The following is a 144179-nucleotide window of genomic DNA, read 5'->3' as shown; positions in this document are numbered from 1 at the left end:
GGGGCTAAATGCAAATGACCAGCCAGCTGGGGTTCTCAGACTTGTTTAATTGCAACGATCGATCACAACCCTCCTTTATAGCAAGGATACTCTACACCTGAAGCCCACTTGGCAGGACCCACAGCTGGACCAAATTGGGACCCCAGAGAGGGAGGAATGCCCCTGTTAGAGCAGAACTTATTAGTGCATCTTGGCAGGGCTTTGAAAAGGGGAACCAAAGTAGCAAAAACAAAACAAAACAAGAACAAATGAAGACCTCTCTGAATTTTTGGGAAGGATTTATCAGGCCTACAGACATCATCTTAATGCAGATCTTGAGGCCCCTGAGAATATGAGAATGGTAAATTTGACCTTTTTGAGGGGGCAAAGTGCCTCAGATATCAGGAGAAAGTTGCAAAAATTAGATGGTACATTTGGAATAAACCCTTCTTGATTGGTAGGTGTTGCTTTTAAAGTGTTCGACAGGGACCAACAACAGAAGAAAGAAACTGCAAAAATGAAATGAAATGCCACTTGTTGGCAGTGGCATTGGATCCCCAGAAGGTGAATAAGCCAAAGAGAGGTAAGCCACCATTGGGGAAGAAAAATGTGCTTAGTGTAATGGGGAAGAACGCTGGAAAACAGGTGGCCCTAGGCGAGAACAGAAGAAGAAAAACAAGATGAGAGCCTCTCATATGGCAGAAAGGAACACTGATGACAGAGTAGGCCCAGGGGCTCCCTTGGATGTTGGGTGCTTAATTCCCCACAAGAGCCCCAGGTAAAATTCATAGTGGGGAATGAGCTGATTAATTTTCTGATAGAGCTCACCCTGAAGATTTTCACCAGGACAGCTTGACATCAGAGTCGCTCCAGAACATGCTTTAAGCCTACAGATGGTGCTCATGAAAAGCCCAGGAAAGGAAACAGAGTTCTTCCCCACCCACACTCCTATCCCCCTCCCCCTCCAAGCCAGCCCTATGAAAAAGTAAGACCAGAAATGTGTGCCAGTGGCACCCCAGGGAAGGCCAAAAACACATGGCCAATACAAATCCCATTAAAAAGGGATGATGGAGGGCTTCCCTGGTGGCGCAGTGGTTGAGAGTCCACCTGCTGAGGCAGGGGACGCCGGTTCGTGCCCCGGTCCAGGAAGATCCCACATGCTGCAGAGCGGCTGGGCCCGTGAGCAATGGCCGCTGAGCCTGCGCGTCCGGAGCCTGTGCTCTGCAACGAGAGAGGCCACAACAGTGAGAGGCCCGTGTACCGCAAAAAAATAAATAAATAAATAAATAAAAAAATGGGATGATGGGACACCTAATCTAAAACAATATCTTCTGAGGCAAGAGCATCACTTCTCCCACAGACAGACCTGTCAAAATACCAGCCAGTGTATTCAGAAAAGGACAAAGAGTGGGGTTTCACTTGGATCACACCTAACCTGGCTGGAAATGCAGTGCACAGTTGTTTTCGATCCCTGAGGTACTCTGGACCCTGTGCTGCAGCACGTTCATGATAGCACCCATTACAGGAGATTTGCCACCTTACAAGGGACTCAAAAATATATATAGGGGGGCCTAACCTACAAAAAGCCGTCCAGCAAGTTGCTCAGAATTGCATGATTTGTGCTAAAAATAACTCAAAGACTGCTGTCAGACCTCCCCAGATGGGGACTCAACACAGAGGAACCTACCCCACTGAGGACAGGAAAACAGACTTTACTCAAATGCCTTGAGCTGCAAGAAATTTCAGATAACCTGCTAGTGTCTGGACACTTTTTCAGGATGGGTGGAAGCATATCCCACCTGCACAGAAAGTCTCTGATGGTTAAAGCCCTCCTTAGGGAAATGATCCCCTGATTTGGATTAAGGCATTGAAACTACATTCCTCCTGGAGACCACAATCAACAGGGTAAACCAAGAAAATGAGTCGTACATTAAAAAACATTGCTTTTGTCAAGAGGTTAATTTAACTTGGGATAAGGCCTTGCCAGTTGCCCTGCTACCGATCGATGGCTCCCAGAAGCAGGCTCAAATTTAGCCCCATTGAGATATGGTATGGTACGCCATTCCAGGTGTCTGCTCAGGCAGGAGAATCTGTAAATGCTCTAAAAGACCTAGCATTTGCCAATGATGCTAAAACTTGGGGCTCTGTACTAACCTCTGTTCATGACTTTGCCTCCAACAAGTCTGCCTATGCAACTGAAGGAGATGGGAATTCCGTTGCAGCTGGAGAAGGTTCAGCCAATTTGTTTCCAAGTAAATAGCACAGGAATTGAGTATATGTATTGGGACCTGGAACCAAAACCCCAAGTTCAATTACAAATTGGACCACACGGTGCTAAGGGGTTCCATCAGGTTCAAGTAGTTGTAGGTAAAACAGGAGTGACTAAAGGTTTTAAGGATACTTGTCTCCAGAAGTAGCCAGAGCGGTCTTCCTCCCTTTTCCCATAAGACTGTGGAATGGACATTGACAGTGGGGAACTGTAATAGGGAAGAACCTTTGTATTCTATTACAAATTAGTCACTGAAGGGATGTTGCCTATAAGCTTAAATTACACATAATGGCCTGTCTCTGGGAACCTTGCCTCCCAGGTAATGAGCATTAAGCTAAACTACCTTCATTTAGCTCACAGAAAACATCCTAAGCAAGCCCACCTATGAATGCCTGCAGGAAGGAAGAAATGAACAGTCCCCTCTGGGGGCTGACTGGAACCAGGAAATGTCTGGCTTTCCTCCCTCCCGTTTTAGTATAAAAGAAGCCTGAGTTCTAACTTGGGACATGAGTCCACCATCTTCTCTCTCTGCTGGCTTTCCAAATGAAGTAGCTACTCCTTGCCCCAACACCTCCTCTCTCGATTTATTGGCCTGTCACGCAGCGAGCGGTACGAGCTTGGACTTGGTAACAAGACTTTATTCACCTTACAGCTGGAAGTTTGTTCTGTTTACCCACCCCACCCTATTTCCCCCACACCCCAGCCCCTAGCAACCACTTGTCTACTCTGTTTCTATGAGTTTGACATTTTTAAAGATTCCACATGAAAGTGATTCCTTGTTTCCACGTGGTATTACTCTTTCTCTGTCTGGCTTATTTCATGAAGAAGGTATCCTTTCTTGATGCATCCTGACTGCATCCTGAAAACAGCCCCTCGGGGCGGTGCAGGGGCTGCCTCTCCAGGCCCCTGGATGGTATCCATCCCCCACCCTCCCCTCAGTATGTTCTGTTCCCTCTGGTCTCAGACCAAAGGATTCACCCAGGAAGACTGGGTTCAAGGAGCCCTCCTGAGCTGCCGTCCCTGGAAGCAGTCAGTGGGGCAAGGCCCTGGGACACGATGATGAGATTCAAGGGACTTGGGGGCTGATCAAGGGAAAAAAATATGACGATGAGGGAAGCAGTTGTGCTGGAACAAGTGTGCACATGCAGAGAAGTTCATCACAGTATAGACCATGAGAGGCTTTTGGTGAGTGGGCCACCCTCCAGAAGTGGAGGAGAACAAGGGAAGTCCAGGGATTTGGGACTGAGAGAGAGGGGTCGTACACGGCTCAGAGCATGGTGAGGAGTGTCCGGGTCAGAGAACGCCAAAGGTCACTTGGGGGCTTATAACTACCGGGCTCTATCTTATCTATAGCTGGCAGACGTGAAGGAGCCACGTCTCGCGGGGTATGCAAACTAGGAAGCCTCTAAATGGCTAGAAATGTGCTGGTTTGGGCTCTATTTAAAATAACTGGACGTGTAAAATTTTGAGTTTCTCACTGGCAGGCTTTGGGCAGGTCTTAGTCCGCAGTGAAGAAATACACCTGGCAACCACCACACAGGCTGTCTTTGGCCCATTTATGTAACACATGAACTGAAGGAGGAGAGAAAGGGTTTTCCTGATGGCCTTGCCTTCAGGCACAACCTTGACACAGGCTCCTCTCAGATAGGAAATGAGGGCATCTGATTATGGGTAATTTCCACCCTCGGAGGACTACCAAGCCTGCTGTTCAAGGTCCTTCAAGGTCTGGTCTCTGCTGGCTCTTAAAGTGGCTGCTAAGTGTTTAATGGCTCACTGGGTAGATAGTCTCCTTAAAATACAAATTTCCTCCTGCTGTTATCCCACTTGAAAACCTTAATGCCCCCTATTGTCCACTTTGTCCTACAAACTGGGTGGCTTAAAACAACAGAAACGTATTGTCTTACAGTTCTGGAGGCTGGAAGTCCAAAGTCAAGGTGTCACAAGACTGCTCTCTCTCTCTGGACTGGAACGGAGGAATGCTTCCTTGCCTCTGCTGCCTTCTGATTTTTGCCGACAACCCTTGGGTTCCTTGGCTTGTGCAGGCATCCCTTCAGTCTCTGCCGCTCTCACCACATGGCTGACCTCTCCCTGTGTGTGTCTGTGTCTCTTCCCTTCGTACAGGGCACTGGTCATATCAGATCAGGGTCCACCCTTACTGACCTCATCTTAACCTGATTACATCCGCAAAGGAAGTCCCATGCACAGGTACGGGGGTTAGGACTTCAACCTATAGTTGAGGAACTCAACTCAACCCATAATACCAAGCGGCTAACTTCTGGTTAAACATATGTGGTGGAAATATACAGGAGCTTCTGTAGACCTTTCTTAGGAAAGAGCATGTGGGTTCCTTTGCTCTTTCTCTGTCCCCTCCTCCGTCCTGCTGCCCAGGACTTGGACTCAGACGTTGAGGCCACACGAGGCGACACGACAACACAGAGGGGCTTGGGTTCTTTGTGGTGTGGAGCATGTTTCCGGCCCCGGACAGTCAACCCGGACTTTAAAGAGAAATCCGGGATTTCCCTGGCGGTCCAGTGGTTAGGACTCCGAGCTTCCACTGCTGGGGGCCCAGGTTCGGTCCCTGGTTGGGGAACTAAGATTGCATAAGCCATGGGTCATGGCCGAAAAAAAAGAGAGAGAGAGAGAAATCAATGCCTCAGTCTATTGAGGGTTTCTATCCCTTGCGGCGAACACAGTTCTGATCAACACACTTGGTGCTATCCTGGACTTGTGGCTTCTCCATGAGGTTTGGATTCCCCTTGGAGTTACCAAGGGGAAGTGAGCACGGGTCCTTCTGCTTTTACATCTTCAAACTAACTTGGGGATTCTATCACATGATCTCTTTCTCAGGGACACTCACCTGCGCCTGATCTCTCTCCTCTTTTTTTTCTCCTTTCCTCAATCAGAGGGTCTTAATCTCTCCTAGGTCAGGAAAAAAGTATTCTCTTACATTCATCCAAATCTATGATTTCTGCCATAAAGTGCCTGCTCTGAGTCCCCTGGGGCTTTGACTTTTGAGATTCAAAACCGTTATTTCATTATGTTGTCTCAAAGACGTAGCTTAAAAGTCAGAAATCTAAAAGACACTTTTGTGTTGCTGTAGCCCTCTGTTTCTGGGGCTGTGAGCCCAGAATGCTGTAGCTGAGGCCCCAGTAGGGGAAGGATCACAAGGGACCAGGGATGTCCAGGAATGAAGACACGTTTTTGAATTTATCAGCTGTGACCCAGCCGTGTGAGCATTTACCTAGACAAGGTGCCCGAAAATGCCAGTACTGGAAAAAGTCTTAAAGGAATCTCCCCCCAAAGAAGAGTTCTATGTTCAAAAAGTTTGAGAAACACTCAGAACTTTTTTTTCAATTGAAGTATAGTTAATTTACAATGTTGTGTTAGTTTCAGGTGTACAGCAGTGATCCAGCTGTGTGTGTGTGTGTATATATATATTCGTATATTTTCCCTTACAGGTTATTACAAGAGATCGAGTATAGTTCCCTGTGCTGTACAGTAGGTCCTTGTTGTTTATCTATTTTACATATAGTAGTGTGTATATGTTAATCCCAAACTCCTAATTTATCCCTCCCCCTTTCCCCTTTGATAACCATAAGTTTGTTTTCTATGTCTGTGAGTCTGTTTCTGTTTTGTAAGTAAGTTCATTTGTATTATTTTTTTAGATTCCACATATAAATGATGTCATATGGTATTTGCCTTTCTCCGTTTGACTTACTTCACCTAGGATGATAATCTCTAGGTCCATCCATGTTGCTGCAAATATCATTTTTCATTCTTTTATGGCTGAGTAATATGCCACTGTGTGTATGTATATACCACGTCTTCTTTATCCATCCATCTGTTGATGGACATTTAGGATGCTTCCATGTTTTGGCTAATGTAAACAGTGCTGCTATGAACATTGGGGTACATATATCTTTTCAAATTAGGGTTTTCATCTTTTCTGGATATGTGCCTAGGAGTGGGATTGCTGGGTCATACGACAACTCTAGTTTTAGTTTTTTAAGGAACCTCCATACTCTTCTCCACAGTGGCTGTACCAATTTACAGTCCTACCAACAGTGTAGGAGGGGTCCCTTTTCTCCACACCCTCTCCAGCATTTGTTGTTTGTAGAGTTTTTGATGATGGCCATTCTGACCAGTGTGAGGTGATACCTCACTATAGTTTTGATTTGCATTTCTCTAATGATTAGTGATGTTGAGCATCTTTTCATGTGCCTCTTGGCCATCTGTATGTCTTCTTTGGAGAAATGTCTATTTAGATCTTCTGCCCATTTTTTTGAGTGGGTTGTTTGGTTTTTTGATATTGAGCTGCATGAGCTGTTTGTATACTTAGGAGATTAATCGTTGTGGGTTGCTCCGTTTGCAAATATTGTCTCCCATTCTGAGGGTTGTCTTTTGGTCTTGTTTATGGTTTCCTTTGCTGTGCATAAACTTTTAAGTTTCATTAGGTCCCATTTGTTTATTTTTGTTTTTATTTCCATTACTCAAGGAGGTGGGTCAAAAAGGACCTTGCTGTGATTTATGTCATAGAGTGTTCTGCCTATGTTTTCCTCTAAGAGTTTGATAGTGTCCAGTCTTACATTTAGGTCTTTAATCCATTTTGAGTTTATTTTTGTGTATGGTGCTTTTACATGTAGCTGTCCAGTTTTCCAAGCACCACTTATTGTTGGCCATTCTGACCAGTGTGGGGTGGTACCTCATTGTAGTATTGATTTACATTTCTCTAATAATTAGTGATATTGAGCATCTTTTCATGTGCCTCTTGGCCCTCTGTATGTCTTCTTTGGAGAGATGTCTATTTAGGTCTTCTGCCCATTTTTTGATTGGGTTATTTGGTTTTTTGTTTCTTGATTTTTTTTGCGGTATGTGGGCCTCTCACGGTTGTGGCCTCTCTGTTGCGGAGCACAGGCTCCGGACACGCAGGCTCAGCGGCCATGGCTCACAGGCCCGGCCACTCCGTGGCATGTGGGATCTTCCCGGACTGGGGCACGAACACGTGTCCCCTGCATCAGCAGGCAGACTCTCAACCACTGAGCCACCAGGGAAGCCCGAGATTAAGGTTTTAAATTTAAAAATTATAAGTGAAAGATTTCAGTATGCAAACATGTAAGATGTGTGTTTTCAGCAAAGAAGGTATGAGAAATGAAAATGCATTTTGTTAAAGGGAAAAAGGTGGTTTTGTCCTAGAGCTGATTGTGTCTGAATGGAAAAGAAAGTGAGAGACTGATTAATATGGATACAAAAAGTTGTGGAAGGTTTGTGGAGGAGGAACGCTGAAAGAGTTTTGTGCATGGTCAGGATTGGCTAAGATAAGATTGAACTTAATTAAGCAAATGAATGTTAAAGGTAAAAGGGTACAAAACCTGAATTCGATTCTCTAAGAGGGCAAAGTTTTCTTCAAGTATTGACCTGCTTTTGGTAATTGTGATTTTCTTTGTTTAAGTGATCTGTATTTGCCATTGAGATCTTTTATTATCACTGATTAAAACTTTTTGATATGTTTGACAAAATACCAAAGATCAAATTCTAAATGAATTCATTTCACCTCTAGCTAACTTTGAGGTTTTCTAAAGGGTCCCTGGAACACCTCAAATTATTTGTTTTCTCTCCATCTCAGAGGAATATTAAACTAATGAGGTTTATTTGGTATGTTAAATTACATGGGAAACATTGTCAAATAAGTGGCGATAAAACTCCTTAGATTGTATCATATGAGTAAATGTTACTAATACATGTTCTAGAAATTATATGCAACTCCTAAAACTCTGGTACATTCTGGTAAATGATATCAGTCATAATCTCAAATTGTATGTCACAGCAGTAACCAAGTTTCTTTTCAATTGCATTGTAATCCCGATTGGTTGACACTAAAGCAAAAAGGCAACCTTAATGGTTAGAGATGATCAATTGCTATTTATGATTTTACAGTGTTTTGTTTTGTTTTTTTTCTTTTTTTGTGCGGTACGCAGGCCTCTCACTGCTGTGGCCTCTCCCGCTGCGGAGCACAGGCTCCGGACGCGCAGGCTCAGCGGCCATGGCTCACGGGCCCAGCCGCTCCGCGGCATGTGGGATCTTCCCGGACCGGGGCACGAACCCTTGTCCCCTGCATCGGCAGGGGGATCCTCAACCACTGCGCCACCAGGGAGGCCCTTACAGTGGCTTTTGAATGAGTCTGTAGCTATTGTGTGAAGAAGTGGGAAAGACTGATGAAATCCTTTACGTGCAAGCATTTCTGTTATTACATCAGGGAAAATAAAAGGAAGGGAATCAGAATGAGGATATGTTGCTTCAAACCTGAACTCCTCCAGCTGAGCTAGCTGTCCCAGCCACTCTGGCTGATAGGCCAATATATCCACCCCTTCCACCACCTTCCTTTCCTTTCCAACCCCAATTCCTGACACTGGGGCTCAGGACTTCCCCTCCTTCTAGGGATCAATTAGAAAATCCCGTGTTAGTTTCTGGGGCACAGGGACTTGGTCTGGTATCACCATCTAAGGCCCAACTGGGCAGCCAATTTGGGCCAAGAGCCGCTCCCAGGGCGGGGCAATTGCCACTGCTGTTATTGTGTATAGGGGGCTAAATGCAAATGACCAGCCAGCTGGGGTTCTCAGACTTGTTTAATTGCAACGATCGATCACAACCCTTCTTTATAGCAAGGATACTCTACACCTGAAGCCCACTTGGCAGGACCCACAGCTGGACCAAATTGGGACCCCAGAGAGGGAGGAATGCCCCTGTTAGAGTAGAACTTATTAGTGCATCTTGGCAGGGCTTTGAAAAGGGGAACCAAAGTAGCAAAAACAAAACAAAACAAGAACAAATGAAGACCTCTCTGAATTTTTGGGAAGGATTTATCAGGCCTACAGACATCATCTTAATGCAGATCTTGAGGCCCCTGAGAATATGAGAATGGTAAATTTGACCTTTTTGAGGGGGCAAAGTGCCTCAGATATCAGGAGAAAGTTGCAAAAATTAGATGGTACATTTGGAATAAACCCTTCTTGATTGGTAGGTGTTGCTTTTAAAGTGTTCGACAGGGACCAACAACAGAAGAAAGAAGCTGCAAAAATGAAATGAAACGCCACTTGTTGGCAGTGGCATTGGATCCCCAGAAGGTGAATAACCCAAAGAGAGGTGAGCCACCACTGGGGAAGAACAATGTGCTTGCTGTAATGGGGAAGAACGCTGGAAAACAGGTGGCCCTAGGCGAGAACAGAAGAAGAAAAATAAGATGAGAGCCTCTCATGTGCAGAAAGAGAGGAACACTCTGATGACTGAGGAGGCCCAGGGGATCCCTTGGACTTGAGGTGCTTAATTCCCCACAAGAGCCCCAGGTAAAACTGATAGTGGGGAACGCATCTCTACATGAGTATATGCGTGTGTGTTGCTGCAGAGTGTTCAGGAGGAAACACCAGCTGATACAAATGGTGGCCTCTGGGGAGCCAGGGTGGGAATTAGACTTTCTTTTCACGGGACAGCTTTTGGTGTTCTAGGCTTATGTTTACTATGTGCATGTGTTAAGATAGATACAATAAATTTGTGGAAGCTTAGATGAGCCCAAAGCTGGATGTGCAATTGACATCATATTTAACTGAATCTTTCTTAGGAATGACAGCTGCCACCCTCCCCTTGAGAGCCAGAGTAAGAAATAGCCCTCAGAAACTCATCATCCAGCCTGACATAAGAGTAACATTGAGGACGCTATAAAATAGAAAAGCAAAAGCAAAAATGAACACCCAAAACTAATTTAACTGCTTTAGTGTGGAACTGGATCTGCCACATTTTTAAAAGCTCTGATGTGCAGCCAGACTTGAGACCCACGGGGACTGAGTGATATTTAAGACATGCTCCTTTGCGAACCATTCCCGTGTTGGGCAAGGCACTTGGCACGGGGAATCCAAAAGTGAGTGAGACTCAGTCTCTAACTTCCAATGGCTCCTGGAGCTGTAAGTTGCTTTTGATCTTAGAAAAGAATTTTCCAGAAAGAGCCTTCTCCCAATCCCCTTAGCTTCACTGCTTGTACCGGGGCTGGGTTTGCCCAGAGAGAGCTGAGCTGAGTGTATCAAGTCAGCCTCGGAAGATAAAGAGCTTTGGGTCACCTGGAACCCTAAGGGCAGCCTGGCCCGTCCAGGCACTTCTGAGAGCCTCTGCATTCTAGATCCCATTCTCAGGCCTAAGAACTAAAGAACTATACAAGCCCTGGTTTGTATAACAGCCAGATCCAGATTTGGCTGTAGAAAAAAGCTTTCCAGTTGCCAGCCTGCTACAATTTTTAGCATCCCAGATGCAGGTTCACCCAGTCCTTTTTAATTTTTTAAATTAATTTAATGTAATTTAATTTTTTATTGAAGTATAGTTGATTTACAATGTTGTGTTAGTTTCTGATGTACAGCAAAGAATCTATGTATTTTTTGTATTCTTCATTATGGTTTATTACAGGGTATTGAATATAGTTCCCTGTGCTATACAGTAGGACCTTGTTTTTATCTATTTTATATGTAGTGGTCTGTATCTGTGAATCCCAAATTCCTAATTTATCCCTCCCCCAGCCCCTTTCCCATTTGGTAACCATAAGTTTCTTTTCTATGTCTATAAGTCTGTTTTTCTTTTGTAAATAACTTCATTTGTATCATATTTTAGATTCTGCATTATAAGTGGTATCACATGCTGTTTATTTTTCTCTGACTTACTTCACTTAGTATGATAATCTCTAGGTCCATCCATGTTGCTACAAATGGCATTATTTCATTCTTTTTATTTTTTTTTACTTCTTTATTGGAGTATAATCGCCCCACAATGGTGTGTTAGTTTCTGCTCTACAACAAAGCCAATCAGCCATAAACATACACATGTTCCCACATCTCCTCCCTCCCGCGTCTCCCTCCCTCCCACCCTCTCCATCCCACCCCTCCAGGTGGCCACAAAGCAACGAGCCGACCTCCCTGCGCCACGCGGTCGCCTCCCACCAGCTATCCACTTCACGCCTGGTAGTGTATATATGTCCATGCCACCCTCCCAGCCCGTCACAGCCTACCCCTCCCCCTCCCCACATCTCCAAGTCCATCCTCTAGTAGGTCTGCGTCCCTATTCCTGTCTTACCCCTAGGTTCTTCATGACATTTTTTCCCCTTAAATTCCATATATGTGTGTTAGCATATGGTATTTGTTTTTCTCTTTCTGACTTACTTCACTCTGTATGACAGACTCTAGGTCCATCCACCTCACTACAGATAGCTCAATTTCATTCTTTTTTATGACGGAGTAGTATTCCATTGTAGCAATATACCACATCTTCTTTATCCATTCATCTGTCAATGGATAATTTAGGTTGTTTCCATGTCTTGGCTATTGTAAATAGTGCTTCTGTGAACATTAGGGTGCATGTATCTTTTTGAATTATGGTTTTGTCCAGATATATGCCCAAGAGTGGGATTGCTAGATCATATGACAACTCTATTTTTTGTTTTTTAGGGAATCTTCATACTGTTCTCCATAGTGGCTGTACCAATTCTCATACCCACCAACAGTGTAGGAGGGGTTCCCTTTTCTCCATACCCTCTCTAGCATATTTTAATTGTGAATTTTTAAATAATACCCAGTCTTTTTTTAAACTCTGGCAATGGAAAAATCATTTCATGGGTGAAAGCATTCCAGTTTTGGACAACTCTAATTCTATCTTAAAATGTTTATCTTGAAATAATTGCAGGCTTGTAGGAAACTGCAAAACTAGTCCAAAGAGCCTCCTGTACCCTTCACCTATCTTCCCCCAGTAGTGACATCTTACATGGGTGTGGTACAGTATCAAAGCCAGGTTACCATGCTGGACTACAGGTCTTAATCAGTTTTTATCACTTAAAGACAAAACCAAACCAAACACTGCATTCATTTTTGTGTGTGTATATTCTATGCAGCTTGATCACCTGTAGAAACTCCCATCACCACAATTAAGATACAAAACTGTTCCATTGCTGAAAAAAACTCCCTCCTCCTGCCTTTTTGTATTCACGCCCACCCCTTCCTGGAAACCACTAATCCATTCTCCATCTCTAGATGGAGAATGTTATATAAATGGAATCATACAGTATGCAATCTTTATTTTAAAGATAGCACCTTTATTGACATATATTCACATACCATGCAACTCATCCATTTACAGTGTTCAGTTCAGTGGTTTTTAATACATTAAAAGAGTTGCACAGCCATCACCACAGTCAATTTTAGAAACTTTTCATCACACCCAAAAGAAACCTTATACCCATTAGCAGTCACTCCCTATTTTTCCCAAACCCCCAGCCCCCCAACCACTAATTGACTTTCTGTCTATAGATTTGCTTATTTGGGACATTTCATATAAATGGAATCACATAATGTGTGGCCTTTTGCAACTGACTTCTTAGCATAATAGTTTCAAGGTTCATCCATGTTGTAGCAACTGCAGGACAAGCTTAAACTGGTCTCACTCTGTCAGTAACAAGATACTGAGTTGTTTTTCAGACAACAGAGCAAAACCATAAATCATGCAAAGCATGCACAGAAGAGAAAATTTTGACCTCAACACCTGGAACCAAAGTCCCCCCCCAGAACTAAACTGTGGGGACATGACTGGAACTTGAACACTGGAACCCTTTCAGAAATGAAGCGTCCATTGCCCAAGAAGATCCAGTGCCAAAGTCTCCTACCATATCTTCCCATAAATGCCAAGTTCCAAAGCCCTCCAGTCGAAACGTGCCCTGCCAGCGTTTCTGCTTACCAATCCCTCCTCCTCTAACTTATAAAAGTTTGACTGAATCCCAGATTGAGGAGACAAATTTGAACCATGGCTCCTGTCTCCTTGCAGGTTGATGTTGCAATAAAGCCTTTTCTCTCCTCAAAAGCCTCTGCCACACTCTTGGCCTCTATGCACATAGACGGCAAGCCTTTTGCTCAGTAACATTGTAGCATGTACTTCATTCCTTTTAATTGCTGAATAATATTCCCTGTATGGATATAGCACTTTGTTTATCTATCCATCACTTGATGGACATTGGGTTGTTTCCACTTGCTGGCTGTGATGAATAATGCTGCTGTGAACATTTATGTACAAGTTTTTTCATGGATGTATGTTTCCAGTACTCTTAGGTATACACCTAAGAGTGAAATTGTTGGATCATAGGATCACTGTATGTTGGACCTTTTCAAGAACTGCCAAACTGTTTTCCAAAGTAGCTATACTATTTTACATTTTCACTAGCAGTGTGTGAAGATTCTAATTTTTCCACATCCTCACCAATACTTATTATCTGTCGTTTGGATTATAGCCATCCTAGTGGGTGTGAAGTAGAATCTCACTGTGGTTTTGATTTGAATTTCCCTAATGACTAAAGACATGGAGCATTGTTTTTTGGGTTTTTTGGCTTTTATAAAGTCTTTAATTTTATTTCCATCAGAAGTATATGAGACTTCTAGATTCGATATAACCTTGCCAAGCCTGCATATTATATATGCATATATATGTATATATGTATATGTGTATATATATATATTTAGTATAGTTGATTTACAGTGTTGTGTTAGTTTCTGGTGTACAGCAAAGTGATCCAGTTATATAATACAGGATATTGAATAGTTCCCTGTGCTATACAATAGGACCCTGTTGTTTATCCATTCTATATATAATAGTTTGCATCTGCTAATCCCAAGCTCCCAATCCATCCCTCTCCCACCCGACCCCTTGGCAACCACAAGTCCGTTCTCTATGTCTGTGAGTCTGTTTCATAGTTGTTTATTTGTTTGTTTGTTTGTTTGCTTTCTTGCTTGCTGCACTGGTGGCTTGTAGGATCTTAGTTCCCTGACCAGGGATCAAACCTCAGCCCATGGCAGAGGAAGCGTGGAGTCTTAACCACTGGACCACCAGGGAGCTTTGTGTCATATTTTAGTTTTTAATTTAATTTATTTTTTAAATGATTATTTATTTATTTTCTTGTTAGTCATCCATTTTATGCACATCAGTGTATACATGTCAGTCCCAATCTCCCAATTCATCCCACCCCCACCCCCCGCCGCTTTCCCCCCTTGGTGTCCATACATTTGTTCTCTACATCTTTGTCTCTATTTCTGCCTTGCAAACTTGTTTATCTGTACCATTTTCTAGGTTCTACATATATGCGTTAATATACGATATTTGTTTTTCTCTTTCTGCCTTACTTCATGCTGTATGACAGTCTCTAGATCCATCCATGTCTCTACAAATGACTCATTTTCGTTCCTTTTTATGGCTGAGTAATATTCCATTGTATATTTGTACCACACCGTCTTTATCCATTCATCTGTCAATGGGCATTTATGTTGCTTCCATGACCTGGCTATTGTAAATAGTGCTGCAATGAACATTGGGGTGCATGTGTCTTTTTGAATTATGGTTTTCTCAGGGTATATGCCCGGTAGTGGGATTGCTGGGTCATATGGTAGCTCTATTTGTAGTTTTTTAAGGAACCTCCATACTGTTCTCCATAGTAGCTGTATCAATTTACATTCCCACCAACAGTGCAAGAGGGCTTCCTTTTCTCCACACCCTCTCCAGCATTTGTTGTTTGTAGATTTTCTGATGATGCCCATTCTAACTGGTCTGCGGTGATACCTCATTGTAGATTTGATTTGCATTTCTCTAATAATTAGTGATGTTGAGCAGCTTTTCATGTGCCTCTTGGCCCCTCTGTATGTCTTCTTTGGAGAAATGTTTATTTAGATCTTCTGCCAATTTTTGGATTGGGTTGTTTTTTTTTTTTTTTTTTTTTTTTTTGCGGTACGCGGGCCTCTTACTGTTGTGGCCTCTCCCGTAGCGGAGCACAGGCTCTGGACGTGCAGGCTCAGCGGCCATGGCTCACGGGCCCAGCCGCTCGGCGGCATGTGGGATCTTCCCAGACCGGGGCACGAACCCGTGTCCCCTGCATCGGCAGGCGGACTCTCAACCACTGTGCCACCAGGGAAGCCCTGTTTGTTTTTTTTTAATATTGAGCAGCATAAGCTGTTTATATATTTTGGAGATTAATCCTTTGTCCAATGATTCATTTGCAAATATTTTCTCCCATTCCGAGGGTTGTCTTTTCTTCTTGTTTATGGTTTCCTTTGCTGTGCAAAAGCTTTGAAGTTTCATTAGGTCCCATTTGTTTTTTTGTTTTGTTTTTTATTTCCATTACTCTAGGAGGTGGATCAAAAATTATCTTGATGTGATTTATGTCAAAGAGTGTTCTTCCTACATTTTCCTCTAAGAGTTTTATAGTGCCTGGTCTTACATTTAGTTCTCTAATACATTTTGAGTTTATTTTTGTGTATGGTGTTAGGGAGTGTTCTAATTTCATTCTTTTACATGTAGCTGTCCAGTTTTCCCAACACCATTTATTGAAGACTGTCTTTTCTCCTTTGTATATCCTTGCCTCCTTTGTCACAGATTAGTTAACCATAGGTGTGTGGGTTTATCTCTGGACTTTCTATCCTGTTACATTCATCTATATTTCTGTTTTTGTGCCAGTACCATATTGTCTTGATTGCTGTAACTTTGTAGTATAGTCTGAAGTCAGGGAGTCTGATTTCTCCAGGTCCTTTTTTTTCCCTCAAGACTGCTTTGGCTATTCGGGGTCTTTTGTGTCTCCATACAAATTTTAAGTTTTTTTGTTCCAGTTCTGTAAAAAATGCTATTGGTAATTTGATAGGGATTGCACTGAATTTGTAGATTGCTTTGGGTAGTATAGTTATTTTCACAATATTGATTCTTCAAATCCAAGAACATGGTATACCTCTCCATTTGTTGGTATCATCTTTAATTTCTTTCATCAGTGTCTTATAGTTTTCTGCATACAGGTCTTTTGTGTCCCTAAGTAGGTTTATTCCTAGGTATTTTATTCTTTTTGTTGCAATGGTAAATGGGAGTGTTTCCTTAATTTCTCTTTCAGATTTTTCGTCATTAGTGTATAGGAATGCAAGAGATTTCTGTGCATTAATTTTGTATCGTGCAACTTTACCAAATTCATTGATTAGCTCTAGTAGTTTTCTGGTGGCATCTTTAGGATTCTCTATGTATAGTATCGTGTCATCTGCAAACAGTGGCAGTTTTACTTCTTCTTTTCCAATTTGTATTCCTTTTATATCTTTTTCTTCTCTGATTGCCGTGGCTAGGACTTCCAAAAGTATGTTGAATAGTAGTGGTGAGAGTGGACATCCTTGCCTTGTTCCTGATCTTAGAGGAAATGCTTTCAGTTTTTCACCATTGAGAATGACATTTGCTGTGTGTTTATAGTATATGGCCTTTATTATGTTGAAGTAGGTTCCCTCTATGCCCACTTTCTGGGGAGTTTTTATCAGAAATTGGTATTGAATTTTGTCAGAAGCTTTTTCTGCATCTACTGAGATGATCATATGGTTTTTATTCTTCAGTTTGTTAATATGGTGTATCACATTGATTGATTTGCATATATTGAAGAATCCTTGTATCTCTGGGATAAGTCCCACTTGATCATGGTGTATGATCCTTTTAATATGCTGTTAGATTCTGTTTGCTAGTATTTTGTTGAGGATTTTTGCATCTATATTCATCAGTCATATTGGTCTGTAATTTTCTTTTTTTGTAGTATCTTTGTATGGTTTTGGTATCAGGGTGATGGTGGCCTCATAGAATGAGTTTGGGAGTGTTCCTTCTTCTGCAATTTTTTGGAAGAGTTTGAGGAGGATGGGTGTTATCTTTTCTCTAAATATTTGATAGAATTCACCTGTGAAGCCACCTGGTCCTGGACTTCTGTTTGTTGGAAGATTTTTAATCACAGTTTCAATTTCATTACTTGTCATTGGTCTGTTCATATTTTCTATTTCTTCCTGGTTCAGTCTTGGAAGGTTATGCCTTTCTAAGAATTTGTCCATTTCTTCCAGGTTTTCCATTTTATGGCATAGAGTTGCTTGTAGTAGTCTCTTAGGATGCTTTGTATTTCTGTGGTGTCTGTTGTAAATTCTCCTTTTTCGTTTTTAATTTTATTGATTTGAGTCCTCTCCCTCTTTTTCTTGATGAGTCTGGCTAAAGGTTTATCAATTTTGTTTATCTTCTCAAAGAACCAGCTTTTAGTTTTATTGATCTTTGCTGTTGTTTTCTTTGTTTCTATTTCATTTATTTCTGCTCTGATCTTTATCATTTCTTTCCTTCTGCTAACTTTGGGTTTTGTTTGTTCTTCTTTCTCTAGTTCCGTTAGGTGTACGTTTAGACTGTTTATTTGAGATTTTTCTTGTTTCTTGAGGTAGGCATGTATAGCTATAAACTTCCCTCTTAGAACTGCTTTTGCTGTATCCCATAGGCTTTAGATCATCGTGTTTTCATTGTCATTTGTCTCTAGGTATTTTTTGATTTCCTCTTTGATTTCTTTAGTGATCTCTTGGTTATTTAGTAATGTATTGTTTAGCCTCCACGTGTTTGTGTTTTTTTACATTTCTTTCCCTGTAATTGATTTCTAATCTCATAGCATTGTGCTCAGAAAAGATGTTTGATATAACTTCAATTTTCTTAAATTTACTGAGGCTTGATTTGTGACCCAAGATTTGATCTATCCTGGAGAATGTTCCATGCGCACTTGAGAAGAAAGTGTAAACTGCTTTTTTTTGGATAGAATGTCCTATAAATATCAATTAAATCTATCTGGTCTATTGTGTCAATTAAAGCTTGTGTTTCCTTATTAATTTTCTGTTTGGATGATCTGTACACTGGTGTAAGTAAGGTGTTAATGTCCCCCACCATTATTTTGTTACTGTCAATTTCCTCTTTTAGAGCTGTTAGCAGTTGCCTTATGTATTGAGGTGCTCCTATGTTGGGTGCATATGTATTTAAAATTGTTATATGTTCTTCTTGGATTGATCCCTTGATCATTACTTAGTGTCCTTCCTTGTCTCTTGTAACATTCTTTATTTTAAAGTGTATTTTATCTGAGTATTGCTACTCCAGCTTTCTTTTGATTTCCATTTGCATGGAATATCTTTTTCCATCCCCTCACTTTCAGTCTGTATGTGTCCCTAGGTCTGAAGTGGGTCTCTTGTAGACAGCGTATATATGGGTCTTGTTTTTGTATCCATTCAGCAAGCCTGTGTCTTTTGGTTGGAGCATTTAATCCATTTACATTTAAGGTAATTATTGATATGTATGTTCCTATTACCATTTTGTTAATTGTTTTGGGTTTGTTTTTGTAGGTCCTTTTCTTCTCTTGTGTTTCTTAGAGAAGTGCCTTTAGCATTTGTTGTAGAGCTGGTTTGGTGGTGCTGAATTCTCTTAGCTTTTGCTTGTCTGTAAAGCTTTTGATTTCTACATCGAATCTGAATGAGATCCTTGCTGGGTAGAGTAATCTTGGTTGTAGGTTCTTCCCTTCCATCACTTTAAGTATATCATGCCACTCCCTTCTGGCTAGTAGAGTTTCTGCTGAGAAATGAGCTGTTAACCTTATGGGAGTTCCCTTGTATGTTATTTGTCATTTTTCCCTTGCTGCTTTTAGTAATTTTTCTTTGTCTTTAATTTTTGCCAATTTTATTACTATGTGTCTCGGTGTGTTTCACCTTGGGTTTATCCTGAATGGGACTCGCTGTGCCTCCTGGACTTGGGTCGCTATTTCCTTTCCCATGTTGGGGAAGTTTTTGACTATAATCTCTTCAAATATTTTCTCTGGTCCTTTCTCTCTCTCTTCTCCTTCTGGGACCCCTATAATGCGAATGTTGTTGCATTTAATGTTGTCCCAGAGGTCTCTTAGGCTGTCTTCATTTTTTAAAATTCTTTTTTCTGTTCTGTGGCAGTGAATTCCTCCATTCTGTCGTCCAGGTCACTTATCCGTTCTTCTGCCTCAGTTATTCTGCTATTGATTCCTTCTAGGGTATTTTTCATTTCAGTTATTGTATTGTTCATCTGTTTGTTTCTTCTTTAATTCTTCTACGTCTTTGTTAAACATTTCTTGCATCTTCTCGATCTTTGCCTGCATTCTTTTTTCGAGGTCCTGGATCATCTTCACTATCACTATTCTGAATTCTTTTTCTGGAAGGTTGCCTATCTCCATTTCATTTAGTTGTTTTTCTGGAGTTTTATCTTGTTCCTTCATCTGGTACATAGTCCTCTGCCTTTTCATCTTGTCTGTCTTTCTGTGAATGTGTGTTTTGTTCCACAGGCTGCAGGACTGTAGTTCTTCTTGCTTCTGCTGTCTGCCCTCTGGTGGATGAGGCTATCTAAGAGGCTTCTGGAAGCTTCTTGATAGGAGGGGCTGGTGGAGGGTAGAGCTGGCTGTTTCTCTGGTGGGCATAGCTCAGTAAAACTTTAATCCACTTGTCTGCTGATGGGTGGGGCTTGGTTCCCTCCTTATTGGTTGTTTGGCCTGAGGCAACCCAACACTGGAGCCTACCTGGGCTCTTTGGTGGGGCTAATGGTGGACTCTGGGAGGGCTCACGACCAAGAGTACTTGCCAGAACTTCTGCTGCCAGCGTCCTTGTTCCTTGGTGAGCCACAGCTTCCCCCTGTCTCTGCAGGAGACCCTCCAACACTAGCAGGTAGGTCTGGTTCATTCTCCCGTGGGGTCACTTCTGCTTCCCCTGGGTCCCGATGCACACACTACTTTGTGTGGGCCTCTAAGAGTGGAGTCTGTTTCCCCCAAGCGCTGCCGAAGTCCTGCAATCAAATCCCGCTAGACTTCAAAGTCTGATTATCTAGGAATTCCTCCTCCCGTTGCCAGGCCCTGAGGTTGAGTGGCTCAGAACCTTCACTCCAGTGGATGGAGTTCTGTGGTATAAGTGTTCTCCAGTTTGTGAGTCACCCACCCAGCAGTTATGGGATTTAATTTTATTGTGATAGTGCCCCTCCTACCATTTCACTGTGGCTTCTCCTTTGTTTTTGCATGTGGGGTATCTTTTTTGGTGAGTTCCAGTGTCTTCCTGCCAATGATTGTTCAGCAGTTAGTTGTGATTCCGTTGTTCTCGAAAGAGGGAGTGAGAGCATGTCCTTCTACTCTGGTATCTTGAACCAATCTCTCTGGGTGTCATATTTTAGATTGCACCTATGAGTAATATCATATGTCATATGTATTTGTCTTTCTCTTTCTGACTTCACTTAGTATATGACAGTCTTCAGGTCCATCCATGTTGCTGCAAATGGCATTATTTCATTCTTTTTTATAGCTGAGTAATACTCCATTGTATATACATATACCACATCTTCTTTACCATTCATCTGTCCAGGGACATTTAGGTTGTTTCCATGTCTTGGATATTGTAAATAGTGCTGCTATGAACGTTGGGGGGCATGTATCTTCTTGAATTATAGTTTTGTCTGGAGATATGCTCAGGAGTGGGATTGCGGGATCATATGGCAACTCTATTTTTAGTTTTCCTGAGGACACTCCGTACTGTTTTCCACAGTGGCTGCACCAATTTACATTCCCACCAACAGTGTAGGAGGGTTCCCTTTTTTCCACACCCTCTCCAGCATTTGATGTTTGTAGACTTTTTTTTTTCTTTTTACTTCTTTATTGGAGTATAATTGCTTTACAATGGTGTGTCAGTTTCTGATTTATAACAAAGTGAATCAGTTATACCTATACATATGTTGCATTATCTCTTCCCTCTTGCATCTCCCTCCCTCCCACCCTCCCTATCCCACCCCTCCAGGCGGTCACAAACCACCGAGCTGATCTCCCTGTGCTATGTGGCTGCTTCCCACTAGCTATCTACCTTACGTTTGGTAGGGTATATATGTCCATGCCTCTCTCGCTTTGTCAAAGCTTACCCTTCCCCCTCCCCATATCCTCAAGTCCATTCTCTAGTAGGTCTGTGTGTGTCTTTATTCCTGTCTTACCCCAAGGCTCTTCATGACATTTTTTTCCCTTAAATTCCATATATATGTGTCAGCATATGGTATTTGTTTTTCTCTTTCGGACTTACTTCACTCTGTAGGACAGACTCTAGGTCCATCCACCTCACTACAAATAACTCAATTTCATTTCCTTTTATGACTGAGTAATATTCCATTGTATATATGTGCCACATCTTCTTTACCCATTCATCTGTCGATGGACACTTAGGTTGCTTCCATGTCCTGGCTATTGTAAATAGAGCTGCAATGAACATTTTGGTACATGACTCTTTTTGAATTATGGTTTTCTCAGGGTATATGCCCAGTAGTGGGATTGCTGGGTCATATGGTAGTTCTATTTGTAGTTTTTTAAGGAAACCCCATACTGTTCTCCATAGTGGCTGTGCCAACTCACATTCCCACCAACAGTGCAAGACTGTTCCCTTTTCTCCACACCCTCTCCAGCATTTATTGTTTGTAGATTTTTTGGTGATGGCCATTCTGACTGGTGTGAGATGATAGCTCATTGTAGTTTTGATTTGCATTTCTCTAATGATTAATGATGTTGAGCATTCTTTCATGTGTTTGTTGGCTATCTGTATATCTTCTTTGGAGAAATGTCTATTTAGGACTTCTGCCCATTTTTGGATTGGGTTGTTTGTTTTTTTGCTATTGAGCTGCATGAGCTGCTTATAAATTTTGGAGATTAATCCTTTGTCAGTTGCTTCATTTGCAAATATTTTCTCCCATTCTGAGGGTTGTCTTTTGGTCTTGTTTATGGTTTCCTTTGCTGTGCAAAAGCTTTGAAGTTTCATTAGGTCCCATGTGTTTATCTTTGTTTTTATTTCCATTTCTCTAGGAGGTGGGTCCAAAAGGATCTTGCTGTGATTTATGTCATAGAGTGTTCTGCCTATGTTTTCCTCTAGAGTTTGATAGTTTCTGGCCTTACATTTAGGTCTTTAATCCATTTTGAGCTTATTTTTGTGTATGGTGTTAGGGAGTGATCTAATCTCATACTTTTACATGTCCCTTTTACATGTCCAGTTTTCCCAGCACCACTTATTGAAGAGGCTGTCCTTTCTCCACTGTACGTTACTGCCTCCTTTATCAAAGATAAGGTGACCATATGTGCATGGGGTTATCTCTGAGCTTTCTATCCTGTCCCATTGATGTATATTTCTGTTTTTGTGCCAGTACCATACTGTCTTGATTACTGTAGCTTTGTAGTATAGTCTGAAGTCAGGGAGCCTGATTCCTCCAGCTCCATTTTTCGTTCTCAAGATTGCTTTGGCTATTTGGGGTCTTTTGTGTTTCCATACAAATTGTGAAATTTTTTGTTCTAGCTCTTTGAAAAATGCCAGTGGTAGTTTGATACGGATTGCATTGAATCTGTAGATTGATTTGGGTAGTAGGGTCATTTTCACAATGTTGATTCTTCCAATCCAAGAACATGGTATATCTCTCTGTCTATTTGTATCATCTTTAATTTTTTTCATCAGTGTCTTATAATTTTCTGCATAGAGGTCTTTTGTTTCCTTAGGTAGGTTTATTCCTAGATATTTTATTCTTTGTGTTGCAGTGGTAAATGGGAGTGTTTTCTTGATTTCACTTTCAGATTTTTCATCATTAGTGTATAGGAATGCAAGAGATTTCTGTGCATTAATTTTGTATCCTGCAACTTTACCAGATTCATTGATTAGCTCCAGTAGTTTTCTGGTAGCATCTTTAGGATTCTTTATGTATAGTATCATGTCATCTGCAAACAGTGACAGCTTTACTTCTTTTCCGATTTGGATTCCTTTTATTTCATTTTCTTCTCTGGTTGTTGTGGCTAAAACTTCCAAAACTATGTTGAATAAGAGTGGTGACAGTGGGCAACCTTGTCTTGTTCCTGATCTTAGAAGAAATGCTTTCAGTTTTTCACCATTGAGGAAAATGTTGTCTGTGGGTTTCATATATGACATTTATTATGTTGAATAAAGTTCCCTCTATGCCTGCTTTCTGGAGGGTTTTTATCATAAATGGGTGTTGAATTTTGTCGAAAGCTTTCTCTGCATCTATTGAGATGATCATATGGTTTTTTTCCTTCAGTTTGTTAATATGGTGTATCATGTTGATTGATTTGCGCATACTGAAGAATTCTTGCATTCCTGAAATAAACCCCACTTGATCATGGTGTATGATCCTTTTAATGTGCTGTTGGATTCTGTTTACTAGTATTTTGTTGACGATTTTTGCATCTATGTTCATCAGTGATATTGGCCTGTAGTTTTCTTTCTTTGTGACATCCTTGTCTGGTTTTGGTATCAAGGTGATGGTGGCCTCGTAGAATGAGTTTGGGAGTGTTCCTCCCTCTGCTATATTTTGGAAGCGTTTGAGAAGGACAGGTGTTAGCTCTTCTCTAAATGTTTGATAGAATTCGCCTGTGAAGCCATCTGGTCCTGGGCTTTTGTTTGTTGGAAGATTTTTAATCACAGTTTCAATTTCAGTGCTTCTGATTGGTCTATTCATATTTTCTATTTCTTCCTGATTCAGTCTTGGCAGGTTGTCCATTTCTAAGAATTTGTCCATTTCTTCCAAGTTGTCCATTTTATTGGCATAGAGTTGCTTGTAGTAATCTATCTTGATCTTTTGTATTTCTGCAGTGTCAGTTGTTACTTCTTTTTCATTTTTAATTCTATTGATTTGAGTCTTCTCCCTTTTTTTCTTGATGAGTCTGGCTAATGGTTTATCAATTTTGTTTATCTTCTCAAAGAACCAGCATTTAGTTTTATTGATCTTTGCTATCGTTTCCTTCATTTCTTTTTCATTTATTTCTGATCTGCTTTTTATGATTTCTTTCCTTCTGCTAACTTTGGGGTTTTTTTGTTCCTCTTTCTCTAATTGCTTTAGGTGCAAGGTTATGTTGTTTATTCTGAGATGTTTCGTGTTTCTTAAGGTGGGATTGTATTGCTATAAACTTCCCTCTTAGAACTGCTTTTGCTGCATCCCATAGGTTTTGGGTCGTCGTGTCTCCATTGTCATTTGTTTCTAGGTATTTTTTAGATTTCCTCTTTGATTTCTTCAGTGATCACTTCGTTATTAAGTAGTGTATTGTTTAACCTCCATGTGTTTGTATTTTTTACAGATCTTTTCCCATAATTGATATCTAGTCTCATAGCATTGTGCTCGGAAAAGATACTTGATACAATTTCAATTTTCTTAAATTTACCAAGGCTTGATTTGTGACCCAAGATATGATCTATCCTGGAGAATGTTCCATGAGCACTTGAGAAAAATGTGTGTTCTGTCTTTTTTGGATGGAATGTCCTATAAATACCAATTAAGTCCATCTTGTTTAATGTATCATTTAAAGCTTGTGTTTCCTTATTTATTTTCATTTTGGCTGATCTGTCCATTGGTGAAAGTGGGGTGTTAAAGTCCCCTACTATGAATGTGTTACTGTCGATTTTCCCTTTTATGGCTGTTAGTATTTGCCTATGTATTGAGGTGCTCCTATGTTGGGTGCATAAATATTTACAATTGTTATATCTTCTTCTTGGATTGATCCCTTGATCATTATGTAGTGTCCTTCTTTGTCTCTTCTAATAGTCTTTATTTTAAAGTCTGTTTTGTCTGATATGAGAATTGCTACTCCAGCTTTCTTTTGATTTCCATTTGCATGGAATATCTTTTTCCGTCCCCTCACTTTGAGTCTGTATGTGTCTCTAGGTCTGAAGTGGGTCTCTTGTAGACAGCATATATCTGGGTCTTGTTTTTGTATCCATTCAGCCAGTCTGTGTCTTTTGGTGGGAGCATTTAGTCCATTTACATTTAAGGTAATTATCGATATGTATGTTCCTATTCCCATTTTCTTAATTGTTTTCGGTTTGTTATTATAGGTCTTTTCCTTCTCTTGTGTTTCTTGCCTAGAGAAGTTCCTTTAGCATTTGTTGTAAAGCTGGTTTGGTGGTGCTGAACTCTCTCAGCTTTTGCTTGTCTGTAAACGTTTTAATTTCTCCATCAAATCTGAATGAGATCCTTGCTGGGTAGAGTAATCTTGGTTGCAGGTTTTTCTCCTTCATCACTTTAAATATGTCCTGCCAGTCCCTTCTGGCTTGCAGAGTTTCTGCTGAGAGATCAGCTTTTAACCGTATGGGGATTCCCTTGTGTGTTATTTGTTGTTTTTCCCTTTCTGCTTTTAATATGTTTTCTTTGTATTTAATTTTTGACAGTTTGATCAATATGTGTCATGGCGTATTTCTCCTTGGATTTCTCCTGTATGGGAGTCTCTGTGCTTCCTGGACTTGATTAACTATTTCCTTTCCCATATTAGGGAAGGTTTCAACTATAATCTCTTCAAATATTTTCTCAGTCCCTTTCTTTTTCTCTTCTTCTTCTGGAACCCCTATAATTCGAATGTTGGTGTGTTTAATGTCGGCCCTGAAGTGTCTGAGACTGTCCTCAATTCTTTTCATTCTTTTCTCTTTATTCTGCTCTGCAGTAGTTATTTCCACTATTTTATCTTCCACGTCACTTATCCGTTCTTCTGCCCCAGTTATTCTGCTATTGATGACATCTAGAGTATTTTTAATTTCATTTATTGTGTTCTTCATCGTTGCTTCTTTCATCTTTAGTTCTTTTAGGTCCTTGTTAAATGTTTCTTGCATTTTGTCTATTCTGTTTCCAAGATTTTGGATCATCTTTACTATCATTATTCTGAATTCTTTTTCAGGTAGACTGCGTATTTCCTCTTCATTTGTTAGGTCTGGTGGGTTTTTATCTTGCTCCTTCACCTGCTGTGTGTTTTTCTGTCTTCTCATTTTGCTTATCTTACTGTGTTTGGGGTCTCCTTTTTGCAGGCTGCAGGTTCGTAGTTCCCGTTGTTTTTGGTGTCTGTCCCCAGTGGCTAATGTTGGTTTAGTGGGTTGTGTAGGCTTTCTGGTGGAGGGGACTAGTGCCTGTGTTCTGGTGGGTGAGGCTGGATCTTGTCTTTCTGGTGGGCAGGTCCACGTCTGGTGGTGTGTTTTGGGGTGTCTGCGGACTTTTTATGATTTTAGGCCACCTCTCTGCTAATGGGTGGCGTTGTGTTCCTGTCTTGCTAGTTGTTTGGCATAGGATGTCCAGCACTGTAGCTTGCTGGTCGTTGAGTGAAGCTGGGTGCTGGTGTTGAGATGGAGATCTCTGGAAGATTTTTGCCATTTAATATTATGTGGAGCTGGGAGGTCTCTTGTGGACCAGTGTCCTGAAGTTGACTCTCCCACCTCAGAGGCACAGCACTGACTCCTGGCTCCTCAATTTGGGATGATTCGTTGTCTATTCATGTATTCTACAGATGCAGGGTGCATCAAGTTGATTGTGGAGCTTTAATCCGCTTCTCCTGAGGCTGCTAGGAGAGATTTCCCTTTCCCTTCTTTGTTCTCACAGCTCCTGTGTCTCAGCTTTGGATTTGGCCCCGCCTCTGCGTGTAGGTCGCTGGAGGGCATCTGCTCTTCCCTCAGACAGGACGGGGTTAAAGGAGCCGCTGATTCGGGGGCTCTGGCTCACTCAGGCCGGGGGGAGCGAGGGGTACAGAGCGGGGCGAGCCTGCGGCGGCAGAGGCCGGCGTGACATTGCATCAGCCTGAGGCACGCTGTGCGCTCTCCCGGTGAAGCCGTCCCTGGATCCCGGCACCCGGGCAGTGGCACGCTGCACAGGCTTCCCGGAAAGGGGGCGTGGACAATGACCTGTGCTCGCTCACAGGCCTCTTGGCGGCGGCAGCAGCAGCCCCAGTGTCCCACGCCCGTCTCTGGGGTCCGCGCTTTTAGCCGCGGCTCACGCCTGTCTCTGGAGCTCCTTTAAGCGGTGCTCTTAATCCCCTCTCCTCGCGCACCAGGAAACAAAGAGGGAAGAAAAAGTCTCTTGCCTCTGCCGCAGGTGCAGACTTTCCCCCGGACTCCTACCTGGCTAGCCGTGGCGCACTAATCCCTTCAGGCTGTGTTCACGCCGCCACCCCCAGTGCTCTCCCTGCGCTCTGACCGAAGCCGGAGCCTCAGCTCCCAGCCCCGCCCACCCCGGCTGGTAAGCAGACAAGCCTCTCCGGCTGGTGAGTGCCGGTCGGCACTGATTCTCTCTGTGGGAATCTCTCTGCTCTGCCCTCCGCACCTTTGTTCCCGCGCTCTCCACCGCGGCTCCGAAGCTCCCTGCCCCGCCACCCACAGTCTCCACCCACGAAGGGGCTTCTAGTGTGTGGAAACCTTTCCTCCTTCACAGCTCCTTCCCACTGGTGCAGGTCTGGTCCCTATTCTTTTGTCTCTGTTTTTTGTTTTTCCTTTTGCCCTACCCAGGTACGTGGTGAGTTTCTTGGTTTTTGGGAGGTGTGAGGTCTCTGCCAGCATTCAGTAGGTGTTCTGTAGGAGTTGTTCCACGTGTAGATGTATTTCTGGTGTATCTGTGGGGAGGAAGGTGATCTCCGTGTCTTACTCTTCCGCCATCTTTCCCCCGATCTGGAACTATGATTTAAACCTTGTGGAATTTGGCTTCCCTGCTGCCTTGCAAACTTCATGTTGTGTGTGAAGAAGGACGTTTGTAGACTTTTTAATGATGGCCATTCTGACTGTTGTGAAGCGGTACCTCATTGTAGTTTTCATTTGCATTTCTCTGTTAATTTGTGATGTTGAGCATCTTTTCATGTTACTATTAGGCCATCTGTTGTCTTCTTCGGAGAAATTTCTATTTAGGTCTTCTGCCCTTTTTTTTTGATTGGGTTAGTTGTTTTTTTTTTTTTTGGTATTGAGCTGCATGAGCTATTTGTATATTTTGGAGATTAATCCCTTGTTGGTTGCTTCATTTGCAAATATTTTCTCCCTGTCTGTACGTTGTCTTTTCACTTTATGGTTTCCTTTCCTGTGCAAAAGCTTATAAGTTTAAGTCCCATTTGTTTATTTTTGCTTTTAAAAAAAAATCTTTATTTTATATTGGAGTATAGTTGATTTATAATGTTGTGTTAGTTTCAGATGCACAGCAAATTGATTCAGCCATACATATACATATGTATGGTTAAAGGACACATAGATGGAAAGAGAGGAGATGGAAAAAGGTATTTCATGCAGATGGAGATGACGAAGTGGGGGTAGCAGTACTCATATCAGACAAAATAGACTTTAAAACAAAGACCACAAAGAAAGATAAAGAAGGACAATGAAACAGAGAAGGAGTCCCTTATAGGCAGCTTACTGTAGGCTCTTGGTTTTCATCCCATCTGCCACTCTGTCTTTTGACTGGAGCATGTAGTCCATTGACATTTAAGGTAATTATTGATAGATACGTATTTGTTGCCCTTTTAAACCTGTTTTCCAGTTGATTTTGTATTTCTTCTTCCTTTCTTTTTCATTTTGTTTCTCCTGTTGTGGCTTGATAGTTTTCTTTTGTATTATGCTTGTGTTCTTTTTGATTTTTGTGAATCTATTGTATGTTTTTGATTTGTGGTTACCGTGTTTCTCAAGTATGTTCATCCCTTCCTATGGCTACTTGCTTTAGACTGATAGTCATGTAGGCTCAAACACATTCTAAAAAAAACAAAATCTACATTTTCTTACTCTCCTCCCCAATGTTTTATGATTTTGATGTCCTCTTTTACATCTTCATGTTTATCCTTTTGCTGTTCATTGTGGTTATCGTTGCTGTCACAAAAATATTTTTATTTTTTTTTAATTTGTGTACTGTCTTAATTGAGTGATTTAGTTTCCAATTGTGATTTTCTCTTTCCCATAGATTCTTGCTGCTTTTCTATTTAGAGAAGACCTTTCAATATTTATTTTAGGGTAGGTTTAGTACTGCTGTATTTCTTTAGTTTTTGCTTGTCTGAGAAATTCTCTTTCTCTCTCCTATTCTAAATTATATTCTTGCTGTGTAGAGTATCCTAGGTTGCATATTTTTCCCTTTTAGGACTCTGAATATGTCTTACCACTCCCTTCTGGCCTGCAACGTTTCTGTAAAGAAATCAACTGATGTCCTTATGAGGGTTCCCTTGTAATTAACTCTTCTTCCCTTGCTGCCTTTAGAATCCCCTCTTTAACTTTGCCATTTTAATTACAGCATGCCTTGGTGTAGGTCTGTTTGGGTCCATCTTGTTTGGGACTCTCTGTCCTTCCTGTGCTTGGGCATCTGTTTCTTTCTTTAGGTTAGGGAAGTTTTCAGCCATAATTTCTTCAAATACATTTTTGATCCCCTTTTCTCTTCTCCTTCTGGGCCCCCTATTATACATAGATTGACATGCTTTATATTATCCCATAGGACTCTTATATTGCTTTCATTTTTATTCAGTTGTCTTTCTTTCAGCTGTTCTGATTGGTTTATTTCCATTATTTTATCTTCCAGATCACTTATTTGTTCTGCATTATTCAATCTTCTATTCATTGCCTTTAGCATAGCTTTTGTCTTGACAAATGAGTTTTCTAATTTTTCTTGGCTGTTCTTTATATTTTCTAGCTCCTACAGTAATCTGCATTTCTACTGGTAACCTTTCTTAATTACTTCAGTATTTTCATTATCTCCTTTTTGAACTCGGTATGTATTAGACTGAATAGTTCTGTTTCATTATTCTTTCAGGAGAATTTTCTTGATCTTTTAGTTGGGAGTGGTTTCTCTGCCTCTTCATTTTACTTACATTTTTCTTACTCTATGAATTTGGGAGAAACAGTGATCTACTGTGGTCTTAAAGTGCTGCTTATATGTGGGAGTGTCCCTATGTGGCCTCCGTGAGTCTAATATTTTTGTTGTGAAGGCTGTTTTTAGTAGGGGTGTCTGCTGCATCTTTCCTCAGTGTGTGCTGGCCATTATCCCATTGATGGGGGTTTGACTGGTGTTTTGATGACCACAGCCTGCATTGGCTATTGAGCAAGGCCTCCTCTTTGCTCTGTGGTTGTCACAGCCCTGTCAGGGGCAGGATCTGCTTCCCAGCTGTTGGAGTAGAAGCCTCCACATCTGTTTCTGGGCTTCAGTTTGAGGCAGGAAGGATTGGAGTGCTCCTGCTGGGACAGGAGCCCCAAGGATTCCTCCGCTGGAGATTTCCACCCAGGAGTATTTTCTGTGCTGTCACCTGACACCTGTTGTGTGGACTTACACAGGACACTGTTGTTCGCACTGCCCTCGGCCACACCTCTACTGTGGGGATACGGGCAGTTGGCCTGGGTGTCCCTCAGGTGCTGTGGTCCCAAAGCCACCAGCGCTGATCTGTAGGCACAGACCCACTGAAGTCAGGTATCAGGACCACAGGAGTCACGCACCTGGATTTGCTGTGGGAGCTGTGGAAACAGCCCAGCACCCAGCCCACCCTCCAAGTGTGTGTGCCCACAGTGCCCACAGCTGCTAAGGCCAGACCCGTCCCAGCCAAGGGAGCACCCATAGTCCACTTGAATGCCCACAGGCACTGAGCTTACAAAGCTGCTGGTGGTGGCATAAATCCATGGATGGCATGCTGTGGGGAGAGGGCTCAGATTTCAGCCCCGCTTCCTAAGTCATGCGGCCCCTCAGCTCTGATTTCAGCCCCGCCTCCACGTGTGGGCCAGCCCCTGGTGCTTGAGTGATCCCAAAGCTCGTAGAGGTGGCACCATGCCAGCTGAGAGCACGCTGAGACATAGGCTGCTATGGAGGGCCCCGCCCCTCCCTTCATGTGCCCCTTAACAATGGTGCTTCGCTTCTGTGGTGGGCCTGGTCTTCTTCCACCTAAGCCACCAGTTGTGGCCTGTGCCATGCTCTAGCCCCTTCAGGCTGTCTCCATGCAGTCAACCCTGTCCTCTCCCTGGGTCTGTCCTCTGAAGCCAGAGTTTCAGCATCCCGCCCCTGTATGTACCAGCTGATGTGAGTCTCAGGCTGGGGAGTGCAGAGAGGTGGCCGGGCCCTCTGTGCAGGTCTCGCTCTCCTGTGCCTGCCTCAAACCGGCTGTTGCACTCTCCTCCCAGCCTCAGAAGCTCCCTTTCTGTCCTGGCTGATTTCCCTTCCAGTGAAGGGCCTTCCCAGGGTGCAGGAACATTTCCTCTTTCACACCTCCCTCCCAGGGGTGCAGATCCTGTCCTGATTCTTTTCCTTTTCTTTCATCCCACCCCTTATGTGGAGATCGCTTGCACTTTTGGGTGTCTGAGATATGTTGCCAGTGTTAAATAGCTATTCTGTGAGAATTGTTCCACATGTAGATGTGTTGGTTTTTTTCTAATTTTAAAAAAAATTTTTAAAATATTTTTTATTTATTTCTGGCTGCATTGGGTCTTCATTGCTGTGCACGGGCTTTTCTGTAGTTTCAGTGAGCAGGGGCTACTCTTCATAGCCCTTCTCATTGCAGTGGCTTCTCTGGTTGTGGAGCACAGGCTGTAGGTGGGCAGGCTTCAGTAGTTGTGGCTCGTGGGCTCTAGAGGGCAGGCTCAGTAGTTGTGGTGCACGGGCTTAGTTGCTCCATGGCATGTGGGGTTATCCCGGACCAGGGCTCGAACCTGTGTCCCCTGCACTGGCAGCTGGATTCTTAACCACTGCACCATCTACAGGGAAGTCCCTGTAGATGTGTTTTTGATGTATTTGTGGGAGGAGGTGAGCTCCACGTCCTTCTAGTCCACCATCTTGATTCTGTCTCTGAGTATCTTTTCATGTGCTTATTGGCTATTTGCATTTTTTTCTTTTAGGAAAAAATGTTTTTGGATCTTTTATCCATTTTAAATTAGGTTGTCTTTTATTGTTGAATTTTTAAAAATATAGCCTAGATGCAAGTTCCTTATCAGGTATATTATTTGCAAATATTTTCTTCCATTCTGTGGGTTGTATTTATGTTTTCTTGATGGTATTCTTTGAAGCACAAAAGTTTTAAATTTTGATGAAGTTCAATTTTGTTTTGTTTTCTTTTTTTTTTGGTGTGTGTGTTATAGTGTAGAAGGCTTTGCCTAATCTAAGGTTATAAAGATTTACTTCTCTTTTCTTCTAAGAATTTTGTAGTTTAGTTTTCACATTTTAGGTCAGTGATCCATTGTGAGTTAATTTTTGTGTATGGTATGAAGAAGGAATACAATTTCATTCTCTTATTTGTGGCTATCCAGTTGTCCCAGAACCATTTTTTGAAAAACTATTCTTTCCCATTGAATTGTCTTGGCACCCTTGTTCAAGAGGGATTGACTATAAATGTGAGGATTTGTTTTTTGGACTCTCAATTCTATTCTGTTATCTATTTGTCTGTTCTTATGCCAGTACCACAGACTTGATTACTCTAGCTTTGTAGCAAGTTTTGAAATCAGGACTTTTTTTTTTCAAGACTGTTTTGGCTATTCTGAATCCCTTGAATTTATATATAAATTTAAAATTTTCTCTTTATTTTATTTTTTTGGCTGCATCAGGTCTTCGTTGCTGTGCACAACCTTCTCTCTATTGGTGGCGTGCGGGCTCTCTCTCTAGTTGTGGTGCACGGGCTCCAGGGCACATGGGTTCTGTAGTTGCAGCGCACGGGCTCCAGGGCACGTGGGCTCTGTGGTTGCAGCACACAGGCTCCAGGGCACGTGGGCTCTGTAGTTGCAGCACACGGGCTCCAGGGCACGTGGGCTCTGTAGTTGCGGCACACGGGCTCCAGGGCACGTGGGCTCTGTAGTTGTGGCGCATGGGCAAGTGGGCTCTGTAGTTGTGGCGCATGGGCTCCAGGGCAACTGGGCTCTGTAGTTGTGGTGCACGGGCTCCAGGGCACGTGGGCTCTGTAGTTTGCGGCACATGGGCTCTCTCATTGAGGCATGCAAGTTCAGTAGTTGTGGCGTGCTGGCTTAGTTGACCCGCGGCATGTGGGATCTTATTTCTCCGACCAGGGATCGAACCTGCATCACCTGCATTGGTGGACCAATGGTGGTGGTCTTTACTACTGGACCACCAGGGAAGTCCCTGTCATCTGTTAATCTTCTTTGGTGAAGTGTCTGTTAGGGTCTTTGGCTCATTTTAAAAATTGGCTTATTTTCTTTTTGTTGAGATTGCAGAGTTCTTTGCATATTTTGGATAACAGTCCTCTAACAGGTGTGTCTTTTGCAAATATTTTCTCTTGGTGGGCGATTTGTCTTCTAACTCTCTTGATAGTGTATTTAATTTGCATTTCCCTAATGGCTAATGATGATGAACATCTTTTCATGTGTTTATTTGCCATTTAGTGAAATATCTGTTTATGTCTTTTGTCCATTTTCTAATTTTTTTTTGTTTAATGTTGAGTTTTGAGAGTTCTCTATATATTCTAGTTATACGGCCTTTTTTGGCTACATGTAATCATATATTTAAGAAAGTTAATTTCAATTATATGCATAATACATGATTGCATTCTTCATTTAAAAATGAAGATAAAGTTTAAACCCTCAAATCCTTTCCCTTTTCACCAACCTCTCATGGGTAAGTAACCATTATTACGTATTTCAGGTACATCCATCCAGATTAAAAATAGCTTTCTCAAGATAAACTCAGAGCATGTATATGGTGTTGTTTGTATATGGGTTTTGCCAAAAAGTTGTAATGTTTGTATCGTGGTGCAAGATGCATTTTTGACCCAAGAATACTGTAGAGATCTCTCTGTGCTGATAAATATCTCTAGTCTGTTCCTTTGAATTGCTGTATAGCATTGATTGTCTGACTATGTTAGGTTTATTCAGCCATTCCTCAGTTCCTAGACATTTAGGTAGTTCTCAGTGTTCCTTAGTAAATAATGCTACAGTAAACCACCTTGTGCATGACTCTGGGCACACGTGCAATTGTTTTCTCAGAGAGAGAGAGAAAAAAAGGGAATTTTGTGAATATTGAGGTATGTGCTTTTTATATTTGAGTAGATCCTGCCATATTGCCCCCCCAGAATGTGTTTTTCCCCCCACCTTGGCCAACAACCACATATCTTTTGACTATAAGACCCACCCACTACTTTGTATCCCAACTGTCTACCAACTGCAAAGAGGAGGGATATCTGAGGTGGGCCTTGAACAGGAGTGGGATTTAGACATGTTGCTGGTGAGAGTCACACTTACTGAGTGCCTTCTATGTCACAGGGTGTGTACCCAACATGCTTTCGGTCCATCTCTACTTATTAGGAACTGTCATTGACTGGAGGACACTAAGGAGGCATGGAGAGTAAGTTCAAAGTGAATTCTAAGGTCTGACTTCTAGGGTCCAGGAAAACCATCTAAGTAGCTTTCCACTGAATTGGCGTCCTTCACAAAGATCAGTCCATAAACAACAAACAGATTTGGCATGTGATGGTGCAACACTCAGGGCGACAGCCTGCAATTCCTTGCGCTTCCTCTGTAGAGAAGCCCTCTCCCAGCAAAGGCCCAGAAGTTAGCTCTCATACCTGCTCCTTTCTCTTCCAATTCAACAAGGCTTGACTCCTACTTCTTTGGCTGTTGCGAACATTTTGCCCTTAGGAGCATTTCCTAACTGCTAGGAGCTTGTGAGCACCTAAACGCTTCAGCTGTTTGCTTTCCTTGGGGCTTTTGATAAAAGTGATCTTGTTTTTCTATCAGATTAGTTGTGCAAGTTATCACAGGTCTCAGGGCCTCTCTTCAACAGATTTTTTTTGGCCGCGTGGCTGGAGGGATCTTAGTTCCCTGACCAGGGATCGAACCCATGCCCTCAGCAGTGAAGTGTGGAGTCCTAACCACTGGACTGTCATGGCTTCTCTTAAACAGACGTTAGATGCTCTCTGGGCCCCTCTCTCTCCCCATAAATGGTGCTTCTGTAAGGACTGAGAATACAGACGGCTGAATTTCCCTCCCTGCCCACCTCCTGTCTATAGGCAGTTGTCCACAACAGCTGCACTCAGGGCTGCTTGAGCAAAGGACTGGGAAATTATTTTGCTGTTAAAGACATACGGGATGAAGGTTTCTGGCCTGCCAAAGAATGCTGCCTCTTTACTGATGTTATGGAAAAAGCACTGTAAGGCTGACTCCAGAGCTGAGCTCTCCACAGGGTTTTCCTTCCCACACTTGATCTTTCTCTTAGCAACCAGGCTGTAAGCGCAAGAGGCCTCTTCTGTTCATAGCAACCTCTGCAAACTCTCTGAAGGCAATCATTGACTAGGTGGCTGCAGCCTTGGGGGAATCCTGGATGTTTCCCACAATAGTACGGGCCACTGAAAAATTAATTCTAGTCTCCACTCGACTCCTCTGTGCGGTGATTCAGAGCATGGACTCGGGAGCCAGACTTCTTTGCTTCCAATCCCAGTTAATAATTTTACCAGTTTTGTGGCCCTGGGCAGGTTATTCAACAGCTCTATGCCTCAGTTTTTCCATCTGCAAAATGGGGGCTAAGGACAGCACCTACCTCACAGGGTTAATATTAGGTTAAAAAATACAGGGAATTCCCTGGCAGTCCAGTGGTTAGGGCTGTGTGCTTCCACTACAGGGGGCCCAGGTTTGATCCCTGGTCAGGGAACTAAGATCCTGCAGGCCGTGCACGGCGCATACAGAATACACTGTGTTTGCTATTATATGAATTTACAAACCTAACAAATAGGGGGTCTAGCCCCGTGGAAGGAGACCTAGACATCTCTTAATTCTTTAAAAACTTCTTTTCCTTTCCTTATGCATGGCACACACAGGTACTTTCTTCAGTGTGAATGTCTGTACTTGTCCCAAACTCATGTCTGTCCTTCCATCTGTTGCATTCCTAGCAGTGCCCACAGTTAGGTGGTCCATAAAAACCTATCAAACACTAAGGGCATGAAGGAAGACCTCCACTGACCTGCCACTCTTCACTTCCAAAGTAATTTGCTAAAGGGGACTTTGGTTCTCCATTAGCTTCAGGTGCAATTCAGACTCCTTAGCCCATGCCAACCCTTAGGACTTCATGAGCTATCTTCCCCTCCTGTGTGGGCAGCCAGGTGAATCTACTCTAACACTGGATTAAATAAAAAGGATTACTCTGAAAACTTTAGAGGACGTTTTGGTAGATAGTTTTACTCTCAGGGCAGTTAGAGGAGGTTGCTGAATTTTTTTACATCCTTGTCACAGAATTTTGAAAATGACATTACGATTCACTTGAGACAACTTAATCTAAGCTTTGCTTGGTACCTAACATCTAACATCATGCCCATTATTGGTGTTAAAAATGGGTCCATGGGCTTCCCTGGTGGCACAGTGGTTGAGAGTCCGCCTGCCAATGCAGGGGACATTGGTTTGTGCCCCGGTCGGGGAAGATCCCACATGCCGCGGAGCGGCTGGGCCCGTGAGCCATGGCCGCTGAGCCTGCGCGTCCGGAGCCTGTGCTCTGCAGTGGGAGGGGCCACAACAGTGAGAGGCCCGCGTACCGCAAAAAAAAAAAAAAAAAAAAAAGGTCCACACAGTGAGATTAAAATGATGCCATTTATAACTTAAATGTGTTCATTCTGGCACTGCTTATGAGTTAAGTAGGAACTTAAAATGAATTGGATTTTGAGGGGTTGTGTTCAGTATTGGGCCAGATCGTTTCTAACCCACAGGCTATGTGATGCTTAATAGGCCACAATTGCCCAGCAGACATCAAATGAGAGAGAATGGCCTGAAGTGTGATGAAATGGTAAGGGGGTGGTTTCTCCTGCCACAATTTGGAAATTCAAGCATCCCTGGAGCTCATTCTGATTTAGAAAATGACTATAAAGCTGCCACCTACCCACTCCAGAGTGGAGTAGCATTCTAACAGCAGTGTAGACATTTGTGACGTTTGTGACAGAAGAGTGTCCTCCATGCAGTTCTGCACATGGGGCTCCTCCATTTCTGAGCCTCGATTAAACCTGAGGACTGATGATCCTGACTGAGGAAATCTGGCACAGAATTCTTCTCACACAGAAGTCCCTAAACTAATGGCTCAAAAGATTTAGTTGTAGTCGTCTCTGGTAAGGATGCCCAGGTTGATAAATCTGAATTTTACCTGTTATATTGTAAACATCAAGTAACACCACAAACATTTAAAAAAAGAAAGTTTATTGGTCTTTAAATGGCTCAAATTGCAAATAAACCGATCGGGTAGTGGCATCAGCCTAAGACATGTGATGCATCTTTGTCATTTGGCTTCATAGCACCTCAGTACCCAGGAGAGGAAAGGTCTCAAAGCAAAGTCACAATGTTAGTGGTTAGGACCCCTGGTTAAATGAGACTGCAACAAGTACACACAGAGATGGCTGGGCCCATGGGGCCGCGCTTACATTGGTAACTTTAATTCTGCACATGGCACAGCCTATGAAAAATATGAAAGATGTACATCTCAAACCCTTTAAGGACAAATATTTAATATGACAAGCCGGATGTAATATCTAAAGAGTTCAGTTCCTAAATAGCCTATTTTGTTAACTTTACGTACATATCTGTCACCTGGAATGCCTGAACACATCTTTGACTTGCTGAAATTAGGACTGAGCAAAAAGAAACAAAAACTTTGTTGAATCAAACTGTCCTAGTCCCATTACAAAGAAAAGAAAAATCTGACAGTGGTAAATTTCCTGTTGAAATTATGGCCCTCCAGCGGGCACCCCATACAGTGGGGACACAGCCTACTGTTTGGTGCCAGACACGTTTTCTGCACTGTCCTCGGGTTTGGTTGTTCGATGTTAACTTTAGGAAAACGTAGAACCAGTGCTCTTCATTACGAACACAGCCTACAAATAATCCCAGTAACTCCCGGACAAGCTGTAACCTCGGGAATACAAATTTAGAAGTTAACAGATGGCGAGCACGACTTTTCCGAAGTGTTCTAGTGCAAAACGCATTAGCACTGTCCACGCTTTTCCTGTGCCCTGCTCCAAGGAGATCAGAATCTTAACACACGCTCACCACTTGCAGAAAGGGACTTCCAGGGACCAGCATCTTAAAGAAAGAGGGTTCACTGAGACATAACTGGTACTAAATGCTCATAGTCTAAACTTATTTTACAAGTAGACGCTGGTCCTTCATTTTAAACTACCTTACACTTAATTAAAAGCAATCAAGAAGCTCTGGAACCTTACTTTCAAGAACCAGAGTATGGCACACAGTTTAAATTTGGACAGACTCCTACCAGTAATTTCTCGAGAATCTTCTATACAAACGTTGTCCTCCATCCTGACATCTATTCTCTCACCAGGACACATGGGCAGTGGGCCCAGAGCACAGCGAGGACACACCCAGAATAATGTAAGTGGGTATCTTTAGGTTTCTAAATTAAGGCATATTAAAAAATTTCCATGTACAAGTTTACGCCACTTTTCTAAGTTAATCACCGGGTAATTAATGCAGGTTCACAGATGAATTACTCTCAATTGAACTATATGCAACAATCATGCCAGTAACTTTTTCTTCTATATTTTGCATAACAATGGTTAAAAAAAGTGGTACAGTTTAACTATCATGTTCACAATTGTCATTTGTCAAGGCAGTAGAATACCAAGACATTTTAAAATGATATAAAATTTAAGCTTTATAATAAACCAGAGGAAGTAGCCTTTCCTCCCATTGCCCACCCCCATCTCACCTCTTGAATAGTTCAAGAAAGACTGCCATCAAAACACAAGTGCCCACGCTCATTCAGGACTGTGATACATGTAGGCAATTATGAAATAAGTTGAACTTTGCTTCTTGGTGAAGCCACACTAATTTCTTTTTTAAGTGAATTTGACTTTCAGTGCAGTTCCAATTCATGCTTTTAGAGATACATAACAATTTCCAAAATGTTAAAGTAATTTCAGTCAATTGAGCCTTCAGTGGCAAAGCTTATAAATTATATTTCTTAGTATGGTCAAGATAAGAAAGGAGTTTGGGCTTTGATTATAAAATGCAGCATCTTTCTCTTATTCTCTTGGCTAAACTTTTCCTCTTCTTTTTCCCATTCTTTTCTTTGCTGTCTTCCATCTTTCTGGCTCGAATTTCCCTCATTAAATCAAAAAATACCTAGAAAGAAGAAAATAGGATAAATAAACCAAGTAGATCATATGTGCCTGGAATTTCTCTGAATCACAACAGTAAACCTTGGGAATATTATATGAATATTTAGGAGCTCTTGTTTGGAGAGTACAGAGAGAGGAAAGCACCCAACTAAAGGCTGCTTCTCCAAGTATATTGAGAAAATGGGAAAAATGAATTTGGTAAAATGTGTTTACATAATATAACCTAATCTTTCCGTCTGAATTTTCAAGGTAAAAATGAAAAAAGCACTACAAGTGAGGCTAGCTCCAAAGATATAAAACTCAATGGATTACATTTGAGTAATTTATAATTAGTAAATGTATCTTATCAATTAAATTTTAAAGTAATTTGTGTTTAATAAAATTTACATTTAATAACCTGGTTTTCTTCAGCCCTGTTTTAAAAAACAGCTGTGGGAAATGACTGCTTCCTTTATCGTTCTGATACCAGACACTAGAAAACAGTTTTGTTTGTTGTACTATATTTGAGGATTTATCAATTCTTCTTTGATGTCTAGAAATTGGCAAATAATGGGAGATATTAGCATAATAATTTAAAAATTACTACTGTAACAATTCAGAAGTTCAATATCAATAACAAATGTCTGAGTACACACTGAAGGGCCTAGAAGGATGTGGACTCACCCTGTACACAAATAGTGATGAGTGGATGAATAACTTTTATGTGTCACACTTTTGCATTCTGGATTTAAAAAATGATTACTTCTAGAATAAAACTTGATAAGACTAAAAACAAATGCAAGAAAACTGAAATCATATCAAGCATCTTTTCTGACCACAATGCTTAGAAATCAAGTACAAGAAAAAAACTGTAAAATAACAGAAACATGTGGAGGCTAAACAATATGCTACTAAAACAACCAATGGATCACTGAAGAAATCAAAGAGGAAAGCAAAAAATGCCTAAAGACAAATAAAACAAAAGCATGACAATCCAAAATATATGGGACACAGCAAAAGCAGTTCTAAGAGGGAAGTTTATAGCAATACAAAATATATCTTGTATACAAAATATAGAAAAATCTCAAACAACCTAATCTTACACTTAAAGCAACTAGAGAAAGAAAAACAAAACCCAGTTAGTAGAAGGAAAGAAAAAAAGATCAGAGCAGAAATAAATGAAATAGAAACAAAAAAAACAACAGAAAAGATCAATGAAACTAAAAGTTGGTTCTTTGAAAAGATAAACAAAATTGATAAACCTTTAGCCAGACTCATCAAGAAAAAGAGGGTTCAAATCAATAAAATTAGAGATGAAAAAGGAGAGGTTACAACTGATACCACAGAAATACAAAGGATTGTAAGAGACTACTACAAGCAACTATATGCCGGTAAAATGGACAACCTAGAAAAAATGGACAAATGCCTAGAAAGGTACAATCTCCCAAGACTGAACCAGGAAAAAGCAGAAAATATGAACAGACCAATCACAAGTACTGAAATGGAAACTGATGAAAAAACTCCCAACAAAAAAGTACAGGACCAGATGGCTTCACAGGCAAATTCTATCAAACATTTAGAGAAGAGTTAACTCCTATCCTTCTGAAAGCACTCCAAAAAATTGCAGAGGAAGGAACACTCCCAAACTCACTCTATGAGGCCACCATCACCCTGATATCAAAACCAGACAAAGATATCACCAAAAAAATTACAGGCCAATATCACTGATGAACATAGATGAAAAAAATCCTCAACAAAATACTCAGAAAACTAAATCCAACAATACCTTAAAAAGTATCATATACCATAATCAAGGGGGATTTATCCCAGGGATGCAACGATTCTACAGTATCTGCAAATCAAAACAGAAATACAAATGAATGGAACAGGATAGAAAGCCCAGAAATAAACCCACACACCTGTGGTCAATCTATGACAAAGGAGGCAAGACTATACAATAGAGAAGACAGTCTCTTCAATAAATGGTGAAACTGCACAGCTACATGTAAAAGAAAAATTAAAACATTCTTTATCACCATACACAAAAATAAACTCAAAATGGATTAAAGACCTAAATGCAAGACCGGATACTATACAACTCCTAGAGGAAAACCTAGACAGAACACTCTGACATAAATCACAGCATTATCTTTTTCCATCCATCTCCTAGAGTAATGGAAATAAAAACAAAAATAAACAAATGGGGCCAGATTAAACTTAAAAGCTTTTGCACAGGGAAAGAAACCATAAACAAAATGAAAAGACAACCCACAGAATGGGAGAAAATAATTGCAAACCATGTGACCAACAGGGGATTAATCTCTAAAATTTAAAAACAGCTCATGTGACTCAATATCAAAAAAAAAAACAACCCAATGAAAAAATGGGCAGAAGACCTAAATAGACATTTCTCCAAAGAAGACATACAGATGGCTAAAAAGCACATGAAAAGATGCTCAACACTGCTAATTATTAGAGAAATGGAAATCAAAACTACACTGAGGTATCACCTCACACCAGTCAGAATGGCCATCATCAAATAATCCACAAACAACAAACGCTAGAGAGGGTGTGGAGATAGGGAACTCTCCTACACTGTTGGTGGGAATGTAAATTGGTGCAGCCACTATGGAGAACAGTATGGTGGTTCCTTAAGAAACTACAAATAGAACTACCATATGACCCAGCAATCCCACCCCTGGGCATATATCCAGAGAAAAACATGGTTTGAAAGGATACATGCACCCCAGTGTTCATTGCAGTGCTGTTTACAATACCCAAGACATGGAAGCAACCTAAATGTCCATCGACAGAGGAATGGATAAAGATTTGGTACATATATACAATGGAATATTACTCAGCCATTAAGAAGAATGAAATAGTGCCATCTGCAGCAACATGCATGGACCTGGAGATTATTATACTAAGTCAGACAGAGAAAGACAAATATCACATGATATTGCTTAATGTGGAATCTAAAAAAATGATACAAATGAACTTGTTTGCAAAAGAAACAGACTCACAGACTTAGAGATGAACTTATGGTTTACCAGTGGGGGAGGGATAGATTGGGAGTTTGGGATTGACATGTACACACTGCTACATTTAAAACAGATAAACAACAAGGACCTCTTTATAGCACAGGGAACTCTGCTCAATACTCTATGATAAGCTAAATGGGAAAGGAATTGGAAAAATAGATGCATGCATATATATAACTAAAGCACTTTGCTGTACACCTGACACTAACACAACATAGTTAATCAACTATACTCCAATATAAAATAAAAGTTAAAAGAAAAAAAACAGGACTATCAGACTAATGGGTTGAGTTAAAAGGCCGCAGGACCAACAGAAAAGGACACGGATAATTAAAGAAGGGGAAGGCTGAGCATAAAAGCTCAGAAAGAAGGCGATGTGGGCTTCCCTGGTGGCGCAGTGGTTGAGAGTCCGCCTGCCGATGCAGGGGACACGGGTTCGTGCCCCGGTCTGGGAAGATCTCACATGCCGCGGAGCAGCTGGGCCCGTGAGCCATGGCCGCTGAGTCTGTGCGTCCGGAGCCTGTGCTCCGCAACGGGAGAGGCCACAACAGTGAGAGGCCTGCGTACCGCCAAAAAAAAAAAAAAAGAAAAAGAAAAAGAATGCAATGTACTGAAACACGTGGGTGACAGTTCAAACCCCATGAATTCTTGCCCCACTTGCTGCAGCTTGACGGCCTGGAGCCTGGGGATTTTGGAACACCTCTGATTCAAGTCCACAGCTGACCAGCTGGGGCAGGAAGCCTCCAAACTAACTACGTGTGATTAGCAGAAAACTCCCAGTACTGCTTTCTGATGTGAATACATCACTGCAGAATGGATATTAGAAGATGTGATTTCTAATTTTAGATGAGTATCTGCAATAAACTGCAAACGAATCCCTATTGGAAACCACAAAGGTCATCTTAACTAGCAAACCCAATGGAAAACTTTTAAACTTTACATCAGCTAACTTAATGAATTAAGGTAAAGGAGGCCTTGTTTCAACTGCCAAGTGGAAGGAAATAAGTAATTTGGAGTAAGAATGAAGAATTGGTTTTGATAAACTCAGACAAATGATAATCCCAAAAGTACAGAGCTTCTTCCAACTTTTTAAAAATACACTTTCAAAATTTCTTCTCGCCCTCACTTCCTCCCACCCTCTTTCCTCCTGTCCCCTTCTTTCTCTTCCCCCCTGTCCCCTTCTTTCTCTTCCCCCCATTTTCCCCCCTAGCACGTACAGAATTTGACTCTTCTAATTCCAGAGTAGAGATCACAGAAAATCCCCGTTCTCACGTAAATGAAAGTGAAACGAAACTAGACAGACACAGACTCAAAATGCTTAGCTCAGAATACTTACAGTTGAAAAAATATAAAAATTATTAGAAATGACAAACATCTCTCTTAAAGCATCACAGGCCGTTAGCTTTAATTGTAAACCTTTGCCTTCACCAGTTTCTTCATTTTAAGTACTTAACAGCCCCTAGTTCACAACACAGACAATACTAAATTTTCAAAAGGATTAAAGATCTACTATAAAGGCCAACACAAAAAGGAAGCAAAAATTATACATTAAGTGTTTGTTTGTTTTTTTAAATTTAGTTATTTTTTACTTTTATTTTTGGCTGCGTTGGGTCTTCGTTGCTGTGCACCGGTTTTCTCTAGTTGCAGTGAGCAGGGGCTACTCTTTGTTGCAGAGCACAGGCTTCTCATTGCGGTGGCTTCTCGTTGTGGAGCACGGGCTCTAGGTGTGCGAGCTTCAATAGTTGTGGCACACGGGCTCAGTAGTTGTGGCGCACAGGCTTAGCTGCTCTGCAGCATGTGGGATCTTCCCGGTCCAGGGCTTGAACCTGTGTCCCCTGCATTGGCAGGTGGATTCTTAACCACTGCATCACCAGGGAAGCCCTAGGTAAGTGTTTTTTTAAGTTTAGGATGGGAGAGCTTTTCTAATGAAGCCACAGAACCCAGAAGTCTCAAAGGAAAAACACTGACAAATTTGACAACATAATCTGACAACATAATCTTTAATGTTTTTTCCGTGGCAAAAGGTAAAAATCAGCAAAGTTAAAGACATGGTATGGGGACTTGCCTGGTGGCACAGTGGTTAAGAATCTGCCTGACAATGCAGGGGACACGGGTTCGAGCCCTGGTCCAGGAAGGTCCCACATGCCGCAGGGCAACTAAGTCTATGTGCCACAAATACTGAGCCTGCGCTCTAGAGCCTGCAAGCCACAACTACTGAGCCCGCGTGCCACAACTACTGAGCCCATACTCCGCAACAAGAGAAGCCACCGCAGTGAGAAGCCTGCGTACCAAAACGAACAGTGGCCCCCGCTCGCTGCAACTAGAGAAAGCCCAGGTGCAGCAACAAAGACCCAATGCAGCCTAAAGAAATAAATAAGACATGGTATGGAGCAAATCAATCAGTGTGCTATATACCACATCAACAAATGGAAGAATAAGAACCATATGACCAACTCAATAGATGCAGAAAAAACTTTTGATAAAATTCAGCACCCATGATAAAAACTCTCCAGGAACTGGGCACAGAGGGAACATAATAAAGGCTGTATATGACAAACCCACAGCTAACATCATACTCAACGGTGAAAAGCTGAAAGCATTTTCTCTAAGATCAGGAAAAAGACAAGGATGTCCCCTCTCACCACTTTTATTCAACATAGTTTTGGAAGACCTAGCCACGGCAATCAGACAAGAAAGAGAAAAGGGATCCAAATAGGAAAAGAAGAATTAAAACAACTGTCAGTCATTGTTTGCAGATGACATGATACTATACATAGAAAATCCTGAAGATGTTACCAGAAAACTACAAGAGCTCATCAATGAATTCGGTAAAGTTGCAGGATACAAAATTAATACACAGAAATCTGTTGCATTTCTATACACTAACAAACAATGAAAGATCAGAAAGAGAAATTAAAGAAACAATCCCATTTACCATCGCATCAAAAAGAATAAAATACCCAGGAATACAACTACCTAAGGAGGCAAAAGACCTGTACTCCAAAAACTATAAGATGCTGATAAAAGAAAACTGAAGACAACACAGATGTAAAGATCTAACGTGTTTTGGGCTCAGAAGAATCAGTATTGTCAAAATGACTACACTACCCAAGGCAATCTACAGATTCAGTGCAATCTCTATCAAATTACCAATGGCATTTTTCACAGAACTAGAACAAAAACATTTTTAATTTGTATGGAAACACAAAAGACCCTGATAGTCAAAGCAATCTTGAGGAAGAAAAATGGAACTGGAGGAATCAGGCTTCCTGACTTCAGACTATACTACAAAACTTCAGTAATCAAAACAGAAATATAGATCAATGAAACAGGATAGAAAGCCCAGAGATAAATCGACCATAGGTACGTGGGTTTATCTACAACAAAGGAGGCAAGGATATACAATGGAGAAAAGACAGTCTCTTCAATAAGTGGTGCTGGGAAAACTGGACAGCTACATGTAAAAGAATACAATTAGAACATTCTTTATCACCATACACAAAAATAAACTCAAAACTGATTAAAGATCTAAATGTAAGACTGGATACTATACAACTCCTAGAGGAAAACCTAGACAGAACACTCTTTGACATAAATTGCAGCAATATCTTTTTGGATCTGTCTCCTAGAGTAGTGGAAATACAAAAATAAACAAATGGGACCTAATGAAACTCAAAAACTTTTGCACAGCAAAAGAAACCATAAGCAAGATGAAAAGACAACCCACAGAATGGGAGAAAATAACTGCAAACCATGTACCGACAGGGGATTAATCTCTAAAATTTACAAACAGCTCATGTGACTCAGTATCAAAAACAAACCCAATGAATAAATGGGCAGAAGATCTAAATACACATTTCTCCAAAGACATACAGATGGCCAACAGGCACATAAAAAGATGCTCAACACTGCTAATTATTAGAGAAATGCAAATCAAAACTACAATGAGGTATCACCTCACACCAGTCAGAATGGCCATCATCAAAAAGTCTACAAACAATAAATGCTGGAGAGGAGCATGTGGAGAAAAGGGAACCCTCCTACATTGTTGGTGGGAATGTAAATTGGTGCAGCTACTATGGAGAACAGTATGGAGGTTCCTTAAACTAAAAACAGTCACCATATGATCCTGTAATCCTACTCCTGGGTATATATCTGGAGAAAACCATAATTCAAAAAGATATGTGCACCCCAATGTTCATCACAGCACTATTTACAATAGCCAAGTCATGGAAGCAACCTAAATGTTCATTGACAGAGGAGTGGATAAAGAAGATGTGATATATATGTGTACACACACACACACACAGACACGTTACTCAGCCTTAAAAAGAATGAAGGAATGCCATGTGCAGCAACAGGGATGGAACTAGAGATTATCATACTAAGTGAATAAGCCAGACAGAGAAACATAAATATCATGTAATATCACTTATATATGGAATCTAAAAAAAAAAAAGATACAAATGAACTTATTTCCAAAAAAGAAGAAGACTCACAGACATAGAAAACAAACTTATGGTTACCAAAGGGGAAGGGGTGAGAGACAGATAAATTAGGAGATTGGGATTAACATATACACATTACTATATATAAAATAGATAACCAGGAACAGTGCTTAGAGCTTTCTGAGATGCTCTACGCAGTTAAAATCCTCAAATTTGGCTCGAATAAAAATTTCTATTTCTTTTGTAGGGGGAAAAAAAGACAACTAACAAGCACCTGCTGTATAGCACAGGGAACTATACTCAATATTTTGTAATAACCTTAAGGGAGAAGAATCTGGAAAAGAATATACATGTGTATAACTGAATCATTCTGCTGTACATCTGAAACTAACATGATATTGTACAACTATACATTCAAAAAAAAAGATAAAAACAGATATGGTATGCATTAGGAGACACTGTCCACAACGGATATAGTGGACAAAGGGTTAATGTCCTTAATATAAAGCAGGCTTATGAATCTAAAAGATAAACCCCCCATTAAATCAATGGGCAGAAGAAAGTAATTTCAGCCTTCACAGAAGATCTACAAACGGCCAATGAATCAACTACAAGATGCCCAGCCTCAGTAGTAATCAGGAAACACAAAAGAAATGATTTCCCCGTCTCGTTGGCGACATTTAAAGGCTCCTTTAATTGGTACTGGCAAGTAGTGGGGAAAGGGTTTCCTCACACTCTTGGTGGGAGTGTAAGGCGGCCTCTCTGGAGGGTGACGTCATTAAAATTTAAAATGCACCCTTGCTTTTAGTCTTGTGTGGATGCACGTTCACACAGTTCACTGTATTATGTTTGTAATAGCCCTGCAGACGATCTAAATGTCACTGTGATAGACTTTTTTCATAATTCAGCCATTTTCCTAACTATGGAACATTTTGTAGATTTTAAAAAGAATGTGGTACATCTATATGCAACAACATGGAAAGAACTACGAGATCTATTTACTGTGAAATTTAAAAAGCAAACCACAGAAATACACTATACACACACACACACACACACAAATCCTATTTATACAGATGGAAAACAAGCAAATACAACCCTTCCCTTAGGTTCTTTTTTTTTTTTTTCCCCTTAGATTCTGTATGCCTGTCTTTAAATGCAGGTAAATGTCTGGAAAGATACACACGTGTTAGCAGTGGTTACCTACAGGTAAAGGAGGTGAGTGGAATCTGGGTGGAGTGACAGACTCACTTTTCCTCCTTATACTTTTTCCTCTGCATCACGAATTTTTCTTTATACAATGAGCATACGTTCATGTATTACTTGTATAAAGAAAAAAATTGAAAACATTTTCAAAAACAAGACACTACATTTCTAACAAAATTCTTTCCCCAACCTAAAACTGGCTCTCTTGACATTATAAATCATACTTTCATTTTGACATCTACTTGCCTCATTTCTTTCCATTTCCCCCAAGATGTTCCTTAAAATTAAGAGCAACCTTGGAGTTGCGATTTAAAGAGCCAGAGCATTTAGCTAGAAGGGTACTGCAAGGTCATCAGGTGACCTGGCACCCAGTGAGGACCCAAGCAGGTTTCCCAGATGGTCCTCTAGCCTCTGAGTGATTCCTCTGAGACAGGCCAGGCCTCAGCTCAACAGTTCTGATGGTCATGAAGCTTTTTCACAGGGTAGTTTTAAAATCTGCTTCTTTGAAACTTCTACCCAGTGGTCTATTTGGAATCCTGATAAGGATAAGGCATGGGCGTTTAAAGTCTTGTGGGAGCTAGTATTTGTTTTCTGTGACAACACAAGATACCTCTCAATTTAATAGAAGGAGACAGTGTTAACACTTAATCCTGGAAAATCTGATCAGACTTCTGGTAGTGGATGGCACACAACATGGGAGATGCCACAGGTATTCCAACCATTGTTTTAAGTAAAATAGAGAGGGAAGAACACTGGCTCCAGAGCTGGCCACACCCAGAGCCAGCAGGTGCCACTACGACATGGTGACCTTGAGCCAGGTATGTAATCTCTCCACACCTCAGTTTCCTCATCTAAAAAGGCGTCATGAGAGGAGTATCTATGCTTCATAGGGTTAAAGGTGAAACAGTGACTGCTCACCACAGCACCTGGCTGTCGCAAGCACTCAAGAGTATTAGCTCTTATAACTATGTCATCATTGCCTCAGCAAACAAACCCAAAAAACAAAAAAATATAATCCAAACGTAACCAAATTTAAGAAACTGAAGAGTTGCTGCAAGTTACTTTTCCTTAGCCACTGAGGTACTTTATCTGGTAGCCACTCTTCAGGACACAGCAGTGGAAAATGCACCTGTCTGTGACTTAGTTCTCTGGTGGCAACCACAGGTACTAGAATCTTACATACTCCCCTGATATATACATACATGTGCGCTTGTGTGTGTGTGTGTTTCAAACACAGATGGCAGCAAACTAGACGCTGTTCTGTACTTTGCTTTTTCATTTACTGATGTTGAAGATCATTCCATATCAGCACATTTAGCTCTACCTTCATTTCTTTTCAGCAGTTGTACAGTATTCCATTATATGGACGCACCATAATTTAAAGCAGTCTGTTATTGGACACTTGGATATTTCCTGTCTTTTGCTTCTACAAATAATGCTTCAATGACTACTGCTGAACATACACTTGTGCATGGATGTATAATTTTATCTGTATAATAAATTTTTAGAACTTGAATTGTTGGGGTCCTAACTTTGATAGATAATTGCCAAACTGCCCTCCATGAACATATGAGAGTTCCTTTTTTTCCCATACTCCTGTCAACAGTATTATCAACCTTCTTGCCCTTTTCCAATTGACAGGTAAAAAAAATATGTCATTATATTTTAAAATTGCACTTCCCTTTTTATAAGTAAGACTCATAAGCCTCTTTGCAAGTTTAAACGTGATTTGCATTTCTTTTCTGTGACAGGGCTATCTGTTTTTCGACCATTTTCCCATTGGGTTGTTGGTCTTTTTCTTACTGTCTAGTGATATCTCTAATAATGCACACTACCGTATTTTCCCAGGGCCTCTGATGCCAGCAGGTGACACTACAGGACTGCTTCAAGCCTCAGAGCTTGGACAGTTATTGCTCCCCACTCCCCTTAGATCACGAAGGTTTGTTCTATAACCTGCTCAAGACATCAAACAAAGTATACATATGCTGTGACAGTCTTCACTGGTGCCTTTCAAAACCCCAAACATGCTGAACCTTAAACTGTATTTCATCAGTACTTTAAAAAACATTTGCCATAACTTTAGAGGAAACTGGTCTACTCAGTAGAAATCTTACAGCAATTTGTACAGATGTCTTGGACTTACAGGAATCTGACCGTGTGACTAAAAAAAAAAATTAATCAGTTTAAGACAGTAATAACACTGTCTTAAAACCTACAGTAAACAGGCAGACACAATCTCTAAATTTTTAACATCATGATTTCTGGACCAGGGCTGCAAATCTACAGGCACAGCAGACGAGCTCACAAGCACCTGCGGCCACCTAGGGCAGTTACTCCAAGTGTGCCGCGGCACCGCCCGTTTGCACATCCGGGAGCTCGCTAGACAGGCAAATTCTCAGGTCCCACCCCAGACCAAGCGAATCAAAATCTCTGGGGAAGACCCAGGAATCTGTGTTTATCAGGCTCTATAGGCAATCCTCATCAGGCTCTATAGGCAATCCTCCTGCACGTTAGTTTTTGAGAGGCACTCAGTACAGCCTAGATACTTGGGGGCTGAAAAGGCCCGCCTGGAGGGCTCTCAGAACCTGTGCTGCCCCAGCGCAACCGGCAGGCTTCCTAAATACTGATGATGGCGTCCCGCAGCAGGATGAAAGGAACCTGGGAAGGCTTCTAGAAACGAGGTAAGGGTGTTCTTCACCTGGTCTCCAGGAAGGGCCAATCTGAACACAGTGTGAAGATGAGGGGAGAGGGCACAGGAGGGGGAGAACAGAGGCTGAGGGTAGGGGAGGCAGCTGTGGTGACAGATCTCAAAATCCTCTCCCCTGGGTCTGGGAGAACGTAAGTGAGGCTGGGCAGGTGTCAGCTCAGAGGACTTACATAGTTCCCTCTAGATTCTCCAGCCAATCAGGATAAGGAGGAAAAAAAAAAAAAAGCAGGGATTCAGGTCAGGAATCTATCAGTGCTTTAAAAAAAAAAAAAGGTACATCTAGCTGCAGTGTCTCATGTTTTAACACCTCTCGGGAACCTATAAGGACAAAGTGAAGTAAGAAATTCCTAACACATTGTACTTGAGCATTCAGGGCCGATAAAAAATCAACACGTATTAAACCTCAATTTGAAAGTCTCACAGAATCTCTAGACTAACAGAGCCAAGTTAAAGCACATCAACCTGTTTTTAACATGACGTAGCAGTAGAGCCATCTCTTACCTTGTCAACATTAGCGCGCGTCTTAGCAGATGTTTCCACATAGTTAACATTCCACTGATCAGCTCTGGTTTTTGCCTCTTCTACAGAAACCTGCCTTTTATCTTCCAAATCTGATTTGTTTCCAACAAGCAGAAATGGAACATTCTCATCTTCTTTTACTCTTAAAATCTGCTCCCTGGATAAGAGAAAATGAGCAAGAAATATTAATGTTACCTCTACATGTTAAAATAACAAAACATGCAATTAGCAGTTATTTATGTTTCTATATAATAACAATTAGCTCACTTATTACACAGTAGGAAACAAGCAGCACTTCTTCCTTTTTCTACCATCAATGAGTTGAGCTCCACATCCACTTCATTCGGAAAAATACACCAAAGAAGAGTATAAATATGGCAGTAGACGTACGAAGTGAATATAAATGCAACTTCCTCCGAAATGCTTTTTTTAAAATAAACTTTTTATATTAGAATGATTTCAGATTTACAGAGAAGTTGTGAAGATAGGACAGAGAGTTCCCATATACCCCACATCCAGTTTCCCCTACTGTTAACATTAACATGGTACATTTATCACAATGTGTAAAACCACTGTTGATACAAGTATACCTTGTTTACTGCAATCTGCTTTACTGTGCTTTGTAGATACTACTTTTTTTTTTTTTTTAACAGACTGAAGGTTTGTAGTCACCCTGCATCAAGCAAGTCTATCAGCGCTATTTTTCCAACAGCATTTGCTCACTTTATGTCACATTCTGGCAATTCTCGCAACATTTCAAACTTTTCCTTTATTATTATATTTGTTATGGTGATCAGTGGTTTCTGATGTGACGATTGTAATCATTATTGGCATTTTTGCTTAAAGTGATGCTCCCTTTAAACAGAGTTTGAGAGGCTACTACAGAATTTTAGAATAGGAAAGCACCTTTACAAACTGGTCCAACTTCATTCTTATCAGAAGGAAAGTGAGAATGAAAAAACGTTAACAAAGCTTTCTAATATTTCTATCAAACACTTACTAAGCACGACAAGTTATATGCCAGCAACTGTGCCAAATAGGGGTACTAGGGACACTGAAATGGATAAGAAGAGTTTTTACCATATCAGGAAAAACACACATAAATCAATCTCATGTAAGAGTGGGGCGAGTGTGCCGTTGCAGCTGTGGTAAGCATACCGCACACACACACGAGGAAACAACGGATCCTGCCTGGGTGGCAGGAGGCCCAGGAAGGCTAAAGGGAGGAGCTGACAATCGCAGAAATGCAAATCAAAACTGCAGTGAGGTACCACCTCTCGCTGCTTAGAATGGCCATCATTAAAAAACGTCTATAACAAACGCTGGAGAAGGCACCAACTTACACTCCCACTGTTGGTGGGAGTGTAAGTTGGTGCAGCCACTGTGGAGAACAGTACGGAGGCTCCTTAGAAAACTAAAAAGAGAACTACCCTATGATCCAGCAATCCCACTCCTGGGCATGTATCTGGACAAAACTCTAATTCAAAAAGTTACATGCACTCCTACGTTCACAGCAGCACTATTCACAATAGCCAAGACGCGGAAGCAACCTAAGTGTCCATCGACAGATGAATGGATGAAGATGTGGTATATATAGAGACATATATAGATATATATACACACAACAGAATACTACTCAGCCATAAAAAAGAATGAAATAATGCCATTTGCAGCAACACGGATGCAACCAGAGATTATCATACTAAGTCAGAAACAGAAAGATAAATACCATATGATATCGCTTATATGTGGAATCTAAAATATGACACAAATGAACTTATCTACGAAACAGACCCACAGACAGAGAACAGACTTGTGGTTGCCAAGGGGGAGGGGGTTGGGATTGGCAGATGTAAGCTTTTATATATAGAACAGATAAACAACAAGGTCCCACTGAATAGCACAGAGATCTATACTCAATAAACCATAATGGAAAAGAATAGGAAAAAATAATGTATATATATGTATAACTGAATCACTTCACTGTACAGCAGAAATTAACACTGTAAATCAACTATACTTCAATAAAAAAAATTAAAAAGAGAGGAGCTGACATTGTGCTATACTTTGTAGGTCAGACCGTGGGGAGGGCCTACTGTAACCATTCAGACGATCTCAAAAATGGCTTTCCCATTGCTGGTCAGTTAGTAGGAACACTTTTTATTTATGGTAGGGGTAACACACTGGAGGTACAACAGACGAGTAATGAATGGTTCACTTATTTTCTGTAACAGCAACAGCCCAAGATTCTTTCTCTTGGCATAAAAATACCTCACTCCCTTGAGATACCACTTTGGCTTTGGTGACTATGGTGACAAAATGTATTCCATTACTTAGTACAGAACCTGCTACATAATAAGCACTCAAAATATTTTTTGAATGAATGAATAATCACTGACATTTACGTAACTTTCAACAGGTCTCCCAGGATTACAAAACTCCCTTTGCACTTTATCACATACAAAACTCCTTCCTTATAGAAGCCAACAAACTTAATGTTACAAATAAATTTATATTTTTAAGTTTCTCAATGACATACTTTTTTTTTGCAAAGGAGGTGCTTTTAGAATCTTTTAAGTTCTTGAGAGTTTCACGTATACATAAAAAGGAATGCTTTGTGTAACCCTTGCTTCAGTTTCTTGCTCAACCACCAGCAATGACCTCTTTCCTCATCTGTGGAAATCCTTCTTATCCTTCAGGGTTATCTGTCTCTTGAAGGCCTCCCAGCTCCTCTCCTCTCCTCTCCTGGATCCTCTGTAACCATCACTGGCCACATCTCCTACTTTGTCACTAACTTGCACTTGGTTTCATGACTTATGCAACTCAGCTGCATGAATCTTGAGAACAGAGGATATATCACATGCTACCTTGGTGTGCCCCACGCCAAAGCAGACAACGCAGAAATAAAAATATATAAGTAAAGAATGCTTGTGATTAAGCATGCCGTCTTTTTTTTTTTTTTAGCGGTACGTGGGCCTCTCACTGTTGTGGCCTCTCCCGTTGCGGAGCACACGCTCCGGACGCGCAGGCTCAGCGGCCATGGCTCAAGGGCCCAGCCGCTCCACAGCATGTGGGATCCTCCCGGACCGGGGCACGAACCCGCGTCCCCTGCATCGGCAGGCGGACTCTCAACCACTGCGCCACCAGGGAAGCCCTAAGCGTGCCATCTTTACGAGACGACTCAAGAACTTATTCATGCTATATTTCTCTCAAGTATGGAGAGAACCCCTCTCCCCTTTACCAGCCCCCCGACCCCCCTGCCCAAAGCCAAATGGAGGACAGATTTTGATGACACAAACAGTAAATAAGATGTAAACAAAATACTGTATAACAAAATCTAGTGTGCCAGTCTATGGTGGTATCATTTCTACTAAAAGTTCAGTCCGTGCTATCAGTGAGGTGGGCGGCAGTGTGCCTCCTGGGCATGACACAGGTGCTGAGACACCAGTGACTGACACAGAGATCCGTCACGCAACGCAAGCGTCTACCCTTACGGGAGCAGCAGTGCTGCACTGCAGAGGGAACTACTTCGGAAGCGCGTGAGGGGAGCCTGGGAGCAGACGCTGCTACAGACCCAGGCTCCGGCGCAGCTGGCACTAGCAGAGCCGGCCGTGAGACACGCAGGGCACGCCGAGGGTGTGAGCACGAGCACGCGGCGGACAGCGTCACACCGATGTCAGAGGGAGTAAACACGACTAGACGCCGAGGGGAAGGCGATCGGGTAAGAGCCTCTAGGCGTCTGTTCGTTTCTGGGGAGCAAGCTGTCCCGCGGGGTGACGGCACGACTGACGTACCTGAAGTCGGCCGTGGCCGCGAAGGACTCCATTTCCGTAATGGAGAAGACACAGAGAAAGCCCTCGCCACTCCGGAAGTAGTTGTCCCTGATGGCGGCGTAGTCCTCCTGCCCGGCTGTGTCCAAGATGTCGATCTGCACTTCCTCCCCGTCCAGCACCACCTTCTTCCGGTAGCTGTCGGCCTTGGTAGGCTCGTAGTCCTCTACGAACTGCAAGAGGTGAAAAGCACATCCCCTTGAGGATTATCCTTCCTTTTCAGAGCTTCTTGTTATGAAATATAGATCCACGTGAAGTTGCCAAAAGAGTGCTGAGAGGTCACATGTAGCCGTCATTCAGTTTTCCCCAATGGTAAACACTACATTCATTTAAATTTCCATTTCAGGCAATTCGGTGGCTTCCTCTTTTCCAAAAAGTGGGGACTGAACGGGTCGAAAACCGTGCCTTTTTTCTTACTTAGAACACTACACCTGCAAAAACTACTACACAGATATTTTATCAAATGTTTAAGAACCCTTTCTGACTCTAAATATAAATTTTCAGGTCAGAATTGTAGAAATAACTTGAAAGTAAGTTAATATTTAGGTAAGCATTGGAAGCACAGTTAAATCTTTTCTTTCTCCAAAATGAACCGTGTCAAGAAAGTGGCTTATACTACCCTGTAAAGTGCCAAATCTTGAACTTTGAAATTTCTCCCCAAACTTCCAATTTCTTAAAATAGTACAATTAAACAACTTTACAGTTGTACTTCTATCTTTTACCCCCTAAATCTCACCTCAATATTTTTGATCAGTGTATCATTGTTGGCATATGGGTATGTATACACACATACTTCAGTGGGTTTTTTATTAGTTCCTATAAATGTTTTCATTATCTGATATTTTCTTATTTATATGCTCAATGTCTAAATCCCCCTATTAGAATTTAACCCCTGGGGGCAGGGACCTTCATTAGTCTACTCATCACTATATCTCCAAAGCCTGGAATATGCCTGGTACATGGAAGACACTCAACAAATAATTATTAAAAAATCAAGCACAGTGTATTTGTAACTGTAAAAGCTATAGAACATTCTATGGCAATTACATGCTAATATTTTACAAATATTAAATATTTATAAATATTTATGAATGTTAATAGAAATATTCAGATAGCATATCTGATAATATTATGAATATTAAATATTTATAAATATTAAATGAAAGCGTAACCATTCCTCAAATGTCAGACATGAACATTCTTACTTTTGACCTCCTATTGTCAAGAAGGGGACTGATTTAAGGATTAGTTTAAAGAAAAGCAGCTATTAAGGTGAATAGCATGAAAAACAGAACTGAACAGATAAATTAGCAATTTCATTTAAAGTACCATTTCAATTTCCCCCTCTCTAAATTGTTTATCATAAGCAACACAACTGATGGATTTAAGAGTTCTGTGTGTGTGAAAGAAATGCTGATGAGCAGGCAATGGAAAGAGACCTTAGGTGGTAAAAGTCTGCAGGATTTTTTTCTTAGAAGACTAGGTTTAATACTTAGTTACTCATCAGAGATCACTCTTCTTGGGCAGGTTGGGAAACCTCTCTGAGGTTCTGTTTCCTCATCTGTAAGATGGGGAAACCACTGCCTACCACACAGGATTTTTTTGAGGATTAAGAAAGAGTAACCATAAATCTTTGCTTCTATTTGGGAGGAAGAAGAATTGAGGATCAATGCTTAACTTTGATGACCAACTCTTAAATCATTTAGCCTTATTAATAGTCCTCTAGGGAAAGAACGTATTGCTGTATATAGGCTGAGACCTTCCCTCTGGGACAATAAAGTCCGATACAAATACATGCACAGAAACCTGTAACCTGTCTAGTAATCTTACTTTAGGGACAAAGCCTTTTCCTGCTTAATGCTGAGTGTGGTGCCATGCCAGTACACAATAACTGACTGTTTCACCAAAGTTATTAAAGGACAACTTATGTATATCAACGTCAAGTTTCAATTAGGTACTATATCCACCAGTTCTATTAATTCAAGGTGGGACTCACCATTAAAACACTAAAAATAAAAAAGCCAGTTAGATTGCTCAAAAATAGGTACTGTTTCCAGGTTTTTTTAAAAAAATTAATTAAATTTTGGCTGCATTGGGTCTTCGCTGCTGCACGCGGACTTTCTCTAGTTGCGGTGAGTGAGGGCTACTCTTCATTGTGATGCACGGGCTTCTCACTGCAGTGGCTTCTCTTGTTGCAGAGCACGGGCTCTGGGTGCGTGGGCTTCAGTACTTGTGGCACATGGGTCAGTAGTTGTGGCTCGCGGGCTCTAGAGCGCAGGCTCAGTAGTTGTGGCACGCGGGCCCAGTTGCTCCGCGGCATGTGGGATCCTCCTGGACCAGGGCTCAAACCTGCGTCCCCTGCACTGGCGGGCAGATTCTTAACCACTGCGCCACCAGGGAAGTCCCTGTTTTGTTTTTTAAAAGCATAAGGATTTTAAGGACCTTGAGTTCGTGACTTGTTAAATCAAGTTGTATACAAATGTTGACTCTGAACAGAAAAAAAATGATCAGTAGCTTTCAAGAATTCAAGGAATCCATCCAAAACAGCACCAAAACTAAGCTAGAGAAATATTCTCTGAAAGCCCAAACTTTGATATCCACGATAAGATCAGCACTTACCTCATCATACATGAACTGCAGGGTCAGAGCAGACTTGCCCACACCACCACTGCCCACCATGATGACTTTGTGTAAGGCCAAAGAATTCTGACCCTTCGGCTTATTTGCAGCCATGTTGTGTCCCAGAGTTTTCACCAAAGGATTAAGAAGAATCTGAAAAGAATGAAAGAACAAGTAATGCTCAATACATTCTTCTGCAGAATTCCAGTGTAGGAAAGAGAGATGATGTCCTTAGGCGTCAAGGCATTAGTTTTCATTCTGCAGTGATTTTAAACAGATGGCAAATGAAGTATGCTTATTTGGGGGAAGAGCCACTTATCAGAGAACACCGTGGCAGTAAGACAAGTATATGACTCAAGGGCATTTCTCTTACAGTAGTTTTCAGTAATGAGCTTGCTGACCGAAAGTGAAAATTTCCCAGTGCAACCACACGCTGACAATAATGGAGTATTAGTTGTATTAAAATATGGTCACACAGATTGCAAAGCAGGCTGAACGATCACTTTGTTTTCATATTAACCTCTATTGGCAACAATTAAAGAGATGTTTCTTCTAATTTCAGTAAGAAACAACTGATGAAAGAAAGAAGGGGAGAGAGGAGAGAAGAGACGAGAAGAGAGGAGGGAGGGAAGAAGAAAAGGAAGGAAAGAAAGAAGGAAAGGAAGGAAGGCAGGAAGGAAGGAAAAACCCATCCCGACTACTTGCTGGTAGAAATATAAACAGAACCGAATACCGTATACCCCACCTCCCAAGTATCGCAGTACTGGAGCATCTGTATATTTTGGGGTGGGCGGCTAATCTAACGTAAACGCCTGAATCTAGTGTGCCCTCACTTTCGTTCACTACATTTATATGCTCAGCGTGGAAAGACCAGGTTCCCCCAGAGTTCGTAGGGGTGATGCGTGCTAATGGCACCCGGTTACCTTTGGCCGTGGTACCAGGCCTTAGAAAAAGAGGCGGGAGGTCACAGCAAACACTGCGTCTGTGTGGAGGCCCAGGAGAGGAGACTTGTTTTTCGAGGCTCAAGGGGGCTGCACCTTCCTTCTCAGCATCTCTGACCCGTCTCAGTCGCTGCACACCTTTCTCAAGCTGCAACTTACAGAACACCCCCGCCCTGCCTACTTCTGTATCTCAGGCCATCTCTCCCAGCCTGCCGCATCAGCCCACACTGGGCTCCTTTGATTTTTCATACGCTCTTCTCTGCCTCTTGGCCTTTACCATGCAGTTTCCTCCATTTGGCATGTTCTTAATTTGGCTAACTCCTCTCAGTGTTGGGGTTTCAGCCTTACCTGAAACACTCAACCTAAATTAGGCTCTCCCCTGCCCTGTGCTCACACAGTACGGGATACTTTTCTTTCATAACCATTATCACAAGTCGGAATTGCCTGAGAGCGTTAGTTGTTTAATACAGGTCTTCTTCCTAATATACCAGAAGCAACTTGAGTACAGGCGCCATGTCTATTGGTTTACTTCATGCTTAATGTAACTAATACGCCTTGGCAAAAATCAGCCATTCAGTATGTGTGTGTGGAATGAACAAATAAATGTTCGAGTCTGACTTAACCTTGGGAGTGCTTTAGAGTGTACCGGTGTAAGGCAGCTATTGCTACTAGAGGCTCCATCACAAGCTTATTAGGCAAGGACAGTCTGCTGTGGGCTTGTGCACCACACACTGGCTGTGCAGGGCACCCAACAGCTGGGCACTGCTCAGGCCGCCCCAGAAGTCATGCCCATAAGCCTATTTGCCCAATACAGAAAAGTCGTAAGAAAAAAAAAATCCCATAATCTTGCTATCCATTTAACAACACGAATACATTATATTTTGTTTGAGACAGCTTCAATCTGCACGGAGCATAACTGAGATCACACCATATATGTGACTTTTGATCCTGTTATTCTTACATCATATCAAACATTGCAGTAGAGGCAGCTTAAACTGTGCAGCATATGGTAAAGAATCCACATTTGGAGGCTAGATGTTCAATTTAGTTCAATAAACAAGGATTGAGCCCCTCTTTTTCCTGGATACCAAGGAGATGATCATTGGATTCTGATGATTACCACTGCTGAGAAACAGCGAAAAGTAATATTGTACTTCAGATAAGTAACTAAAAGTCGAAAAGATACCTCGTCTACGCGTTTATGGAGCATGCTGTTGCTGGCGTCCCTAAGTAAGGCAGGAAATGACTTCTTTCTCACCATTATGACCCTTACTTGTTGGCAGCGGTAATCACTTCACGGCTACGCAACTACTGTTATATTTTTAAAACAGTTAATACCACAGGAGCTCAGGGTGTTAACATATCAATTAATACTCTAAGAGTTCAGTGTGTGCGTTTTTAAAGCAAAACATTTAGCAGTTACACCAACTGGGTTAAAACACTTTCCCTTCCAGAACAATTTACAATATAGTCTGTGACTTAGAAAAGGCAGAGATTCCCAGAGACGTTTTTCCAAAGTGCAGCCTTTCTTCAGTAACTGTTAGCTGCTCATCCCATACTTTCAAGAGGCTATCCAGGAAAAGAAGCCCCCGCCAAGGAGACACCCTCTGCCCCATTGCAAAAACTTGGCTTCCCATAACTTAGGTCCCGATTCCTAGTCTAGATGTTGGAACTTAAGACCACATACATGTAAATAAGAAAATTCCATCAGTGCTAAGTGCAATGAAGAAACTAAGGGGCACTGGGATAAAAAGGGGGGAGGGGCTACTTCAACCAGATGGTCAAGGGCGACTCCTTTGAAGAGGCAGCATTTGAGCTGAGACCTGAACTTTATAAAGGAACCAGCCAGCTCTGAGGGAAGAACATTCTAGACACAGGGAAGAGCAAGTGCAGAGGCCTAAGATGGGAGACGGTTTGCCACGTTCTAGGGGCCAGAGTGGACGGAGCCTACGAGTATCAGGGAGCATTAACAGGAGGTGAGGTTGAGAAGCAGGAGAGGCCAAATCAGAAAAAGCCTTGAAGGCCGTGTAAAGGTGTTCGAGTTTTATTATCATTGTAATGGGAAGCCTCTGGAGAGTGTGTAAGCAGGACTGTGACATAATTTCATTTATGTTTTTAAAAAGATTACCATGGCCAGTGTGTGCAGAATGAATGGCAGAGGTGCAAGAGCTGAAAGCAAAGGAGTCCATCCCATAGTCCATGACTAGGTTTGGCAGATGGAGGCTGCCAGTGACCTTGGGAAGAGTCACCTCACCAACGAGGTAGGAACCATAGCCTGAATGGGGTGGGTTGAGGAGAAAACAGAAGGTGTAGAAATGGACTTGACTCAGAAGACGAACGGAAAAATGGGGTCATAGATGGACACGGTTTTTTGTTTGGGTCGCTTTTTAATTATTCTTAAGGGATGTTTATATGATAATCATCTAAAAGAGGCAGAAATTAATGATGAAGAGGAGAAGGTGCCTCTAGGAGTAGACCAGGGAAGTAGAGACCCAGGGCACACAGGAGGAGGGACAGCTCTTTCTTTGTAAAGCAAAGAACAAGGTACAGGCGCAGGCTGCAGACAGATCTGGCTGTTTCTTTATTTAACTGCATCTATTATTTCCTCCATGAAATATGATTCACACAGCAGTTTAGTGAGGAGTTGGAATTCAAAAGCACGCCTGTCTAGATAGATCAGTGGAACAGGATATACAGAAATAGATCCAAATACACACTATAGTTTAGTGTGTAATAAACGTGGCATTTCAAATGGAGGGTCGGGGAGGGAAGCATAGAGGATAATTCAGTAAATGGTTCTGGGACAACTGGTGAGCTATCTGGGAAAAAATTAAGTTGGACCCATTCTCCTCACACCAATACAAATTGTAAATTTATAAAATAAATTTATATAAATCTTTGAAAGTGGTTCAAAGATTTAAATGATAAAATGAAATCACAAAAGCACCAGAAAAAAAAAAACCCACAAAATTTTTGTTTTATAATCTTAGAATGGGAAAGGCATAAAGTACTATCTAAAACTCAAGTCATAAAATAACTTTGATAAATTTTACTACTCAAAACAATTTCTACATGGCAAAATCTTCTACAAGCAAAATAAAAAGATAAACTGAGGAAAATATTTGTGATTTATTTCAAAGAGAAGAGGTAATTTCCCTATATAAAAAGTTACTATAAATAAAATCAACAACTCTAAGAAAATGGGCAAAAAATACCAACAGTCACAGAAAAGGAAATACAAAGGGCTCTAATATGCTCAACCTTGCTGATAAGAGAAATACAAATAATATTAGATTGGATCTCAACTGTTTTACCCATCAGATTGTTATCAGTATGTTTGCAAGGACCAGCAAACTATAGCCCCCTTGGCCTGCTTTTTGTATGGCCTGTGGCTAGGAACCGTTTTGTGTTTTTGAAGGGTTGTAAACAAAACAAAACAAAATAAAACCAAGAATAATATGAAACAGAGAATGTATGCGGCCCACAAGTCTAAATAATGTTTTCTTTCCACCCTCTACAGAAAAAGCTTGTCCCTCCCTGGTAGACAAACAGGCACATTCCTTCACTGCAGTGGAAGTGTAAATTGGAAACATGGACTAATTAGCGACCATAAAAAAACAGATGCTCTTTTACCCATTGATATGGAGGGAACTAAAACATACTGTTTTTTCAAATTAATTAATTAATTGGCTGCATTGGGTCTTCGTTGCTGCATGCGGGCTTTGTCTACTTGTGGTGAGCGGGGGCTACTCTTCGTTGAGGTGCAAGAGCTTCTCATTGCGGTGGCTTCTCTTGCTGCAGAGCACGGGCTCTAGGTGCGCAGGCTTCAGTAGTTGTGGCTCACGGGCTCTAGAGCACAGGCTCAGTAGTTGTGGTGCACGGGCTTAGTTGCTCCGTGGCATGTGGGATCTTCCCAGACCAGGGCTCGAACCCGTGTCCCCTGCACTGGCAGACGGATTCCTAACCACTGCGCCACCACATATTGTTAAAGTGGAAAAAGTAAGATATAGAGCAATGTAACTTGTATGTTATGAACTGCATAAAAAGATGAGAAAAAAGGGATTTAGAGGTTTATTTGTTTATATACCGGAAACGATATAAAAAATGGTAACACAGGGTTGCCTGTGAGGATGGAAACTAAGTCACTGGTGGACAGAAGCGGGATAATGGCTTTTTGCTAACTACCAGTTTGATTTTTGTATAATGTGGACATATAACTTGTTTTTAAAATTAAAATTAGTCATAAAATAAATAACATTACCCTGTGTATTTCCTGCGCTCACTTGGTAAAAATACAATTAACTACTTTCCTGGCACCTTATACAAACTAGAAATTGGAGGACTGAACCTGAATTTTAATTGAAATACTTCTCCATGTATGTGTATGCAATTGTGTTTCCCTCCTTCAAGTAACGAGATAGGGATCCTTGAACTTCAAATTGTTTGGTTTGTAGGGTTCCTCGATTCTCTTCTATCTTCTGCTGTTCAAACAAATATTTTTTAATTACACCATGGCCTCCTCCCCCCTCCCCCCACCTTTTGGGTGACATGACATCCCTGTGACTGACGTATTTTATAGCTGGAAGTGTGTGTGCACCTTCTGACCCCCTTCACCCATTCTGCTGCTTCACCCCCATCCTGGCAACCACCAGTCTGTTCTCTGTATCTATAAGCTTGGTTTTCTTTCCTTTTTTTTTTAGATTCCACATATAAGTGAAATCATACGGTATTTATCTTTCTCTGTCTGACTTATTTCTCTTACGATAATGCCCTCAAGGTCCATCCATGTCACAAGGGGCAAGATTTCATTTTTTAATGGCTGAGTAATATTCCACTGTACATATATGCCATTAACATGCTGATGGACACTTAGGTTGTCTCCATGTCTTGGCCACTATAAATAATGCTACAATGACATGGGGGTACATATATCTTTTTGAGTTAGTGTGGATCATATGGGAGTTCTATTTTTAAAAAGCGATGTCCTAGAACAATACTATAAAATCTGTTTGGTTATGGGTGGGCTTCAAGTTTTCAACCTTACTGTTTTCCTCTGCTTCACCCAGAAGCTAGACACCTACACCATGCTCACCATGTGGATTTAAGTTATGAATTACCTGATTTTTCCTCCCTCTCTCCCTCCCATCCTCCATTAACAAATATACTGTGCCTTATTATGTAAGGCACAGTTCTAGGCACTGGGGATATGGAGTTGAATTCCATAGGCCTAGGTCCCTGCTCTCATATGTTTAGTTAACAGGTACCCATACTGTATTGTTTCCTGTTGCCGCTATAAGAAACACTATAAATTTATAGGGGCTTAAAACAACACAAAATTTATCATCCTGTTGTCAGAAGTCCAAAATGAATCTTAAGAGGCTAAAATCAAGGTGTCAGCAGGATGGGTTCCTTCTGGACACTCCAGAGGGGAATCTGTTCCCTACTTCTCCCACTTCTAGAGACTGGCTTTCCTTGGCCCCTGGCTGCATCACTACCATCTCTGCTTCCGTAGTCAAACCTCTCTCTGCCTCCCTCTTATAAGGAGACTTGTGATGAGGAGAGTTGTGATTACATTTAAGGCCCACAAGGATAATCCTGAAAATCATCCTCACACCTGCAAAGCCCCTTTTGCCATAGGAAGTAACATTCAAACATGCAGGGGACATGGGTTCGTGCCCCGGTCTGGGAGGACCCCCCTTGCCGGGGAGCGGCTGGGCCCGTGAGCCATGGCCGCTGAGCCTGCGCGTCCAGAGCCTGTGCTCCGCAACGGGAGAGGCCACAACAGTGAGAGGCCCACGTACCGCAAAAAAAAAAAAAAAAAAAAAAGATTATGGGGATGAGGACATGGATATCTTGTCGTCGGGTCATTAATCAGCCTACCACACACGGGAGGAAGTGGGTCAAGGAGCTTCAGACCACAAATCTCCAACCCAAACTCAAGGCTCTCTATTTTAAATTTTATGAAAATTTCTAAGAAGTGCTCAATCTAGTTCTCCAATACTTAATAAGGAAAACTCTACCAAGTAAGATCTCAAACACTCCCTGTCCACTAAAAACAATAAACCCAATGATCTTTGTATTTCCAAAGTTCATTATTACCTTTTTTAGACTTTCATAATAAAGACACTTACTATTAGGCTTTAGTTTAATAAAACTATTAGCTGGCAGAAGTTCCTACTGAGAGATTCCTTGTTAATAAAGAGATTAAATGGAGCATGCCTCTCCCCTCCAATCTGAATAGCACATTAAAGGCTATCGTCACTAAAGTTCAGTTCCTATCAAAGCATTATAAACCACTACTAAGCACAAGCAGGTAGAGGCCACAGTAGTGACTCATCCTTCAAAATGAAAAATAGTTCATATGGACAACTCACAAATGACACTCCCTTATCTGCATTAAGGATACCTGCTCAATAAAGGAATTTAGTATAAAATGAACAATTTTAGAAGAGTTAGAATATACCTGACCAAGAAAGCAAGATACACATTCTATTCTGAAAGGGATTTGAGACTATTTCAGTTTATTACTAGGCACAGATACAGATAATATCACTGGCGTATTTTTCCAACCATTTAAAGAACAGGTATTATTAATACTATTTAATGTTTTGCAACATAGATATTATTAATACTATTTAATGTTTTGCAACATAGAGAAAGCCTCCAAATTCCTTTTTGAGAGCTAGCTTAACATTGATGCAAAGTTCCTAACAAAGAGAGACTAAAGGAAAAACAGACTGACTGACCTATCATATAAATATGGTACAAAAATTCTAAATAAAAAATGTTAGAATCCAGCACATTAAAAGAATAAACCAAAGTGACCAGGTGGGATTCAACCAGATATGCAAGAATGTCTTTATATTTTAGGAAGTCAATGTAATTCTTCATATTAATAGAAGAGAAAAATCATAGATTATCTCTACATGATCTGGAATGATATTTGATAAAATTCAAAGTCCACTGCTTATACCAATAATGATTTCATACTTAGCCCAAAGGAATCAACTGAAAAATTATTATAAACAAGAGATTTCAAAGATAATGGTTATATAATCAATATATTATATAAAAAATAAATTTCTTTTCAAATAACCAGTTAGAATGTATAATGGAAGGAAGGACTCAATTTACAACAAGACTCACAAAGAATACATAATTAAGAATAAAATTAACACAAACTGTAATATATTCATGAAGACAATTCAATCATGATATTTAGGTAACAGAAAGGGTGACTTTATGAAGATAAATGAAGGTAGATCCTGTTCTTGGGACAAGAAGATTGTATACTGGTAAAGGCACAAAACTCTGATAATAAGAAAGACTATTAATTTCTAATATATAAAAATCTCTTCACATAAAAAAATTTTTGACCACTGAGTCAAAAGACAAAGGACTTGACTTTGGAGTCATCTGATCTATCGCCTAGTCTTCTTTACCCTTAAATTTGTGAAGATAATTTCTGATGTTGAAAACTGGCTTTAACTTTTTCTTTAAAGGCAGGTTGATTTATATACAATAAAATCACCCTTTTAATGAGTTTTGATAAATGTATACAGTCATATAACACCACCACAATCAAGACACAGAATAGTTCCATCACCTCCAAAGGTTTCCCCTTACCTCTTTGCAGTCAGTCTCCTCCCATCACCCCATCCCATGGCAGCCACTGATCTGATTTCAGTTCCTATTGTTTTGCCTTTTCCAGAATGTTATATAAATGGATCATATTGTACATAGCCTTTGTGCCTGTTTCTTTTCACCTAGCTAAGGCTTTTGAGATATATTCATATAGTTACATGTATCTGTGGCATGTGCTTTTTTTTTTTTTTCCACTGTTTGATAGTATTCCGTTGTCTGGAAGTAGCATAATTTGTTTATCCATTCACATTTATTTGGGGTGTTTCCATTTTTACAATTTTATAAATAAAGAAGCTATAAAGAGTCGTGTACCGGTCTTTGTATATATATACATATATATATATATATATATATATATATATATATATATATGTTTTCATTTCTCTTGGATAAATACCTAGGGTGAGACTGCTAAACTGTATGATAAGTGTGTGTTGAAATGTTTTTCGAAGTGGCTATACCTTTCTGTATTCCCACAATGAATGAGATTACCAGTCGCTCCACATCCTGGTACAGTCACAGCCAGTCTTTTCATGCTAAGTGGTCTATTGGATGTCTACTGGTATTATGCTGTGGTTTTAATTTGCATTTTCCTAATGACTAATCATGTTGGGCATCTTTTAGTGTGGTTATTTACCATCTATGTGTCTTGGAGTTCAAATCTTTTACCCATTTTTAAAAATCGGGTTTTTAAAAGTGAGTTTTAAGAGTTCTTTAGGTATTCTGGAATCAAATCCTTTATCAGAGACATACCTTGAAAATATTTTCCCCCAGTCTGTGGCTTATCTGTCCATTTTCTTAACAAGTTTTTTGAAGAGTAGAAGCTTTTGATTTTGATGAAGTGCAATTTATCATTTTTTTCTTTATGTTTCAATGCTTTTGGGGTCCTAATCTTTGACAAATTTTAAATGATGAAGAAGCTACTGTAATTTGAATATTTATGAACAAAACCTTACTATTTAGTTATTAATTATTAAAAATAGAAAATGGAAGGAAGTCCAGGTGAAACATAACTTGTAACTGACACCCTGAACTCTTAGAAGGGCCTCCTTTATTTCAAGATACGCAATCAGCTCAAAAGGAGCAACAAAGCCAGAAGGTCCCTGAGGCAATGTTTTACTTCTAAAATGTAATAACTTAATATTTTCAAAGTACCGAGACTTCACTGAATAAGGACAACATAAAATTATAACAAAGACTGAGCTAAAGAAAATAATGTTCTGTTTTAAGGGTACAATAGTTGAAAGCTGCTTAAAGATGGCTTAACAATTTGCCTGGTCTGCATAATAAAATTTATTTATATGACTTGCCAGACATGTTGTCAGACATCAAAGCACAGACTCTTAAAATCATGGGAAGGCTCAAATTACTTTACCTCTTTGGGTCTCGACTTGTTTGTAAAACTAAGTTTAAGACGAATAATTTAGCACATGGAAGATGTCTAAATACACATAGTAAGTTCGGGTAATGTAAACATTCAGGCATCTTTTTAGAAGACCCTACCTTTATATGCAGCGTATATGCAGTCCCCAGTCAGTACAAAATTATTGATATTACCAGCAGCACAAAAGTAAAGCCCTCACCACAGTTAAAACTAACAAAACATTTCTAGAACTCAGGAGGAAGTCATGACTAAGCTGAGACTTGAAAGACAAAGCATTTTAGCAGACCAGGTGAACCTGGGGGTGTTGGTGAGAGATGAAGGTGTAAGAAGTAAAAAGGGCCAGAAACAGACGTTTACATGACAGCAATTGAGATTTTTTTTTTTTTTTTTTATCCTTAGAGCAAAGAGAATTACCAGGAGTTTTTAAGTGAGAGATTATGACTCAGAAGGCAGGAAGAGCAGCCGCAGGCTACAGGGCAGTGGTGACTAGGGAGAAGATGGGGATGGATTTGAGACATTAAGAAAAAAGCATCAACCAAAGCTGGGGACAGATTAGATATGAGGGGTGAAGGGACAATTCAAGCCAAAGCACCCAACGTCCTGGCTTGAGTGGATATGGGTTAGGAAAGGAAGAGGAACAAGCAGCATTTTTAGGAGGGGTGGTGGTGAAAAGAGTTGGTGCAAGGAAATGATGGAAATCTACACCGATTTTTTAATGGATCAAAATATTTTAAAAGAAGAATCTAAGTATAGCCTAAGTATAAGCAGTTTTCTTACCCCAGTCACAGAGGTTCTGCTACCACGCTATGACTTGATTTCAGCAATGTTGAGAAATAAGCAACGGGGCGGAACCTAAAAGGTGGAAGATAAAAAGACCGATAAACTACTATTTATAGCTATTTTAACATTTTTCTTTGAACCACTAAATGTGCTTTTAAAATAAGATTACCAGTAGAAAAATATTTAAGTTATTAATTATAAAGAATATACATTTTGCTTCTGTATTCCTGTGCTAACTATGGCAAGACACATAACAATAATCTTTTGAATTTTGAAACATGTCTTTTACCTATTTGAAAATTCAATACATGTTATTTACTGAACATACCAGCTACAAAATTGGATGAAGAAGTAATATTCAAGCCTGAATTTAACAGAACTACTAAAAAAGTGATTTATGTAATTTATACCTGCTTTAGAGTCTACTGCATCCAAGCTATAAATTGGGTGTATAAATACTGTTATTTTGAGTTTCTCTTATTGATATATTATAAATCTGATATTGCCTGTGAAAACTCTGCTGATTTAAGAAGCAGAACCAGAAAAACATAATTGAATTAACCATGCCTGGGGCTTCCTTGGTGGCGCAGTGGTTAAGAATCCGCCTGCCAATGCAGGGGACACGGGTTCGGGCCCTGGTCCGGGAAGATCCCACGTGCCGCGGAGGAACTAAGCCCGTGCGCCACTACTGAGCCTGCGCTCTAGAGCCCATGAGCCACAACTACTGAGCCCACGTGCCTAGAGCCCATGCTCTGCAACAAGAGAAGCCACTGCAACGAAAAGCCCACGCACCGCAAAGAAGACCCAACACAGCTAAAAATAAATAAATAAAATAAATAAAAATGAAAAAAAACCCATGCCTGAATGATCCAACTTAAAAATGAACAGGGCATTTGATTAACTGAATAAGACATATCAAACTAATATTAGAAGAAATACTGACAAAAAGTTTAACAGAAATGAAATATTGTAAAAGAATCTAAGTATGGCCTCTGGTTTACATGAAGACATCTGTTAAATCCCACTTTGGGAGGGACTTCCAGGAAAGATGGCAGGAAGAGTAAGACGCAGAGATCACCTTCCTCCCCAAAGATACATCAGAAATACATCTACACGTGGAACAACTCCTACAGAACACCTACTGAACGCTGGCAGAAGACCTCAGACCTCCCAAAAGGCAAGAAACTCCCCACGTACCTGGGTAGGGCAAAAGAAAAAAAGAATAAACAGAGACAAAAGAATAGGGACGGGACCTGCACCAGTGGGAGGGAGCCGTGAAGGAGGAAAGGTTTCCACACACTAGGAGCCCCTTTGCGGGCTGAGACTGTGGGTGGCCGAGGGCGGGAGCTTCAGAGCCAAGGAGGAGAGCACAGCAACAGGGGTGCGGAGGGCAAAGCGGAGAGATTCCCGCACGGAGGACCGGTGCCGACCGGCACTCACCAGCCCGAGAGGCTTGTCTGCTCACCCGCCGGGGCGGGCGGGGCTGGGAGCTGAGGCTCGGGCTTCGGTCGGAGCGCAGGGAGAGGACTGGGGTTGGCGGCGTGAACACAACCTGGAGGGGGCCAGTGCGTCACGGCTAGCCAGGAGGGAGTCCGGGAAAAAGTCTGGGCCTGCCGAAGAGGCAAAAGACTTTTTCTTCCCTCTTTGTTTCCTGGTGAGCGAGGAGAGGGGATTCAGAGCGCTGCTTAAAGGAGCTCCAGAGATGGGCGCGAGCCGCGGCGAAAAGCGCGGACCCCAGAGACAGGCGTGGGACGCTGGGGCTGCTGCTGCCGCCGCCAAGAGGCCTGTGTGCGAGCGCAGGTCACTGTCCACGCCCCCCTTGCGGGGAGCCGGTGCAGCCCGCCACTGCCAGGGTCCCGGGATCCAGGGACGGCTTCCCCGGGAGAACGCACGGCGCGCCTCGGGCTGGTGCAACGTCATGTTGGCCTCTGCTGCCACAGGCTCGCCCCGCACTCCGTACCCCTCCCTCCCCCCGGCCTGAGTGAGCCAGAGCCCCCAAAGCGGCTGCTCCTTTAACTCCATCCTGCCTGAGCGAAGAACAGACGCCCTCAGGCAACCTACACGCAGAGGCAGGGCCAAATCCAAAGCTGAGACCCAGGAGCTGTGAGAACAAAGAAGAGAAAGGGAAACCTCTCCCAGCAGCCTCAGAAGCAGCGGATTAAAGCTCCACAATCAACTTGATGTACCCTGCATCTGTGGAATACATGAATAGACAACGAATCATCCCAAATTGAGGAGGTGGACTTTGAGAGCAAGATTTGATTTTTTCCCCTTTTCCTCTTTTTGTGAGTGTGTATGTGTATGCTTCTGTGTGAGATTCTGTCTGTACAGCTTTTCTTCCACCATTTGTCCTAGGGTTCTATCCGTCCGTTTTTAAAATTTATTTTCTTACTAATTATTTATTTTAACAACTTTATTTTATTTTATCTTACTTTATTTTATTTTACTTTATCTTCTTTCCTCCTTCCCTCCCTCCCTCCTTTAGACAACGAATCATCCCAAATTGAGGTGGACTTTGAGAGCAAGATTTATGATTTTTTCCCCTTTCCCTCTTTTTGTGAGTGTGTATGTGTATGCTTCTGTGTGACATTTTGTCTGTATAGCTTTGCTTCCACCATATGTCCCAGGGTTCTACCCATCTGTTTTTTTTTCTTAATAATTTTTATTTTAATAACTTCATTATACTTTATCATACCTTACTTTATTGTACTTTATCATCTTTCTTTCTTTTTTCTTCCTTCCCTCCTCCCTCCTTTCTTTTCTTTCTTTCATTCATTCTTTCTTTCTTTTCTTCTACTAATTCCTTCTTTCTACTTTTTCTCCTTTTTATTCTGAGCCGTGTGGATGAAAGGCTATTGGTGTTGCAGCCAGGAGTCAGTGCTGTGCCTCTGAGGTGGGAGAGCCAACTTCAGGACGCTGTCCACAAGAGACCTCCCAGCTCCACGTAATATCAAACAGCGAATATCTCCCAGAGATCTCCATCTCAACACCAACACCCAGCTTCACTCAATGACCAGCAAGCTACAGTGCTGGACACCCAATGCCAAACAACTAGCAAGACAGGAACACAACCCCACCCATTAGCAGAGAGGCTGCCTAAAATCATAATAAGTCCACAGACACCCAAAACACACCACCAGACGTGGACCTGCCCACCAGAAAGACAAGATCCAGCCTCATCCACCAGAACACAGGCCCCTCCACCAGGAAGCCTACACAACCCACTGAACCAATTTTAGCCAATGGGGACAGACACCAAAAACAATGGGAACTACGAACCTGCAGCCTGCAAAAAGGAGACCCCAAACACAGTAAGATAAGCAAAATGAGAAGACAGAAAAACACACAGCAGTTGAAGGAGCAAGATAAAAACCCACCAGACCTAACAAATGAAGAGGAAATAGGCAGTCTACCTGAAAAAGAATTCAGAATAATGATAGTAAAGATGATCCAAAATCTTGGAAATAGAATAGACAAAATGCAAGAAACATTTAACAAGGACCTAGAAGAACTAAAGATGAAACAATCAACGATGAACAACACAATAAATGAAATTAAAAATACTCTAGATGGGATCAATAGCAGAATAACTGAGGCAAAAGAATGGATAAGTGACGTGGAAGATAAAATAGTGGAAATAACTATTGCAGAGAAGAAGAAAGAAAAAAGAATGAAAAGAACTGAGGACAGTCTCAGAGACCTCTGGGACAACATTAAACGCACCAACATTCGAATCATAGGGGTTCCAGAAGAAAGAAAAAGAAAGGGACTGAGAAAATATTTGAAGAGATTATAATTGAAAACTTCCCTAAATTGGGAAAGGAAATAGTTAATCAAGTCCAGGAGGCACAGAGAGTCCCATACAGAATAAATCCAAGGAGAAATACCCCAAGACACATACTAATTAAACTGTCAAAAATTAAATACAAAGATAACATATTAAAAGCAGCAAGGGAAAAACAACAAATAACACACAAGCGAATCCCCATAAGGTTAACAGCTGATCTTGCAGCAGAAACTCTGCAAGCCAGAAGGGACTGGCAAGACATATTTAAAGTGATGAAGGAGAAAAACCTGCAACCAAGATTACTCTACCCAGCAGGGATCTCATTCAGATTTGATGGAGAAATTAAAACCTTTACAGACAAGCAAAAGCTGAGAGAGTTCAGCACCACCAAACCAGCTTTACAACAAATGCTAAAGGAACTTCTCTAGGCAAGAAACACAAGAGAAGGAAAAGACCTATAATAACAAACCCAAAACAATTAAGAAAATGGGAATAGGAACATACATATTGATAATTACCTTAAATGTAAGTGGACTAAATGCTCCCACCAAAAGACACAGATTGGCTGAATGGATACAAAAACAAGACCCAGATATATGCTGTCTACAAGAGACCCACTTCAGACCTAGAGACACATACAGACTCAAAGTGAGGGGACGGAAAAAGATATTCCATGCAAATGGAAATCAAAAGAAAGCTGGAGTAGCAGTTCTCATATCAGACAAAATAGACTTTAAAATAAAGACTATTAGAAGAGACAAAGAAGGACACTACATAATGATCAAGGGATCGATCCAAGAAGAAGATATAACAATTGTAAATATTTATGCACCCAACATAGGAGCACCTCAATACATAAGGCAAATACTAACAGCCATAAAAGGGGAAATCAACAGTAACACAATCATAGTAGGGGACTTTAACACCCCACTTTCACCAATGGACAGATCAGCCAAAATGAAAATAAATAAGGAAACACAAGCTTTAAATGATACATTAAACAAGATGGACTTAACTGATATTTATAGGACATTCCATCCAAAAAAGACAGAATACACATTTTTCTCAAGTGCTCATGGAACATTCTCCAGGACAGATCATATCTTGGGTCACAAATCAAGCCTGGGTAAATTTAAGAAAATTGAAATTGTATCAAGTATCTTTTCCGATCACAACGCTATGAGACTAGATATCAATTATGGGAAAAGATCTGTAAAAAATACAAACACATGGAGGCTAAACAATACACTACTTAATAACGAAGTGATCACTGAAGAAATCAAAGAGGAAATAAAAAAATACGTAGAAACAAATGACAATGGAGACACGACGCAAAACCTATGGGATGCAGCAAAAGCAGTTCTAAGAGGGAAGTTTATAGCAATACAATCCCACCTTAAGAAACAGGAAACATCTCGAATAAACAACCTAACCTTGCACCTAAAGCAATTAGAGAAAGAAGAACAAAAACATCCCAAAGTTAGCAGAAGGAAAGAAATCATAAAAATCAGATCAGAAATAAATGAAAAAGAAATGAAGGAAACGATAGCAAAGATCAATAAAACTAAAAGCTGGTTCTTTGAGAAGATAAACAAAATTGATAAACCATTAGCCAGACTCATCAAGAAAAAAAGGGAGAAGACTCAAATCAATAGAATTAGAAATGAAAAAGGAGAAGTAACAACTGACACTACAGAAATACAAAAGATCATGAGAGATTACTATAAGCAACTCTATGCCAATAAAATGGACAACCTGGAAGAAATGGACAAATTCTTAGAAATGCACAACCTGCCAAGACTGAATCAGGAAGAAATAGAAAATATGAACAGACCAATCACAAGCACTGAAATTGAAACTGTGATAAAAAATCTTCCAACAAACAAAAGCCCAGGACCAGATGGCTTCACAGGCGAATTCTATCAAGCATTTAGAGAAGAGCTAACACCTATCCTTCTGAAACTCTTCCAAAATATAGCAGAGGGAGGAACACTCCCAAACTCATTCTACGAGGCCACCATCACCTTGATACCAAAACCAGGCAAGGATGTCACAAAGAAAGAAAACTACAGGCCAATATCACTGATGAACATAGATGCAAAAATCCTCAACAAACTACTAGCAAACAGAATCCAACAGCACATTAAAAGGATCATACACCATGATCAAGTGGGGTTTATTCCAGGAATGCAAGGATTCTTCAATATACGCAAATCAATCAACGTGATACACCATATTAACAAACTGAAGGAGAAAAACCATATGATCATCTCAATAGATGCAGAGAAAGCTTTCGACAAAATTCAACACCCATTTATGATAAAAACCCTGCAGAAAGTAGGCATAGAGGGAACTTTCCTCAACATAATAAAGGCCATATATGACAAACCCACAGCCAGCATCGTCCTCAATGGTGAAAAACTGAAACCATTTCCACTAAGATCAGGAACTAGACAAGGTTGCCCACTTTCACCACTCTTATTCAACCTAGTTTTGGAAGTTTTAGCCACAGCAATCAGAGAAGAAAAGGAAATAAAAGGAATCCAAATTGGAAAAGAAGAAGTAAAGCTGTCACTGTTTGCAGATGACATGATACTATACGTAGAGAATCCTAAAGATGCTACCAGAAAACTACTAGAGTTAATCAATGAATTTGGTAAAGTTGCAGGATACAAAATTAATGCACAGAAATCTCTGGCATTCCTATATACTGATGATGAAAAATCTGAAAGTGAAATCAAGGAAACACTCCCATTTACCATTGCAACAAAAAGAATAAAATATCTAGGAATAAACCTACCTAAGGAGACAAAAGACCTGTATGCAGAAAATTATAAGACACTGATGAAAGAAATTAAAGATGATACAAATAGATGGAGAGATATACCATGTTCTTGGATTGGAAGAATCAACATTGTGAAAATGACTCTACTACCCAAAGCAATCTACAGGTTCAATGCAATCCCTATCAAACTACCACTGGAATTTTTCACAGAACTAGAACAAAAAATTTCACAATTTGTATGGAAACACAAAAGACCCCGAATAGCCAAAGCAATCTTGAGAACGAAAAATGGAGCTGGAGGAATCAGGCTCCCTGACTTCAGACTATACTACAAAGCTACAGTAATCAAGACAGTATGGTACTGGCACAAAAACAGAAAGATAGATCAATGGAACAGGATAGAAAGCCCAGAGTTAAACCCACGGACATATGGTCACCTTATCTTTTTTTTTTTTTTTTTTTTCTTTTTGCGGTATGCGGGCCTCTCACTGTTGTGGCCTCCCCCATTGCGGAGCACAGGCTCCGGACGCGCAGGCCCAGCGGCCATGGCTCACGGGCCCAGCCGCTCCGCGGCACATGGGATCCTCCCAGACCGGGGCACGAACCCGTATCCCCTGCATCGGCAGGCGGACTCTCAACCACTTGCGCCACCAGGGAGGCCCTGTCACCTTATCTTTGATAAAGGAGCCAGGAATATACAGTGGAGATAGGACAGTCTCTTCAATAAGTGGTGCTGGGAAAACTGGATAGGGACATGTAAAAGTATGAGATTAGATCATTCCCTAACACCATACACAAAAATAAGCTCAAAATGGATTAAAGACCTAAATGTAAGGCCAGACACTATCAAACTCTTAGAGGAAAACATAGGCAGAACACTCTATGACATAAATCACAGCAAGATCCTTTTTGACCCACCTCCTAGAGAAATGGAAATAAAGACAAAAATAAACACATGGGACCTAATGAAACTTAAAAGCTTTTGCACAGCAAAGGAAACCATAAACAAGACCAAAAGACAACCCTCAGAATGGGAGAAAATATTTGCAAATGAAGCAACCGACAAAGGATTAATCTCCAAAATTTATAAGCAGCTCATGCAGCTCAATAACAAAAAAACAAACAACCCAATCCAAAAATGGGCAGAAGACCTAAATAGACATTTCTCCACAGAAGATATACAGACTGCCAACAAACACATGAAAGGATGCTCAACATCTTTACTCATTAGAGAAATGCAAATCAAAACTACAATGAGATATCATCTCACACCAGTCAGAATGGCCATCATCAAAAAATCTAGAAACAATAAATGCTGGAGAGGGTGTGGAAAAAAGGGAACACTCTTGCACTGCTGGTGGGAATGTGAATTGGTACAGCCGCTATGGAGAACGGTATGGAGGTTCCTTAAAAAACTACAAATAGACCTACCATATGACCCAGCAATCCCACTACTGGGCATATACCCTGAGAAAACCATAATTCAAAAAGAGACATGTACCAAAATGTTCATAGCAGCCCTATTTACAATAGCCCGGAGATGGAAACAACCTAAGTGTCCATCATCGGATGAATGGATAAAGAAGATGTGGCACATATATACAATGGAATATTACTCAGCCATAAAAAGAAATGAAATTGAGCTATTTGTAATGAGGTGGATAGACCTAGAGTCTGTCATACAGAGTGAAGTAAGTCAGAAAGAGAAAGACAAATACTGTATGCTAACACATATATATGGAATTTAAGAAAAAAAAATGTCATGAAGAACATAGGGGTAAGACAGGAATAAAGACACAGACCTACTAGAGAATGGACTTGAGGATATGGGGAGGGGGAAGGGTAAGCTGTGACAAAGTGAAAGAGCGGCATGGACATATATACACTACCAAACGTGAGGTAGATAGCTAGTGGGAAGCAGCCGCATCGCACAGGGAGGTCAGCTCGGTACTTTGTGACCGCCTGGAGGGGTGGGATAGGGAGGGTGGGAGGGAGACGCAAAAGGGAGGGGATATGGAAACATATGTATATGTATAACTGATTATATTTGTTATAAAGCAAAAAAATAAAATTAAATTAAAAAAAAAAAAAAAAAGAATCCTAAAGGTGCTACCAGAAAACTACTAGAGCTAATCAATGAATTTGGTAAAGTAGCAGGATACAAAATTAATGCACAGAAATCTCTGGAATTCCTATACACTAATGATGAAAAATCTGAAAGTGAAATCAAGAAAACACTCCTATTTACCACTGCAACACAAAGAATAAAATATCTAGGAATAAACCTACCTAAGGAGACAAAAGACCAGTATGCAGGAAATTATAAGACACTGATGAAAGAAATTAAAGATGATACAAACAGATGGAGAGATATACCATGTTCTTGGATTGAAAGAATCAACATTGTGAAAATGACTCTACTATCCAAAGCAATCTACAGATTCAATGCAATCCCTATCAAACTACCACTGGCATTTTTCACAGTTTGTATGGAAACACAAAAGACCCCTAATAGCCAAAGCAATCTTGAGAACGAAAAACGGAGCTGGAGGAATCAGGCTCCCTGACTTCAGAAATATACTACAAAGCTACAGTAATCAAGACAGTATGGTACTGGCACAAAAACAGAAATATAGATCAATGGAACAATATAGAAAGTCCAGAGATAAACCCACACACTTATAGTCACCTTATCTTTAACAAAGGAGGCAGGAATGTACAGTGGAGAAAGGACAGCCTCTTCAATAAGTGGTGCTGGGAAAACTGGACAGGTACATGTAAAAGTATGAGATTAGATCACTCCCTAACACCATACACAAAAATAAGCTCAAAATGGATTAAAGACCTAAATGTAAAGCCAGAAACTATCAAAGTCTTAGAGGAAAACATAGGCAGAACACTCTGTGACATAAATCACAGCAAGATCCTTTTTGACCCACCTCTTAGAGAAATGGAAATAAAAACAAAAATAGGGCTTCCCTGGTGGCGCAGTGGTTGGGAGTCCACCTGCCGATGCAGGGGACACGGGTTCGTGCCCCGGTCCGGGAAGATCCCACATGCCGTGGAGCGGCTGGGCCCGTGAGCCGTGGCCGCTGGGCCTGCGCGTCCGGAGCCTGTGCTCTGCAGCGGGGGAGGCCACAGCAGTGAGAGGCCCGCGTACCACAAAAAAAAAAAAAAAAAAAAAAAAAAAAAAAAAAAATAAACAAATGGGACCTAATGAAACTTCAAAGCTTCTGCACAGCAAAGGAAACCATAAACAAGACCAAAAGACCCTCAGAATGGGAGAAAATTTTTGCAAATGAAGCAAGTGACAAAGGATTAATCTCCTAAATTTACAAGCAGCTCATGCAGCTCAATAACAAAAAAACAAACAACCCAATCCAAAAATGGGCAGAAGACCTAAATAGACATTTCTCCAAAGAAGATATACAGATAGCCAACAAACACATGAAAGAATGCTCAACATCATTAATCATTAGAGAAATGCAAATCAAAACTACAATGAGATATCATCTCACACCAGTCAGAATGGCCATCATCAAAAAATCTAGAATCCATAAATGCAGGAGAGGGTGTGGAGAAAAGGGAACACTCTTCCACGGCTGCTGGGAATGGGAATTGGTGCAGCCACTATGGAGAACGGTACGGAGGTTCCTTAAAAAACTACAAATAGAACTACCATATGACCCAGCAATCCCACTACTGGGCATATACCCTGAGAAAACCATAATTCAAAAAGAGTCATGTACCAAAATGTTCTTTGCGGGTCTATTTACAATAGCCCGGAGGTGGAAACAACCTAAGTGTCCATCATCGGATGAATGGATAAAGAAGATGTGGCACATATATACAATGGAATATTACTCAGCCATAAAAAGAAACAAAATTGCGTTATTTGTAGTGAGGTGGATGGACCTAGAGTCTGTCATACAGAGTGAAGTAAGTCAGAAAGAGAAAGACAAATACCATATGCTAACACATATATATGGAATTTAAGAAAAAAAATGTCATGAAGAACCTAGGGGTAAAACAGGAATAAAGACACAGACCTACTAGAGAATGGACTTGAGGATATGGGGAGGGGGAAGGGTAAGCTGGGACAAAGCGAGAGAGAGGCATGGACATATATACACTACCAAACGTAAGGAAGATAGCTAGTGGGAAGCAGCCGCATAGCACAGGGAGATCAGCTCGGTGGTTTGTGACCGCCTGGAGGGGTGGGATAGGGAGGGTGGGAGGGAGGGAGAGGCAAGAGCAAAGGGATATGGAAACAGATGTATATGTATAACTGATTCACTTTGTTATAAAGCAGAAACTAACACACCATTGTGAAGCAATTATACTCCAATAGAGTTGTAAAAAAAAAAAATCCCACTTTGGGATGCACGTTTCATTTAACTTAGCTCTCTCTTTGTATAGTGGCTTCCCTGATCTTTTGGTTTGCTTTTGGATTTCCTTTCTGTTTCTGTTTCTTACGCCCATATTCTGAGTCAACATATATTTATTAAGAGTCAGATACTGTGGTAGGCATTGAGGGGTAGGGGGGAGGGGTAGGGGAAGGGGGTTCAGAGATGAGCAAGTCAGAATCCCTGACTTTGAGATCTTACAACAAAGTAACAGAGATGTGGGGGAGGATGGTATTGAGTTGTAACAGGCAAGTCTGCCTCCTGCATCCCTTTCCACTTAAGTCACACTTGCTTTTTCTATGTTGCTTTTTGACTTCATAGCTTCAATTTTTATTTTTTAATTTAATTTTAATTTAATCATCCTGTAGATGTAGAGCAGTCTATTTACCAGCTCTTGTAATAGAAGACATCATAGCTGTTTGGAGTTCTTCTAAATTCTAAATGGATAACCATCTGTTTCTATATTTAAAATGCTTTTCATGAGGTAGGTTTTAAGGAATTGTAATGAATGAACGGATTGTTTAAGGTTTATTAGACATATTGTCCAATGCTTTTCAAAAGTGCTATACAGCTGTTCACGACATTCCTGTTAGCAATGGGCATTCTTTTAAAAAATCTGCTAATTATATACTGGGGAAAAGATCTCATTTTTTCTAATTACGTCCTTGATTACATGATGAGGGTGACCATTTTTTCCATGTATTTATTTATTTTGTGAATTGTTAATTCGCATCCTTTACTAATCTGGCAATAGTATCTCATATTATACTTTTTATACTTTCATGTCACCATTGGCTAGGCTTTTTTTCCTCTTGCTTTCCCAGTCCACTGTAGCAGGTTTCTTCTGTTGCTGGGTAGATCTACTTCCCATGACAGATGAGGAGAGGTAACAGACTATGTTCACTGGCATTTTAGTGGATGGGCTTTACTTCAGGGTTCATGGGCAAGGAACAGGTTGACAGGGTAGGATCTTTCTCCAAATATCAAAATAAGGAGAGTATTCCCTGGAACACTAACTCTTGCATTAGAACGCCTAGTCCTCCTCAGGCTGAGAGTTTAAAAACAAGGTTTTTTTGAAAGTAGATTTCCAACATTAGCATGGTAACCACTGTTGTGTAATCTCTGTATGGGCTGAGTGAGTGGGTAGCATATCCAATTAGCTCTTGATATACCCTCCTTTAATTACTACCATGTCCTGTCATCTCTTCTGCTCTGTTGCTACTGACTCAAGCTTAGAGTCTCTTCAGGACTCTAAGGGGAAAAATAGATTCCACGTGCAGTTTCTCTCATGGGTATGCTGGGCTGGGGCTTCCTCCACCCTGGTTCAGCCATCAACGCCATCTGTCTTCTGTCTTCTGGAACCTGGAAGTGTCTGCTTTGCCGATGGCCACTCCATCTGTTCCCATTCTCAGTTATGGATTTACAAATTTCCGCCTCTAACTTTTTTTCCTCTCTGTCATTTCACAGGGAGTCGGGGCTACAGAGGAGTAGGACACATTAATTTAGTCTATTGGCTTTCCCTGCAGATGAGTTAAAATCCAGAGCTGACTTGATTTGGAATGCCAAAATATTTCAGATTTAGAAACTATGAAAATCTCTATTAAAGAGATCTAATTTTAAAATTAGCCTCAGCTTTTTTGCACAGCAAAGGAAACCACTGACAAAATTAAAAGACAACCTACTGAATAGGAGAAAATATTTGCAAATGATATGACCGATAAGGGATTAATATCCAATATATATAAATAGCTCATACAACTCAATATAAACAGCTCATACAACTCAACATCAAAAAAAGCAAACAACCCAATTTAAAAAATTAGAAGAACTGAATAGACATTTTCCCAAAGACGAAATGCATATGGCCAACAGGCACATGAAAAGATGCTTGACATTGCTAATCATCAAGGAAATGCAAATCAAAACCATAATGACATCACCTCACACCTGTTAGAATGGCCATCATCAAAAAGACAAAAAATAAATGTTAGTGAGGATGTGGAGAAAAGGAAACCCTTGTACCTTGTTGGTGAGGATGTAAACTGGTGCAGCTACTATGGAAAACAATACAAAGGTTTCTCAAAAAACTAAAAATAGAACTACCATATGACCAAACAATTCCACTCCTGGGTATATATCCAAATAAAAACAAAAACACTAATTTGAAAAGATACATGCACCCCAAGGTTCATAGCAACATTATTTACAATTGCCAAGATACAGAAGCAACCTACATACACACTGGAATATTACTCAGCCATAAAAAAGAACAAAACCTTGCCATTGCAGCAACATGGATGGACGTGGGGAGCATTATGCTAAGTGAAGTCAGACAGAGAAAGATAAATACTGTAAAAAAAAAAAAAAAAAAAAAAAAGCTAGTGAATATAACAAAAAGAAGCAGACTCACAGATATAGAGAACAAACTAGTGGTTACCAGGGGGGAGAGGGAAGGGGGAGGGGTAATATACGGGTAGGGGAATAAGAGATAAAACTATTAGGTATAAAGTAAGCTATACGGACATATTGTACAACACGGGGAATATAGTCAGTATTTTAGAATAACTATAAATGGAGTATGACCTTTAAAAATTGTGAATCACTACATTGTATACTTGTAACTTATTTAATACTGTACAGCAACTATACTTCAATTAAAAAAACAGCCTGAGTTTTAAAGAATACAATTTATTCAGTACCAGTTATGAGAATAAATCCTTTTCCTGATGTCAACTGAAGGAAAATGCACAACCTTAAAGTTGCATGTGATGTTTTATTTGGGGACCTTCCTGAGGATGACAGCCCAGGAGACAGCCTCTTAGATAGATAGCTCTGACAAACTGTTCCAAAGAGGCAAGGGAGGATATCTAGGAGTTTTTGCTGGGGGGGAAAAACAGCAACAACTGCTAATCACAAAAACCAGACATCTCAAGTTACTGATTTTAGTGCTTTTCTATGTATGGGAAGATGCAAGAGTCTGGGCTCACTGAAATTATTCCTTAGATATGCACCTTAGCTATCTAGGGCCAGTATCGTGTTTTTCTACGCCCTGAATTCCTCTCAGGGTGCACCGTCGGGGTGGCCGCAGCGGCTGACAGCTTGATGGCGGGCAACAGTCACTGTCTACCAGGATGGCAATCTTTGTTTACTGAAATGACAGGCAACTTTTTTCTGTCCCCACCAATACGGGTGACCAAAGAATCACAAATAAGGAAGCAGCTAGAACTAGGCAATATCTGGCATAAAAAGGAGTTAAGGGTGAGACACAAGTGGGAGAGAAGAGAAAGGAGAGCCAGTAATGTCTGTTGCTGTAGAGAAGGGTTGAAATGATTTATCTTTAATGTTTTCTTTACAGCATTGGGACTGGTTAGCTAAAACTCAGTTTATAAGGGAACATATTGATCAGTCGTGGCCCTGCAAATTAAGCACTGAAACCATTTTAACAAACCAGGAATTTAAGGCTAAAGTTTAACTCCACAGCAACAAAGAGAAATTCCCTTTGTACCAATTAAGCTTTACTACAGCTCTTTCATAGACAACCTGCTGAGTTTCTACTTTGTGGAACTGTGGCTGAACAGCCAATTCTTTTTAAAGGAATAACAAGGAACCGCTAAAAAACCAGAAAGAAAGAAAATATAAACTAGTAACCTTTCAAATTCTGACTTGCTATGCATGGCACCCCGTACCACTCCAGTCAGGTTAACCTCTTGTTATGTACTGTAAGATGCTCACTGTTAAATAATATGGCATAGCAAATATACAGAAAATATCATTTTAAACTAAAAACCTCCTCTGATAATGAATATATTATCTGAACTTACATTTAATGACAACTTGAATATTATCAATTAAATTCTCCATTGCAAACCTGTTTACCACGGGTTCACTTCCAAGGGCTACGCTGAGTGCTGTTGAATAGTCCTAATCTTACAGTTAGTATTGATCACCACGCCATGCACGCATGCAGCATACATGCATGCATGCATGGGACTTGAGCTCCCTCCCCACTCAACAATTTTTCATGATCCTAAAAGTAACATGTGCTCATCGTATATAATGTGGAGAGTAAAGAGAAGAGGGGAAAAGTCACCTGTGTCGTCCTATCATCCACTGTTAATATTTTTGAATTTTTATCTTCTTCTAGGACTATCTTATACAAAGCATTCAACCAGTCATATGGTTCAAGAAACTGGAGAAAAATTCTGAGGAGAGCAGAAGAGAAAAAAGGAGATTTAAAAAATCACAGGGCGGGCCTCCCTGGTGGCGCAAGTGGTTGAGAGTCCGCCTGCCGATGCAGGGGATACGGGTTCGTGCCCCGGTCTGGGAGGATCCCATGTGCCGCGGAGCGGCTGGGCCCGTGAGCCATGGCCGCTGGGCCTGCGCGTCCAGAGCCTGTGCTCCGCAGCGGGGGAGGCCACGGCAGTGAGAGGCCCGCATACCGCAAAAAGAAAAAAAAAAAAAAAATCACAGGGCTTCCCTGGTGGCGCAGTGGTTGAGAGTCCGCCTGCCAATGCAGGGGACGCGAGTTCGTGCCCCGGTCCGGGAAGATCCCACATGCCGCGAAGCGGCTGGGCCCGTGAGCCATGGCCGCTGGGCCTGCGCGTCCGGAGCCTGTGCTCCGCAACAGGAGAGGCCACAACAGTGAGAGGCCCGCGTACTGCCAAAAAAAAAAAAAAAATCATAATACCTGGAGATGGGACAACAACATTGGAGGAAAATAAATATTTTCATTTATTGAGATACTTTTTCAACTACTGATTATCTCATGAAACTCTCAAGGCTTCTTTATAACTATTATCCGCATTTTACAGGTGAAAAAATTGAGCCACACAGAGCTTTTTAAAAGGTGCCCCAAGGGCTTCCCTGGTGGCACAGTGGTTGAGAGTCCGCCTGCCGATGCAGGGGACACGGGTTCGTGCCCTGGTCCCCGAAGATCCCACATGCAGCGGAGCTGTTGGGCTCGTGAGCCATGGCTGCTGAGCCTGCGCGTCCGGAGCCTGTGCTCCGCAATGGGAGAGGCCACAACAGTGAGAGGCCCGCCTACCACAAAAAACAAACAAACAAAGAAACAAAAAAGGTGCCCCAAATCACACTGCTGATGTGGAGCCAGGGTTTTTAAAAATCCAGATCCTAAGTGTTTCCCACCTAAATTTTACTACCACTATGGAAGAAAATAGTTAAGAATGAGCTTTTTTACAAGGCTTAGGGCACAGATGGCTTTAGACACAATTTCTTTTAAACATAAAAAGATAATTCTCAAGGGTGGCACAGAAAGGCTACACAAATCATTTTATTTGGGTAATAACAACCTAAATGGGAAAAGAATTTGAAAAAAGAATAGATACATGTATATGTATAACTGAATCACTCTGCTGTACACCTGAAACTAACACAACATTGTTAATCAACAATACTCCAATATAAAATAAAAGTTAAAAAAAGTCAGTGGTACTGAAAGAGCAATAGCCATACCAAAAGAAGCCATATTATAACTGCATTTATGAAGACAGAAATTTCATAAAATACAAACACCTGAATTTTACTTTTTAATAAAAGAATAATTCATTAGAGTTACATGTGTTTTATCCCAGGAATACAGTAATAACTTAATATTAAGAATGCTATAAAATAATATAATCACATGACTAGGCCCAATGAGAAAAGCCATATAATCAACAAAAGAGAAAAGAAAAAGGCATCAGAAAAATTCAATACTCCCTCCTGATAAAAATCTTTCTAAGTTAGACACCAGAGGCTGCCCGCTGTTCGTGTATATACGTACTTCTAATGAAATGCTTCACACACAGATTTGAGAGCCATTCTTGTACAGGAGCCACACTAAACTTCTCTGTGTTTTAAAAAAGTATATATGCGGGCTTCCCTGGTGGGGCAGTGGTTGAGAGTCTGCCTGCCGATGCAGGGGACACGGGTTCGTGCCCCGGTCCAGGAGGATCCCACATGCCACGGAGCGGCTGGGCCCGTGAGCCATGGCCACTGAGCCTGCGCGTCCGGAGCCTGTGCTCCGCAATGGGAGAGGCCACAACAGTGAGAGCCGCGTACCAAAAAAAAAAAAAAGAAAAGAAAAAAGTATATATGCCACTAAAGCAAGCACATTTCATGTGTAGGGAATGCAAATTAGAGAGACAGTGATAGCGGGAGGAAGAAAAATAGCTCTGAATTCTCTTTTCTGGGTTTTAATATTCTTGTCTATGGCTGCCGATGAATGAAGCAAAAAATTCTCATAATTTTGGGCTTATCTAGCACCTACTTACCCAGAGATTTCAAAACACTGGTTAATAATAAAAGCACAACACACAAGTTAACAACAGCAAAGGGAGATAGCTAGTGTTCAAAGAAACTGCTCCCATCTTCTCTCGGCTACATTAAAATCATGAATCATGTAGGTAAGCTGCATTGTGAGTCATGTGAGTCAGGTAAGTTAATACTGAACTGTAGCCAGCTTACTACTGTTCATTCTCTTCTTCATGAAAAGGCAAAAGTGTATTTAAAAAGTACAGAATTCTAAGTTTAAGTTATGTGAAAGATAATGTGAAGTTACAAACTAGGAGAGGAAAAAAAAGACTCTGGAATTCCCTAAAAATCATGAAAACATCTTGTAGCACCTAGATTTTTCTTCCCAAGATTGAGTACTGATAAATCTTAATTTGAGATTTGATCATATCTTAAAGTTAAAAATGACAGTAATTTGTAGAGTCATAAAACTAAAGTTTCAGTTCATGACCAGACAACGGACTATATAGAAAACATAAAACTTCTACAGTAAAAGAAAAATGACCTGAAGGGAAGATCCTCTCTACAGGTGGTTTTAAGCAGGAATTCTGATTCACTGGTCTAAGACGGGGACAGCGTCTATGTATTTTGTAAAAAGCTGCCTAGATAATCCTAATTGCATCTTGGTTAGGAATCATCACTCTGTATGTATATCTATAAAGTTGAACCATATCAAACTGCCAACATGAGATTTCCTTTTTTACATACCAAAAAAAAAGCAATTTCATATGATTCACCTAATAGAAAGTGGCCAAGGATTAAAAACAGCGAACACTTACTGAATGCTGTATGACTTCGTACCGACACTAAGTTCTTTATACCTGTTGTTGAAAGTCTGACAACACCAGGCAACAGGTGGGCAGAAATTAACCTAGACCCTGTATGGGGAGGTGAGCAGGGCAGAGAGGCAGCTGAGAAAGAGGAGGAGCTGAATCAGGGGTGATGCCATAGGGCAAATTATTGTTATGTTTGGGATAAAGACCACTGGGGGTTACAGATGGATTGATGGTGTCAGGAGAAGAGACTGGAGAACATTAACTTAAAACAAGTTCCGCATTTAGCAATTTATGTGGTCAAGGAAGGGACCACCCTTCTGAGTAATTTCCAACAAGTCTTTAACTGCAGGAAAACGGACTAGAACGCAAGTCCTGTTCCTCTGAAGGGGGGAGGTGTTGGGGGTGGGGTAGAGAGAAAGGGAGTGCGCTCTCTCTTTAAGGAGTTTTTTGAGTACAGTCATGGCTCGTCAGGAATGGTCAGGAATAGTAGGCTGGGCAGCAGCCCCATGCACAAGGAAACCCCTAATCTTTTCAAACTGTATCACTAAACACCCAATCATACATTTAAAATTAAAACATTAAACATGCGCACCTAAATTCAAACCAGTGGTTAGAAGCACAATTGTAATATCTCAATATCATTTAAGGTTACCGGCTTCAGCTAATATAGAGGACAACTTCATGATCAAAGAGAGAACATTTGGAAGGTCCAGGACCCAGAGAAAGTGAGATTTTCCTGGAGACCTCATCCAAAACAATATCCTTTGGTATACTAGTCTATTTCTTCCAATTTTACATGTGATATGATTTTAACAAGTTACTTTCATTTTTACCTAAAAGTTTTACTGCAAGATATTTTTTAAAGTCAGGTAAATATAATGCAACTTAAGAACCACAGAAGAAGTCTTAATAATAACCCAGCCCTCTTATTTTTCAGATGAGGAAACAAGGGCTTGAGAAGAGTTAAGTCATTTGCCAGAAATTCAACAGAAACTTGTGGTAGAGTTAAAACTGGAACTGACCCAGGACGGTATGATCCAGCAGATTCTACGTATCTGTGCCAGTGTAGTTAGACCAGATGTGAAATCACTGTGTACTCGCAAATGACTTTTGAAGCAAATACCCCTAACCCGCTCTCACTGTTTTGCTCTATCCCCAAATCCGGGGTTCAGTTCAAGGGATGGGCTGAGCATGTTTGCTCTCCTTAGTAACCCGTACCCACTTGTCGGTCTCCACACCCACCAACCCACCATACTGGAGGGCCGTTCAACTAATGGGGTCAGTTTAACTAACCTCCTGAGGGACTGGCTTCAATGTGATCTAGGAGTTTTATGTTACGCCAGGTGTTCAAAAATGTGGTCTTGGTTACGCAGTGACAGGTGCTGAATGAAGACAAAGAGACCTGTTACAACAGACTCTCTGTAACAACAAAGCATTCATAAATCACCTTTTTTCCTTTTTGGGTTCTTGCTGTCATCAAGAATCAGTAGTGGCCTCACACAGGTTATACAGTTATGGTTATAACTAACCAAATTAGTGAACCTTAACTCTAAAGGTTTGAAAGGAAAAAAAAAAAATTAAAGCTCTTACATGCTATTTTATAAGATTTCTTATTGAGAAGCAGCCAGCATGAAGAGATGAGGCCTGTATTTGTTTAATTCCAACAGACTAAATTCTCAGGCCTAAATATAGTTGTCATTCTCATAAAGCCAAGAAATAGAGGCAAGAAAATTCAAGTAGTTCTGAACTATGAATTGCTAGTTATACTTTGGTTGACAGGATGCAACTATAATGTACAAAGCATGAGAACAAATTTAAGATATCAGAATAGAGGTTTTGATCTTGCCATGTCCCCCAAAAGCTATATGCATACGAACTAAAATACCAAAGGGACTGACACAAATCCCCTTATTATTAACACTGCCTGCCTTTTATATAAGCACCACCTATCACAATAAAAAGGAAAATCAGTTTGACATGGCTTACTTAAAATTCTTCAGACTCCATATTGCTCTTGGGTTAAAATTTAAATTCCTTAATACTGTCTACCTGTGTTATTTACCCCTTTACTACGCTTGTCCCTTAAACCTTTATATAGCGCAATCCTGATGCATTTTTCAAATTCTACTAACGAAATATGTGTAGACAATTTGGGGAAGTTTGGATTAAATGGTAACAGGTAAAGTGGATTTGTAGGTAGTTGAACAACGTGGTACCAAGGAAGGTTAATAGACTCTATAGGGACTGGCATGACATATTAATGACTTGAATATAGAAATAAAAGGTATGGTTGAAATGAGTTTACAGTCATCACAACATTTTCTGGATGCTACGTTCAGACCCACACATCTTTTTTCAAATAGGAATAATAAACTGCAATTACAGCATGAAGAAAAGATTAAGGAATGGGAAAAGAAAAACTCTGGCTATCAAAAGTTTATCTAACTACTGTGTTAGTCTATATACTTTTTAGAATTTTATTTGTAACAGCTTTGAGGTATAACATAATAAACCGCACGTATTCAAGTTTGCCCCATTATAATCCCCTCTTCCACTGCCCCGCCAATACATCAATCTGCTTTCTGTAACTATAAATAAGTTAGCATTTACTAGAGTTTCTAGAATTATGTAATATGTACTCTATCTGGCTTCTTTCTCAGCATAATTTTGAGATGCATCCCTGTTGCTGCTGTATCAATAGCTCATTTCTTGCATTGTTGCACAGTATTCCATTGTATGGATACACTACACTCTGTTTATCCATTCACCTGCTGATGGACGTGAATTTAGTTTTTGACACCTGTTGACGAAGGTGCAAAAGGCAATGCAGAAAAGAAAGAATAGTCTGTCAACAATGATACTGGGACAACTAGATATCCATATGCCAAAAAAAATGAAGTTAGATCCATATCTTCCACCATATACAAAAATTAAGTCAAAATGGACCATTCCTATATATAAAACCTAAAACTTCAAGAAGAAAAGCATAGAGTTAGGCATATGATCTTGAGTTAGACAATTTTCTTAGATATAATACCAGAAGTAAAATCCAGAAGAACTGGTACTAAATTGAACTACATCAAGTACTAGTTTTTTTGTTTTTTTTCTGTCTGGGTAATTTGGATCAGTACCAGTTTAGTTCTGTTGTTTAAATTTTTTTTTCTTGTGTGTTTAAAAGCAAGGCATGCTTGTGATGACTGTAACAGACTAACTTGGATTGCTGAAGCTGGTTCTACTCTGGAGAGTAGTGGGGTTTCTCCTCCTTTTCTTGTTTTTGGGGGGAGGGAGGAGTATGGGGTTTGTTTTTAGCCTTTTTTTTTTTTTTTTTTTAACGATTGGACAGCCTTTAAGGGGAGGACAGATAGATTCCACATTCCACATCCTAGGTCTAGTTTAGAAAATGTGTTCTCCACCTGGTGCTCTTAGGAAGAAGTATAGAAACGTTGTATGTAACACTGTCCTTTTTGAAAGTTGCCTCTTCTCTCCACCCTCGAGTAGGTCCAATATTTGATGAAACTCATGAAAATTGGTGGAACTTGACTAGCCTCTTTTCTAGGATGCATTCTCTATGTGACTTTCAAGAAAATCTGTCTGCCATTTGATGACTTTTTTAAAGTTAATTTCTAACTTCTTCCACCAATAAATGAAGAAAAGTATTGCCCCTTTTGAAATACATCAAACGGATTAAGTTAATTATTTTAAAATTTTTCCCTGTCAGAAAGAAAATGGAAGGTAAGCCACAGACTGGGAGAAAATTTTTAGAATTTAAGACTAAAATTACTGAGGAAAAGAGAAAGAAAGACGATTTTGGCTCACTGGCAGGATCTCAAAAATGAACTGAACTGTCTGCAAGCTCCCATCAAAGAACTGAAACAGAGAAAGAAAGGGAGGTGGTAGAGACTGCGCTGATTAAATTTAAATTCCTTCTTAATCTATAAATACACATTTTAGCTACTTCTAGGATGACCGATTTAATCATATTTGATATCATATTAAATCAATGGTGAAAGAAGTTCTTGATCCATACAACTCAATAAAAACGTCTTCAGTTAAAGGTGATGTAAATGTGTAAGGAAAGAATGCTACCTAAGCAGAACCTTTCTTTGTTTTTTTTTGGGGGGGGGCCACGCCACTCTGCATGTTCCACTGGCCAGGGATCAAACCCGCGTCCCCTGCATTGGAAGCGCAGAGTCTTAACCACTGGACCGCCAGGGAAGTCCTTAAACAGAACCTCTTCTGTGTAGCATTCCCAGCCTTCCGACTGCTATCCAGGCCTGGGTGGGTAACTCCTCATTGGTTCCAGAGCATTTTGGACAAAACTTCTTCCGGGGCTTCCCTGGTGGCACAGTGGTTGAGTGCTGATGCAGGGGACGCAGGTTTGTGCCCCGGTCCGGGAGGATCCCACATGCCATGGAGCAGCTGGGCCCGTGAGCCATGGCCGCTGAGCCTGAGCATCCAGAGCCTGTGCTCCGCAACGGGAGAGGCCCGCGTACTGCAAAAAAAAAAAAAAAAAAAAAAAAAAAAACCTTCTTCCAGTGCTTCTCATCACATTAATTACTGGGAGCTTTTCAGTAGCGAAGAGCTTCGCCCCTCCCCCAATTCTATAATGCCACCATTTAGCACAGGATCTAGCAGATAACTAGTATATACATACACATTTGAAAAAGAAATTAAACTCTTGAAAATGACTTTGGAGAACAGGTAATCAGTACTGATAAAATTCTGAGGCATTCCTGGAGGAAGAACAGGAACCCCAGTTAAGAATTGTTGATTGAGGGGATGGGCAGGGAAAGGAGAGACAGCAAAGGAGACAGGCAGACTGCTCCCATATCTGATAACGCTTTGTTGTATTACCTGGAATTACAATGTATTATGCATTATGGACAAATTGAGCACTGGTCTCAGAGGCTAAGTTAACTTTCACGAGACTAATGTTGAAAAAGAAACCCTGAAAAAAAATAAAATGGAGTTGTCAGAGATAATTCTGCTGAGCTGAGCTGATACTTCATGCAATTTTCTTAATAAATTAATACGACCATGTCAATGTTATATAACATCTGACTACAAAGAAATTTAATCTTCTGATAATAAGGTCATTTACTAAAATCACTATAGCAAGTTGCAAATCTCTACAAAACTTTTTGCTTCTTACCGTATGTATGTATTAAAAGGTTATATATGTATTAGACGTGCTCTGTTCTTATACCCAGCCCAGTAGGTTTATTTATGTAAGCTATGTTTATAGTGACTGAATTATTTTCACAAATTAACCAAGGACATAAATATCCCAGTCCACTTTGAGAACCCGATAAAGTCCATGGACCCTCAGTACAGAAGCCCCACCATGGTTCTAGTTAAAAACTAATATAAATGCTATAAAGCTATACCTACAGTTATTGCTTTTGCTGGGTTTTTTTTTGTGAATTATTAGTAAAAACCGATATTTGTTTTAAAAAATGGTTAACATAACCATGGTTGTCACAGAGAATTAATGACAAGGATATTTACTGTCACATCCATAATAATAAAAAATGAAGGATTAAATTATGAATAACCATATAATGGAATTACAAAGCAATCATTAAAAAGTGACACTGAGTACTGAATGACACTGAAAAATATTCACAAAATATGCGAAGTAGCTTACACATAGTATTTATGTATGAACTTTTTAAACAGATATGTATTAGTACAATCAGGAAAAACATTAGATAGCAAAATAATTGAATAAGAGTAATGTAAAGAGGGGAACATGAAAAATTAATTTCCAGGGCTTTTCATTTATCTCTATTCATAGTATTTTACTATGAAGATTACTCTTGTAATCAGAAATGAAAAGCTTAGTAAAAAAGAAAAAATATTTAAAACAGTGTGGATGGGCTTTAATAGAATCAAACTGTTGAAAATTGCTGTGGGCAATCGTGAAGACATTGGTCACACACAGCCAAGCTGGAAGTACACAGCGTAATGCACAGGATTCTGTAGACACTCAAGTGGGTCTGCGGTAGTCAGCCTCCAGGCTGAGTCCCAACAGCCCCCTCCCCCCATATTCACACCCCTGTGTTGTCCTCCTGTATTGTACCAGCCTTGATCTGTGTGATCAATGTAGTCAGCAGAAATGAAGGCCTGTCCCTTCCTAGAAAGGTAAGAAAAGACTGAGAACTGCATCCTGGACAGACACTCTCATTACTGTCTAAATGGGAAACCATGCCGTGAGCAGTCCTGTGTGAGAAGCCCACGTGGCAAGGAACTGAAGCCGCCTACCAACAACCATGTAAGCAGGATAGGAAGCTGACCCTCTAGACCTAGACAAGCCTCAGGTGCCCGCAGTCCTGGCTGACACCTTGATGACAGCCTCATGACAGACTCTGAGTCAGAACCATACAGCTGAGCTACTTCTGATTCCTGTCCCACAGAAACTGTGAGATAATAAATGTTTGTTGTTTTCAGGTTGCAGTCATTTGTAACGCAGCAATAGCTGACTAGATACAGCTTACAGCTTTGGAGACTAGAGCCCTTTTAAGAACCTACCTTAGAGAAAAAGCACCTAGGCTATAACTCATTTTGCTCAAATTCAAGATTCTGATTTCCTTCTTGGTCTGACCCAAATGAGAAAAGATATTTGAATACCTTTGCAAAATGTTCAGTTCCTTAGATGTGCCTTCTACTTCTTTCCCCCTCCCACTCATATTTCATCCCATCTTCTCTTTCAGTTATTGTAAAGCTAGGGTCGGCAAACTCCTGTAAAGAGCCAGATAGTAAATATTCTAGGCTTCTCTGGAGCAACTACTCAACCCTGCTGCTGTAGTTTGAAAGCAGCCACAGACAATATCTAAATAATTGGGCGTGGCTGTGTTCCAATAAAACTTTATTTCAAAAACAGACAGTAGACTGAATTTGGCTCCAGAACTGTGGCTTGCCAAGCCCTGCTATAAATGAAACTGATCAAGACCCTAGGAAGCTCGTGCAGTATATCCCATTCCCTCTAGCTGACTCAACAGATACTGTTCCAGAAATTCCCCACCCTTCCATGTATCAATTTGTCCCTCTCTACTGGATGCAAACATGTTATTCTCCTGTCTTAAAAAACAAAACAAAAATTCTCAACCCTGCTTCCATTTCTTGAGCTCTCTGTATCGAATTCTGCTTCTTTCCTCTCCTAAGCCTGCTCTTATCAGGCTTTTGTTAAGGTCACCAATGATCTTCAAATCACTAAATTCAACCATCAATTCTCAATCTTCATTATACTTCACTTAGCAGCAGCAGTTGACCCAGATGATCACTCCCTCTTTCTTAAAATAAATTTTTTTTTTGACTTCCAAGATACCTTGATCACTTTTGGGTTTTTTTTTTCTCTTTATCAGTAAATGGCAACCCATTCTTTGAGTTGCTCAGCCCAAAACCATTGGAATCATTCGACTCGTCTTTCACAGGCCACATCTGATCTGTTGGCAAATTTGTAGGCTCTACCCTCAAAATATATCCACTCCTGAGAATACTCCCCATGTTACTCAGAATAAAATTCTTACAATGGTCGATAAGGTCCTAAATTATCTTGCCATTCCTTCTACTAGAAGATAAGCACATGGTCACTCCCTCATATCCATTAGGACTCCCCTCTGTAGAATATAAGATCCATGAGGACAGGGAATTTTTCTTTGTTTACTGTTACATCTCCATTAACTTAGTACCTGACACATAGTAAGTCCTTAAGAAATATTTGTTGAATGAATGAGTTAACTGTGAAAAGAGACCAAAAACAAAAACAAACCCCCCAAAACAAACAAAAAAAAACCCCAAAGCAAGAAACAAACCATTTTCAAGGTTGATGGGAAACTTATTAGCAAAACAAATTGTGTATATTAACTTTCTTCTCAATTTCCATTTTCATAGTGTTTGTAAGGCATAATCAAAGCCCCCAATAACTTACAGCAGAAAGACTGGAATACGAGTCAATGCACCTGGATTTTGCAGCATACTAGCCTCTAAAGACTTTAGTTTTTCTGACACTTACTAACCTCTGACAACCATGGTTTTCAGATCTGTAAAATGACGACTGAACCAGGAGTCCTGGACCCCTTTAAAATCTACAAACTTCCAAAATTTTACATATAACTTCAGAGGCTTATGAGATGACAGATGCTCCCCAAACCCACAGGGATCTGACCACAGCTTCCATAAAGGTGTGTTGATAGGGAAGTGCAAGTTTGACTTCCTGGAAAAAATCACGCTTTATAGAAGTGTCATACCAGCTGATAAGCTGGTGACACAGAAGTGAAACAAACACTTATTTAAGGGCTTAAAATGTCCAAGGTGTTATGTTAGATATGGAAAAAGTTATTTTCTGGTCTCCAACAATAACAATGGAAAGTAAATAGGAATTTTCATCTTTTCAGATTTTTGTAGAAGACCATTTAAATGAGTCCCTAAAAGTTATGTAACATGTATAAGGTCACACAGCTAATAAATGGCTGAGCAAGAATTCAAATATAGGTCTATGAAACCCCAAACCTACACTATTTCCAATGTACCATACATATACCACACGTTTTAGTTCAAGGACACAACATCTGAGATTGCCACAGAAACTGAAGGAATCTTGATTAGACAGACAACTAGCTGTACTCTACCTCTAGTATAGTTATAAAAAATCATCTTTATAGCTGAGTCACAGGTCATTATGAAGGATATTTCCAGAATTCACAGGTAAGTCCCATAAGGGCAGAGGCTATGTAGATTTCCTACTAGAAAGAATCTGCTCATAAGCTAATAGGAATACTCAGTTATATTTCTGAATATAAACTAATAGCTATTCCTGCATATTTTTAAAGGAAAAGATGCTAAAATTTGTGGATGAATGCCGACTGTATTCTAATATTTTATGGTATTTACCAAAATGAGTCTATAAGGCAGGTGTCAGATAGATTAAAAAAAAACAAGACTCAAGACTGAGCAAGGCATTATGCATCTTGAATATTAACCAGCTGAGTAGAGATGTGAATAGAGCCCATCTGCTTCCAACTGCTGCTGCTCATATCTACTTGGATATTCAAAGAGAACCCAAACTCAAAATGATTAAAATAACCTGTTCTTTCTCCTATGTTCCTCATTTCAGTGAATGGCATCATCATCCACTTGGGCTCAAGAATAACTGAATAAATTCATACTTATTAGGATGGCTGCTACTACAATCCCCCCTCCCCCAAAACAAAAACAGAAAATAACAAGTGTTGGTGAGGATGTGGAGAGACTGAAACCCTGTGCACTCTTCTTGGGAATGTAAAATGGCACAGCTACTATGGAAAACAGTATGGTGGTTCCTAAAAGAATTAAAAATAGAATTAGCATATGATCCAGCAATTCTACTTGTGGGTATATATACCCCAAAGAATTGAAAGCAGGGTCTTACTCCCTGCCATCTCTGCCAAAAAAAAGAAAAAAAGAAAAAAAGAAAGCAGGGTCTCAAAGAGGTATCTGTACACCCATGTCCATAGCAGCATTGTTCGTAATAGCTAAAGCATGGAAGGAACCCAAGCGTTCATCAACGGATGAACGGATAAGCAAAATGTGGTATATACATACAATGGAATAATATTCAACATGAAAAGCAAGGAAATTCTGCAGTTTGTTACAACATGGATGAACCTTGAGGACACTGGGCTAAGTGAAATAAGCTAGTCACAAAAGACAATACTGTATGATTCCATTTGTATGAGATACTTAGAATAGTCAAAATCATGAAGACAGAAGGTAGAATGGTGGTTACCAGGGGCTAGGGGGAGGGGAGAATGGAGAGTTATTGTTTAAGGAATACACACTTTCAGTTTTACAAGATGAAAAGAGTTATAAGGATGGATAGTTCGTGGTGATGGCTGCACAACAATGTGAATGTATTTAATACTACTGAACTGTACACTTAAAAATGGTCAAGGGCTTCCCTGGTGGCGCAGTGGTTGAGAGTCCGCCTGCCGACGCAGGGGACACGGGTTCGTGCCCCGGTCCGGGAAGATCCCACCTGCCGCGGAGTGGCTGGGCCCTCAGGGCCGCTGAGCCTGCCCGTCCAGAGCCTGTGCTCCGCAGCGGGAGAGGCCACAACAGTGAGAGGCCCAAGTACCGCAAAAAAAACAAAAACAAACAAACAAACAAAAAACAAATATAAAACAAACTCAACCCTAAAACGAGGCCTTTGAATCCCCATATCACAAAGTGTTGTTAACCTTTGCTAGAAAGAAGACTCCATGTGTGCAGGGATTTTTGTATATATTATGGTCTGGCAGCATCTGGAAGAGGGCCTAGATAATTTATTCTTTACTTAATTTTTCCAGCTTTATTGAAGTATAATTGTATGTATTAAATAGAAATTGTATGTATTTAAATATTGTATGTATGTATTTAAATATTGTATGTATTTAAAATATTATATATATGATGATTTAATATACTAATTATTTGTTTTATTGAATGAACCAAGAAAAGCTGTAACGAAGCATATTCAACTACACTGCTCTCACTAAACAATATTTTGGTGCAAAGTACATTTTTACTAGTAAAAATAAAAATTTTTAATTTAAAAAAGCTTATACAATCTCTTTGTATCTTTGTATTTATTTACAGTGTACAGTGCATATAATATAACTGCACAGTAGTACATTATATGATTTAAAAGTAAATACACACACGGGAGTTTGTAGAATTCTGTACTGATGGGGTACATGATCAAACATAGATTACTCCTCTGCAGGAGAGGCGCTCAAAGCGTAACTAGTTCATGAATAGGAAAGAAAAAATTTGAGAGTATACATTTAGAAACTTATAGAGGAACTTGACAGAGTAATTTTATGTTTGTTCAATTTAGTTTTTAAAATGGACTTGTTTTCTGTCTTTTTTAAATTTCATTTTTCTAGTAATTTATTTATTTATTTATTTTTGCAGTACGCGGGCCTCCCACTGTTGTGGCCTCTCCCGTTGTGGAGCACAGGCTCCAGACACACAGGCTCAGCGGCCATGGTTCACGGGCCCAGCCGCTCCGCGGCATGTGAGATCTTCCCAGACCAGGGCACGAACCCGTGTCCCCTGCATCGGCAGGCGGACTCTCAACCACTGCGCCACCAGGGAAGCCCTAGTAATTTATTTTTTATTGTAATTTATAAAAGTATCAGTCTGCTATGTATAGAAAATTTTAAAAATGGTCCTTCATCAGAGATAATCTCAGAAGCACTGCTGCAGAGAACAGTCAAAAGGCAAATCTCATCATGATGCATCTTATATGTTTTCAATGGCTCCCCAGGGGCCTGAGATGAGGGGCTTTAACCTTCTCCCCTCGGGCCCTTTTTGCTTCCCTTCCTCACCCCTCAGGAATACCTCACTCACTCTAAAGGCACAGGATGAATTTTATTCCCTGGTCTGAACACTCAATGTCCAACTCAACCTGACATATCTCTTTTACCAAACTGCTACTCATCCTCTTTGCGGTCACTTCTGGAAAGCGCTCCCCGTTCCTTAAGCCTAGGTTAAGTGCCTGTCCTTGTACATGTCTAGCACAGTGCCTGGTTATTCATTCAATAAACATTTTTTTAAACTTGATTGTGGCAATCTTTTTTAAAGAAATAAATTTATTTATTTTTGGCTGCACCTAGTTGCGGCGAGCAGGGGCTACTCTTCATTGTGGTGCATAGGCTTCTCATCGTGGTGGCTTCTCTTGTTGCAGAGCACAGGCTCTAGGCACAAGGGCTCAGTAGCTGTGGCTCACGGACTCTAGAGCGCAGGCTCAGCAGTTGTGGCTCAGGGGCTTAGTTGCTCTGCGGCATGTGGGATCTTCCTGGACCAGGGCTCAAACCCGTGTCCCCTGCATTGGCAGGCAGATTCTTAACCACTGAGCCACCAGGGAAGTCCCCATTCAATAAACATTTTATCAAACAAAATCTATGTTCCTATCACTATACCTACTGTCTTCCCCAAAATGTTCTATACTTTTATTCAAAACTTTAAACTCTACTGAGAATAAATGGATGTCTATCAGCTCCAAATATTAAAGAAAAAACAAGCAAAACAAACGATAATTTCTAAAGGAAAAAAACCTCTCAATTACTATCTTTCCTCCCTTTCTCACTTCATTTATGAGACCATTATTGCCATCATGTCCCAATTTCGGAATGAAGAAAACACGTACTAGTAACAACTTTCATCTCAAAATACTTTCATATGACTGCCTTAAAAGGGAATGCTTCTTTCTGAACCCATCTGCCCGACCTCCCACACTGTGACACAGATTTAAAACATAGGTTTATTGACTGATATAACAAAAATAAGCTACAAAAAGGAAATCTGCTGCTGTTTATCCTTGGCCCAAGCATTTTATTGTAACTGATAACATTTTATACTGACATTAAGTTAAAAAAAGAGTTCTGAACCCAAATGATGTTAAAATTATAATCAGTATTTCAAACCAAAGAGCACTTCACATTCTTAAGATTTAAGGGAGCCTGGTAATATCACACTTCTTGATTTATCAATAAAGAAACAGCAAAAAGTAATTTATAAGCAGAAATTGGGTTTCCTACATTTTGCACAAATCTGTCAGGTGATGATATACACTCTATACTGCACGACAAAACTGTTCTTCAGGGGGACGACACTGGTGGCGCAGTGGTTGAGAATCCGCTTGCCAATGCAGGGGACAAGGGTTCGGGCCCTGCTCCAGGAAGATCCCACATGCCGCAGAGCAGCTAAGCCTATGCGCCACAACTACTGAACCTCTGCTCTAGAGCCCACGAGCCACAACGAAGACCGTGCGCCACAACTACTGAAGCTCGCACGCCTACAGCCTGTGCTCCGCAACAAGAGAAGCCACCGCAATGAGAAGCCCACGCACCGCAACGAAGTGTAGCCCCCGCTCGCCGCAACTAGAGAAAGCCCGTGTGCAGCAACAAAGACCCAACGCGGCCAAAACATTAATAAATAAATAAAAATAAATTTATTAAAAAAACTGTTCTTCATATGAAGTTACTAAAATTTCACTAAGATAAGCTTACGGTCTTACAGTTCTCTGTGGTAGTAATGCTCTGACAAGGATTACTACTAGGTTTTAAACAACCAAAAAAAGACCCCATAAATATTCTAGACTGTGCAGTTTAACTCATCTTTTTGGATTGAAGAACAAATTGTCAATATTTGTATCAAAGCTTTAAAGATGTAATAGAATTAGATACAGTTTAAACTCATGAGAATAACGGACAGTAGTTATGTCACTACTTATACCCAAAGAGCAACCAAGTGAACAGCTGGGATTTGGAGGAAAATCAGATGAAGGCTGAAACCTAAACTACTTCTGGAGTAATACAATCTTCTTCTTTTACTTCCTAATTTAAGAGGAAGCAAGCAACTGTTAACTAGATAATCTTAAAAGTATTCACATACATTTTTATATGAAAATTTAAACTATGTTTCACTTAGCCTAATAACAACATTCTTTAAATACTTAACAACTGGTGGCAAGGGAAGTGAACCAGAATGTGCTAGTCAAGTTGTGATAAAACAACACATCCGAGATAGGAAAACCCTGGTAATTCAGCTAAAGTTATAAGAGATAAGTTCTAACTGCATAGATTACCTCCCAAGATCATCAGTGAGTGATACCTACTACTTACCAAGTAAGTACCTTATTATACTTACTGCTCAATATACACACATCAAAAAAAAATAATAACCACGGGAATTACTCAACAAGACAATAATCAATGAGAAATAAGCAACTCAGCCACCAGAAGCAGTATTAGAATAGGATGGTATTTTAATTTTTGAGTTGTATTCGACAAAGTTTTTTTTTTTAAATTTTATCAGCAGAATGAGTTTGTCGACGAAGATTTTGAGTTCCGAATTTTATGTCTCACAAAAAATTGTTTTTTCTTGATAACGCAGCATCACAATGATCAACTATTATCCTGTCCTCAGAGGCTATTATGAATTCAGGGCAGTTTTCCCTGGATTCAATAGCCCTAGAAGGTGGCACTCTGAACTCTCCTACTATCATTTGATCGTCTTTCTGCCTCTTCCCTTCCTTTCATAGTTGTCCCTCACTGATCACTACGGCCTGTGTGCCTTCAGAGCACCCCTTCAGCCCCAAACACTGTTTGGAAGCAAACTACCAGGCTTATTGTAATTAGATAAAAAGTAAGAATTAAGTAGGTTCTGAAAGATTTATGACTCTCTTGAGCACTGGATGGACAGTAGTCTTTAGTGCTAAGACCTTACATTTCTACTTTGGATGTTCAAAGGTATGATGTTGTTGTTGGGGTTTTTTTCGATTTGTTTGTTTTTAAACTTTACTTCCTTATTCTTAATGGGTAGCCTTAAGGTTCCTCATCTTCTTCCTCATAGGGTTGTGTTTGGATGATTAAATGGAAATAATGAATCAAATTGCTTGGGTCAGGGCCTGGCCATGGAAGGAAATCTACAGATTCTAGTCGTTTCCTCCTCCCTCTTTCAGTGCATTTCATATTTCAAGCTGTAAAATTTGACCTCCAAATAAGTGAATGTTACTGTATTATTTTTAGAAGCTTGTGACCAAGATGGTTAGGGAACTAACTAAAGACATGAAGGATGTGTCTGAACAGGCAGACACTGGGGAAGCTGGCAAGGGAGTTGTCTGACTGCCACCTTCAATTATTTGAAGAAAGGTATATGTAAAAATGACTATTCTTAATTCTGTCAGCAGATGCACTGTTTAACAAGGGCTCAAAAGCATATTTGTGCTTGCATAAGTGCTTCTCCAGAGAAAACAGGAATAAAGAGAAGTCACAGGATAATAGACTTCAGTTCAAAAGAAGGATGGAATTTTAATTTAAAACATCCAAAAATAACACAGATTTCCACACTATCACTACAAGTTTTTAAGCAACAGCTAGTGGCCAGGTAGTTTTGAGGGGATTTTTGTGAAAGATGGAAGAATATATCAGGTGCCCTTTGAAGGCCCGTTCTAATTCTATAAGAGATGATACATTTTATACAGATAGTCCAAAACCAGACGTTCTTGTTTCTGCATTTAATTTTCACACTAAAAAATAAATCCTGAAGAATACTGGAAGAGTATGGAAGCAACCCAAGAGCCACACAGTATCCAAAGTTCTTTGTTCAACTTAATTATACAATAGTACTTACGTATCAGTTGTATCTGTCTACAAAGAGTTTAGATTAGAAACACTCCAGGTGATTAAAAGTAGTTTCTTTTTTGAGCAGGAAAATCACAACTACATCAACAGCATCGTCACCATCGCCATACACACTCGATGTCATGAAAAGGAACTGGGAACCAGCCTTACTTTTTAAAAAATCACTTCAAAGATGAATCACATAACATATGGACACTGACAGAGCTTGAGAATCCAAGTAAATGAACGAAGAGAGGAAGGAAACTCATTATAAACATGGGTCTCAGCAATCTGCAGGGATGCAGGAACTCCAAGACAGTTGGCTATAACCCCAGTCACAGAGCTAAAGAAAGCTGCATAAAAGCAAGCTCAAGAGGAGTACAGAAAAATCGACCAGATTACCGAGTGGTTATCATTGTTAATGTAGGTCCTCCCCTCACTTGCATGGGAGGTAGGAAGAGGTACGCGGAACGTTTTAGCTTAAACCAAATATCACCTGAGTTTGTTTAGGTAAGAAAAGTGCTACTAGTAAAGGCTAGAGTTAAAATTAATCATAAAAAAAATGTGATTCCCCCCCCAAAACTCCAGATATTAATCTCCTATTACTTTTGGTTTAATTTCATAAAAGTGGGCAAAAAATGACCCAGTGCCCCTAAAGAGGCATACATATGATTTGTCTGCCAAACTTCTTCTTCTAGTGGGAACCACCCTCTCCTGCTGCATTACAACAGGACTGTAAATCAGGGCCCGACTAGAAAGCAGGACAAGAGACCCAGGCTGGCCAGAGTCTCTATTCCTTAAACTAGTGAGGAAGATTGGCTCTTTGATGAATCTGGAGATGAAAGTGGCCACCACACAGTCTGCCAGTTTAAAACAAGAAGCAGAGCTGGGGAAGGAGAGAAAGCCAGCACGTTTCTGTTTCACTTAAGGTAGCCTCAACTGGATTTCTGACTCTTACAATTGAAAGAACCCTAATACCTATAGGTTCTCTATTTGCTTGTTGTGGTTCAGAAAGGAAGAGGTTCTCACTGCTTAACTGAAGAATGAAGATGAAGGTGACTACACGGTCTTTAATTAATTAGTCTTTAATCTAGTACTGCAGTATTAGACATGCAAAAGAATTATGAACAGAAGATTTAGCGTTTATTCCAACCCTCCAAAAAAGCCCCACATGAAAAATGAGAGAAATTAAGCAAAGCTCATGGTTAACATCACTACAAAAAAACAGCACTGAGAGAAAATCTCCGCAAATCACACATCTCATTGACTTGTATCCAGAACACACAAAGAACTCTTAGGACTCAATGAGAAGAAAAATAACCCAATTTTTAAAAGATGGGCAAAAGATTTCAGGAGACATTTCACCAGAGAAAACAAGTCAAAGACTTATTAATAAGCACATGAAAAGGTGCTCAACACTATTATTCATTAGAGAAATACAAATTAAAACCACGAGATACTTATTTATATCCACCAGAATGGATATAAATTTTATTTAAAAAGACTCTAACAACTGCTAGTAAAGATGCAGAGAAATGAGAATCTCCAAACATCGCCATTGGGAATGCAAAATAATGTATAGCCACTCTGGAAAACAGTTTGGCAGTTTCTTAAAAGATTACACATAAATCTACCATATAACCTGGAGATTTCACTCCATGATACTCATGAGAAATGAAAACATACATCCATGCAAAGACTTGCACATGAATGTTCATAACAGGATTATTCATAATAACCAAAAAGGGGAAGCAATCCAAATGTCCATCAATTGTAAAAGGAGAAGCAAAATGTGGTATATCCATAGAATGGAATACAGGGCTACTACTGACACATGCCACAACGTGATAACCAAAAAATATGCTAAGTAAAAGAAACTCAAAAGGAATACATATTGTATATTTCTATTTATACATAATGTCCAGAAAAGGGAAATCTATAGAGACAGAATATAAACTAACGGCTGCCTGGGAATGGGAATGGGAATTAACTAAAAAGGGGAATAAGAGATTTTATACTGAAGTGATGAAAATGTTTTAAAACTGGATTATGGTAATGATTTACACAAGTCAGTAAAGTTACTAAAAATCACTGTAAACCTAAAATGGGTGAATTTTATGATATGCAAATTATGCCTCAAAAAAGTTACTTAGAAAAAGTGAAATAAAAGAGACTAGAGAAGACATAATAAGCAAGCAGAAATTATGAACCTTGATTGGATCCTGGATTGGGGGAAATAACAGCTATTAAAGACAATAGGCAACAACTAACGAAATCTGAATTTGGACTAGACATTAAATGATATTATGAAACTATTGCTGATTTTCTTAGGCGTTACAATACTATTATGGTTATACAGGAGAATGTCTTCATTCTCAGAAGATGTCAGCTCAAGTACACAGAGGTGAAGTTTCATGTCTCCAACCTTCTTTCAAATAACTCAGAGAAATAAAAGCATCTGTACTTAGAAAGTTAAAGCAGGGACTTCCCTGGTGGTCCAGTGGTTAAGAATCCACCTTCCAATGCTGGGGAGGTGGGTTTCATCCCTGGTCTGGGAACTAAGATCCCACATGCTGCAGTGAGCCCCGCGCGCTGCAACTGGAGAGCCCGCACGCCGCAACGAAGACCTGACACAGCCAAAAATAAGTAATAAACAATTTAAAAAAATAAGATAAAGCAAACGTGGCAAAACAATAATTGGTAATTGGTGAATTTAGGGTGATTAGTAACTACCGGCATTCAATATAATACCTTTTTTTTTTGTAGGTTTGAAACATTTCAAGGCAACAAGGACCTACTGTATAGCACAGGAAACTATAGTCAATGTCCTGGGATAAACCATAATGGAAAAATGTATATATAAAAGAATATAGAGAGGGGGAAGATGGCGGGAGAGCAAGACCCGGAGATCACCTTCCTCCCAACAAATACATCAGAAATTCATCTACACGTGGAACAACTCCTACAGAACACCTATTGAACGCTGACAGAAGACCTCAAACTTCCCCAAAGACAAGAAATTCCCCACGTACCTGCGTAGGACAAAAGAAAAAAGGAAAAACAGAGATAAAAGAATAGGGACGGGGCGGGAGGCGGCGCGCGGGGCGCGGGTCCGGAAGCGGGCGCGCAGCGCTCCGGGGCGCCGCACCATGCTCCCCAGCGCCGTGGCGGCCCATGCCGGCGCCTACTGGGACGTGGTGGCTTCCTCCGCGCTGCTGAACTTCCCCGCCGCGCCGGGCTTCGGCAACCTGGGCAAGAGTTTCCTGATCGAGAACTTGCTGCGGGCTGGGGGCGCCCCGCCGCACAGGCTACTACCGCCCCCGCCCCACGGCCCGGCAGCAGCTCTCGCCGCGGGCGCTCAGGTCCGGCCCTTGCCCGCCAGCCCGGTTCCGCTCAAGCTGTGCCCCGCGGCAGAACCAGTCAGCCCCAGCGGAGCGCTCTACAGCACACGGTGGGCGTTTCAAGTGCTCAGCCCCTCGGCGGACGGCGCCAGGCTGCCGGGCCGGGCTCCGGGGGACCGAGACTGTGCCTTCCAGCCATCAACCCCAGCGCCTTCCAAGCCTTTTTTTCTGAGCGCCCCGCCATTCTACTCGTCGTGCTGCGGTGGGTCCTGTCGGCGCCCTGTCTCCCCCACTGCTTTTCCAAGAGAAGAGAGTGTGCTGCCTCTTCTGACACAGGAATCTAATTCCAAAGCTCGGAGGGGTATTTTAAGAAGAGCTGTCTTTTCTGAGGACCAGAGAAAGGCTCTGGAGAAAATGTTTCAGAAGCAGAAATATATCAGCAAAACAGACCGAAAGAAACTTGCCGTCAACTTGGGACTAAAGGAATCACAGGTGAAAATCTGGTTTCAGAACAGAAGGATGAAATGGCGGAATTCCAAAGAAAAGGAAGTGCTTTCCAACAGGTGTATCCAAGAAGTAGTCCTTCAAGAGGACCCCCTCTCACGATCTGCTCTGGGTTTCCCTTCTCCATGTCCTTCACTCTGGGAAATCTCCCAACAGCACTCGAGTCCAAGATGGAGGGAGAATTCACCAGAACCCTCAGAGAGACTAATCCTGGAGAGTCCAGGGGCATTGGCCCCAGAAGCAAAGTCACTGCAAGGTGCCTTGTATTTGTGTTCCGAAGAGGATGCCAGAGACAAGGGTGTACTTACTGGCTCAGTGTGAATGGAAGCATTCTGCCACGTTAACGTAAAGAACAGTTAACTATTAATGTTTGGACTCTTAAGCCTGCTAGCTTGTGTCTCATCAGTGCCTAAAACCTAACACCTTTGGAGTGAAGCATGGACTAATGTTTTAGGAAACCCTCTCCAGTGTTCTCTTATTTGGGTCCTAGACTCAGACTTAATTTGTAAGTGGAACAGAATCTCCTAGAAAGTACGATGGAACTGAAAAGAACGAGAATAATGGTCAGCTCAGTCCTTGCTCTGAATATGTGTATATATGCGTGTGTCTCTATGTGTATATATATAAATATTCATTAAAATACATCAGTAGAAATTAAAAAAAAAAAAAAAAAAAAAAAGAATAGGGACGGGACCTGCACCAGTGGGAGGGAGCCGTGAAGGAGGAAAGGTTTCCACACACTAGAAGCCCCTTCGCGAGTGGAGACTGCGGGTGGCGGAGGGGGGAAGCTTCGGAGCCACGGAGGAGAGCGCAGCCACAGGGGTGCGGAGAGCAAAGCGGAGAGATTCCCACACAGAGGATCGGTGCCGACCAGCACTCACCAGCCCCAGAGGCTTGTCTGCTCACCCGCAGGGGCGGGCGGGGCTGGGAGCTGAGGCTGGGGTTGGCGGCGTGAACACAGCCTGAAGGGGTTACTGCACCACGCTAGCGGAAGGGAGTCGGGGAAAAGGCTGGTGCTGCCGAAGAGGCAAGAGACTTTTTCTTCCCTCTTTGTTTCCTGGTGCTCGAGGAGAGGGGATTAAGAGCGCCGCTTAAAGGAGCTCCAGAGACAGGCGTGAGCCACGGCTAGGCTATAAGCACGGATCCCAGAGATGGGCGTGGGACGCTGGGGCTGCTGCTGCTGCCGCCGCCAAGAGGCCTGTGTGCCAGCACAGGTCACTCTCCACACCTCCCTTCCGGGGAGCCTGTGCAGCCCGCCACTGCCAGGGTCCCGGGATCCAGGGACAACTTTCCCGGGAGAACGCACGGCGCGCCTCAGGCGCATGCAACGTCACGCCGGCCTCTGCTGCCGCAGGCTCGCCCCGTATCCGTACCCCTCCCTCCCCCAGGCCTGAGTGAGCCAGAGCCCACGAAGCAGCTGCTCCTTTAACCCCGTCCTGTCTGAGCGAAGAACAGACGCCCTCAGGTGACCTACATGCAGAGGCGGGGCCAAATCCAAAGCTGAACCCCGGGAGCTGTGCGAACAAAGAAGAGAAAGGGAAATCTCTCCCAGCAGCCTCACGAGCACTGGATTAAATCTCCACAATCAACTCGATATACCCTGCATCTGTGGAATACTTGAATAGACAACGAATCATCCCAAATTGAGGCAGTGGACTTTGGGAGGAAGATTTATTATTTTTTCCCCTTTTCCTCTTTTTGTGAGTGTGTATGTGTATGCTTCTGTGTGAGATTTTGTCTGTATAGCTTTGCTTTCACATTTGTCCTAGGGTTCTATCCGTCCGTTTTTTTTTTTAATTTTTTTCTTAATAATTATTTTTTTATTTTAATAACTTTATTTTATTTTACCTTACTTTATTTTATTTTCTTTTATCTTTCTTTCTTCCTCCCTCCCTCCCTCTCTCTCTCTCTCTTTCTTTTCTTCTTTTTCTCCCTTTTATTCTGAGCCATGTGGATGAAAGGTTCTTGGTGCTGCAGCCAAGACTCAGTGCTGTGCCTCTGAGGTGGGAGAGCCAACTTCAGGACACTGGTCCACAAGAGACCTCCCAGCTCCACATAATATCAAACGGCGAAAATCTCCCAGAGATCTCCATCTCAACACCAGCACCCAGCTTCACTCAACGACCAGGAAGCTACAGTGCTAGACACCCTATGCCAAACAACTAGCAAGACAGGAACACAACCCCACCCATTTGCAGAGAGGCTGCCTAAAATCATAATAAGTCCACAGACACCCCAAAACACACCACCAGACGTGGACCTGCCCACCAGAAAGACAAGATCCAGCCTCACCCACCAGAACACAGGCACTAGTCCCCTCCACCAGGAAGCCTACACAACCCACTGAACCAATTTTAGCCAATGGGGACAGACACCAAAAACAATGGGAACTACGAACCTGCAGCCTGCAAAAAGGAGACCCCAAACACAGTAAGATAAGCAAAACGAGAAGACAGAAAAACACACAGCAGTTGAAGGAGCAAGATAAAAACCCACCAGACCTAACAAATGAAGAGGAAATAGGCAGTCTACCTGAAAAAGAATTCAGGATAATGATAGTAAAGATGATCTAAAATCTTGGAAATAGAATAGACAAAATGCAAGAAATATTTAACAAGGACCTAGAAGAACTAAAGATGAAACAAGCAACGATGAAGAACACAATAAATGAAATTAAAAATACTCTAGATGGCATCAATAGCAGAATAACTGAGGCAGAAGAACAGATAAGTGACGTGGAAGATAACATAGTGGAAGTAATACTGCAGAGCAGAATAAAGAAAAAAGAATGAAAAGAACTGAGGACAGTCTCAGAGACCTCTGGGACAACATTAAACACACCAACATTTGAATCATAGGGGTTCCAGAGGAAGAAGAGAAAAAGAAAGGGACTGAGAAAATATTTGAAGAGATTATAGTTGAAAACTTCCCTAATATGGGAAAGGAAATAGTTAATCAAGTCCAGGAAGTACAGAGAGTGCCATACAGGATAAATCCTAGGAGAAACATGCCAAGACACATATTAATCAAACTGTCAAAAATTAAATACAAAGAAAACATTAAAAGCAGCAAGGGAAAAACAACAAATAACACACAAGGGAATCCCCATAAGGTTAACAGCTGATCTTGCAGCAGAAACTCTGCAAGCCAGAAGGGACTGGCAGGACATATTTAAAGTGATGAAGGAGAAAAACCTACAACCAAGATTACTCTACCCAGCAAGGATCTCATTCAGATTTGATGGAGAAATTAAAACCTTTACAGACAAGCAAAAGCTGAGAGAGTTCAGCACCACCAAACCAGCTTTACAACAAATGCTAAAGGAAATTCTCTAGGCAAGAAACACAAGAGAAGGAAAAGACCTATAATAACAAACCCAAAACAATTAAGAAAATGGGAATAGGAACATACATATTGATAATTACCTTAAATGTAAATGGACTAAATGCTCCCACCAAAAGACACAGACTGGCTGAATGGATACAAAAACAAGACCCAGATATATGCTGTCTACAAGAGACCCACTTCAGACCTAGAGATACATACAGACTCAAAGTGAGGGGACGGAAAAAGATATTCCATGCAAATGGAAATCAAAAGAAAGCTGGAGTAGCAATTCTCATATCAGACAAAATAGACTTTAAAATAAAGACTATCAGAAGAGACAAAGAAGGACACTACATAATGATCAAGGGATCGATCCAAGAAGAAGATATAACAATTGTAAATATTTATGTACCCAACATAGGAGCACCTCAATACATAGGCAAATACTAACAGCCAGAAAAGGGGAAATCGACAGTAACACATTCATAGTAGGGGACTTTAACACCCCACTTTCACCAATGGACAGATCAGCCAAAATGAAAATAAATAAGGAAACACAAGCTTTAAATGATACATTAAACAAGATGGACTTAATTGGTATTTATAGGACATTCCATCCAAAAAAGACAGAATACACATTTTTCTCAAGTGCTCATGGAACATTCTCCAGGATAGATAATATCTTGGGTCACAAATCAAGCCTGGGTAAATTTAAGAAAATTGAAATTGTATCAAGTATCTTTTCCGATCACAATGGTATACGATTAGACATCAATTACGGGAAAAGATCTGTAAAAAATACAAACACATGGAGGCTTAAACAATACACTACTAAATAACGAAGTGATCACTGAAGAAATCAAAGAGGAAATAAAAAAATACGTAGAAACAAATGACAATGGAGACACGACGCAAAACCTATGGGATGCAGCAAAAGCAGTTCTAAGAGGGAAGTTTATAGCAATACAATCCTACCTTAAGAAACAGGAAACATCTCGAATAAACAACATAACCTTGCACCCAAAGCAATTAGAGAAAGAGGAACAAAAAAAACCCAAAGTTAGCAGAAGGAAAGAAATCATAAAAATCAGATCAGAAATAAATGAAAAAGAAATGAAGGAAACAATAGCAAAGATCAATCAAACTAAAAGCTGGTTCTTTGAGAAGATAAACAAAATTGATAAACCATTAGCCAGACTCATCAAGAAAAAAAGGGAGAATAGAATTAAAAATGAAAAAGGAGAAGTAACAACTGACACTGCAGAAATACAAAAGAGCATGAGAGATTACTACAAGGAACTCTATACCAATAAAATGGACAACCTGGAAGAAATGGACAACTTAGAAATGCACAACCTGCCAAGACTGAATCAGGAAGAAAGAGAAAATATGAACAGACCAATCACAAGCACTGATATTGAAACTGTGATAAAAAATCTTCCAGCAAACAAGCCCAGGACCAGATGGCTTCACAGGCGAATTCTATCAAACATTTAGAGAAGAGCTAACACCTATCCTTCTGAAACTCTTCTAAATTATAGCAGAGGGAGGAACACTCCCAAACTCATTCTACAAGGCCACCATCACCCTGATAACAAAACCAGACAAGGATGTCACAAAAAAGAAAACTACAGGCCAATATCACTGATGAACATAGATGCAAAAATCCTCAACAAAATACTAGCAAACAGAATCCAACAGCACATTAAGAGGATCATACACCATGATCAAGTGGGGTTTATTCCAGGAATGCAAGGATTCTTCAATATATGCAAATCAATCAATGTCATACACCATATTAACAAATTGAAGGAGAAAAACCATATGATCATCTCAATAGATGCAGAGAAAGCTATCGACAAAATTCAACACCCATCTATGATAAAAACCCTGCAGAAAGTAGGCATAGAGGGAACTTTCCTCAACATAATAAAGGCCATATATGACAAACCCACAGCCAACATCGTCCTCAATGGTGAAAAACTGAAACCATTTCCACTAAGATCAGGAACAAGACAAGGTTGCCCACTCTCACCACTCTTATTCAACATAGTCTTGGAAACTTTAGCCACAGCAATCAGAGAAAAGGAAATAAAAGGAATCCAATTTGGAAAAGAAGAAGTAAAGCTGTCACTGTCTGCAGATGACATGATACTATACATAGAGAATCCTAAAGGTGCTACCAGAAAACTACTAGAGCTAATCAATGAATTTGGTAAAGTAGCAGGATACAAAATTAATGCACAGAAATCTCTGGAATTCCTATATACTAATGATGAAAAATCTGAAAGTGAAATCAAGAAAACACTCCTATTTACCACTGCAACACAAAGAATAAAATATCTAGGAATAAACCTACCTAAGGAGACAAAAGACCAGTATGCAGGAAATTATAAGACACTGATGAAAGAAATTAAAGATGATACAAACAGATGGAGAGATATACCATGTTCTTGGATTGAAAGAATCAACATTGTGAAAATGACTCTACTACCCAAAGCAATCTACAGATTCAATGCAATCCCTATCAAACTACCACTGGCATTTTTCACAGAACTAGAACAAAAAATTTCACAATTTGTATGGAAACACAAAAGATCCCTAATAGCCAAAGCAATCTTGAGAACGAAAAACGGAGCTGGAGGAATCAGGCTCCCTGACTTCAGAATATACTACAAAGCTACAGTAATCAAGACAGTATGGTATTGGCACAAAAACAGAAATATAGATCAATGGAACAATATAGAAAGTCCAGAGATAAACCCACACACATATAGTCACCTTATCTTTAACAAAGGAGGCAGGAATGTACAGTGGATAAAGGACAGCCTCTTCAATAAGTGGTGCTGGGAAAACTGGACAGGTACATGTAAAAGTATGAGATTAGATCACTCCCTAACACCATACACAAAAATAAGCTCAAAATGGATTAAAGACCTAAATGTAAAGCCAGAAACTATCAAAGTCTTAGAGGAAAACATAGGCAGAACACTCTGTGACATAAATCACAGCAAGATCCTTTTTGACCCACCTCCTAGAGAAATGGAAATAAAAACAAAAATAAACAAATGGGACCTAATGAAACTTCAAAGCTTCTGCACAGCAAAGGAAACCATAAAAAGACCAAAAGACAGCCCTCAGAATGGGAGAAAATATTTGCAAATGAAGCAGCTGACAAAGGATTAATCTCCTAAATTTACAAGCAGCTCATGCAGCTCAATAACAAAAAAACAAACAACCCAATCCAAAAATGGGCAGAAGACCTAAATAGACATTTCTCCAAAGAAGATATACAGACTGCCAACAAATACATGAAAGAATGCTCAACATCATTAATCATTAGAGAAATGAAAATCAAAACTACAATGAGATATCATCTCACACCAGTCAGAATGGCCATCATCAAAAAATCTAGAAACCATAAATGCTGGAGAGGGTGTGGAGAAAAGGGAACACTCTTGCACTGCTGGTGGGAATGGGAATTGGTACAGCCGCTATGGAGAACGGTATGGAGGTTCCTTAAAAAACTACAAATAGAACTACCATATGACCCAGCAATCCCACTGCTGGGCATATACCCTGAGAAAACCATAATTCAAAGAGTCATGTACCAAAATGTTCACTGCAGCTCTATTTACAATAGCCAGGAGATGGAAACAACCTAAGTGTTCATCATTGGATGAATGGATAAAGAAGATGTGTCACATATATACAATGGAATATTACTCAGCCATAAAAAGAAATGAAATTGAGCTATTTGTAATGAGGTGGATGGACCTATAGTCTGTCATACAGAGTGAAGTAAGTCAGAAAGAGAAAGACAAATACCGTATGCTAACACATATATATGGAATTTAAGAAAAAAAATGTCATGAAGAACCTAGGAGTAAGGCAGGAATAAAGACACAGACCTACTAGAGAATGGACTTGAGGATATGGGGAGGGGGAAGGGTAAGCTGTGACAAAGTGCGAGAGTGGCATATATAAAAAATACCAAACGTAAAATAGATAGCTAGTGCGAAGCAGCCTCATAGCACAGGGAGATCAGCTCGGTGCTTTGTGACCACCTAGAGGGGTGGGATAGGGAGGGTGGGAGGGAGGGAGACACAAGAGGGAAGAGATATGGAAATATATGTATATGTATAACTGATTCACTTTGTTATAAAGCAGAAACTAACACACCATTGTAAAGCAATTATAGTCCAATAAAGATGGAAAATAAAATTTAAATTACAGTTATAGAAGAGAAAAAAAAGTATATATGTATAACTGAGTCACTTTGCTGTACAGCAGAAATTAAAACAACATTGTAAATCAAGTATACTTCAATTTTTAAAAAAATGTTTCAAAACACAAAGTTAGGGGGAAAAGAGCACTCCTATTTTCTCAAAACATTTTTAATTGAGGTAGATATTGGTTTACAACCTAAGTTTCATGTGTACAACTTTATATTCCTACTTCTGTACCTACAACGGGCTCACCAAAAATTTACTTTGTATCTGTCACCATACAGTTGATCCCCTTTATCCATCTTGCCCTCCCCTCTGCCCCTTGCCCTCTGATATCCACTACTCTGTTCTCTGTATCTATGTATTTGTTTTTGTTTGGTTTCTTCATTTTTTCTTTTTATATTCCACATGTGAGTAAAATCAAAAGGTATTTATCTTTCTCTGACTTAATTTCACTGAGCATTAATACCCTCAAGGTCCATGTTGTCACAGATGGGAAGACTTCATCTTTTTTATGGCTGAGTAGTATTCTGTCGTGTGTGTGTGTGTGTATGTATGTATGTATGTACACCACATCTTCTTTACCCATTCATCCGCTGATGGGCACTAAGGCTGTTTCCAAATCTTGACTCTCATAAATAAGGCTGTGATGAACACAGGGGTGCGTATGTGTTTTCAAATCAGTGTTTTCACTTTCTTTGGATAAATACCCTGAAATGCAATGGCTAGATCATAGGGTAGTTGTATTCTAGACTTTTTAAGGAGCCTCCATACCGTTTCTCCACAGTGGCTGCACCAACTTACATTCCCACCTACAGTGCAGGAGGGCCCCTTTCTCCACACCTCGACACTTGTTTTTTCTTTGCCTTTTTGATAACAGCCATTCTAATGGGTGTGTGAGGTGATACCTAATTGCGGTTTTGATTTGCATTTCCCTAAAAATTGGTGACATTGAACATCTTTACATGGAGCGCTCTCATTTTAAAGTGTAACCAAATGTAAAAGGGCTCACCAATGTAGTTCTCTGGACATTTCAGAAAGAGGCACACAGTTGAGGTTTAAAGACTGTCATGTCTCTGGTCTATGACTGTTAATATACAGCAAATAATGGAGGGAAGAAATGAGAACTCAAAGTATGAAATAATTATGCACAGACTCAGCAAATTAGAGCTTTCTAGAAATGCTACTGCCAACTAATACTTTTTGAAGTAGTCATTTAAGACAAAGCAACATAGTTATTAGTTGGTGCAGAAATCTTCAGTTATATAGCGGTGCCTGAGAAAGCATTTTTGAATGAAGGTTAATAAATTTTCCCACCTGAAAAAGCACCCATTCCCACCTATATCTCTTGGCTGATATAAAGATCAAATGAAATCATATACACAAAAGTGCTAAATTTTGATTTTAAAAAATTTATTCATTTATACTTTGTACCTTCCTAGTAAGAATAGGAATAAAACATAGATTAAACCTAGCATCATATTTGGTTACTCTTGTCTATAATTGGATTTCCTCAATTTTGTAGTCAACGCTGCACTAACAATTCTTCAAAGCATTGACAGTGTTCATTATGAATAATTCTCTTTCACTACTCTAACCTGGGCGTTTTGTCTTACTACTTAACTATGCCAAATTTGTTAACAGTGTACTTTTGCTGTTGGTGGTGGGTTTTTTTGTTTTTGTTTTTGTTTTTACATATACATGTATCTATTCTTTTTCAAATTCTTTTCCCATTTAGGTTGTTACATAATATTGAGCAGAGTTCCCTGTGCTATACAGTAGGTTCTCGTCGGTTATGCATTTTAAATATAGCAGTGTGTACATGTCAATCCCAAACTGCCCAACTATCCCTTTCCCCCAGCTAACTCTAACAGTGTACTTTTGTTGTTGTTTTTGGCTGTGATCCTAGTTCCCCAACCAGGGATCGAACCCGTGCCCCCTGCAGTGGGAGTGTGGAGTCAACCACTGGACTACCAGGGAAATCCCTTTAATAGTGTACTTTTTTTTAAAAATAAATTTATTTATTTATTTTTGGCTGCGTTGGGTCTTCACTGCTGCGCGCAGGCCTTCTCTAGTTGCGTCAAACGGGGGCTACTCTTCATTTCAGTGCGCAGGCTTCTCATTGCGGTGGCTTCTCTTGTTGCAGAGCATGGGCTCGAGGCACGCGGGCTTCAGTAGTTGTGGCGTGTGGGCTCAGTAGTTGTGGCTCGCAGGTTCTAGAGCTCAGGCTCAGTAGTTGTGGCACACGGGCTTAAGTTGCTCCACTGTATGTGGGATCTTCCCGGACCAGGGCTCAAACCCATGTCCCCTTCATTGGCAAGTGGATTCTTAACCACTGCGCCACCAGAGAAGCCCAACAAGTGTACTTTTAACAGTTTATAGTTTTAACAGCTTAAACTCATCAGACACACTAATGTAAAACAGGAATCTTGTTATGAATCAAAAGGAATGTTCACCTGGAAGTTCAAACAAAAAGTCACATTTATAGTTTTTACAATAAAGAAAACATTCTTGGAACTGGACCTTGAAATAAAATATCTAAGAAGAAAAAAAGATATGCTAAGATGTACATAGGACAGCTTAGACAAAGTACTCTAGCAGATGGCAAAAGACAGAAATTGTACCCACTATGATAGCTATAATCAAAAAGAGGGACAATAACATACACTGGTGAGGATGTGGAGAACCTGTAAAATGATCGTGGGGATGTAAAATGGCACAAGTACCTCAGAAAACAGTTTGGCAGTTACTCAAAATGTTAAACATGGAGTTATCATGTGACCTAGTAATTTCACTCCTAGATATATACCCAAGAGGAGTGAAAACACATGTCCATGCAAAAACATGTACATCAAGATTTATGGCAGCATTATCCAACATAAGCCAAAAAGTAGAAATATCCAAATGTCCATCAACTGACGAAAGGATAAACAACATGTGATACAGCCATTGAAGGGAACATTACTCAGCCATGAGAAGGAATGAAGAACTGATACATGCTAGAACATGGATGAACCTTGAAGCATTATGTTAAATGAAAGAAGCCAGAAACAAAAGACCACATATTGTATGATCCGTTTATGGTATCCAGGAACAACCAGAATGGGCAAATCTCCACAGATGGGAAGTAGATTTGTAGCTGTCTGGGGCTGGGGGGTGGAGGGGATCAGGAGTGATGGTTAATGAGCATGGGGCTTCTTTTGGGGGTAATGAAAACGTTCTCAAACTAGATAGAGGTGATGGTTGCACAACTCTGCGACTATACTAAGAACCACTGAATTAATACACTTTAAAAGTAAATTTTATCGTATGTGAATTATATCTCAACAAATCCGTCATTTAAAAAAAATCCAGCCTCCTCACCACCCCCCAAATAAGCAAAGGACATAAAAAGACAACTCACAGAGCAAAAAATATTAATGACTAATGAATCTACAAAAAGTTCAAATAGTTGTAACCAAAAAAACATAAACTTTAACAAAACAAAACACAAAAACGAGAATGGGTTAATGATCCGGGCCAAAGCAAGGACAAGAAGAGACAGGCAGAGCAAATGATCAAGTTTTATTTTATGCTGAGGGACCAAGAAAGCTACTAAAAGCCACAATCAGCAAATAAGAATCAACGAAGTCACACACATAGAGACTTACCTTAGGTGTAGTGTACAGCCACATGAAATAGGGAGATCTTAGAGATTAAGAGGGTAGTGGGAAAGTTACTGATAATCCAAGCACTAAGAGACTATGGTTGGTGTCCAGAAACTTAAGACCTCGGGGGATACGGATTTTCTGTCACAGACGAAATGTCTTAGGGATAAAGAGGAAGGAAGACAAAATGTCCTCAGACTAAAAAGGTGGGGGTAGGAGAAGTAAGGCAAACATGAGGCAACAGAAAAGATCAGCCTCCTGCAAGCCCAGACATCAGGGTGGAAGCAGGTAGCAGAGGGTGAGACCTGAGGATCTTCAAGGCAGGAGAGTCCCCAACCACCACCCGCCAAAGACTGAACTGTGGGCCAAGACCCAGATAGAAAAAGGCAACATGGGTCCCAGGAGAAGTGGAGATGAACAACTGGCCACAGACCAAGAGTACTACCTGGTGAGTGAGAGCTCCTCAACCTAGACACCTACCAGCATTTATGGGACAGTGAAGATGGACTATAGTTATAGACTGGGAGTTGTAGGGACTTCTAGGGAGGAGCTCCTTGGCGTAAGGGACAAGAAATTAATACACATCATACCACCCAGCACTCCTGGGAAAGGAAATATTTGGAATGGCTCAGACAGAAAACGGGATGTGGGCTGGGAATTCACAAAATGGACCTAGATAACCTTGAAATTATAAGAATCTACAGAAAATATGCTACTTGAACTTTCTGGGTGAATTAGATGGCAGTGAAATGAAAATACTCTGCAGAACATGGGAGACTGAGCACTGGTGTGTGTCTGTAATTGCCATGTGGAGGGAATGTGTGTAGGATGCTGGTCTACACCTGATTCCACACCAACATATACCACCAGCCAGAGGACTAGATCTTTATAAATGAATTCTAGAGAAAGAACTGCCTCAAGGCCAGATGGACCCAGGCCCTACAAACTTGTCTAGAACTACCCCATATCTGGGTACCACGGGCCACCCCATCGATAAACTCATCTAATTACAAGCCTGACTTGCTATGTGACCTACAGACACAAGGACTCAAGCCATAATCGCATCAATACAAGGTGAGCCTAATTCATCTGTAAAGCACAGAAACCACTTAAAGACTATGAAAGCCTAGAAGGAAATAGATTTTCATAGACCTATGGCTGCTTTAGCCTAGAGGAGAAATGGAGGTCACCCCGTGGCACCCACGACTGGCTGAGTAAAGATTACAATGAAGTTCGGGAGAGGTAGGAACAAAATTCAGGAATGGTTGTATGAACTGGGAAAGTACGGATCAATACCTTATCTTGATTATCATTATATCAATCCTTTGCTGCTGCCCACTAGGAAATTCAACCTTCCTGCCTCTTACCATATCTATCTCTTACAGAAATAGTGAAGGACTTCAGTCTTTGAAAGGTATTTCCCCAGTTAAATTAATATCTAGTACAATGTATATCCACAGAGAAGATAATACAATAAAACAATCAGCATCTCTATTAAAGATACTGTTATATCACTATTTAGCATTGTTCTGGAGATAGTAATCCATGCACTTAGATAAAACAGATGCAAAAACACTGGAAAAGGAGAGGATAAAATCTCTATTTACAGGTGACATAACTGTGTATCTGGGCCACAGAGAAGCAATGATAAAAGTACTGAAATAATAAAAGTACTTAAACAATAACAATAATTCAGCAAGGGGGACATCCCTGGTGGCGCAGTGGTTAAGAGTCCGCCTGCCAATGCAGGGGACACGGGTTTGAACCCTGGTCCAGGAAGATTTCACATGCCGCAGGGCAACTAAGCCCATGCACCACAACTACTGAGCCTGCACTCTAGAGCCCACAAGCCACAACTACTGAGCTCACGCGCCACAACTACTGAAGCCCGCGTGCCTAGAGCTCTGCAACAAGAGAAGCCACCTCAGTGAGAAACCAGCGCACCGCAATGAAGAGTAGCCCGTGCTCAACACCACCACTAGAGAAAGCCCGTGCGCAGCAAAGACTCAACGCAGCCAAAAATAAATAAATAAATAAATAAAAATTTTTAAAAAAAGTAACCAAAAAACATGCAGAAATTAGCAATATTCATATACATGAATAATAATCAGTTGGTAAATATAACTAATAAGAAAATTCTATTTATAATAGTAACAACAAAATTACGGTAAAACACAAAATACATAGGAATAAACAATAAATGTTCAAAACTTATACGAAGTAAATATAAACCATTCCGCAGAGACAGAAAAGTAGACTTAAGAAAATGAAAAGACATCGCTTGTTCTAGATTAAGATGTTCCAACACCATCAAGAGATCAGTTCTAAGTTATACAGTAAGTTTAATGCGACCTCAATAAAAATAATAGTGCGCTTTCTTTTTTTTTTTTTTTTTTTGCGGTACACGGGCCTCTCACCGTTGTGGCCTCTCCCGTTGTGAAGCACAGGCTCCGGATGCGCAGGCCCAGCGGCCATGGCTCACGGGCCCAGCCGCTCCGCGGCATGTGGGATCCTCCCGGACCAGGGCACGAACCCATGTCCCCTGCATCGGCAGGCGGACTCTCAACCACTACGCCACCAGGGAAGCCCAATAGTGCGCTTTCTAAAGGACTTGGACGAACTGATGCTAGAGTTCATACAGAAAAATGAAACACGCAAGACTAGTACGGAAGACACTGAAGGAGAGGAGCGATAATGGGGAACTAGCCCTACCAGATACTAAATCATATACAAAGCCTCTATGATTAAAAGAGTGTAGTACTGGTGCATGAATAGTCAGACCATCCAAGAGTATAAAACATACCCGACTACATACGGAAATCGAGTATATGATAAAGGGGGCCAAGATTGTTTTTTAATTAAATGGTATCGGGACAACTGGACAGCCATGTGGAAAATATAAAATTAGACCCATTCACACCATTTATAGAAATGTACTCCAAATGGATCAGAGGACTAAATGTGCTCTATATTATAAATGAAACTGTATTAGTACTAGAAGAAAGCATGGCTGAATTCCTCTATAACCTGTGGGAATTGAAAGGCTCTCTATGACGAAAAATCCAGATGCCATAAATTTAAGATTAATATACTTGGCTACACAGAAACAAACTTCTGCAAGTCAAAAAAACACATACCACAAGCAATGCCAAAAGATAACTGGGCGAAGTATTTGCAATATATATCAAAGTTAAATGACTCATATACTTAAATACAAAGAACTTTTAAACTCTGAGGGGAAAAGACCAAAATTTATTGAGAAAGTGAGCAAATAACATGAACACTGTAAAAAATGTAAAAAATGGCCGGGAAACATATGAAAAAAAGTGTTCAATTCACTTGTGATAAGAGAAATACAAATTAAAACTAGGCTGAGATACACTTTCTCACCTATTAGATTAGTAGAACTTCAGCGGCTTGACAACATGCTCTGCTGCTGAAGCTGCAGCAGTCATATACCACTGGTGGGAACTCAAAATAGTACAACCCCACAGGAAGAAAAATCGGGCACATCTAACAAATCTTATATATACACGTGTATCCTGAAGGTATACTTCCAACAATACAAAGAAACAAAGATGTGCATGACAACACCACTCGTAATTGGAAAACAGTGGGTATTACTTAAGTGTCCAAATACAGGAGAAATGGTTGAGCAAACCGTGGAGTACCAAGTAGTTAAAAACTAAAGTTACTCAATGTGTGTATGCCTTTTTTCAAATAGTTACTAAATTGTCAGTACATACATACTTATTAAGTTGTTTGGACCTGAATTAATAAATTAAACCATTAGGTGTTTCTCCTGACCTAGGGATGCTGTGAAAAAATTACTGATATAATAAGGATGTCAGGAACTGAGACAGTTTGGGAACTTCTGATAAAGTCCTGTGAAGACTTTTAAGAGGGCATGTGTACCTGGAGATATGCGGTTACTACAGACTGTGGTCAACAAAATTTACAATAGGCCAATGAAGGAACTGTCCACAGTAGTAAGTGCTATCGTAGGTTTTAGGGCAGCTCGCGAGGGGAGTAACTAGCTCAGTCTTTTTTTTAAATTTATTTTATTTATTTATGTTTGGCTGCGTTGGGTCTTCGTTGCTGCACACGGGCTTTCTTTAGCTGCGGTGAGCAGGGACTACTCTTCATGGGGGCGCACGGGCTTCTCACTGCGGTGGCTTCTCTTGTTGCGGAGCACGGGCTCTAGGCGTGTGGGCTCAGTAGTTGTGGCACACGGGCTCAGTAGTTGTGGCTCACGGGCTCAGCAGTTGTGGCTTGGGGGCTCTAGACCGCAGGCTCCGTAGTTGTGGCGCACAGGCTTAGCTGCTCCACGGCATGTGGGATCTTCCTGGACTAGGGCTCGAACCCGTGTCCCCTGCACTGGCAGGCGGATTCTTAACCACTACGCCACCAGGGAAGCCCTAGCACAGTCTTGAAAGTTGTTTTTTGTTGTTGTTGTTTTGTTTTGTTTGTTTGGAAGGATGGAGTTGAGAGAAAAAATCAAATCAAGATACAATTTTTGGAGAGGTATAAGCTAAACTGAGTTCTGAAAAGCAAGTAGGGGTATATTTAGGCTGGGGGAAGGAGGAGTGGTTAAAAATCACAGGAAGAGGAAATGAGGGACTGAAAAAACGCTAGCATTCCAGAAGCCTGGATTGCTGGAACTGAAGGCCCTGGAAAACAAGAAATGAGGCTACAGAGTTAGTTAGGTACGGAGCAGACCTTAAAAGTTTTATATATGAAATTAAGAATAAAAGGAATTTGGATTGTATTAATTAGCAAGAAGGAGCTGTGAAAGGGTTTTAAGCAGGGGAGTATCGTGAATACTCTAACCAAGTGTGGAAAAAAGATTGGGTGGGGGGGATCCAACCAGAGGCTAAAAGGCTGCTACAATAATCCAGAATAGATCCAGACAGGGCCGCTGAACTAAAGCGTCTGCAATCACTCAGTAGTGGGGCAACCTCATTTTCAATGGATTACTATGCTAGCTCCTCAACTGCGAAAGAAAGCAACAGATCCTGTGGCTTCGAAGACTACAGTCATGATCTTTGTGGAAACTGGGCATCTTTGCCCCACCTTCACAATGTGTCTGGGAGTAGAAGTCGTTTCATAATCTTGCTGTGTTTTATTCTCCAAGATGACACTGACAAACCCTGATATTTAGTTTCAATAAGGGACTTCTGCGATGAAATTAGATCCCAGACTTCAAAGAGATTATGTGTGTCAAGCGTTATGTCTGTCTACTGAACCTAATACAGGCCTCTAGCTGTGAGGGCCTCTAAGAATACTAACATGTTCTCTGGAAGCTTGCTTCTTGGCTTGTACAGAATGCCCTCTTGATGTCGAGGAATACGTTTTCACCATCAGGTATAATTAAATCAAAGATGCAAATTCTCTTCTAAAATTTACTCAAACATCTTTTAAGAACACACAGAGCTTTAACTGAATTTTTTCTATATTGTAACCAAATCCTTATGAGTGCAATAGGGTAGTAAGAAAGGTGTTTTAGAGCTAAAAAACAAACAAACAGAAAAACACAAAGAATAACTGTTACTAATGGGGGCTGGAGAATAAGCTATTTTTAACTTGAGCTCTACACTTCTTTTTTAAACCAAGAGCTGAACACATCCTTAGAATTAGGCCCAGTGAAAAGGGCATTTTTTTTTAAAAAAGTGCACAGCCTTGGGAAGAGTGAAGAGAATTCTACTGGCACCGAAGAGCAGTTAGACCCTTACAAGAATTCTGCCACCTTTAAGCCTCCATACTAAACCCAGAGAGAAAATAATGTATGGTCTGAAATGGTAAAAACAGACCCATGTCTACACCTCTGCTTTTTTACCATTCTTTCCACTCTCCCACAACCTCTCCCCCATGTCCTTCGGTCCAAGAAAGAACTAAAAAAACAACAAGATTGCAGGAAAGGTCACTACAAACAGGTCTCCAACAGTCCTCTCAAATAGGGACTGTTCGGGTACTTGAAAGGTAAAAAGTAATAATCAAACACCGAAGTTGAGTTCCTTATACTCTGCTCTCCTGGGACACTTACATGAACAATGCCCATTCATTTTTTCATCGTGGCACACGCAGAAGGTGATAACATGTGGAAGGTCATAAACAGAAGACTGGCTGCTATCTGTGGCCACCTGGCCAGGGTCACTGGTTACCCCAGGCCCCATGTGACGGCCAAGAGTACTGAGGAGATCAGTACCTTTGCTTTCTTAAAGCTCAGCTCAATCAGAATCGAATTCTTTTCTCAGTCTTTTAGGATTAATTGCAATAGCCAATGTTCTCAGAAATTGTCACTTCAAAATCCAGACCCTATTACGTACTAGCGGCCCAGCTTCCAGCAAATAACTACCCTTAGCCTTAGTAAAGTATGGAAAAACTACCTATCTTGCAGAAGTAGTGTGGAGATTAAAAATTATAAGCTCTTATCACAGTGCTTGGCAGGAAATCAATGTAGGAGGACTGTTATTACCAAGAGAGTTGTTGAAATAAGGGAAATATGACCTCTGTATAGTGGTTACGTCACTGAGATAAGAAATTACAGGCTTCACTCTCCCTAGTGTCTAAAATTAAAACATTTTATAAAACAGTGAAAACCACGAACTGTCTCCCTACTTCCTCAAAATCATAATCTTTTTCCCCATTAATATTCGCAGCCTCTTATTCCAGTATTTTAAAAGTGATGGTCTTCGCAACCCATGTACAAATGCATATTACACTGACACACACATATACAAGAAGTGATATTGGTACATTTACCTATGTTCTGTAGAAGCTGAGCTTGGAAAACCAGTGTAGGACCAGACATTCAGAGAGGAAAGAAGATATCGGCACTTTTTTATTTGAACCTCACTACAGTGAAAATAACCCAACCATCTATAGACAAAAATTATCTCCGCACACAAATGGTAGACAAGTTTCTTTCCTGTAATTAGCCCCTTTTCCCTGAAAAGAGTTGTATGAAGAATTAACTGCAAAGAAAGTGTTGTATGAAGAATTACCTCAAAATAATTTATACAGATGACTGCATACTCAGCAGCCACACTGGAGAACAGCATCTGGATCTCTGGAAAAAAGTGTTAAAGTGGCTACTGGTAAATCACGTCAAGGTCATAAGAGGATGTCAGAGGACTTCATGTACCCGTGGAAAAAAATGAGCCACTATAAGCAATTCTGCGATGTACCACGTTATCTCAACAGTGGTAACTCCCAATTTCCTCTATTTGATTAAGACAGGGTATGGTTATCAACTCCAAACATAAACTTCCTATCACCAGGAAATCTCTTCTTGATAACCCTGGGCAAAAAGGCTCAAGTAGTAAACATATAACACTGAAATGTAAGTTATTATAATGCCCAATCACAATACCCCAAATATAATTTTAATCTTTCAGGGGAGGATAGTTTTGGAAGGATGGCAAAGGATTCTTCTTGATTTGTCCTTTGACCATGTTAAAGAACAGAAAGACAAAGCAAAATCTGCATCCAAACTGAAACAAAAACACAAACAAAAAAACCTTAGCCCCCCCCCCCCCCCCCGCCAAATAAATGACTCTGGAAGGCAACTGTGAGATCACCTTCACATTCATTCATTCACTGAAAAGCTGTGTGAATAACTTCTATGTTCTGGCCACATCGCATGGAAACACAGGGATGAGTAAGACATGGCTCCTGCCCTGAAGAAATTCATAATCTAAAAATAATGTTTTAAGAGTCACAGGAGTCATTTTATAATAATATTGCATTAACAGAGACAGAAACATAAGCGCATAAGACATATTTAAATACATTAGTAAACATAAGCTAAAAGGAATACCTTTGGTGAAAACTGAGTTCACTAACGACATTTAGTATATACTTTTTGGAGCATAATTAAAGTTGTAATTTACTTCCAGGACAAGAATTAACTCATGACACATATTTTATAATGATCTCCCCCCCCGCCCCCCTCCCCGCGGCCCCCAAACACAATTCGTAAATTAGGTGCTTTTCAGCTTGACAGGCAGGGCGTGGCCCTGGAGTTCTCATACAACCTCAATGACACTTGGATGTGCTCTCGCAAGTCTGGACATTCAGGTTTCCGAGAAAAGGCCAGTCAACTCCCTAATTCTCCCTAAACCTTGAAACAACACTGCCACCTCTCTGCGCCGTCACCCCCGCCCACTTACACACATATCCCCAGCCTAAAGCACACAAATCACATCTTCCACTTCTGGAAAACCTTCAGGAACGAACCACGGAAGAAACACCTCCCTCACTCAAAATATCCATATTCTCGTCCTCGTTTCAGAGGCTTGATTCCCGATTATTGGCTAAACCTGTGCAAGAGCCCAGGACCGGCTATTCAGTTAAGTGCGGACCATCTAATGACTTCAACCTGAAACAGCTATTCCTTTAACTGGCACAAAACCCTACCGGAGACGCTTAAAAAGCAACTGCTCGCACACAGACAAGGAGTGAAAGAAAGGGAAGGAGGGGAGAGGGGCGCAGTGAGGCGCGGGGACTGCGGCGACCGGTCCCCCCAGGTTGCGGGCACCGCCCAGGCGGGGACCTCGGCGCGGCGGGCCAGAGATGTGGGGTGACCTTCCGACGAGGCCAGCTCGAGGGGGTGCCGGGGTCGGGAGACCTCGCCGCAACTGTCCGCTCTCGGGAGTGCACTCGCCCGCACAGCGGCGAACCCGGCGCCCCGGATTCCAGCCCGGGCTAGTCCCGCAGCTGGTTCCCGGGCAGAACGCGGGAGGTGCAATTTCGGCGTCCGGGCCCGGCGCCTGGGCCTCGGCCCGCCGCCGCCCAGACACACCCCCGCCGCCACCCCGGCGGCCCCAGCCCCTCCCCAGGCGGCCCGGGCGGGCATCGCTCACCTGCACCGCAAGCCGGTCCACCGCCCCGCGGGCTCCGGAAGTCGCGGCTGAGCTGGCTCCAGCTGGAGAGTGCTCGGCCCTTGTCGTCCAGGAGGCTCCGCGCCGGGAGCGGCCGAAGGAGGAGTCCGACAGGAGGCGGTGGAGTCTGGGCGGCAGCAGGAGGCGGAGGAGGGCTCGGGGCGCCCTGCTCTCGGGAGATCCACCCTCCTGCTGGCCGCTCTGCAGCAGCAGCCGCAGATCACTTCCGGGGCGCTGGGAGCGGGGCGGAGCCTGAGGGGAAGTAACTTCCGGTCCGCGGGCTGAGAGGAGGATGTGGGGGCCGGAGCTGGAGAACAATGGCCGGAGGGAGCGGGCCAGCTGGCGTCCACCCTCCGGGCGCTGAGGGCGGGCTGCACTGTCTCTCGGGCGACCCCACCCCCGGCTCTCTGCGCCCGGCGAGGTGAAGTCACCTCCCCGGGGCCCGGGAGGGGCCGCGGGCCTCGCAGAGTTTCCTGGATCTCGGCGCCGGCGCCACGACGTCCTTGTCTCTTCTGGGGACCAGGAGGGGGTTCTTGGGGAAGGAGGGGGAGAGCGGAGGCCGCCATCTTGCTTCCAGGGGGCGGCCTCTTCTCCCGGGGCGTCCTAGGCCACTCCGTCCCGTGGCCGGGATTTTCCCGAGTGGAACCGGCGACGTGGCTCGTCGCGGGCTGAATCCCTGGAGACGGATCAGTCGCCTGCCCTGGCTGGAGGGTCTCCTGTCTAACAGCTGATCCCGGGAGAACTCGCATCCGCGGATAGTCGGGGATCCTTTTCTGAGGATTCTCGAACCCCCTACGACACTGCGGGTCTGATGTCTGGTATGGCACTGAGATCATCCCGCGGCCCCATCCTGTGATTTGGGAACCTAAATTGGAAGTAGTTCCACTAAATCGTTTGCTTTATTTAATCCCTCCACAAGTTCGAAATCGATCGTTAGACTAACATGCGTTAGCAGCTCCCCTCTTAACTGTAGATATTTATTCCCTTATCCTCCTCCCTCCCCACCTCGCACCTGAGTAGCAACACTCATTGCTTGACACAGTCCATTCAAGGGATGCCCAGACTAACGGAAGCAAATAATTACGGTTGGAAGTATGGCATATCAAGGTATACAGAGAAAGGAATGGATGAGTTTCCTAAAACTGTGTCAGATTTTCAAGATAAACAGGGATTTTACAGCACCAAAAAGGGATTTTGCAGCACATCCAGATCCTGACAAAAAGGACATGAAACAAAGGAACAAAGAGTATTGAGAAGTCTTAGTAATTACAGGACTTAAAAGTTCAAGCCTGGGCTGCTGAAAAAGATGAAGCTGAAGAAGCAGTCAGGAGTCAAACATGAACTGTCTTTCATGCTGTGGTGAGGCAATGAATAGAGGAATGACCCTGGACAGACAAGCTGTTGGTGGAGGACAGGTTAGTTGATGGGAGGAGCAGGTTAAGCAGAGAGCTTGTAGACAAGGAGCCATTACAGAAATCAAGAGAAAGGATAACCATAATGTGAGTGGCAGTGAGCATCCGAAGAAGATGGACTCCTAAAATGTTCAGGATGCCAAATCAACTAGTTATGATGATAGATTCTTGGGAAGCAGGTGCTTGCTGGATAAAAGAATGGAAGTGACAATACTGATGTTCTGCTTTTGGGGGAGGATAAAAGTGTACTTTACCAAATGAAATAAGGAAGGATTGGGATGGGGTTGGGGCAGAAAATGAGTGCCATTTTGGACCTGGCGTGTTTTAAGTACCGATGGTGGTGTCTAATGGCAGTTGCTGTGTGGGTCTACAGCTCTGGGTAGGATGGGGTATGAAGTTACAAACACCACAGGCTTGTATTACCACACCCGAGCCAACTGCAGTCTCACTTTATTGAGCACAGATTCAAAGCCACTTCTCCTTTCTCCCTAATTTTTCTTGGGAAAAATGCTGAAATATTACATTGAAAAAAATCCCCATGTGCTGATATATGCATAATGGTCTTCTAAGGACCATATTTCTTCTAAGGGCCATAAAGTTTAGGCTTACAAGAAACTGAATATGACAAAAGTATAAGTAGTATAGCATCATAAAATAATATCATTGTTACCTTAATTAAAAATTTTAAAATTTAATCATTGACAAGACAGGTTAGTTAAAATGGCCACAGATGGAGGATTGAGGATGGTAGGTTACACAAATACCTGTTGAATGGAGAACTAGGAGGAGGATCGCTTTAACAAGAGTGAGCAAGGGGAACGCAATGAAAGACAACCTCAAGTTCATTAGTCAGGCTGTCTCAGCCGATTCTTGTTTGTTCACAGCTATGCTAACCTAGCTTAAAGCAGTCAGAAATAGAACGGATCATTTTTGAGCAGAAGCTTCAGAAAGCCACATATAGCAAAAGCCCTATAAATAATAGGTACACTGGCAAACCAAAGACTAATTATTAGTTGTTATTCTATATTCCTGTATAACAGAATTTTTTGAACACAAAAAATAAGGAACTCTCACCTTTAGTTCTTAGATTATTCAAATACATTTATTCTCAATTCTCCTAGAATAGAATTACAGTTAGGTGTATTGACCAACCATGTAATGGATAACATACTGAACTAGAAATGAGAGCAATGATCTTGAGTCCCAAAGTTCTTTTCACCATATGACCCAAGCAAAGTCATTTAACCTCTCTAAGTCCTAGTTTCTTTGACTATAAAATAGAGATTATAATAACTTTCTACCAGCCTGCCTCTCAGAGATAAGAAATAACAAATTAATGCTTTAAAAGCTCTTTGAGGTACTTGGATGAAAGGGCATAATTGTAAGTATAATTAATAATTAACACTAGTGTCCAGTAGAACTCATGAGCATTTCAAAATTTCCTGCCTGGGCACCTCAAAGAACATGAAAATTTCTGTTTTTAAATATACTTAGATTTGGGAATTCACTGACAGTCCAGTGGTTAAAACGCACTTTCACTGCTATGGACCCAGGTTAGATTGCTTGTCGGGGCACTAAGATCCCACAAGCTGTGTGTTGTTGCCAAAAAAAATTTTTTTAATAATAATAAATACACACACACACACTCTTAAGTTTCTTATTGATGTTAATTTTTATTATTTATAAACCAACCTTATGTACTAACATATGGTATGAGTAAAAAGTAAGAGGAGAAGAGTTTTAGTAACTACAATTATTATGTTTGCTGCTACTTATAGCTAATATATACATTGGGGAGGCGTATGAGATAGGTATGCTTTTGTCAGAATCATGTTTTAGAATTAAAGATTAGTCTACTACAGTCATTTAACTGGAATTTTGCATTAAAGCATTACTCACGTCCCCACAGAATAATAAGACTTAGCATGCAGTTACATGTTTGTCTGTAGCATGAAGGTGAGCATTCCTGTAAATCTTCTGTCATTCTCATCATTGTTTAATCAGAAATACAAAATAAAATACATAGTCCTCTGAGGTTTTGTCCAGTGTCTATCCCTAAAGTAGATGAAATTTTGCCTCTTAGATTGGTTTCTTCAGTATTTCTCTTTTGAAAGGTGTATGCATATATAAACACATACATTTAAATATATTCATGGCTATATAATGTACATATTTATTTTTATATACGTGCTTATCGTATACCAACTTATAAACATATCAATGTACAAAAGCTATACATATAGTAGTAACTGGTAACAACAAAAGCCTCCCAGATGTATTGGGGGTCAGATGACCCATGCTTCGAGTTTTGAATTTTGAACTTTTCCTGGGCTAGCCATATGGGCATGATTCTCTCTCTCTCTCTCTCTCTCTCTCTCTCTCTCTCTCTTTGAGTTTAAATGCATTTTATTTTTAGACAACCTACATGACATGTTGTCTTTTTCCTCCAAAACAATGCCTCTGCTCCAAACAAATCAACATCAAAACGAAGAGCTCAAGATGACATCAGTCCCATTCGTCTAAGTCCTGGTGTTGTGTGGATGAAAAGCAGCAGCCAGCCAGTTATGACGAGCAGGTGATAGATCCAAACAACCAAATTTGTTAACATTTTTCCATTTCTAGACCATCCTTAAAGAAAATCATATATATGGGGTCACACCTTCCTCACGGTAATCCAGCAGAGCAACCGTGCCATCTGGATTCATGTTTTCACCAATAAAGGACTGATAGTTTTTGAAATTAGCAAGGATATGTTTGATTTGTTCTGCAGCGCCTGTTATAAAAGGTTTTCCTCTCTCTGGTCTCTGTTCTTCAAACTTCCCTTTGATTGACTTCATGTAATCTTTGATGTACTTCTTGTAGGCTTCTTTTGTGAAGCTGGTTTCCTGCAAGTGGTGGTTCATGACAATATCCACACCAGTGATTACTGTGCTTTCGGTACTTTAGCCCTCGGGGCCTTCAGCAGAGGCATTTCCACCAATGAGCGAGTCATCAGTGTTACCCTCTGTCCTACTGACCATCTTCCCCTCCACCTCCAGACACAGCCCGTCCGTGACCTCCCAGATCTTGTAGATGTCGGAGAACATCTCATCATGGCTGATTAGGTCCCGGTAGATGATCATGATGGCGACTGGAGGGAAACAATGGTAGCACTAGCTTAGGAGCACGGAGCTCAGAGTGAGCGCGGTGCAGCCGGAGCAGCGCTCAGGGGAGGGGGAGCGGGCGGAAAAGGCCGAATCTGCCGCTCCCCAACCTCATATAGAGGGCACCTCTCTTTCTCTCTTGATGAAATGCCGGCTCCCAGTCCAATACACTTCCAACCACGCTGCACCCAGACAACCATTCACTTGTGCATTTGTAGAGCAGTATTCACTAAATTACATGAGATAGTCAACACTTTATTACAAAGCAGTTTTTTGTGTTAGATGATTTTGTCCATCTGTAGGCTAGTGCAAGTGTTCTGAGCACATTTAAAGTAGGCTCGGCTCGGCTATGATGTTCAGTAGGTTAGGTGTATTAAATGCATTTCTAACTTACAATATTTTCAATTTATGATGGATTTATTGAGACATAACCCCATCATAAGTTGAGGAAGATCTGTAAAGCTTTAAAGGAAATATAGATTCTTGAGTCCCACTCTAAACAAAGTCAATTAGAAAGTCTTGGGTGAAGCCTTACATGTATATAAATTTAAAAATATAACAAATATAAATAGTTATATTTGTAGCTATAACACCCTCCTTCAAATTCTGATCATCAGTTTAGGTTTGGGAGGTTCTGGTTTCAGTAACTTATCCAATGTCACAAAGAACCCTAAATACAGCCAGAAATGAACTCAAATCTTATAAGTCCAAGTTAAATGCTTTTCACTGGACTTTTGCTGTCCTTTTACTGATTACATACAATGCGGTAGGATGGAAAAGTGCAGAAAAAACAGCAATTTCAATTAAAATTTTTTACCATATTCTGTTACATGGTTTTAAGATTAAAAGAGCTAATATCGGGCTTCCCCGGTGGTGCAGTGGTTGAGAGTCCGCCTGCCGATGCAGGGGACAAAGGTTCGTGCCCCAGTCCGGGAGGATCCCACATGCCGCGGAGCGGCTGGACCCGTGAGCCATGGCCGCTAAGCCTGCGCATCCAGAGCCTGTGCTCCACAACGGGAGAGGCCACAACAGTGAGAGGCCCGCGTACCGCAAAAATAAATAAATAAATAAATAAATAAAAAGAGCTAATATCTTAGTGAACTTAGAACAATATCTGGCACATGGCAAGAACATGTAAGTGATAAATGTTAAATGAGTAGGTTAAATGTTAAGTGAATGCTGTTGTCTAATTACAGCATTCACTTTGCCCAGGGTTAAAGTGAAATTGAATTAGATATAAACATTTTCTATGTAGAAAAAAATGTATGTAAATAACAGTGGCATCCTCAGTAATTTTTTTTTGTCTTGGAAGCCCTGAATTTGTATAGCTGAAAATATTTCTATGTTGTTTCTTTTCATCTTTTTGACATTAAGAGAAATGTTAATAATACACTTATTAAATGAAGTTTTGGATTTGCAGCTGTGTAGTATTCTTATATTATTTTATTTAAGATATAGTTATAGTTAAGGTGCATGGGATGATGTATTTTACATTGTCCTTCTATCACTGAACTAGCTCCAAAATTGATTTTTACTGCTATGAAATCAAGTATTCATTTTTCAGAAGCCATTGTCTGACTGGGTTGATCATCCAAATGAAATATTTCCCTTGAATGAGGTAATAGATATGCTTGGTTCTATCTAATTTCCCTACCTCTCTACAGGTTTCTTCAGAGTCTTTCAACCTTGAATAAGTTTTTATACTTATTAACTATAAATAAAATTGTACATTTTCATCACCAGTAAATGAAGAAGCCACTTTGATATTTTAAAGGGCTCTTTGATACATTTTGACAAAGTCTGTGAAAATATGCCTTTGGTCAGAATCTATCATTGTGAAAATTGATACCCATTTCAGTTTTGTTCATTTTATAAGTTGTATTATTTTTCAGAGGAATCACCACATACCCAGCATCGATTTCTAGTGGCTCCTGATTTTTGCGTGTGTGTGTACACATACACAGAATACCTTCATATCTTCATATAGAATACAAATTTAGTCTTTAATATACTTCATTAAAATGAATTATTCTATCATAAATGAATTGATTTGTCCTCGAAAAGTGTAGAGGTAGAGATAAACTAGAACAGAAGGTATTTATAAAGTCAGGAGGACTCTGGTAAGTAGTGAGGATTAGATCAGAAAGTACCAGATCTGAGAAACCAGAAGGAAGAATTAGATGCCATCAGTAGGGAAGCAGCTGACTATTTGAGTCCAGAGTCAGCCAAGGAAAGGGAATTAAATTAGCATTTATCAAATATTTACTATATTTCAAATGTTGTCCCAGGTACCTTACAAAAGAAGGAATGTCTGGCTAGGTCCCATAAATCTAGATGTTTTGAGTCTTGGGGAGTCAGAGAAAATAGTATTAATGAGTAAGATACTTGAACAAATTATATTATTGTCTGCATTTTATTTTTTATTTATTTATTTTAGGTTATAAATCACATCTTTTTTTTTTTTTTTTTTTTTTTTTTGCAGTACGGGGGCCTCTCACTGTTGTGGCCTCTCCCGTTGTGGAGCACAGGCTCCGGACGTGCGGGCTCAGCGGCCATGGCTCACGGGCCCAGCTGCTCCACGGCATGAGGGATCTTCCCAGACTGGGGCACAAACCCATGTCCCCTGCATCGGCAGGTGGACTCTCAACCACTGCACCACCAGGGAAGCCCTAAATCACATCTTTTTATTAAATAATATTAGTACTTAAACTTAGGCTTTTAATTAATTGATTTTAATAGCAATACTTAGATAGTCCCCAATTATTCTCACTACCTTTGAAAAATTTTATTGTCTGCATTTTAAAATACTTATACTGTGTTGTAATAATTAAAAATTACATGAGAACTATATATTAGCTATTATAATCAAACCTATAACTTTTGAACCATGACCATCCCTTCCTTCATTCTTTTCACAATAGAAAGCCATCGTTCCGTCTGGATTCTGGATCTCAGCTCCTCCTGTCTACTTGAGGACCTTGCTCCATCAATTACTCTCTTTTTGTTGTGTCTTCAACCTCTCACTCTACTGGTTCCTTGCCATTAGCATTCTCATTTGTTTAAAGTGTCTCCCTCATACATATCCTCTCTCCCTCCGGCTTCTACCCAAATTCTCCTTCCTTTCACTAGAGAAAAATTTTCAAAGAATTTTCTGTGCTTGCTATCTCCACTTCCTCACCTCCAAGTTACTCCTCAAACGTAGGTAGTCAGCCTTTCATTCCCAACACTGCTGTGAAACGACGCAATAAAGTCACCAATATCATCCCTATTATAAGATATCCCCTAGTTCTTAATGTTTCAACAGCATTTGAAGTTGTTGACCGTTCGTTCCTTTTTGAAACAATCTCTTCTCTCAGCTTCTGGAAAACCACACTTCATGTTTGTTTCCTTTCTGGCCACTCATCATTGTCCTTTGGACACTGCTGTCTTTGCTTAAATACTGCCATTTCAAGGAGCTCTAAGGCTCTATCACTCTAGTCTACACATTCCTCTTGGATTATCTCATCTATGCCATGGTTTTATTTCTATAGGTTGATGACTTCTAGACATGAACTCACTCCTAAGCTTGAAACCTATGTATTCAATTTCCTAGTTGATACCTCTTGGATGTTTTATAGGAAACTAACTCAAACACAGCATGTCCGAACTGAGCTGATGCAATCACCCACCCAAATGAGGGGAGCCAGAAATCTACATGTTTACTTTGAATTTTCTCTTTTCCTCAACATCCACTCCATCACCAGGCTCTGTTAAAACTTCCTCCTTAGCACATCTCAAATCATCCATTCCACTCCATTTCTTCTTCTTCTTTTTTATTTTGAAGTTGCCTTTAGAAAAATTTTTTTTATTGAAGTATAATTGATTTACAATGTTGTGTTAGTTTCTGCTGTACAGCAAAGTGAATCAGTTATGCATATACATATATCCACTCTTTTTAAGATTCCTTCCCCATATAGGTCATTACAGAGTATTGAGTAGAGTTCCCTGTGCTATACAGTAGGTCCTTATTAGTTATCTGTTTTATATATAGTAGTGTGTATGTGTCAATCCCAATCTCCCAATTTATCCTTTCTCCCCTGGTAACCATAACTTATTTAAAAACAGAAATAGAGTCACAGATGTAAAATAGTCTTTGAAGCCATTACATTTTGGGGTTTTGTTAGCAGCAGAACACCAGTATTCTTTGTTGTTAGTTATAACATGATTCCTATCCTCTCAATATCAGTTGAACAGGTGGCGGTATTGACACAACTGTGAAAATTTGCAAAAAAGAATTCTGTCTGGAGAAATGAACAGTTTTCTCACTTCTGTATAAAGGTAATGTGCCGTGGGGAACTAGGGCCAGCTCACACTGGCTTATGAGGTACCCATTCCCAATGTGTACATCTCTTCCCAACCAGCCAAGGTGGAAGTAATTACACCATGGAAATTGGCAAGCATTATAAATCAGGGCTATCCACACCCCCTCCACCCCCGCCCCAGAGAGCTGGCTTACCAGCCCACCTCCGGGAATCCACTCCATTTCTACTGCCACTTCCCTAATCCAAGGCATTATTACCTGCTTACCATAATTGCAGTACAGATCAAACAGGTTCAGTCTCCACCCCACCCCACCCAAATCCACTCTTCCCATTGCAACCATCATGATCTTCTGAAGGCGAATACATCATATAATTCCTCTGCCTAAACTCCTTCAACACTTCCATTAATCTCAGGATAGTCTGAATTCCTTTATGTGTTTTATGCAGCTTTACACAATCTAATGTCTGCTTATCTCTGTAGTCTCATCTCTGATCACTTACTGTTTTCCCGCTCACCACACACACACACACACTCATGCACAGCTCTAGCTCCAAGAATATAAGTAGCTGCCTGCTTTGCAAAAAGAAGTATGAATGTTAAATAAGCAAAAGTTAAGACATATTATACCAGATTTTTAAGATTATAATATAGTATAAAATTCCCAATATAAATTTTAGTTTTATAATATATAGATTTAGTATATAGATTACTATATATAGATGATATATAGTATACTATAGTAAATCCAGTATATAGGTTTAGTTTTTAGTATATAGATTTTAGTTTTTAAACACCTGTCATATGTATATGTATATACTTAAAACATAGATTAAACATTAAATATGATTAATTTAACTCACATTCTAATTCTCTCACTCATTTGTGGTGACATTTGGTAGACAAAAGTTGGTTATGTATATTTGCAAGGTATTGATCATTTTTGCTAATGTCACAATGTTTGGAAAATTACTGAGAGAAATTTGAATTCTAGCTTTTCCTGATAACAGATTCTTTAGTAAGTTGCATTTGTATTCCCATTTATACCATGTTCTTTCTGTGTTTGGATCACTGGAATACTTATGGATGGTAATTATCAATTCATAATTTTAACAGTCTCTCCATTTCCTTTGTCATTGTGGTTTTTTTTGTTGTTGTTGTTGTTGTTTTGTTTTTTTTTAATTTTTTTTATTTTTTGCTTTATAACAAATTTAATCAGTTATACATATACATATGTTTCCATATCCCCTCCCTTTTGCGTCTCCCTCCCACCCTCCCTATCCCACCCCTCCAGGCGGTCTGTCATTGTGGTTTATAATATGTTTTAGATACAGTGGTCGAGGATAAATTTCTAGTATTTCCTAAATGTGCTTTAATATAGTTATTTTCCTTCACATTTGAACTCACAGGCAGTCAACTTCAAGTCCAATGAACATCTGAACTGGGATAAAGGTTCACAACTTTAGGCAAATCTGATTTTTTTTGTCTTTGTCTAAATTATACTGTTGTTAATAGCAGCACTCATTTTTTCATTAATTTGTATAAAATATTAAGTTCAAATGAAGTAAAATATTCAAATAATTGCATAAACACTTGTACAAAGATGGCATTGCTCTGAAGTTAAGCTGCTAGTTGGCAATTAATGCCGTTATGTGATAACAGTTTCACATTTTTATCAGTGGATATACTGCAATCCCAGTTCAGCCTAGAAAAAGTGGATGATGGGGTGGGAGGGGATTAATGTGTAACATCCAATATCACCTCTCTCTGTGTTCTTATCCCTGTGTTTCTTCTGCCTGGGGAAAATCTCTCCATGCCTCCCCCTCAACCTCCAACTTCCCCTTTGTTCATCTCTCACATCACATCAGACTTTCACATAGCAACTGCTCATCACTAATTCTTACTCCTTTTTCACATCATAACTTTGATGTCCCTTCATCCAGCAAGCCTTTGCACACCTTCCCTGACTACTGTAGGTGACTCTTTTTCCAAATCTGGTCTCTGTTTCTGTAGGTTGGTTTCACGCTCTTCCAGTACAGAATGACTGACTGTTCATATGGCCACTGATGTCTTCCAATCCTCACATCTCATGGCTCTCATCACACCAGAGAGGGCCAAATGTGGTTTTTTTTTCCAGTTTCCTTAGTAAGTCTTAGGCAAGGCCTCTGAATGGTCTAGTGGGAATGGTGTGTCCACCCTTGAACCAGCCATCTGTAAGTAAGAGTCAGAACAAACATGGTGCCTGCTACCCACCTCTTAAGAGTTGGGGGCTCTGATGGTTCATTTTATGTGTTAACCTGGCTACACTATAGTATTTAATTATTTAATTAAACTCTATTCTAGGTGTCCCTGTGAAGGCATTTTGTAGATGTACTTAACATCTGCAATCAGTTGATTTTAAGTAAAAGAGACTAGTCTTGATAATGTGGGTGGGCTTCAACCAATCAGTTGAAGGCCTTAAGAGCAAACCAGGTTTCCTGGCAAAGAGGAAATTCTGTCTCAAGTCTGCAATGTTACCTCCTGCTGAGTTTACAGCCTGCCCGATGGATCTGTGGATTTGGGGCTTGCCAGCCCCACAATCATGTGAGCCAATTCATTAAAATAAATCTCTCTATATATGATTGGTTCTGTTTCTCTGGAGAATGCTGACTGATACAGGGACCTTCTAGGATATGACAGAATCACTGGACTGGGAGCCAGGCAGCTATCCCAACAGTGCATCAGTAACAGGAAGAAAAGATACACAGAGAAATGGGGGAAAAAAGGGGGGGGGGGCAGGAAGGGGAATGAAAAGTACACAGGGTAAAGAGTATTAGAATATGGCTAAGCACTGACTCATGTATAGCTATCCTTAAGTTACCTAACCCTGTCCTAATGATAATAAGGAGACATAAGTTCATGAAATTATCATCCCTTTCTAATTCAGATTGATTTATTCGTTCATTTTGAACTACCTTTGTCAATAGACGGTAAGTTTTCTATAATTCATGTCTTACCATGTTTTACTTTTTCTTATTTAACATTCTTAGACCTTATTTTCTAAGTAACTGTATTCGTTTCCTATTGCTGCCGTAACAAATTACTACAAATTTAGCAGCTTAAACCAAAAGTAAATATATTATTTTACAGTTCTGGAGGTCAGAAGTCTAACATGGTTTGGCAGCACTGTGTTCCTTCTGGAGGCTTTAGGGGAGAATCCTATTCTTCGCCTTTTCCAGCTTCTAGAGGCTGCTCACACACCTGGGCTCATGGCCCTCTTGTCTTCAGTCAGCAATTGCAGCACTTCAGCCTCTGCTTCATATCTCCTCTCTGACTCTGCCCCTCCTGCCTCCTCCCTCTTATAAGGACCAGTATCACTTCCTGATCTTAAGAACCCTGAATTAATCATATCTGTCAGTCTTTTTTCTTTTTTCTTTTTTTGCTATGTGAAGTAACATATTCAAAGGTTCCAAGGATTTAGGACATGAGCATCTTTGGGTTGAGGCATTATTCAGCCTACCAGAATAAATAATTATCAAACTGAAACGCATAAATAAAAATCAGATAATATTGAAAGTCTCCATCGTCTCTGCTATAGGTGTGGGCAGTGTGTGCACATCTGTGTATTTGTATATATCACCCAGCAGCGTGACTGCTGCCGTCCGGGGCAAAGCGACAGTACAATAAAAGTGGGCTCCAAAACAAAACAAAACAAAACAAAATATTCAAAGACTCTCTCTCCCAGGCTAGAATTTTTAGCTTTTATATCTGTTTCTTCTAGTATTTATCTTTATCTTTCTCAATAATGGGCCTTCACTGACATTTCTTACTTTTTCAATTGTAGGCGTTAACTGTTGACTTACAATTTAATAGATAAAGATTTGGCTCTATTGTAAACACCCCTTCAACTTTCTCAATCCTCGCAATGGGGTAACATCATTATTTTTGATAAACCAATAATGAATGTTGATATCATTATGATGTTATAAATATTATTTACTATAGATCCAAATAGAGAAGTATGATTGCATTTTCTTTTCTAAACGCTTATTTGTCTTTGGGTATTTGCCTGGTTGTTTCACTTATATAATTTGCTATCCAAATATTCTCAATGCTTTCAAAATGTTTCATCGTATTATCTACCAGGTTTCCTTTTTCCTGGAGTCCTTCCTCCTGGGCCTTCTGTCCTCTTGATCTCTGGCCTGGCTATTCTCTAGGTCTATGGCAGAGCTCTCATCCTGTGATTTCTATTCATTGCCTTCTTGGATAACTTGCATTGAAAAAACAGTGGAGAGGGAGCAAAAAAGGTGACAACTTTTCTGAAAGTTCTATTTCTGATATGTTGGACTATTTTCTATATGTTCTACTGCGATGGGAAGAATTTTTAAATCAGACTTAATCACTAGGATCATACATCAGGCTCGACTTGGGTATAAAATGAATCCTGACTCAGTATTTCTGACAACCAAGTAATACTCAGAATGAGTACTGGTTGTTTCTGTCCCAGCTTTATTGAAATATAATTGTTATGTAACATTGTGTAAGTTTAAGGTAGACACCTAGTGATTTGATATATGTATGACAGTATTACAAAATGATTACTACAATAAGATTAGTTAACACATTCATCACCTCACATAGTTAATAGTTTTTTGTATGTGTGGTGAGAACTTCTAAGGTCTACTGTTAGCAACTTTCAAATATACGACACAGTATTGTTAACTAAGGTCGCACCATGTTGCACATTACATCCCCAGAACTTATTCATCTTATAACTGAAAGGTTGTACCCTTTGATTGCTTCACCCATCACCCTCCTTCCCCCACCAGCAACCACCAACGTGCCTTCTGTTTCTGAGTTTGTTTTAGATTTCCCATATGTGAGATCATAAAGTACTTGTCTCTGACGTATTTCGCTCAGCATAATGCCCTCAAGGTTCATCCACGTTGTGACAAATGGTAGGATTTACTTCTTTTTCAATGGCTGAATAATTTTCCTGTGTGTGTGTGTGTGTGTGTGTGTGTGTATCACATTTTCTTCACCCATTCATCCTTAGATGGACATTTAGGTTGTTGCCATGTTTGGTTATTTTAGATAATGCTGCAATGAATATGTGGGCACAGATCTCTCTTCAAGATAATGATTTCATTTCCTTTAGATATATACCCACAAGTGAAATTGCTGGATCATATGGTGATTCTATTTTTTCTTCAGTTCCAAGCCCCAAGTCTTTTATACAATGAATGAAAGAATTGTTGAAAAACATTTGTTTACATTTGAAATCTGATTGCTTTCTGAAGAGTAGATAGATCCCTTATCAGTAATACTGAGAATTATTGCACAGTTATTAAAATCCTGTAATGTAGAATGAAATACCAGAAAATGTAAAATTTTAATTAGACCTCACTCATGTCTAATATGTATGCTAAATAACATAAGCCTCTTTCCTGGCTTTCTGCTGAGAAGGAATCACAGCACACAAGTCAGTCCTGTAAAGTTTTGTTGGGTACTTAATACAGTCAAGATCCAAGTGTCCTGAGAGTTCTTATTTTTGCCACATTCTCCTCTCTCAGTCTTCTTTCTCTTTTTCTCCATTCTAAAAATCACCCGTCGAATTTCCTCTACCTCCCATTCCATCTACCTTTCACTTCCTGTCTCTCCATCTCTACCTCTTCTCTCAGCTGTCATTTGCTCAACACAGGTGCCTTCTATGTATTCCCAGGGACTTTGCCATATGTATCATCCCTATTTTTAACTTATCTAGAGTGCTGTGCTGAATATTTTATAGGCATTCAAGATAATATTGGCTATTGAAAGATTTTAGAACTATAGGCAAATGGTATTTCACTTATATCCTTGCATCTAAGTCAACTTTAAAAAACTGCATATCTTTATACCCTTATAACAATAGGCATCTTCGTTGACTTCAGGATTATTCCATAGTTTCATTAATTTTCTGACAGAAAGAGAAATCAGGGAGGATGAATAGATACTGTGATCTTTGGATTTGGCCTGAAGGTTATTAAGGATGTCAATGGAGATGGAATCCGTGCAGAGGAAAGGCCAAAAACAAAACAAAACAGATGTATTAGTTTTCTAATGCTGCTGTGACAAGTTATCATAAACTTAATCTCTTAACACAACACAAATTTATTTCTTTTTTCTTTTTTGGCTGCGTTGCACCCCATGTGGGATCTTAGTTCCCCGACCAGGGATCGACCCGCACCCGCTGCAGTGGAAGCGCAGAGTCTTCACCACTGGACCCCTGGGGAAGTCCCAAAACAACACAGACTTATTATCTTACAGTTCTGCAGATCAGAAGTCCTACCCAGCTTTCAGTGAACTAAGGTCAAATTGTCAGCCAGGTGCATTCCAGAGGCTGCCTGGTTTCCATGACTAGTGGCCTCCTTCCTTCACCTTCAAAGCCAGCAGCATAATGCTGTCTGCCATCTCTATGCTTCTCACAATTCTCTCTTCCACTTCTAAGGACTCTGGTGATTACACATTGAGCCCATGTGGATAATTAAGGGTAGCTTCCCTATCTTAAAATCAGCTGACTAGCTGATTAATTCCTTCTGCAACCTTAATTTCCATTTGCTATGTAACCTAACACATTCAGAGGTTCCAGAGATTAGGATATAGACATCTTTGGGGAGATGGGTATTATTATTTTTTATGTATGTATATATTTATTTTAACTGAAGTATAGTTGACTTACAGAGAGGGGTATTATTCTATCTGCCACAATGAACAAACAAAGGAGAGGACTCAGGCAGTCCTAAAAAAGGGACAAATTATGGCACTAAGTAAACACCATAATTTGGAGGAGTAGATGGTAACAAAGAAGCGCTGAAGACAGGATAGTTCATGATGTTGGGAATACTTAACATTTTCATAGGCTGGAGAGAACTTGGATATGTCATGTAATTGTTGACAGAAAATAAAACACCAAAGTCAATTTGAACTGGCAAAAAAAAAAATTAAAATTTCAGAAAAGAATAAAAAGTGTACCACTTATCTCTTGAAAGACTCAAACTTAAAATAATGACAGTAGGCAACTTAATGCAAAACACTCTGAAACAAGAAAGCCTATTTCTCTCAAGTTCAATAAAAATACAAAAGGCTTATACTCCACAATTGCACAATTTGATGAATTTTGGATTGTAAATTGCTAAACAATTTTATATGACTTCTCATGACTGCTATATAATTCTTTCCTGGAGTTTGATTTTTTTAGTAGTGTTTTGGTATTATGTCTGGGATCTTCTAATTTGCTTCTAAACCTAGAGAGAAAATCCTGGGCATATCTTCATGTATGCACAAACACAGCAGCTGGGGTGTTCTCTGTTTCCCACCATTTACCCCATTCTACCTCCATGCTCAGGAAAAAACCACAAGGGTGGAGTAGGTTTATGCAGCACGGAATAACAGTTTCACTTTTTCCTGCTGTTCTCACTGTGAGCCACAAACTAATCACTGTCAAAGAGAGTGAGATTAAAAGTCTCTGTTCCTTTTCAATTTGCCTCAGGTTTTCTAATGTTAAAAAAAAAAAAGCTTCACTACAGGTGGAATTTAATACACTAGCATTCTCTTAGTTGCTAAAATTTTATTAAATGAAAAACAAAGTCTAAAACCTAAATTTCTGTGTATTTTTGAAATGGCTATTTTAAAAATACAATCTATAGCTCTCTTCTCTCTCTTCTGCTTCTGAGTCATTGTGCTTACATTTTCTCTTTTCTGAGCACAAGAAAGCAAATCTAGACATCCCAAAGAAATAAATATGGAAGCAATAGATTAATATAATAATGGAATTTTAAAGTTGTAGAAGACTTTGGAAGTAGTCTAGACCAGAGAATTTCTCAAAAATTCTTTTACTATGATCCCTGAAGGGCAAAAGATCCTGAAGCCCACGTATTTCCATTTTCTAATGAAAATAGATAGTGATGGTGAATGGATCCATAGAAGTTGAAGTAGAACCAGAATTCTAGTCATCCTCAAACCAGCAATATGTAAAAAGGATAATCTACAGAATATGAATCACTCACCTGTAAGAACTGAAGAAAGGACTTGCTTTCTGGGGACCCAAAGGAGCTAATGGTGTAGTTCCAGTCCAAGTCCAAAGGCCTGAGTACCAGCAGAGCTAATGATGCAAGTTCAGTCTGAAAGCCAGCAGAGTAAATACTCAAGAAGAGCCAACCTTTCAGTTTGACTCTGAAGGCAGGAAAAAAGCTGATGTCCCAGTTCAAAGGCAGTCAGGCAGGAGGAGTTCCCTCTTACTCTTACTTGCAGGAGGGTCAGCCTTTTTATTCTATTCAGGTCTTCATCTGATTGGATGAGGGCCACCCACATTAGGGAGGGCAATCTGCTTTACTCAGTCTATTGATTGAAAGGTTAATCTCATTCAAAAACACTCTCACAGACACGCTCAGAATACTGTTTGACCAAGTATCTGGGGACCTTGTGGTCCATTCAAGGTGACACATAAAATTAACGATCACAGCCCATAAGGTAGGGTGACATCTCACAATAGGTTGCAGACTATGCCTATAAAGTTACTTTCACCTGGTCTGGTTTCCCACCAAAGCAATCTCTCAACAAAATTGCGGCTGCAGGGCCATGTTACATTGACCTGAAGAGTGTCTCACTGTAAATTTCAATTTGTCCTACTTCTAACCTGTGGAACTACTCAGAATAAATCTATACTTTATTCCACATACTAGCCTTTCAAATAAATTAAGACCCCTGTTATATTCTCCCTAGTGTTTTTTTCCCCAAGTTAAATATTCCCAGTCTATTCCTTTAATCCTCACAGAATATGATTTCTTTGATGCACTGCAGTTTTGTCAGTTTTCATAAAATATGATGCCTTAAACTGAACACATTCTAAATGCGTTCTCTTTTATACTGAAAAATAACAACTTTGAGTCTCCATTTATGTTCTTCCCATAAAACAAAAGGAACTTTTATTGAGAGAACTGCTGAAACCATTATTTGTGACTATAATACCAATAATGAAACTAGCCTTAATATAAGTTGTCCAAGTACTTTACATAAATGATCCTCATATATATATATATATATATATATATATGAGTCTATTGATTGAAATATATATAATCTCACATTTCCTGCAATGTATCATTTTCCTTGAGACTCGAAGTAAGTGGAGGTCACACTGAATACCTAACCCCACCCTGATTTTCTTAGGTATCTACCCATCCCTCTTGTGACTCAGGTGAAGGTGACTCATCCCCAGCCCAGGAGTAAATCCTGATTGGTCTAAGCCAATTAGGGTGTTTCCAAATGGGAGCAATCCCCCTTTCAATATTGGTTTAATGGCAGGCATGTGATACATTTCTGGCCAATTAGACATGTAGAAAAGTCTGCTGGAGTTGCTTCTTGGAAAGATTTCCTCATACATAAACAGGAGTTCCCAAGAAATGGCCTCTTTCGTGCCTCTGGATGTTATAACTGGATGTATTGCCTGGAACTGCTATAGTCATTTTGCTATCAGCTGAAAATGTCAGAGTGAAGATATCAAAAGAACCTGAGACCTTGATACTACCCAGCCCCTTCTCCAAGTTTTCTGCCCTTCCTCTGTAACTTCCTATTATACAAGATAACGAAGTCCCTTATTGTTTAAGTCAAACTGAACCAGGGTTTTCTGGTACTTGCAGCCAAAGTCATCTTAGTTGACAAATTCTGCCCCTGAACATTTCAAAGACTGAGTTAACCTTCAACTCACAATTGGTGGGAAATCCAATATCCTCCCAATATTTCTTTGAATTTCCTTGGGTTGACATTCTCCAAATCCAACTTCTTGATTCTACGGAACTCTTGCTCTCTCATCTCATACCCTTTGGCGAAGTGTTTCCTTACGCAGCCATGAAGCATGACTTCTTTTCCTCAATATAAAAAAAAAATCCACTCGCATAAAACACAGAGTTGTGAGTATGTGTAGTGTGTGTGTGTGTGTGTGTGCGTGTCAAACTTTATTGAAGGCTTAGGGTAAGGGAATAGAGTTTACATCACTCCAGTAAAACGTCTTAAAGCAGATTATTAGACATTCTTGTTTTTAAACATCCTCAGCAATTCTATCTATTGGAATTTTTCACTGGTCGCCTTCCATAGTCACTAGTCTCTGGTTTCATTCTTCAGGCTAATCTCTTCAGGAAGAAGCACTTCATCACAATCCTCAGACCT

General features: G+C 40.6%; 2 protein-coding genes and 1 pseudogene across 4 annotated transcripts; 1 reads left to right on the top strand and 2 right to left on the bottom strand.

The window, feature by feature from the left end:
* Positions 1 to 36973: 36973 nt before the first annotated feature.
* RALA (RAS like proto-oncogene A) lies at positions 36974 to 125343 on the bottom strand. 2 transcript variants are annotated; one of them, XM_082631911.1, is made up of 6 exons: positions 125126 to 125343; positions 68020 to 68094; positions 57274 to 57426; positions 54619 to 54827; positions 50807 to 50981; positions 36974 to 38928 (listed from the first exon to the last, which is right to left on the bottom strand). In XM_082631911.1, the coding sequence occupies exons 3-6, from the start codon at positions 57385 to 57387 to the stop codon at positions 38806 to 38808; spliced, it is 621 nt and encodes a 206-aa protein (XP_082488037.1). In that variant the 5' UTR covers positions 57388 to 57426; positions 68020 to 68094; positions 125126 to 125343; the 3' UTR covers positions 36974 to 38805. The 2 variants fall into 2 exon arrangements, with proteins under 2 accessions (XP_082488037.1, XP_082488038.1); XM_082631912.1 differs by lacking the exon at positions 68020 to 68094.
* Positions 104201 to 105379, top strand: LOC309810093 (homeobox protein DBX2; the record flags this gene model as incomplete). Its single annotated transcript, XM_082631845.1, has 1 exon — positions 104201 to 105379. The coding sequence occupies exon 1, from the start codon at positions 104363 to 104365 to the stop codon at positions 105377 to 105379; it is 1017 nt and encodes a 338-aa protein (XP_082487971.1). The 5' UTR covers positions 104201 to 104362.
* Positions 125344 to 128948: 3605 nt separating the features above from the next.
* LOC309810030 (translationally-controlled tumor protein-like) lies at positions 128949 to 129788 on the bottom strand (annotated as a pseudogene). The gene has a single exon. The product of its transcript is annotated as a translationally-controlled tumor protein-like (transcript).
* Positions 129789 to 144179: the final 14391 nt, after the last annotated feature.

This window comes from Mesoplodon mirus, assembly GCF_964341445.2.
Source record: "Mesoplodon mirus genome assembly, chromosome: 9".
NCBI lineage: Eukaryota > Metazoa > Chordata > Mammalia > Artiodactyla > Ziphiidae > Mesoplodon > Mesoplodon mirus.
Note: the sequence above shows the minus strand (reverse complement) of the source record. Positions and strands in the feature narration are given on the sequence as shown.

What these genes read in the sequence shown, in the direction of transcription:
- RALA (XM_082631911.1), bottom strand. Translation starts at nt 57,387, where the DNA reads ATGGCTGCAAATAAGCCGAAGGGTCAGAATTCTTTGGCCTTACACAAA. An exon ending in TGCAGTTCATGTATGATGAG is followed by an intron (nt 54,828 to 57,273) that starts GTAAGTGCTGAT and finishes CACCTCTTGCAG; the next exon opens with TTCGTAGAGGACTACGAGCC. An exon ending in GCGGCCACGGCCGACTTCAG is followed by an intron (nt 50,982 to 54,618) that starts GTACGTCAGTCG and finishes TCTCTTATCCAG; the next exon opens with GGAGCAGATTTTAAGAGTAA.